Source organism: Amphiura filiformis, chromosome 6, assembly GCF_039555335.1.
Source record: "Amphiura filiformis chromosome 6, Afil_fr2py, whole genome shotgun sequence".
Taxonomy (NCBI): domain Eukaryota; kingdom Metazoa; phylum Echinodermata; class Ophiuroidea; order Amphilepidida; family Amphiuridae; genus Amphiura; species Amphiura filiformis.
Genome location: NC_092633.1, coordinates 46,905,995 through 47,050,173, shown reverse-complemented (window position 1 = coordinate 47,050,173; position 144,179 = coordinate 46,905,995). Strand labels below are relative to the sequence as shown.

At 37.4% G+C, this 144,179-nt stretch overlaps 7 protein-coding genes across 11 annotated transcripts; 6 read left to right on the top strand and 1 right to left on the bottom strand.

Annotated features, from left to right (window-relative positions):
* Nucleotides 1–2,193: 2,193 nt before the first annotated feature.
* On the bottom strand, nt 2,194–14,310 carry LOC140154265 (transmembrane protein 17-like). Its single transcript, XM_072176850.1, has 4 exons — nt 14,155–14,310; nt 11,979–12,082; nt 10,899–11,012; nt 2,194–3,558 (listed from the first exon to the last, which is right to left on the bottom strand). The coding sequence occupies exons 1-4, from the start codon at nt 14,258–14,260 to the stop codon at nt 3,286–3,288; spliced, it is 597 nt and encodes a 198-aa protein (XP_072032951.1). The 5' UTR covers nt 14,261–14,310; the 3' UTR covers nt 2,194–3,285.
* Nucleotides 14,311–21,171: 6,861 nt separating this feature from the next.
* Nucleotides 21,172–22,464, top strand: LOC140155509 (uncharacterized). Its single transcript, XM_072178377.1, has one exon. It carries the CDS (start codon nt 21,308–21,310, stop codon nt 22,277–22,279), a length of 972 nt encoding a protein of 323 aa, XP_072034478.1. The 5' UTR covers nt 21,172–21,307; the 3' UTR covers nt 22,280–22,464.
* Nucleotides 22,465–59,914: 37,450 nt separating this feature from the next.
* Nucleotides 59,915–70,076, top strand: LOC140155507 (BTB/POZ domain-containing protein 17-like). The gene is made up of 2 exons (XM_072178376.1): nt 59,915–59,958; nt 67,507–70,076. Exon 2 carries the CDS (start codon nt 67,537–67,539, stop codon nt 68,887–68,889), a length of 1,353 nt encoding a protein of 450 aa, XP_072034477.1. The 5' UTR covers nt 59,915–59,958; nt 67,507–67,536; the 3' UTR covers nt 68,890–70,076.
* Nucleotides 70,077–79,540: 9,464 nt separating this feature from the next.
* LOC140155506 (monocarboxylate transporter 12-like) lies at nt 79,541–91,538 on the top strand. Of its 5 annotated transcripts, XM_072178373.1 has the most exons (8): nt 80,031–80,163; nt 81,022–81,127; nt 82,639–82,815; nt 84,629–84,751; nt 85,963–86,378; nt 86,779–87,004; nt 88,487–88,630; nt 89,010–91,538. In XM_072178373.1, exons 2-8 carry the CDS (start codon nt 81,082–81,084, stop codon nt 89,909–89,911), a joined length of 2,034 nt encoding a protein of 677 aa, XP_072034474.1. In that variant the 5' UTR covers nt 80,031–80,163; nt 81,022–81,081; the 3' UTR covers nt 89,912–91,538. The 5 variants fall into 5 exon arrangements, with proteins under 5 accessions (XP_072034472.1, XP_072034473.1, XP_072034474.1 ...); XM_072178371.1 differs by lacking the exon at nt 81,022–81,127 and having other exon boundaries at nt 79,541–80,163; XM_072178375.1 differs by lacking the exon at nt 80,031–80,163 and having other exon boundaries at nt 80,345–81,120.
* Nucleotides 91,539–92,913: 1,375 nt separating this feature from the next.
* Nucleotides 92,914–93,972, top strand: LOC140154567 (uncharacterized). Its single transcript, XM_072177134.1, has one exon. It carries the CDS (start codon nt 92,914–92,916, stop codon nt 93,970–93,972), a length of 1,059 nt encoding a protein of 352 aa, XP_072033235.1.
* A 3,469-nt stretch (nt 93,973–97,441) lies between these two features.
* Nucleotides 97,442–117,059, top strand: LOC140155505 (uncharacterized). Its single transcript, XM_072178370.1, has 8 exons — nt 97,442–98,187; nt 100,446–100,622; nt 102,209–102,331; nt 103,910–104,095; nt 106,466–106,677; nt 108,332–108,557; nt 111,316–111,459; nt 112,433–117,059. The coding sequence occupies exons 1-8, from the start codon at nt 97,848–97,850 to the stop codon at nt 113,782–113,784; spliced, it is 2,760 nt and encodes a 919-aa protein (XP_072034471.1). The 5' UTR covers nt 97,442–97,847; the 3' UTR covers nt 113,785–117,059.
* A 4,856-nt stretch (nt 117,060–121,915) lies between these two features.
* On the top strand, nt 121,916–131,186 carry LOC140154566 (uncharacterized oxidoreductase YrbE-like). The gene is made up of 7 exons (XM_072177132.1): nt 121,916–122,124; nt 123,277–123,347; nt 125,487–125,595; nt 127,804–127,931; nt 129,557–129,780; nt 130,808–130,976; nt 131,083–131,186. Exons 1-7 carry the CDS (start codon nt 121,916–121,918, stop codon nt 131,184–131,186), a joined length of 1,014 nt encoding a protein of 337 aa, XP_072033233.1.
* Nucleotides 131,187–144,179: the final 12,993 nt, after the last annotated feature.

Below are 144,179 nucleotides of genomic sequence, written 5' to 3'. Positions count from 1 at the left end.
CCGAGTTCAGTCTACATTTTGACTAACTTTTAGAAAATGGTCAAAGAATGCATAATTAAAAAACAATCATAAAAAAGCCCAATTTCAGCCAAAATTTTCAAATATATTTGGTGAAGTTGGTCAAAATTAAAAAAAAAGCTCCTGGATATTTTTATCTGGCTTTTAAAAATAATAAACAATTTTTGGCCCAAGAATTTTTTTTGTACGTTTGGTCTCATTACTAGTATCATTATTGTACATTATACATTTCAGGCAAATAATCAATGATCAGATCAATGATGGATGGTTGACAAATGTATGGGGAATGTAACCTATTCGCTGCTGTAGTGGACGTTAGTAACCATAGGTTACTGGTTCAAGCCTGGGCTCATACACCTGTTCCGAAATATGATATGCCATAGGCTTTGTGTTGTGATCATTTCGATCAGTGGTTCGTAATAAAGAAAGCGTGAGCCAGTTGACCTAGCAACGGACATATTCTAACGTGCACTACGCTTGCGAATTATAGGACTGCAATCAGTCCTGCCCGCAATCCTGCAAAGTGTTAGGGTATACTCATAAATACTTTGGTGGCCCCGTCTGACAATGGAGGGGCCTTACTGATCATCATTAATTGTCCTGTACTTAATGGAGGGATGGGAGTGAAACTAGTGTAAGGGGGTAATTACCATATCTAATTACCCCATTAGACTAGTGTAAAGCCACAATTTTTCTGTGTTACAAAATTTAAATTCCGTGTTACAAATTGGACGATTCCGTGATTTTCTGTTTTACATTTTAAAGTACTGAAAAGTGAATACAAGCATGTTTTTAAAAGTGTAATTTGTCTTATATAAAATTATTAATTATATGTACCTTTTTACTGTAGTCTCCCTCAACATCCCCATTAAAATTAAGCATCATCAATTGTCTTGTGTGTACTTCCGATAGCTGTATGGCCAGAATCTTGTATCGTTGGCCTAGAATAAATGCTAGAATGGATTGTTTAATGGTTGATTACTGCTAAATTATCACTTTTCTTTGTTTTCTTTTGCAAATCAACACAAAAGTTAGACATTTTACACAGTTTTTCACTATTTTGTGGCATTTCCAAATTTCCGTGAGCAAACCCCGAATTCCGTGAATTTTTCAGTTTTTCCGTATCACGGAGAAATCATGGCTTTAGACTAGTGGCTTGGTTTTATTCCTTTTTTTGTTGTCTTCATTCTTCCAACAAGTCACATTCATAATATTAATTCATTTCTTTTCCATAAATTTATTTCCATAAATATATACATTATGTACATGTCTTTATTTACAAATTATACTGGAAGTTCCAGTTAATTTTAATACAAAACAGATACATTTAAATAAATAAAGTTGTTACATAAATCATTGGTGGTATCACATAGTGACCAGCGTTCGAAATAGTGCCGGTCAGCCGGCCATTGGCCTGTAACTCTTTGGCCTGGCCGGTAACTTTTCTGACTGGCATCTAGTTGCCGGCCCCGGCCGGCCGGTTACTTGTTAAGGTCAAGCCCGGCTGGCCTGTAACTTTTTGAGGCATATTTCGAACACTGATAGTGACGGGTGTGAAGATTATGTGTGTCACATATTGCCAAATGTTAATCATAAATTTATCTTAAAATTAACAATCAACATTGAGGAAATTGATTAGGTGCCTGGGAGTAGGTGTACATGTAGGTCAAATGTATAAGGGGTGGTGCAATAACTATGTGTACCCCGGGGTGAATTATAGGGGGGCAAAGATTTTTGGCAGGCCAAAAGGGGGGGCAAGCATTTTTGGCAAGTCGAAAGGGGGGGTCAAGCGATTTTTGGCAGGTCGAAGGGGGGGGCAAGCAATTTTGGCACAAATATTTTGGGCACTGTTTCTATATTACGCCCTAAAAAGGCGAGGGAAAACGTTATTTAACACGCTCAAATATGCAAAATTTCCTGCTCGCTGCACTCGCATTATATGTTAAGACAATTTAAGGTTTTAAATTGGGTTCCCCAAAATCTTGCATGTGTAAGGGGGGGCAAAGATTTTTGGCACGCCAAAAGGGGGGGCAAAGGTTTTTGGCACGTCGAAGGGGGGGGGGGGGGCAAAGGTTTTTGGCACGGCCAAAGGGGGGGGGCAAGCGATTTTTTGCAGGCCCTTTTGAGAATTCACCCCCCCGGGGGTACACATAATTATTGCACCACCCCTAAGGTATAGATTACAAACCTGCTACAATTAGGGTCAAATTTTAATTTGGTTCTTCTTTGCCAAATTATATATTATTAGTAACAAGTTAACAATTGTCAGTTTTCTAGTAATTTTAAGCCCAACTAATGTGGTAAAACGAAAGAGAACTCACTAGCTTAGCTGCTTTAAGGGCTCTGTAAGAGCACATCAGACACACCAAATTACATTCTGAATACAAGGAAATGTCCTGATATCAAATAAGTTTGATTCTTTGAAAGTTGCTATATAATACAAATTTTATGGCAAATCATTAAAAATTGAAATTTTTGACATTTAACACTATGGACCCTTCCCATTTTTTATTACTGATACGTCACTATGTGATATCACAGACAAAATACATATGCCCTTGCAAACTTATGATGAGTCATTCTATGCAGGGCAAAGTATTCTAATACAAATGAGTAGAGATGTTTTCATGACGGGAATCCGTAACAAGCAATGAGGGTTCAACAGAGTCACAGGGTCAAAAGTAACACTCTCTGACTTCAACTTTTCATCAGTCCTGATGAAGTCGGAGTCTTGCGCACAAAAGCTTGACAACTTGTTCAATCTTTCAGTGCACCCTTTGAATCTTGTTGCTTATCCTGACAGAGACAAAGCTGTGTTAGCCACTTTGCAGAAAGATGATCTGTAGACAACAGTGGCAAGTGATATAATATATACTAGCATAAATGACTAATACATGCAGTAGCCATTGGTTGATAGCCATCAGTGACCACATGTCCATGTCCTTTGTCAAATGTGTCATCAAATTGTTTTAAGTGAAATTTCATGATCTGGTGATGTGTAATTCTACACAGAGCAAAGTATCCCAATTAACACACATGAGTACAGAGGTTTAATTCGTCAGGTGGCTCTGACTTCAACTTTTCATCAATCCTGATGAAGTCAGAGTCTTGCACCTAAAACCTTCACAACTTTTTCAATCTGACAGTGCACCCATTGCAACCTTATTGCTTATCCTGACAGGAGAATACAAAGCTATATTGGTCACTTTGCAAAAAGACAATCAGTGGCAGCTCATACTAGACTACAAATGACCCAAACATGCTAGGTCATGCCATTGGTTGATAGCCATCAGTGACTGCATGTCCTATATCAAATATATCATCAAATTGTTGTAAGTGAAATTTCATAATCTGGTGATGTGTCATTCTACGCAGGGCAAAGTATCCCGACACTGCTTCAAATAGCAAGAAAGTCAACAGGACAAAATGGACTGAACGTTCCAGTGGAGAAGGCAGCGCTTTGTTGGTTGCTAGCAGAAAGACGATCAGAGGCAGCTGCAGTACTAGAGTTAACAGCCAAAATCCTGCTACTTCTGGAACCTGTAAATATCAACAAATTAACAAACAACAAAACAACAATTAAAAATTGCTGATAGTACTTGCAATATTGTGTTATAGGTAAGAGCCATGATCATTTCAATATAAAAAGGGGGTACTACACCCCTGCCCAATTTTGTGCCTATTTTTGCATATAGCGCATTGGTGACAAATAAGATATGTATATTATAGGGGCAAGAACTACAACTACTGCACTGAATTTTATTTCAGCACAGACAACAGTTGTGGAGTTACAGTCAAAAATGAGGAAAACCCAATATATTTGATCAATTCAATATAACTACTTGTCTTGAGTCACTGAAATTCCAGTGTAGTAACTGGATTCCTTGCCCCTATAATATACATAACTTTTGTTACCAGTGTTTTATTAGTTTTTGAGAAAAATGCAAAAATAGTCACAAATTTATGAAGGGGTGTAGTACCACCTTAACCATGCATTTGTATATTATAGGTGACAGCATTTCTACAAAGTTTTGCCTAATTTGACAAAACAAAATATACAAGCTTTAGAAGAAAATGTTGACATCAAATTTAGCAATTTAAAACAGGGAAGATAATAAGCCCCAAAGAAGATAACTTACACATCCCATAATGCATTTCTCCCATTTCAATTTTCTGTACTGATTTGCTATCTAATGCAACATGGGGTGATAGTGATGAAATATACCTCAGTGAACAGAGCGCTGGACATAGCCGGTATCGCAGAGCAAAATGCTACTCAATTTTGATTACTTTGCTATACATTTCTGGAAATGTGTAGCAATTTCATGCCATAGACTTATACAGTGAAGTGTGCAAATGTAACAAGGATCAAGTAGTGCAAGATGATAATGCTACGCATAAAAAATGTCTTACGTCCAACGCTGTAACAGAGCACATTCAGATCTTACAAAATATGTTTGTTTCTTGACTAGTGGCCCATGTTTAGCCAGTATATTCTCAAAATGAAAACAAAGGGAACCTTTTAAGGTTATTAAAATACACTTATTTTATTTTATTTTATTTTATTTTATTTTATTTTATTTTATTTTATTTTAATTCTATTCTATTCTATTTTATTTTAATTTTATTAAAATACACCAATGGGAATGTCATTTGATGGAATGAGGTGATGTGATTCTGGGAAGGGTAAGATATCTTCTTTGAATAAAACCAATGTTATTGTTTTTGCAAACATGTCACAATTTGTTTTGCTGCAAATACAGTGATCATTGCATATGATATTGCACCTGCATAGTGTATACACCAATTACTGATCCATAGCAATTACCGCTATTAAATTATTATTATGTTACTAGGCGGTTACCCGTATTTGGCGGTTCTGGGCTGCCGCGATTACCTGCCTGATGGTGACTCACCAAGTTTTATGCCCATACGACAGTTTTTAGTAATTTGACCTTGGATGACCCCAGATGACCGTCCAAAAATTTGACTCAAAAAGTTGACTGTACCCACCAAGTTTCATGCCCATACAACATTTTTTACTAATTTGACCTCAGATGACCCCTGTGTGACCTTGGATGACCCCAAAATGACCGTCCAAAAATTTGACTCTAATAGTTGACTGTACCCACCAAGTTTCATGCCCATACAACAGTTTTTACTAATTTGACCTGAGATGACCCCTGGATGACCTCGGGTGATCTTGGCCCACTAACCGAAACAAACTTGTTCTGTCTGAGGTCCAGATGCACCCACCCACCAAGTTTGAGGAATGTGCGACCCCTAGTCTCCGAGAAAATAGGCGGAAAACAGTATTTACTAATTTGACCTCAGATGACCCCTGGGTGACCTTGACCCACTAACCAATACAAACTTGTTCTGTCTTAAGTCAAGATGCACCTACCCACCAAGTTGCATGCCCATATGATAGTTTTTAATAATTTGACCCCTAGATGACCTCTGGTGACCTTGACCCACTAACCAATACAAACTGTCCCGGGTCAAGACGCACCCACCCATCAAGTTTGAGGAACGTGCGACCCCCACACAGTGTCTTCGACCCTATATCTTCATGGCAGGAATCGCCATGGTAGGTTAAATCCACAGCCACGATTAGCCATTTGGTTCAAACCTTTAAAGCTCTTTTAAACTAATAATTAGTCGAGGGACATAACTAAGGCTACTCACAATAGCCGGGTAATCGATCTTGGTTGTGCGTGATTAAGCTTGTATACCCCATTGAGGTCAATGGTCATCGACTTTTATACTGCCTACAGTGAGTGCAGCTGTACTACACGCTGCACGCTGTAGTCCATAACAGGACCAACGCAATATAAAATGGTCACATTTTGAGTTCAAAGCGCACGGCCAATTTTCAAAGCGCATTCTAGCGACTATCATATCTGTTCAACACGTATTTCCAAGTTTATGAGACCAAATCTGGTTTCTTGAGAAAAAAATCATGACGGAGATATTCATCATTTTCTAACCCGGTATCAGAAGATTTTCGCCTGATATCAAAATCGTGCATAGCAATTCACGTGTATCGATCCCGTGTATTCATTTTAGTGTCCCTTCTGCACCAAATAATTATTAGCCAGGCGGTGTCGGTGTGCCCCAGTCTCCGAGAAAAACAGTTTTTACTAATTTGACCCCTGGATGATCTTGGGTGACCTTGACCCACTAACCAATACAAACTTGTTCTGTATGGGGTCAAGCTGCACCCACCCACCAAGTTTGAGGAACGTGCGACCCCTAGTCTCCGAGAAAATAGGCGGACAGACAGAGTCACAGACAGACAGACAGAGGCACAGACTACCAGTATTATTATATAGACTAGGCGGTTACCCGTATTTCGCGGTTCTCGGCTGTCATGGTTATTGGCATTTGCAGATCTCAAAATCAGGGTGTGTCCTTTGGCTGGGATCACTGTCCTCACAGATGAGCTCAATTGCAGCTTTTTGCAATTTGACATGACTTTCGTTCTCAAATCTGAGCTTCCTTGGCAAAAGTTACACCCACCCACCAAGTTTCATGAGCAATTTGAAATTGTTATGTTTTTTGACCTTAGACCTCTCAACTCTAGGTCTGACAAAAAGGTCGCCATGGAAACTTGTGTTTGTTAGTCCAAGGTCCACCCACCTACAGTACCAAGTTTGAGTTCCATAGAGGCAATTTGAAATTTTTACCTTTTTTGACCTATGACCTCTTAATTAACCCGTAGGTCTGAAGAAAAGGTCCCCGTGGAAACTTTTGTTTGTTAGTCCAAGGTCCACCCACCACATTTGAGCTCCATAGGGGCAATTTGAAATTTTTACTTTTTTGACCTATGACCTCTTCACTGTAGGTCTAAAGAAAAGGTCACTGTGGAAACTTTTGTTAGTTAGTCCAAGGTCCACCCATCCACCAAGTTTGAGCTCTATAGGCTAATTTGAAGTTTTACCTTTCTTGACCTATGACCTCTTAACCGTAGGTCTGACTTAAAAGGTCACCATGGAAACTTTTATTTGTTAGTGCAAGGTCTACCCACCCACCAAGTTTGAGCTTCATAGGGGCAATTAGAAATTTTTACCTTTTTTGACCTATGACCTCTTAACCGTAGGTCTGACGAAAAGGTCACCATGAAAACTTTTATTTGTTTGTCCAAGGTCCACCCACCCACCAAGTTTGAGCTCTATAGGGGCAATTTGAAATTTTTACCTTTCTTGACCTTTGACCTCTTAACCGTATGTCTGACAAAAAGGTCACCGTGGAAACTTTTGTTTGAGAGTCCAAGGTCAACACATTTAACCGTATGTCTGACAAAAAGGTCACCGTGGAAACTTTTGTTTGAGAGTCCAAGGTCAACACATTTAATGGCATGGCTAGATTTGCCATTTAAAGTGTTTGAAATTAGACTTCAATTGAACTTTACCCCGGCCTTGACCTTTGACCTTAAAAATATAAACTTGTTCTTCTTCATACCAAGCTGCACCCACCCACCAAGTTTGAGGAACGTGCGACCCCCAGTCTCCGAGAAAATAGGCGGACAGACAGACACACAGACAGATAGATAGACAGACGATGCGTATTATTATATAGACTGGGCGGTTACCCGTATTTGGCGGTTCTCGGCTGTCGCGATTACATTCTGGCTGATGGTGACTTTACCCACCAAGTTTTATGCCCATAGGACAGTTTTTACTAATTTGACCTCAGATGACCCCTTAATTGTGATCTCAAATGACCTTCCAAAATTTGGCTCTAAATGTTGACTGTACCCACCACGCTTTCATGCCCATACGACAGTTTTAGTAATTTGACCTTGATGACCCCAAAATTACCGTCAAAAATTTGACTCTAAAAGTTGACTGTACCCACCAAGTTTCATGGCCATACGACATTTGTTACTATTTTGACCTCAGATGACCCCTGGATGACCCCAAAATGACCCTCCAAAAATTTGACTCTAACAGTTGACTACCCACCAAGTTTCATGCCCATACAACAGTTTTTACTAATTTGACCTCATATGACCCCTGAATGACCTTGGCCCACTTACCGAAACAAATTTGTTCTGTCTGAGGTCCAGATGCACCCACCCACCCACCAAGTTTGAGGAACGTGCGACCCCTAGTCTCCGAGAAAATAGGTGGAAAACAGTTGTTACTAATTTGACCTCAGATGACCCCTGGGTGACCTTGACCCACTAACCAATACAAACTTGGTCCGTCTTAGGTCAAGATGCACCTACCCACCAAGTTGCATGCCCATATGACAGTTTTTACTAATTTGACCCCTAGATGACCTCTGGTGACCTTGACCCCCTAACCAATACAAACTTGATCTGTATGGGGGCAACATGCACCCACCCACCAAGTTTGAGGAACGTGCGACCCCCAGTCTCCGAGAAAATAGGCGGACAGACACACAGATAGACAGACAGATAGACAGACGATGCGTATTATTATACACTAGGTGGTTACCCGTATTTGGCGGTTCTCGGCTGTCACGATTACCTGGCTGATGGTGACTGTACTCATCAAGTTCCATGCCCATATGACAGTTTTTTCGTAATTCGACCTTGGATGACCCCAAAATGACCTTCCAAAAATTTGACTATAAAAGTTGACTGTACCCACCAAGTTTCATGCCCATACGATAGTTTGTACTAATTTGACCTTAGATGACCCCTGGATGACCTCGGGTGATCTTGGCCCACTAACCTGAAACAAACTTGTTCTGTCTGAGGTCCACATGCACCCATCCACCAAGTTTGAGGAACGTGCGATCCCTAGTCTCCGAGAAAATAGGCGGAAAACAGTTTTTACTAATTTGACCTCAGATGACCCCTGGGTGACCTTGACCCACTAACCAATACAAACTTGTTCTGTCCTAGGTCAAGATGCACCTACCCACCAAGTTTCATGCCCATATGACAGTTTTGACTAATTTGACCCCTAGATGACCCCTGATGACCTTGACCCACTAACCAATACAAACTTGTTCTGTCCCGGGTCAAGATGCACCCACCCGTCAAGTTTGAGGAACGTGCGGCCCCCAGTCTCTGAAAAAAACAGTTTTTACTAATTTGACCCCTGGATGACCTTGGGTGACCTTGACCCACTAAGCAATATAAACTCGTTCTTCCTCATACCAAGCTGCACCCACCCACCAAGTTTGAGGAACGTGCGACCCCTAGTCTTCGAGAAAAGAGGCGGACAGACAGACAAACAAACGTACAGATTCTGGTGAATTATAGTAAGATGATGAATCCAAGTGTGTGAAAATATTGGATCCAACACATAATAATGATAAAATTTGGAGGCTTTACGCCCAATATTTAAAATATTGGTACTAGGCCTGGCATTTTCGGGTAATTTTGTACTCGGGTATCCGGCGCATTTTTCGGGTGGGTAACCTGGTACCCGAATTGCAACAAAAAAAAAATTTTTTTTTTTTTTTAAGTTTTATTTTTTCGGTTTTGTAGTGTCTCTGGACCTAGACCTAAATGCCAGGATCATTCATGGTTGACCTAAAAAAAATATAAAAAAAAATTGATAATTTGTATTCATGTCATAGTCTATTAATGATTTCAAAATGTATTGAATTTGAATGCATTTTGAAATCATTAATAGACTATGACATGAATACAAATTATCAATTTTCATATTAAAAATAACAAAATATCTTGAAATTTTTTTTTTTTTTTTTTTAGGTCAACCATGAATGATCCTAGCATTTAGGTCTAGGTCCAGGGACACTATAAAACCGAAAAATTAAAAAACTTTTAAAAAAAAAATTTTTTTTTTTTTTTTTTTAATTTCGGTACCCGGGAGGTATTTCCTACCCGGTAATGTAATCTCGGCGGGTACCCGCTTACCCGACGAAAATGCCAGCCTTAATTGGTACGCCTCGTACAATATTTTAAAACTCATAGCTCAACCAACAAATATGGGCTAAATCTATCCAATTTTGTAGTGTCTCTGGACCTAGACCTAAATGCCAGGATCATTCATGGTTGACCTAAAAAAAAAAATAAAAAATAAAAATTGATAATTTGTATTCATGTCATAGTCTATTAATGATTTCAAAATGCATTGAATTTGAATGCATGTTGAAATCATTAATAGAGTATGACATGAATACAAATTATCAATTTTCATATTAAAAATAACAAAATATCTTGAAATTTTTTTTTTTTTTTTTTTTTTTTAGGTCAACCATGAATGATCCTAGCATTTAGGTCTAGGTCCAGGGACACTACAAAACTGAAAAAATTAAAAAACTTAAAAATTTTTTTTTTTTTTTTTTTTTTTTTTTTTTTTTTTTTTTTTTAATTTCGGTACCGGGAGGGTATTTCCTACCTGGTAATGTAATCTCAAGGGTACCCGTTTACCCGACCGAAAATGCCAGCCTTAATTGGTACGTCTCGTACAATATTTTAAAACTCATAGCTCAACCAACAAATATGGGCTAAATCTATCCAATTTTATATCAAATGAGGCACAAAAATACAAATTATTCTTAGTATTCAATTTATCTTAAAATTCAAATTCTTCTGGATCAATTTCTCAACTTGCTGGGCCAAATGAGATTCTTGCTTGATTTGCCAAATGACCTCAGAGGAAACACTGGGCTGGACAACTATATATTTAATCCCCTGAGCACTACCTGCCATTCTAACATTGCCTCTGATAGGTCAATTACATGATGTCTTCATTTTAATCACCAATCAGAATGGAGCTTTTAATTTTTGCAAATAATTCACCTCAACATTTTTATGTGGTGAAATTATTCTAACAATGTTGCTGATTGGTCCATTTGATAATGAAAACTTCTTTTTGACCAATAGGCAGGTAGTTCTCATGGGGTTAAAGAGCAACAAGAACTTTACTTACCCTTTCTTGTAGGTTACCAAGGTAACCAAGGTATAATCTAACAACCTCAACACCACTCATGACAACATACACTGTGATGACTACGAATCTATAGATGTTATCCAGATGAGAAAACTGAAAAGAAAGACGGTCACAGAATATTATAAATTACTTATGCTTATGTCATTTGTACTATTTCTAATCTACATAACAGTAAATGTTTCGGTACCGGTATACTATACCTGTAAGATGACAGCAACATTTTAAGAACTCTGAAAAAAGTACATTCTTAACCCTGGAATTATGGACACTTCAGGGTGGACACTTCAGGGTCTCATTTATAACTTCTAAATTGTTGGTCTAAAGTATATAAAAGTATAATTACAGAATGGAAATGACTTGATGAATCCATCTGTGAGATCAAATTTGGGAAAAAATGCTCAGTTTTGGAGGGAAAAACCCCGGTTTTTTTCACTGTAACAAAAAATTTCTTGAGTAAAATTGTTTTTTTTATTAAAAAAAAAAAACTAGATAAAAATATCAAGGACCTGTGGTTTTATTTTTTTGAATTTTGATAAACATCACCAAAGTATTTGAAATTTGGGTGAAAATCAGTTTTTTTATGATTTTGGGGCAAAATTTAGCATTTTTTACCATTTTCGTTGGAGCAAATTTGTCAAAGTTGGTCAAAATTCAAAAAAAAAAAAAAAAAAAAAACTTAAAAAAGGTCCAATAATTTTACCTCTTACTCAAGAATGTTTTTGTTAACAACCTGTTTTATTGTGATTTTCTCCAAAACTGCATTTTTGCCCAAATTTGGCCTCACAGATGGATTCACCAAGTCATTTTCTTTCTAAGTACCGGGTATACTTTTATGTACTTTAGAGAAACCATTTTAAAATTATGAGGTCCAAAAGATTCCATAATTCCAGGGCTAAGACCACCCTTAAGGGGCTGTGCAATAATTATGAGCCCCCCCCCCCGAGGTAAAATTTCCGATTGGCTCGCCAAAAATCGCTTGCCCCCCCCCAATTTTCCCCTCCCCCAGGGCTCATAATTATTGCACAGCCCCTAATTCAAATGGAATTCAATCAAGCTTACCTTTAACTCCAGCATGACTACACATGTGACGATCCAGAAAGGAAAGAAGAATACATTGAAATACAGAGACATCTGAAGAGAAAGACTTGATACCAACTCATTACCTGTGGCAAAAAAGTTTTGAGAATTGAATTGAATTGAGATTCAGTGTGTCTGTCCCTGATAGCAATAGCGATGTTTGAACTTGTGACACATGCATGCATGCATGCATGCATAGTCCGAAACATCATTCATGGCCCTTATTGTTCCTTCATGTAGAAACAGGGTACCGGGTACTCTGAACACACCATCTGCAGGGGCGGATCCAGGAATTTTCAATAGAGGGGGCGCAGAGCCGCCACCGCCACGGTTCGGCGCCCACACAAAGTCAGGCGCCGCTCTGCAGAGTCGGGCGCCGATCTGCAAAAAATATAGAGGGGGCGTGCGCCCGTAGCTAGGGTGCGCCCCCCTCTAAATCCGCCCCTGATGAGGGTTCAATTAGGAAGAATTCAAAACATGGTGATGATAAAAAAAAATGTGCTCACAATTTACAGACACATACCAAATATATTTTGTTTAAATCTTCCTTCATGTGAGGAACAGCAGGAATTGGTAAAAAAGTGCCAAGTGGTAATTGTGTCATTTTCGTGTGTACCCGGGACCCTGGACCAGTCAATCTGTCTTAACTGAGATGCCTCAGATCTCAAGACGGAGAAGTCGGTGGAAAGCGTAGTGATGGAGCTACCAGTAGGCCTACCTCGGCCAATAATTATATGTGACACACGATCTGGTCCATGGCGGCCAAGGCTCAATTTGAAATTGAGATTATAAAGGCAAAAATATGGAGTAAAAAAACAATAAAATACATAAGAAAATACACATCACAAAACTTCAGAGAAGATTTATAAGCAGTCCCACGATACTACTGAAACATCCGGGTACCGGTACTTAAGAACCAGTCTTAGTAATCGCAGAGTTTCATACAATTCTTCACGGTTGATTCCCGTTCCAAAGACGCGATTTTCAAACACTCAAAATATGTCCAAAACTTGGGTCGATTTTTTATAGCATTTTGAGATGATCCCTGAAAAGAACAAATGAGCTCTTTTTTGTTTCTATCGACCCACATTTGAATGCGGAATAAAAGTCTGAAAGTACAAGAAATCGGTACATACTAAAAGTAAAAAATTCAATTTAATGGACACAGCTGCCAGCAGCTGTACGCGATGCGACCGATTTCGTACATCACACATTTCAAAGTACAATGCGAACAGCCCTCGAATTAACCCACGGCATTTTGCCGTGGGTGCACATCCCCATTGCCGTAATGCCCTTAAAATATGTCCTTTACCCAAGGCAGTCACTTGCCGTGCCCTCTAATAAAGTTGCCATCGGTGCCCCAGCCCTGCCCCTTGTAGATGTTTGTGTGTGTTTCTTCATTTTTGAGAAATTGCCTTGGTGCCCGAACTCTAATTTTCAACAGTTGCCAATCTGAGACAAGTGCGTCCAATGCAGTAAAATACGCGATGTATACTTACAATACGCGCTCGTCAAAGGTTTACTGCATTTGATTATAGTCTGGCAGTTTTTCTTTTCTCAACCAAACTTTCCCACTCCAGCTCTTGAATCATTTTGGTTACACTGGACTTGCGACGAAAGTCGCCAACAACAAATCCAGCAGCTCTTCTTTGGACCCTATCTATCTAACATCTGAATATATTTAGACTGTGGGTCATGTGGGTCGGTGACTGCCGCCACATATTCGAGGTGAGGTCGAACCAACGCCTTGTATGGTTTAGTATTGTAGTAATGTTTATATGGTGGTAATTATAAAATGCCTCCTCTGTAAGCTTCAATGTATATTTAATTTTAAAAATGGTTTTACAATTTGAATTCTTTGTCACTTTGAGACTTTGTCATTGTTAACTCAAGCCTGTTGCTTCAAAATATTACTGCAACAATTTACACTCTAGTCTAGATTATTCACAGCCTCAGGGTACAACAGATCGACTATAATATATACTGGCCTGAAGCTTTAAAGCTTTAACATTAACAATAATTTGTTAAGCTTACCATCATACTCATTGTACGGCATTGTCAACATTTATGGTCATGGAAAGTGCATTTTGACATTCAATTCAATGACATGATGACTAATAAACATGATAAAAGTAAAAGCTTATTATTTTCACAATACCTGGTCTTATCATATGTTGTTGTCTACGTTCAGGTGGTACAGGTCGATTAGGGAATACTACCTCTGTAAAAGAAGTAAGTTTTGCTCGTACATAGTCTGCCGCCATAATTTATTTTATTGCAAGGAATTTTGTTGTTGTTTAGGGTCAGTTTACTATTGAACTCAAGCCTCAACTCACGTGCAGATGCCTATTTCGCTCGACGTCTACTGTGTACGGCAACGATTTTCGCCGTGACTATGAGGCTATAACTTGCGCTATTTTTAGCACTTCAGGGTGCATACCACTAAATCCTAAAGTAAAAGTGGAAATTATACATCAGGCTGCACAAAGGGGGGGGGGTGAGCTGGTGAATCCATGTTGTGATTTATGATTGTCTGTCTGGGTTGTCTGTACATAAGTGATTGTTCAATATTTATACTTGGAAAGTGGGAACTTTGAATCAAAATCTACCGTATCTTACACTCGATCCCGCACTTCAGGGTTAGTTTTTCTCCGGCTCCTACCCCGTGCCGGTATGGTTCAAGTAAAAAATTCAGATGCCCCCTCTGAAGACCAAACAAGAAATGTCTTTAAAAAGACAACGCCATGGATGAAGATCATGTTTCATAATTTTGCATTGCAAGTACTTGAAAAGCTAGTAAATTTTAATGTTTGGCTCAACTAACTGGGTGCGAAATATTGGCATTTATTGGTAAATACCACCAATGACATACTAGGAAATACTCAAAATTTTCATGTCGAAAGCTGAATTGGAAAATGTGTGCTAAATTGGTCTACATTTAATTCATACTTGTAACAAACGGCTCAATTGAAATCACATCCTCTGAGTTTTACAACAATCCAACAATCTATATTCAGATAACCTTAAGAATGTTTGCTGCTTAATTAAGGGATTTCATATCAACCACATTTCATGACAATCCAATTATCTATTATCAGTAACTGTTAACCTTGATATTGAAGCATGGTAATTAATTTTAGATATATTTATTCGCAATGTATAGTTTACTGGTAGTTACAATCACATCAATTTTGAGTTTCCCATCACATAATTTCTGAAAATAAGCGAGGTAACTTTTTCATTATTCATTATTTTTCTGCCTTTCGTTATATGACTAACACGAATGTAAAATGTGTTCTTATTTGCCACTCACTCACTTGAAGATGGATGTTTAGCCCTAATGAGATTCAATCAAAAGTATATTAAAAATAGTCACAATATGAATTCAAATGAGGGTCAGAAAATGAAGTGAGGGCGGTGACGGGAAACTCAAAATCGACTTTGGCCTAATCAAAAAGACTGATTACTCAATCCCAGGGATTCCCGGTTGCTCTACACGTACCAAAAATGTATAAAACCAAAGCCACTATCTACCCCAATTACTGGTATCCCCCCCCCCTCGACGACTAGTGTCACTCCCAACATCAAGTAGTGTTGGTAGTAGTGCACTATTTATACCCAGCTCTGGTCAGATCAGGGAATGGTCAGATAATGCTCATTATTATTGTTTAATTAGTGGTCACACCATGCTTGTTGACAGCTTATCAGTAGTCAGATCAGCAGGGATGCAATTGTATCCTTTTTCATAGAGAAAAATTGTTCAATGTTCTAAAAACCTTATTTGTGAACGGATTTTAATCGTTAGCAAAGCAAAATGTATGTTTAATATATTAATTATTTCATTAATAGCAATTTCCTAAGTTTCCATCCATAAATAACCACAGAGCATTATCTGTTTACAAAATAAGTGTTTATTTTCAATTAGCCATCTTATCAGTAAAACTGATAGGAGGCCAAATTATAGTCAAATCAATTAGCCATCTTATCAGTAAAACTGATAGGAGGCCAAATTATAGTCAAAAAACAGATTCTTTGTATGGTAGTCCCGGTAACCCAGTCTATATGTGGCTCAGTTGTAAACATACACAACACAAACCGACTGTGAAGGAGCCTATATGCACGTAAACAACTTTCTAGTACATGTATAATAAAATCCGTTTTTGAGTATAATAAAGAAAGTCATGCATTGGCAACATGAAGGAAATACCTATTGCTAACATGGTAAAATGCATACTCGTAGCCCAATCTTGTACATCATAGCACCCAGTTTGGGTTTGTAGTTTCGAAATGTTGCAATTAAACATTAGTTCTTTCAAATATGAAACGCTAAAACACAAACCTAGAACAAACAATCATTATATTTAGAAAGATATAGCAAACTTTCCATGATAGAGATTGGACCCAAGACAAAGTACACCCAAATTAGGTGACAATTCGGAATTAAGCCATGGCTGGAAAAAAATGTGCATTCCCGGTCCCCGCACTCCGTTCATCCGTGGGTATCCCGGGGGAGTCACTCCCATTGTGGCCTGTATGTACACCATCCGTGATAATCAACTTTTGAAAAGCACCCTAAACAAGGATTTAACCCTTGGCTAAAACGATACCCTTTTCATACCCTAAATTTCATTTCCGCGTATTAGGCCGTATAAAATTAATGTTTTGGTTCTCGTCCAGAGGATTTTCATGAATTGATGAGGGAGGGAGGTGTTTTTTGTTTTGTTTTTTTCCAATGTAAAATTAGCATTGTCAGTAGTTTTCGGTCTTCTCCAACAGTGCTCGAGGAAACGATGAGGCCCTTTTTTTTTTTTTTCAAATGTGAGATTCTGAGGATAAACCCCTAGAGTACCACAAAAAGACTTGGAAGTGATGCTTGTTCTCTAATAAACTTATTTTATATGTATGAAGATTTCATAAATCATTCCAAAGTAAAAAAAAATTGAAAAATCTAAAAAAAAAAAAAAATCTGACAAATCCCAGAAATTGAGGAGGGAGGGGACGAGAACCAAAATATTAATTTTACACGGCCTTAGCAATTGCAATTTTGTTACCCTTTTTTCCAATTTGTCATGTGTTTGACACCCTAAACACGGTACGCGCGTATCGTGCCTACCCATGAAAAACCCCGAAGGGGGTACTCAAGTTTGGTTTTGGTAGGGACGTGCCGCTGAGATTTTGGAAGTAGACCCATAAATATACCAATTTTTCAAGAAATTTGGACCCATTGATATACCAAAAGTCAAAATTTTCGGCCGAATTTACCCAAAATTGTCTTAGTTTTTACGAATTTTCCGAAAATTTTGAAAATTTTGGCTAGATTAAGGAAAAATTGGGCTGTTTTCCGAAAAAATTGAGAAAATTTTGAAAAAAGGACCCATTCATATACCAAAATAGGCTTTGAAAAAGGGGTCATATACCAGAAGGCTGAAAATGCTACCCATGTTTGCGGCACGTCCCCGTATGGTCATTTGTACTGAGTACCCCCCCGGGTGAAAAACTACCCTTTTTACGCGTTTTCATTATCGCGGATGGTGTACAGGACACAATGGGAGTGACCCCCAGGGTAGACTAAATCCTCCAGTCTCGAATATACGCACGGCCGTTGCACTGTGCTGTATACGAGCCGCCGCCATGTTTGTCCGCCAAGTTTGCGAGTGAGAGGCCAGGGACTCAGGCTAACCCCCAGGGGCGCATCCAGGAATTTTTGATAGAGGGGGCGCCTTTTGGTCAACGACGAAGAAATGGTGTTAAGGGGGTTACCCCTCGAAAACTCAACGGTTTTTGGCCCATTGTTTGCTGCTCATGGCCGAATTTGTTCATTTTTTTTAATTTCTTTCATTTTTTGTATTTTAAGTTGGGCCGGCGCCCTTTGCTAGGCAAAAATAGAGGGGCGCGCGCCGGCTACCCCCCTAAATCCGCCCCTGCCCCCCTCGGTGGGTATTCATGTTTGCCCCTTTGCATCTCGATATTTCGCAACATTTTCAGGGGGAAAGGCCTTTTTAGCGAATTATTTGCCCTTCGACAATACCCCTATTTTCGCTAGAACGCCTCCAGTCAGTAGGCCTAGTGGCGTAGCATCATTGCCGACGGGGTGGGGGGGGGCACACATTCGATTGCAAAACTAGAAAATCTCATAGAAAAATTGCATAAAAACGACCTGTGCCTCCTGCAGACCCGGTTCCCCAGTCATGGTCGGTGCCCCCCCCATATGCCCAGTTCCCTGCCCCAGCCATTCTGGTTCGACTTCCTACCAGAGATTATGAATTTTAAATCACTAAAAATTTAGGGACCTTTCACAAACACTTATTAGGGGGGGGGGTCTGATACAAAAAGGGGCCCTGAAATTTTGAGGTCTGAAAAGGGGGGCGATTTTTTTTTTTGCATCAGCACCCACAACAAGTGTTTGTGAACGGTCCCGTATTTCGTTGTGTCAATTTTTGGCTAGGGTAGGCCTATTTGAGAACCTTGGGTATTTTCAACCTTTTCAGGCGCTTTGTTATTTTGCGGTATTTTGTGTTGTGCACCCTTGAATTGTAACACAAGCTGTACATTACCAGCACGGAAACTAGGAAACACAATTTACACAAACATGTTTTGTACGATTGATCATAAATATTGATCCAGAGAATATAATGAAAACTGGCATATTTTCGCGGGCATTTTTCACCACAATATAGCTGATATAGGCACTATAATAGTGATATCAAAGAGGCCGTTTTCACTACTTGATTGTCACACCGGTAAGTATGCAATCAATTCTGTTAGGTAAGCTTAAATTTAAAATTTTAATTTAAAAATTAAACATGTAGGCCTACTAAGCTGATTGTAAAATATGTAAACAAAATAGAGCTGTTTGTGGCTATATACTCATTGTGCTATATTAGGCCCTTCACACTTGATTATTAGTTTCCTGTTAAAGATTTTGAAAAAGGGACGAGGTGACTTTTAATTAAAGGCCCTTTCAGTGATTTCACAGGAACATTTAAAAAATGGAAATTTGTCAGAGTTGCTTAGAAATAAAGAATAAGTCTACAGAATTTCATTAAACCACTTTTCCCCTGAATACATCGACAAATTAGTCAAAAAACAGAAGTTTTAGAAATGTTTTCTACTTCAACTCAGATCGACTCGAGAAAATCGAGATTTTCGTACAGTGCTTTATCCACCAATCGACTGGAAAAACTTCCTAGTCCAGTGTTTCTAACACGGGGAAGTAGAGTCTAAATTGATTTAAAACAGAGTAACAGACGCTTAATTTTTGTAGTAGAAAACAAAACTAAACGTCACCGAGGCAAACTAACGGTCAATTCAAATATGAAAAACAGTTAAAATTGTGTATTTTGTTTAAAATAGTAGCTACTGATGTAATAAGTAGTAGAAACAATACTGACGCGTGTTGGTATGGTGGAGAGTGAGCTTCTTTCGATCTCGAGTCGGACTTTTGTACTGTCAGTATCAAAAGTCCAGATTCATGTAAATGCTTTATTTTGTTTAAAATACACGGCTTTCGACCGAACCACTAGCAGGCTATGTTAGCACATCTATGCCAATTACAAAGGTACCAAAATCTGAATTTTGATGATTTTTACGATCGTCCGGATGAGCAAATCACTGAATGGGCCTTTAATATTAATTATCTTTTATTTTCTTTATTTAGTTTGAACTATTACAAGCAACTATTGACTCATTTTGACTAGAGCGGGCATTTAATTATTTCACAACAATATTTGATTTTATAAATAAGTGAAGGTGGAGTTGTACTCTTTGTTCATTCATTATTGTTGATATTATTAAAGGCAGAAAATGGCAAGTAGAAGTAGTTGAAAGTTATTTTAAAAGAGAAAATTGGAAATAAAAATAAGATAGCCTAATTAATTATTTTGAGATTTTCAATTTTGGACGCGGGCGGTAAACAGGAAACTAATAATCAAGTGCGAAGGGCCTTAATATAAATACTAGAAATTTCAATTGAATGAACACAGCTTTCAACAGCTCTGTGCGAACCAACTGTGATCGTATAATGGCGTATTTCAAACTACAACGCGAACGTACAACCTTGGTCGTATTACAATTATTGTTATTTAACTAGTGAATACAGGGGCAGCAGAAGTAATCTTTTGAATTTGTTAATCAAGGACACTTGTGCGAATTGCAAGACTACTTAGTATAGGCCAAGTGAAAAAAATAACATACTGTTCGGACCTTTTTGACCTTTCCATAAATTTGTCTTTTACCCTGGTTTCTATCAACTTTTAGAAGCAAAACAGTCATTGGGGCTGTCGGCTTTTTATGTTATTATAATAAATGAGTTATACATGGTGGTCTCAGCAGTGGCGTAACTAGGGTTGGTAGCGCCCGAGGCAAGAAACAAAATTGGCGCCCCTACCCCCACCCGAGAATATCTTAGATGCGGGTATTGGCGTAGCTAGGGGTTGTGGCACACAGGGCTAAGGATACATAATAGCGCCTCCCCCAATTCTTGAAAAAATTGCGCCTGGAGCGCGTGGAAATTTGGACAGATAAGGCCTACCACTAGTTGAATATCGGTCTTAAAATGTTCTTTCAATTGATTTTGTGCTGAAATGCACACAAAAATTTTGATTTTCATCGCTTGGAGGGGCGCAGAATCGATGCTGAATTGGTTAATTTGGCGCCCCCAAGAATGCCCCCCCCCTGAAGTTACGCCACTGGGTCTCAGTACAACAAAATCTCAACTCCATTAACTCCCTTGAGTAATCATGGTATGTAGCACTTGTATAAATACATGGTGCTTAAATGAATAACATTAAATTACCCACATGAGCTATTATGGAGATGTGTCATGGTCTATGCTTTGTTGCACTGAGCCTTCGATATACACTTTATAAAATGTAGCTGATACTATGTAGTTTACCACTGTTTATTTCAGTCTGTGTTGTTCTTTATTGCAGCAACTGCCAGTCATCAAGCACTTGAAAGACTAGAGTGAACAACCATGGCCCTCCCATATATTCATGACACACAGGTACTACTGATTGAGAATATCGCAGACCAGTTCCTCAATCCTGACCTCAGTGATGTAATGCTCGAAGTAGGTGGCACCCAATACCCTGCTCACAGATATGTTCTGGCAATACAAAGTCCAGTCTTCAAAACCATGCTGACAGGCAACAGATGGAGAGAATCTCATGGACGCTGAAGTCCACTTGGAAGAGGATGACTAATTATGTGAATTGTATTTCAAAGATTTCCTCAAATTCTTCTATACTGGAAAGATAGACATCAACTATGATAATATTTCATCGTTGTTCAAACTATCGGACAAATACAACATGTCATCGTTGAAAAATGGATGTGGCTCTTTTATTATGAAGCAGATAGGAGCAGGTGATGAGTTGGGCCCTATTATGAAATGCATCCCATATGTTAATGAATACTTCCCTCACTATCTGACCTTCTGTTATGATGGTATCACAAGGAACTTTGCTGACATTGAACATTATCAGATAACTTGCTTGTCTCTTGAGAATCTGGAAGTAATTTTATCGGGCCAAAACGGCAGCATTACCGCTCCAGATGAATTCTTTGTATACAGGATGGTGCAGAGATGGATTATGGATACCTATGATGAGGCCATGGTGTTAGAGAGAGAGTCGGCAGCTTCGCATCTTCTACCACTTATCCGCTTCTACAACATGGATGCGACGCAGATAGCAGAAGTTAAAGAATCACCCCTCGGTAAACTATGCTCCGATACCATCATGAAGAACCATCTTGCTCATGCCTATGAAATGCAGGCAGAGATGTTTGCTTTTTCGGTTAAATCGCCAAAGAGAAGGAAGCTTTCCGGCGGAAGAGTTGAACACAAATGTTCTTGCAACCCAAGTGGCGGACGTTGCGAGCACATGAACCCGAGAATATACTTTGCTGACCCATATGGGAAGAGCATTAAGACCAAACTAGACTCCAACGTCAACCATATTTCATCACCTGTTGTTGATTTACGCAGTTTAGAATCTTATATTAAGATATTTGGGAAGAATCACTGTGAGAAACATGGCGATAAATTGAGTCGCTGGAAGATCAGCTGGGTAACAAAGGGTGATGATAATTCCAGTTGTGATCATTTTCAGCTAATCCCACCTGGTTTTATACACGTTGGACGTACCTTTGATGTATGTATTCACGTGAGTGTACATTCTCGAGATGCTAGAAAAAACAGGTTCAGAGTAGATACACACTGTTTAAACATGGTAAAATATTATCTGCTTCAGCAATTAGGTTGGTTTCACCATCTAGGGTAAAATGTCTGGCAGAAGTTTTTGAGTCTGGAAAAATAGACATTGCTATATATCTTTCCTAACTTATTTCAAATCAGTGGCGTAGCCAGGACTTTTTCAGAGGGGGCAAGGGGTGGCAAGGCACAATTCTACTAATTCTAGGGGGCGAACTTTGACAAAAATGGGCTATGTCAGGGTGGTCAGCATCCCCTGGGTGGGGGGGGGGGGGGGGGAGGGGAGACTTCTCATTAGGCTTTTAATGATTTTTGGGTGCAAAAGTTGGTCAAAATTAAAAAAAATTAAAAAACTGGTCCTAGATATTTTTATCTAGTTTTTAAAAATGAATGAAAAAATTTTTATGACTCAAGTTTTTTGGGATTTGCTCCAAAATGTGCATTTTTTGCCCAAATTTGACCTCACCGATGAATTGATAATGTCTTTGCCATTCTAACTATGTATGCTTTATACTTTAAACCAATAATTTAGCAGTTATAATGAGGCCCAAAAGTTTCCATAAGTGTTAAGAGCACCCTTAACGCATGGGTACTGCTACTTGAGAGCCAGCAGCTTATCGGTAAAAGGGGGGTCTTTGGAGCTATGAACAGTCAATATCAAGGGTCTCTCTTGGCTTTCTGGGAAAAAGAGAAAGGTGAGGAATTGAGTAATTTAGGTTTTAAACGCTGAAATAATCAAGGGTCTTCCGGAGCTATATTTTGGTCAAATTTAGGAAGTCTTTCAGAGCTGTGAAATCCGTAAAGGGGAACATACCCAGTTCCCCCCATGAGTTTTGAGGCAAAACCACCAAATTACGTAAATTTCCTCTTTTGCTGCAATTTTGCGCAGAATTTGTTGATTTTGCCCACCCCCCAAAAAAAAAAAAAATTCCTGGTGCCGCCACTGCCCCTGGTCGGTACAAGCCTCATAATTATACAACATTGATATACAACATACATCAGGGGTGTGAAATCTCCTCTTTTAAGCTGAATTCCTCTTTTTTGGACATTTCTTTAGACCAAATTTGAGCTTTTTCTTTCATTTTCAGCCCATTTTGAGCATATTTTTCAGTGCTTTTCCTCTTTTTTGAACAAAGTTCCTCTTTTTTCAATAGAGGTCACTCATACCCCTGATACATAAACATTTGTATATTGTTTTTAAATATAAATTAAATTCAAAAGTTTAAAAAAAACCAGTGATATAAAAAAAAGTACATGGCATGGCATGGCATTTCTACATGTAATACATGAATAAAGTATTTTGTTCTACATTTCAAGTCAAGTTGATAATATGTGTGATTTTCTGTTCTATGTACATGTACTGTGCAAAATTGAGTTATCGTCAACACATAGTGCTCATATAAACCCTATATAACCTAAAGTTATTGTGCTCCTGGAGCACTGTGTTGATGATAACTTACTGATTGAACTACACAATTATTTTAAATGTGCTGAGCTCATGAGCTATTAAATAAAACATACACTGGTCGCCAAACCCATTTCATTTATATCCTAACCCTAACCCTTTTTGAGGCAAATAATATTCACATGTACACATAGTTGAGGTTGTCGATATGTCAGAAATTGGAGTGAAGGGTAGCTACTCAGGACCCCACAAATAAAAATGCAATCGATCATGTTGATCTTGGGTAGTCATGAAAACCCGGAGGCAAAACTAGGGTACATGTTGAAGCCCTGGGAAAATACTTGTTTAGGGTCCATTTTAAAAATCCAAGCATGAGCACGATATTATACCCACCCACCTTGGAATACAACAAGTGCAATAAATGTCCCCCCCCCCCCCCCCTACCAACTCAAGTCCAGGGAGTACTCAGCACAAATGACCATACAGGGATGTGCCGCAAACATATAGGTAGCATTTTGCCTTTTATACATGTATGCCAATTAAAATTTTGGTATATATGGATGGTCCTTTTTTTTTCAAATTTTTTCGGAAAATAGCCCAATTTTGCCTTGTGTAACTGCAAAATTTTTGAAATAGTCCCATAACCTGGGGGAAAATGTGTAAAAAAATACAACAATTTGTGTTAATAGCGCCTTGGCATGAAAATTTTGACGTTTGGTATAGGTCTATTGAAGGTCCACATTAGGTTTCACTGCCTGATGAGAATTGAATTATTATGAGAAAGACAATAATAATGATGAATTGAATATTATGCATATTTTTAAATTCGTTTAAATACTTTGTTTGTCCGTGGGCACATGAGAAAGACAATAATAATTAATATGTTATATTTATATATAATTACTTTTTTGTTACATTATTTTCTTACACAAAACCTTCCCATTTCATACGAAAGATATTCAATTTATTTATTCTCTGAAAACAAGCTTTTTCTTCTTCAATTTTTTACTTAAAAATGTGAGAACGTGGCGATATATGGTTTTTCATTTGAAAACCTGTTCCTAAATAAATAATACTTAGCACTCAGAATAATATAGTTAAGCACTTTGAACCTTGAATGTCCTTCCAGTCCCAAAATTATATCTTTATAACATAGATGTATTCGAGTCTGTATCTTTCCATTTAACCATGTCTCTATCTCCTTCCAAAAAGAGTTTATTTGATGGCATTCCCAGAACATGTGATCAATTGTTTCTTTATTTTGACATAAATGACAATTTTCGTTCTCTTTCAGATTAATAAGCTTTAAATAACTATTGCTTGGAATTATTCGATGAAGGATTTTATATTGAAAAATCTCATTCTTTCTTCAGTGGTAATTTGAAAAGGTAATGTCCAAATGTATTCCCAATTTAGATTACCCAAATGATCAAACAAACGATCATAATAATTCTGATTTACTGGTTTTGTTGATTGTGACATGTTAAATTGTTTAGATACATCACGAGTTGTTAACTTCTTTACTTCTAACGAAATATTTTTTTTAATACTTTTAAGTTTACCCATATCTGTTTCAGAAAGTTTCTTTATTTCTAATTTCCATTCCCTTGGTAAACTATTTATAACACCGTAATATGTTACAAAATCAATACATCGTCCATATTTTTCACAAAGCTTTTCGTATGAATAAAATGAACCTTTATCATCTAATATATCTTTAATCTTTATTAGTCTTGTTCGAGCTCTATTAAGAGCCTTGTTTACATCTTTTGAAAACAACTTGTTATAACTTAGTGGCATATGCAATACATCTTCCAAATTGATTGTTTCTTTGTTATTACATTGTTTAAAACTTTGCCAGCTTAAAATGACTTCTTTGTAAAACTGGGGGAAATTTGCAGGAAAAACAGAATCATCAACATTGCATTGTAACAGGAACTCCAGACCTCCCATTCTATTAAAGAAATAATTTGGGACATCTTTCCACGGTGCATAACCTTCACTCAAAAATCTTTTTAGCCACATTATCTTTAATGCTTTGTCTGCATTGAATATATTTACCATCTCTATTCCTCCGCTTTCTTTTGGTGCAATTAAAACAGAACGTTTGATTTTTTCTGGTTTTCCACTCCATAAGAAGTTATACAGTATCTTTTGAACATCAGATAACACATTTCCACTCACATAATCTGTGGACATTAAATAAGTCATTTGTGAAATACCAATACTTTTTACTAATAAGACCTTTCCTCTAAGTGTTAGATCTCTTTGTCTCCAAATATCTAATTTGTCCTTTAATTTTGTGAGTCTTGGTTGAATATTATACTCATTATATTTTTTACTATCATAACCAACAAATAAGCCCAATATTTTCACAGGTTCCTTAGTTGGTTTAATACCATAAACATAATCATTACAGTGTCTAAGACTTCCTATCTTCATCAATTCTGTTTTCTCCAAATTTATCTTCAAATCAGACAACCTTCCAAACTTATCTATTTCTCTTACAAGATTCTCCACAGATTTTGAATCGGATAGAAAAAAGGTTGCATCATCTGCAAAAAAAGAGCACTTAAGCTCCACCCCACTTGGGAGTTCTATGCCATTAATATCCTTACATTTCAAAGTTATTAAAGCCAACATTTCTATCACACATACGAATAATGCTGTTGATAACGGGCATCCTTGACGAACACCTCGTGTCAGATCAAACCAACCAGTAGAATACCCCTTATTTATTACACAACTTTTAATATTTGAATAAAAACATTTTACCCATGAAAGCAGGTTTGGACCAAAATTAAATTTTTTCAAGGTTGCCATAAGAAAACTCCATTCAACAGAATCAAAAGCCTTCTCCAAATCGGCAAAAAGCAACATACCAGGAATGTGGTTATCATTTGTGTACTGCAGAATATCTTCAACTAAACGAATATTTTCTCCAATATATCTACCTTTGACAAAGGCTGTTTGATGATTACCTATAATACTTGGTAGTACACCTTCCATTCGTTTAGCAATTGCCTTTGTACCTATTTTGTAATCGATATTTAATAATGATATTGGACGCCAATTTTTGATAAGCTTTGGATCTTTTCCAGGCTTAGGTAGAAGAGAAATTATTGCTTGTGATTGCGTTGTTGAAAGTTGACCATTTAAGTAGCCAAAATTTAAAGAGTCAACTAAAATATTTCCAAGCAAATCCCAGAAACATAGGTAAAACTCACTAGAGAAACCATCACTCCCAGGAGATTTATTTTTAAACATATCTTTTAAGGTTTTGTAACATTCGTCCAAAGTCAAACGCTTTTCACAGAGCTCTTGCTGTTGTGGAGAAAGCTTGGGAATCTCAATTTGATTTAAATATTCCTCAATATCTTCATAACCTTCACCATCTTGTTTACTTGAGAAAAGATCTTCATAAAAGACTTTGATTTCACCAAGAATATCTTTTGATGTTGTTTTAAGGACATTATTTACAAGTAATTCATCAATTCCCTTTTTTGAAACATTTCTTTTTTCCAAGTTAAAAAAATATTTAGAGCTTTTTTCTCCTTCATCATAATACCTGTCTCTTGATCTCACAATACTACCATTAACTTTGTATTTATATATTTCCTCTAAGTTTTTCTTCACTTCGGCATACTCGTGTACAATTTCTTCTTGAAGTTCATTATTTATCTTTTCTTCAAGATCAATTAATCTTTTATTCAAAGATCTTTCACGTGCATTTCTTTCTCGATTTTTTGTGGTTGAATATGATATGGTTTCCATACGTAATTTGAACTTCATAAATTCCCAAAATTGTTGATCATTTAAGTTAGCATATTCATGTTTAACATCTGAAATGACACTTTTAATTAAATTATGATAATCAACATCTTCTAGAAGACTATTATTGAACTTCCAAAAACCCGGCCCACGAGGCTCGGTATCACTCAAAGAAATCTTCATAATAATTGTTTGGTGATCGGACATAATACTTGGTACAATATTACAATCTACTATATTCATTTTAAGCGACTGAGGTATAAACCAATAATCAATCCTTGATGCAGAATTGCGATTACGTGTTGACCATGTGTAAGCTACAATGTATTTTGGTAGGGTTTCTTGTACGAAAAATGTCTATTAAATTGTTTTTAAAAAGAAGACGTTTGAGGGAAATTCGGCCATTCTTATGCTCATCCTTAATAGTATTATTTTTAGATTTTCTATCCAAAGTGATATCCATAGCTAAATTCATATTTATTTATTTATTTATTAACCATATTTAAACAGGGTAACCTACTCAACAAATATTACAATGTTGATTTTCAGTAGGGCCCTGAGACAAACATATAAAAGCATTAAATACACGTAGATTATACATTATTAAAAACCATAAAAAATTGAGCTTACATAAATATTACACAGCATTAAAATACCTTATATAAATATTATACAGCATAAAAACCAAGTTTTTGTAATTAAAAATAATTCAAAAGCTACACGAAGTATTTAAAAACATATGACATGTATGAGCTGCAGAATTAGTTGTGCTACAATTTCAGGTCTTCTTTGAGTTTCTTTTTGAATTGCATTAGTGAGTTGACTTGACGAATATCTTTCGAAATAACATTCCATAATACGCTACCTTTGTATTGGAAAGAGCTTTTACCATAATTTGTATTGCACTTTGGAACATATAGATCGCCATTTACACTACCTCTAGTGTTAACAGAATGAATGATATTAACTGGACGAAACAGATCATTGAGGTAGGAGGGTGCAATTTCATTTTTAACTTTAAACATCATACATCCAGTTAAGAAAATAATACGGTCTCTTATATTCATGAAGCCTAAAGTACGTAACATGTCGTTTATATGAGTTCTGTATGGTACACTTAGTATAATTCGCATTGCCGTGTTTTGGAGTTTTTGAAGCTTATTTAAGTTTATTACACTGCAGCTACTCCTAATAGTAATTGCATAATCAAAATGTGGTAAAACCATAGTGTTGTATATAGTAATCAGTGAACTTCTCGGGACAAACGGCTTAACTCTTCTCATGGCTGCAAGACTTGTACACACTTTACGACAAATATTGTTGATCTGCTCTTTCCATTTCAAGTTAACATCAATTTGAACACCAAGATATTTAAAACATGTGACATTTTCAATCTCAACATTATTCATATACACTTTAACATGATTAATTTTACTAGTTTTAACAGGTGTACCAAGTAACATAACTTTTGTTTTCTTCACATTTGCTTTCATAAGATTATTATCAAACCATTTACAGAGTGTATTAAGATCTTCATTTAGGTTATTCTCTATTTCCTTAACATCTTTACTACAAACATAAATCAAGGTATCGTCGGCATACATGTCAACAACTGAATGTTTCGCCTCCTATAATCAAGTATTCTTTAATTACATGTTTTTCTATAATATTGCTTAACTGATCATAAAAGATAACTTGATCTTTGTCATTATTGGGAGCGTACACATTTAACAGGTAAAAGGTGTTTTTTTCGATACTAACTTTTGCTAAAATGAATCTTCCTTCCGAGTCACTTATCACTTGGTCAAACGTACATGTAATTGTTGGATTTACTAAAATAGCTACACCTTTACTATCGTTTGTTCCATGACTAAAAACAATATTACTTGACCATTCTCGTTTCCACTGTTTTTCTAAAGTTTTACAGCAATGTGTTTCCTGAAGGAATATAATGTCTATTTTTTTCTTCTTCATATACATAAAGATTGCTTTACGTTTGTTTACATTTCTCAACCCACGGACATTCAGAGATGCAACATTTATACACGACATAAATAAGAAGTACAAATAATAAAAATAATAATATTAAATAATAACGAGATTTGAAATAAAAAAAAAAAAAAAAGATAAATCCTGATCTACTTGATCAGTTTAGCGGGTGTCTACCCATCCGAAAATATTACAAAATGTTCACCAATCAGTTCAAGAGTTCACCTTGCTTTTATAGCAAAGTTCTTTCAATAGTTCTTAATATTTAATGTTTGTTTATTTTCATTGTTTGCGCTTTAAACTTTCAGTTATGGTGTTGAGATTCACTTATTGATGCGGAACTCCGCTATCAAACTGTCTTTCATTATACTTGTAAACAGTATTGTGTCTATAATAATGTGTTAAGATTAGTCTATCAGGGGGTGCAGCTATCATTCTAACTCGTTTCCAGTTGGTTGATCATCACCAAGGTCTCGCTGATCATCCCTATGGTCTCGTTGTTCAGTGTGCCGGCAATTCCTGTGTATTGGGCCTGTATATTCTCCATAATCTCGACCGTATGTATCATCTGCATAAAAAGGCGCCTTGTTTCCCTTTTTGTCCCTCCAGTAACCAGCGACAAACCGGAAATAAATTTTCTTCTTATACAGTAATTTTACTCGTTCAGAGAACGCCTTTTTCTCCTTTAAATCCTTGACCGTTAGGTCCTCTACCATGTGATAATTTTCATACTTAAGTTTCTCCTTCTTTTCGTTCATAATGTCCATTTTATCTTGATACCGGAGAAATTTGACCAAGATGTGTCGATTAACACCGTGACGAAACTTTCCATCTCTATGAGCACGTTCTATTTCGATGTCTCCTCTGTCAAATTGCTCCTTCAAAATGGTCTCCACTATCTCAAAGACATTTCCCCCCTTTTTTTCGGGGTACCCTATTATCCGTATGTTACTTCGTCGTGAATGTCTTTCAAGCTTATTAATGTGATCATGCAGCTCGGCGATTTTGCTTGTATTTGATACGATCTTTTCTTTCTGATTTTTTGCTATTATGTCCAGGCGTTTTGTGTCCTTTTTTATGTCTTTAATTTCCTCACCTTGGAAATTCACGGCAGCTTTAATATCATTCAGTTCCTTCTTCAGTTCATTCTGTCCAGTAATAAGGGTTTCTAGCGACCGTTTAATGTATGCGTTTACGTCCTGATCCTTTGCACTATCGTTTGCCAGTAGGCTGGGCATTAGCACTACGGGAATCATCGGCGAAATATTTACTTGTAGTCGGCCTTGGATCAGCTGCGTTTTGTTTAGCGCTAGTGTTACGTGCAGTACTCACATTACTACCGCCGCTGTTTGAATCACCCGCCGTATCATTTCCACCTTGATTTTTTCTTCTTCTGGTATCCATTTCATTCGAAATTTTGATCAGTGTGTTCCGGAACTGCTAAATACGTCGACAGTATCAATATTTCTGATTCTGGTGATTATTTAGACAGTCAATTTAACGTTTATTCCGGACGGTGACACCCTCGCGTGCTTTATACCGCCGCCATGTTGATACGCGCGTATCGTGCCTACCCACGAAAAACGACCCATTTTACGCGTTTTCATTATCGCGGATGGTGTACAGGCCACAATGGGAGTGACCCCCCCCCCCGGCACAGCCCCTAAAAGTCTTGAATTTTGCAAGGTACCGTAAAATGGGGTAACTTTGGGTACTTTTCAGAGTTTTTAAACCACTGCTTCCAAACAAAACCAATTATATTTCTAATTAACTCTTTTTTGTGACATTAGGGTTCCCTTCTACACCTTGAAGATTTTTTAATAATTTTGTAAGGGTGCCCTAGGGGTTCAAAATGACCTGACCAAAGTTACCCCGCCTTTGGGGCAACTTTGGTCACAGTATTACATTCCATGAAGGAAAAAAATCAAAAAATTGATCTTCGCTGAATATGGGCAAGTTGTTGTTTTTTGTGACATTTGACACCTTGCAAAATTAATCAAACACACATCCTTGCTCACAAATATCGATTTTTATTTTTTCTGAAAAAAATGTAAAAAAATGCTGATTTTTGGTCAAAAATCCCGCTTTTTTCGTAAATTTCAAGGAAATTACACATGAGCGACTATTATTTCTTCCAACCATATTTCTTAACAAATTGACACCAAATATGACTAAAAACAATATTGCTGTACGAAAATATGACCATTTAAAAAAATATATTTGACCGACCAAAGTTAGGGCCTACCCCGCTGACCGAAGTTACTCCATTTTACGGTAGGTTAAGAGGCTGTGCAATAATTGGGGCTTAAATTTCCAAACGGCGCACCAAAAACGGTTTCCCCTCGCCCCGCCAAAAACTCTTTGCCACCCCTTTTGCACATGCCAAATGTTTTGGATCCCAATTTGTCTATATACATGTTGCGCGAGCGCACAGCGAGCAGGAAAATTTGCATATTTAAGCGTTTCCGTACACTTTCCTAAGACTATTTTAGAGCATTTTATTTAAAAGGTGCCCCAAGAATGTGTGCCCAAAATCACTTGCCCCCTCCCTCGGCTTGTCAAAAATTGCTTGCCCGCCCCCAATTTTACTCTCCCCCAGGGCTCATCATTACAATATTTACGATCATGTAAAATTTTGAAAAATATTGAGGGCGTTCTCAGCAAAATGTTACAATATGGCTTCAAGTGATGTGCGCCCTTGAATTGTAACACAAGCTGTAAATAGCAGATAATTGATCAAGGGCGCACACCACTAAATAATCGTCCCATTGAAATACGTGTAAAAACACCGGTTTTCTGTGCTCGTTTTGAGGCCTTTTCGGCGCTTTCTGAGAAATTTAATGATAACCAGTCGATTGCAAATCGATGAAAGTTTAACATATGTTTCAATGTATGGGTAGTCTTCCACCTCGTTTTCCCGGTAGGATCCACTAAACAGCGCCCTCACTGTTTCTGACATGCTCTCAAGACTGTAAACCTGTTTCTGCCCATTTTGTAATACGCGGACCTATTTTCTCGATAATTATAAAAATGCGACTTTTTAGTGATTCAAATTCATGCACAGGCTTTACACTTTAATTTAAGCTATAATTCGCCACTCTTTCTGATTATTATTCCAAAGAGCAGCCCACAATACCTCAAAAACTTTCTGTATTTTACCGGAACTCAGTAGGGTTGCACAAATGGCGCATTGATTTAGTGGTGTGCTCCATTCAAGGGTTTCTGATGTTCATAAAATTTAATTCTTTTATCTTTTTTCTTAAAATATAAAATGTTTTGAGTAAAACGCTCGAAACAGAATTGCTCTGTGACATTCAGTTCAAGAGAACCGCCACTTCAAAGTTATATGGTGGATTCCGACTATAGGCAAATTTTCAACATTTTGACCATTCATGCTTACTCTTCTATATTTGCATTAAATTCCAATTCTCAAGATAGTTTTTGACCATCAATCTGATAAAATTCGGTTTTAAATGAGAGTAAATTACCTTTCACAATTGCAAGGGTCTACTGTTAATGATTTGTAACAATCACCCCCCCCCACCCATAAAAAAACAAGATTTTGCAGCTTTAAAAGGCACGCACCGATTTGTCACCTTAAGCCCAAATTGCTTAAAATCCAAGAAATCTCGTTTTCACACAATTTGAGTAATTTGTGGCAATTTCTTGAACTTTGAAGGCCTCTGAGGGAATAATCTTAACGCGACTTGCATCTTAAACGCATTAAATACATTCACTAACATATAAACTATCTATTTAAATCGAAAAAACTGCAATTTAATCAAAAGCCGATTTCAATTTTGGCTGAATCTCTGAAAAGCACGGTTTTACTCCTAGCCCTTCGAAGGGCGCACACCACTAAATAATCGTCCCATTGAAATACGTGTAAAAACACCGGTTTTCTGTGCTCGTTTTGAGGCCTTTTCGGCGCTTTCTGAGAAATTTAATGATAACCAGTCGATTGCAAATCGATGAAAGTTTAACATATGTTTCAATGTATGGGTAGTCTTCCACCTCGTTTTCCCGGTAGGATCCACTAAACAGCGCCCTCACTGTTTCTGACATGCTCTCAAGACTGTAAACCTGTTTCTGCCCATTTTGTAATACGCGGACCTATTTTCTCGATAATTATAAAAATGCGACTTTTTTTTTTTTTTTAATTCATGCACAGGCTTTACACTTTAATTTAAGCTATAATTCGCCACTCTTTCTGATTATTATTCCAAAGAGCAGCCCACAATACCTCAAAAACTTTCTGTATTTTACCGGAACTCAGTAGGGTTGCACAAATGGCGCATTGATTTAGTGGTGTGCTCCCTCAAGGGTTTCTGATGTTCATAAAATTTAATTCTTTTATCTTTTTTCTTAAAATATAAAATGTTTTGAGTAAAACGCTCGAAACAGAATTGCTCTGTGACATTCAGTTCAAGAGAAATGCCCTTCAAAGTTATATTGTGGATTCCGACTATAGGCAAATTTTCAACATTTTGACCATTCATGCTTACTCTTCTATATTTGCATTAAATTCCAATTCTCAAGATAGTTTTTGACCATCAATCTGATAAAATTCGGTTTTAAATGAGAGTAAATTACCTTTCACAATTGCAAGGGTCTACTGTTAATGATTTGTAACAATCACCCCCCCACCCATAAAAAACAAGATTTTGCAGCTTTAAAAGGCACGCACCGATTTGTCACCTTAAGCCCAAATTGCTTAAAATCCAAGAAATCTCGTTTTCACACAATTTGAGTAATTTGTGGCAATTTCTTGAACTTTGAAGGCCTCTGAGGGAATAATCTTAACGCGACTTGCATCTTAAACGCATTAAATACATTCACTAACATATAAACTATCTATTTAAATCGAAAAACTGCAATTTAATCAAAAGCCGATTTCAATTTTGGCTGAATCTCTGAAAAGCACGGTTTTACTCCTAGCCCTTCGAAGGGCGCACACCACTAAATAATCGTCCCATTGAAATACGTGTAAAAACACCGGTTTTCTGTGCTCGTTTTGAGGCCTTTTCGGCGCTTTCTGAGAAATTTAATGATAACCAGTCGATTGCAAATCGATGAAAGTTTAACATATGTTTCAATGTATGGGTAGTCTTCCACCTCGTTTTCCCGGTAGGATCCACTAAACAGCGCCCTCACTGTTTCTGACATGCTCTCAAGACTGTAAACCTGTTTCTGCCCATTTTGTAATACGCGGACCTATTTTCTCGATAATTATAAATATGCGACTTTTTTAGTGATTCAAATTCATGCACAGGCTTTACACTTTAATTTAAGCTATAATTCGCCACTCTTTCTGATTATTATTCCAAAGAGCAGCCCACAATACCTCAAAAACTTTCTGTATTTTACCGGAACTCAGTAGGGTTGCACAAATGGCGCATTGATTTAGTGGTGTGCTCCCTTCAAGGGTTTCTGATGTTCATAAAATTTAATTCTTTTATCTTTTTTCTTAAAATATAAAATGTTTTGAGTAAAACGCTCGAAACAGAATTGCTCTGTGACATTCAGTTCAAGAGAAATGCCCTTCAAAGTTATATGGTGGATTCCGACTATAGGCAAATTTTCAACATTTTGACCATTCATGCTTACTCTTCTATATTTGCATTAAATTCCAATTCTCAAGATAGTTTTTGACCATCAATCTGATAAAATTCGGTTTTAAATGAGAGTAAATTACCTTTCACAATTGCAAGGGTCTACTGTTAATGATTTGTAACAATCACCCCCCCCCCCCACCCATAAAAAAACAAGATTTTGCAGCTTTAAAAGGCACGCACCGATTTGTCACCTTAAGCCCAAATTGCTTAAAATCCAAGAAATCTCGTTTTCACACAATTTGAGTAATTTGTGGCAATTTCTTGAACTTTGAAGGCCTCTGAGGGAATAATCTTAACGCGACTTGCATCTTAAACGCATTAAATACATTCACTAACATATAAACTATCTATTTAAATCGAAAAACTGCAATTTAATCAAAAGCCGATTTCAATTTTGGCTGAATCTCTGAAAAGCACGGTTTTACTCCTAGCCCTTCGAAGGGCGCACACCACTAAATAATCGTCCCATTGAAATACGTGTAAAACCACCGGTTTTCTGTGCTCGTTTTGAGGCCTTTTCGGCGCTTTCTGAGAAATTTAATGATAACCAGTCGATTGCAAATCGATGAAAGTTTAACATATGTTTCAATGTATGGGTAGTCTTCCACCTCGTTTTCCCGGTAGGATCCACTAAACAGCGCCCTCACTGTTTCTGACATGCTCTCAAGACTGTAAACCTGTTTCTGCCCATTTTGTAATACGCGGACCTATTTTCTCGATAATTATAAAAATGCGACTTTTTTAGTGATTCAAATTCATGCACAGGCTTTACACTTTAATTTAAGCTATAATTCGCCACTCTTTCTGATTATTATTCCAAAGAGCAGCCCACAATACCTCAAAAACTTTCTGTATTTTACCGGAACTCAGTAGGGTTGCACAAATGGCGCATTGATTTAGTGGTGTGCTCCCTTCAAGGGTTTCTGATGTTCATAAAATTTAATTCTTTTATCTTTTTTCTTAAAATATAAAATGTTTTGAGTAAAACGCTCGAAACAGAATTGCTCTGTGACATTCAGTTCAAGAGAAATGCCCTTCAAAGTTATATGGTGGATTCCGACTATAGGCAAATTTTCAACATTTTGACCATTCATGCTTACTCTTCTATATTTGCATTAAATTCCAATTCTCAAGATAGTTTTTGACCATCAATCTGATAAAATTCGGTTTTAAATGAGAGTAAATTACCTTTCACAATTGCAAGGGTCTACTGTTAATGATTTGTAACAATCACCCCCCCACCCATAAAAAACAAGATTTTGCAGCTTTAAAAGGCACGCACCGATTTGTCACCTTAAGCCCAAATTGCTTAAAATCCAAGAAATCTCGTTTTCACACAATTTGAGTAATTTGTGGCAATTTCTTGAACTTTGAAGGACTCTGAGGGAATAATCTTAACGCGTCTTGCATCTTAAACGCATTAAATACATTCACTAACATATAAACTATCTATTTAAATCGAAAAACTGCAATTTAATCAAAAGCCGATTTCAATTTTGGCTGAATCTCTGAAAAGCACGGTTTTACTCCTAGCCCTTCGAAGGGCGCACACCACTAAATAATCGTCCCATTGAAATACGTGTAAAAACACCGGTTTTCTGTGCTCGTTTTGAGGCCTTTTCGGCGCTTTCTGAGAAATTTAATGATAACCAGTCGATTGCAAATCGATGAAAGTTTAACATATGTTTCAATGTATGGGTAGTCTTCCACCTCGTTTTCCCGGTAGGATCCACTAAACAGCGCCCTCACTGTTTCTGACATGCTCTCAAGACTGTAAACCTGTTTCTGCCCATTTTGTAATACGCGGACCTATTTTCTCGATAATTATAAAATGCGACTTTTTAGTGATTCAAATTCATGCACAGGCTTTACACTTTAATTTAAGCTATAATTCGCCACTCTTTCTGATTATTATTCCAAAGAGCAGCCCACAATACCTCAAAAACTTTCTGTATTTTACCGGAACTCAGTAGGGTTGCACAAATGGCGCATTGATTTAGTGGTGTGCTCCCTTCAAGGGTTTCTGATGTTCATAAAATTTAATTCTTTTATCTTTTTTCTTAAAATATAAAATGTTTTGAGTAAAACGCTCGAAACAGAATTGCTCTGTGACATTCAGTTCAAGAGAAATGCCCTTCAAAGTTATATGGTGGATTCCGACTATAGGCAAATGTTCAACATTTTGACCATTCATGCTTACTCTTCTATATTTGCATTAAATTCCAATTCTCAAGATAGTTTTTGACCATCAATCTGATAAAATTCGGTTTTAAATGAGAGTAAATTACCTTTCACAATTGCAAGGGTCTACTGTTAATGATTTGTAACAATCACCCCCCCCCCCCCCCCATAAAAAAAACAAGATTTTGCAGCTTTAAAAGGCACGCACCGATTTGTCACCTTAAGCCCAAATTGCTTAAAATCCAAGAAATCTCGTTTTCACACAATTTGAGTAATTTGTGGCAATTTCTTGAACTTTGAAGGCCTCTGAGGGAATAATCTTAACGCGACTTGCATCTTAAACGCATTAAATACATTCACTAACATATAAACTATCTATTTAAATCGAAAAACTGCAATTTAATCAAAAGCCGATTTCAATTTTGGCTGAATCTCTGAAAAGCACGGTTTTACTCCTAGCCCTTCGAAGGGCGCACACCACTAAATAATCGTCCCATTGAAATACGTGTAAAAACACCGGTTTTCTGTGCTCGTTTTGAGGCCTTTTCGGCGCTTTCTGAGAAATTTAATGATAACCAGTCGATTGCAAATCGATGAAAGTTTAACATATGTTTCAATGTATGGGTAGTCTTCCACCTCGTTTTCCCGGTAGGATCCACTAAACAGCGCCCTCACTGTTTCTGACATGCTCTCAAGACTGTAAACCTGTTTCTGCCCATTTTGTAATACGCGGACCTATTTTCTCGATAATTATAAAATGCGACTTTTTAGTGATTCAAATTCATGCACAGGCTTTACACTTTAATTTAAGCTATAATTCGCCACTCTTTCTGATTATTATTCCAAAGAGCAGCCCACAATACCTCAAAAACTTTCTGTATTTTACCGGAACTCAGTAGGGTTGCACAAATGGCGCATTGATTTAGTGGTGTTCTCCCTTCAAGGGTTTCTGATGTTCATAAAATTTAATTCTTTTATCTTTTTCTTAAAATATAAAATGTTTTGAGTAAAACGCTCGAAACAGAATTGCTCTGTGACATTCAGTTCAAGAGAAATGCCCTTCAAAGTTATATGGTGGATTCCGACTATAGGCAAATTTTCAACATTTTGACCATTCATGCTTACTCTTCTATATTTGCATTAAATTCCAATTCTCAAGATAGTTTTTGACCATCAATCTGATAAAATTCGGTTTTAAATGAGAGTAAATTACCTTTCACAATTGCAAGGGTCTACTGTTAATGATTTGTAACAATCACCCCCCCACCCATAAAAAACAAGATTTTGCAGCTTTAAAAGGCACGCACCGATTTGTCACCTTAAGCCCAAATTGCTTAAAATCCAAGAAATCTCGTTTTCACACAATTTGAGTAATTTGTGGCAATTTCTTGAACTTTGAAGGCCTCTGAGGGAATAATCTTAACGCGACTTGCATCTTAAACGCATTAAATACATTCACTAACATATAAACTATCTATTTAAATCGAAAAAACTGCAATTTAATCAAAAGCCGATTTCAATTTTGGCTGAATCTCTGAAAAGCACGGTTTTACTCCTAGCCCTTCGAAGGGCGCACACCACTAAATAATCGTCCCATTGAAATACGTGTAAAAACACCGGTTTTCTGTGCTCGTTTTGAGGCCTTTTCGGCGCTTTCTGAGAAATTTAATGATAACCAGTCGATTGCAAATCGATGAAAGTTTAACATATGTTTCAATGTATGGGTAGTCTTCCACCTCGTTTTCCCGGTAGGATCCACTAAACAGCGCCCTCACTGTTTCTGACATGCTCTCAAGACTGTAAACCTGTTTCTGCCCATTTTGTAATACGCGGACCTATTTTATCGATAATTATAAAAATGCGACTTATTTAGTGATTCAAATTCATGTTTTTTTACACTTTAATTTAAGCTATAATTCGCCACTCTTTCTGATTATTATTCCAAAGAGCAGCCCACAATACCTCAAAAACTTTCTGTATTTTACCGGAACTCAGTAGGGTTGCACAAATGGCGCATTGATTTAGTGGTGTGCTCCCTTCAAGGGTTTCTGATGTTCATAAAATTTAATTCTTTTATCTTTTTTCTTAAAATATAAAATGTTTTGAGTAAAACGCTCGAAACAGAATTGCTCTGTGACATTCAGTTCAAGAGAAATGCCCTTCAAAGTTATATGGTGGATTCCGACTATAGGCAAATTTTCAACATTTTGACCATTCATGCTTACTCTTCTATATTTGCATTAAATTCCAATTCTCAAGATAGTTTTGACCATCAATCTGATAAAATTCGGTTTTAAATGAGAGTAAATTACCTTTCACAATTGCAAGGGTCTACTGTTAATGATTTGTAACAATCACCCCCCACCCATAAAAAACAAGATTTTGCAGCTTTAAAAGGCACGCACCGATTTGTCACCTTAAGCCCAAATTGCTTAAAATCCAAGAAATCTCGTTTTCACACAATTTGAGTAATTTGTGGCAATTTCTTGAACTTTGAAGGCCTCTGAGGAATAATCTTAACGCGACTTGCATCTTAAACGCATTAAATACATTCACTAACATATAAACTATCTATTTAAATCGAAAAAACTGCAATTTAATCAAAAGCCGATTTCAATTTTGGCTGAATCTCTGAAAAGCACGGTTTTACTCCTAGCCCTTCAAGGGTTTCTGATGTTCATAAAATTTAATTCTTTTATCTTTTTTCTTAAAATATAAAATGTTTTGAGTAAAACGCTCGAAACAGAATTGCTCTGTGACATTCAGTTCAAGAGAAATGCCCCTTCAAAGTTATATGGTGGATTCCGACTATAGGCAAATTTTCAACATTTTGACCATTCATGCTTACTCTTCTATATTTGCATTAAATTCCAATTCTCAAGATAGTTTTTGACCATCAATCTGATAAAATTCGGTTTTAAATGAGAGTAAATTACCTTTCACAATTGCAAGGGTCTACTGTTAATGATTTGTAACAATCACCCCCCCCACCCATAAAAAACAAGATTTTGCAGCTTTAAAAGGCACGCACCGATTTGTCACCTTAAGCCCAAATTGCTTAAAATCCAAGAAATCTCGTTTTCACACAATTTGAGTAATTTGTGGCAATTTCTTGAACTTTGAAGGCCTCTGAGGGAATAATCTTAACGCGACTTGCATCTTAAACGCATTAAATACATTCACTAACATATAAACTATCTATTTAAATCGAAAAAACTGCAATTTAATCAAAAGCCGATTTCAATTTTGGCTGAATCTCTGAAAAGCACGGTTTTACTCCTAGCCCTTCGAAGGGCGCACACCACTAAATAATCGTCCCATTGAAATACGTGTAAAACACCGGTTTTCTGTGCTCGTTTTGAGGCCTTTTCGGCGCTTTCTGAGAAATTTAATGATAACCAGTCGATTGCAAATCGATGAAAGTTTAACATATGTTTCAATGTATGGGTAGTCTTCCACCTCGTTTTCCCGGTAGGATCCACTAAACAGCGCCCTCACTGTTTCTGACATGCTCTCAAGACTGTAAACCTGTTTCTGCCCATTTTGTAATACGCGGACCTATTTTCTCGATAATTATAAAAATGCGACTTTTTTTTTTTTTCTAATTCATGCACAGGCTTTACACTTTAATTTAAGCTATAATTCGCCACTCTTTCTGATTATTATTCCAAAGAGCAGCCCACAATACCTCAAAAACTTTCTGTATTTTACCGGAACTCAGTAGGGTTGCACAAATGGCGCATTGATTTAGTGGTGTGCTCCCTTCAAGGGTTTCTGATGTTCATAAAATTTAATTCTTTTATCTTTTTTCTTAAAATATAAAATGTTTTGAGTAACACGCTCGAAACAGAATTGCTCTGTGACATTCAGTTCAAGAGAAATGCCCTTCAAAGTTATATGGTGGATTCCGACTATAGGCAAATTTTCAACATTTTGACCATTCATGCTTACTCTTCTATATTTGCATTAAATTCCAATTCTCAAGATAGTTTTTGACCATCAATCTGATAAAATTCGGTTTTAAATGAGAGTAAATTACCTTTCACAATTGCAAGGGTCTACTGTTAATGATTTGTAACAATCACCCCCCCCCCCACCCACAAAAAAACAAGATTTTGCAGCTTTAAAAGGCACGCACCGATTTGTCACCTTAAGCCCAAATTGCTTAAAATCCAAGAAATCTCGTTTTCACACAATCTATATAAATAAAAGGAAGTCGCTAAATCTTGTCCAGAAGCAGTCTCCGAGATGCTTTCACTTTCAGCTTTGATTTATTCGTACATTGATCGGGTACATATTGCCATTAAACCATCTGACGTTCATTTTTGCAAAACTATTCAGTCACTATGGAAATAACAAAAAAACGTTCGGTTGCTAGGCCGTTGAGGTCAATAACCTTATGGGTCAGGTCATGACAGCAAACGCGTCAAAATGCAAGCGGTGTCCAACACGCGCGGTAAGTGGCGAGTCACGCACCTGCGCGTACACGGCACCATGGTTTCACGCGCTATGCGGCGCATGGTATGGACGCATTTAATGTTGGCTTACCGCGCGTATGCCTATGTATGTTGGGGTGGGTGTGTAAGTGACTGACTGATTCTCTGAGACAGTGGCGGATCCAGGAATTTGGGAAGGGGGGGGGGGCACACTCGGAAGTTTTTTGCCACCACCTTTTTGAATGACCACGAAGCACCATTGTGTCGGGCGCCGTGCAGCCGGCTGTGTCCCCTCAGAATTGGAAACTGGGTCAAAGCAAAGGTCTTGAAGCCATTTCGGGGGGATCATTGGGTGTAAGCTGATGAAAAGGGGGGGGGTTATTGGGTGACAGATTTGCAAAATAATTAACTTTTCAGATGGAATGTTAAAATATATAGCCAACAGAGTCGTTCAACTGTTCAGTATAGCCCGAAAAGATTAAATGATAGGGGAGTGGGTGAGCCCACTTTAGTGGAACTTGAAAGTCCACATTTTGGAAATTCTGCGACCCCCGCAAATAAATCCTGGCTATAATGTAGGCCTAGCTATTAACACGGGCTCGCTTAAAATGTTTTGCTGCAACTTTTAAACATGTTGCTTATACCATTATAACCCGAAATTGAAACGTTTTCTGGCAACCTCTTTCACATTAATGTTTTATGTTTGTTGGGATAAAATTAATATCAACCATTTTGTCACGAGCTGTTTCAAAGAAATCTGAGGGATTGAGTGAGTAACAACATTATCACAGGTCTGGATATTCACTTAAAGTTATTTAGCTTCTTTAATATGACAGGAGCTAACATATGATTATCAAGCTAACATGGTCATTACTATACTGGATGAATAATCTACACCAAGACACCATGACTATCATCATCACCGTTTATCATGTTTACTAACCACTCCCGTGTACTAACCGCTCCCGTTTACTCAACTAGCGGGGACCCGCGCGAAGCGCGGGTCTCCCGCTAGTTTGAGTAATTTGTGGCAATTTCTTGAACTTTGAAGGCCTCTGAGGGAATAATCTTAACGCGACTTGCATCTTAAACGCATTAAATACATTCACTAACATATAAACTATCTATTTAAATCGAAAAAACTGCAATTTAATCAAAAGCCGATTTCAATTTTGGCTGAATCTCTGAAAAGCACGGTTTTACTCCTAGCCCTTCGAAGGGCGCACACCACTAAATAATCGTCCCATTGAAATACGTGTAAAAACACCGGTTTTCTGTGCTCGTTTTGAGGCCTTTTCGGCGCTTTCTGAGAAATTTAATGATAACCAGTCGATTGCAAATCGATGAAAGTTTAACATATGTTTCAATGTATGGGTAGTCTTCCACCTCGTTTTCCCGGTAGGATCCACTAAACAGCGCCCTCACTGTTTCTGACATGCTCTCAAGACTGTAAACCTGTTTCTGCCCATTTTGTAATACGCGGACCTATTTTCTCGATAATTATAAAAATGCGACTTTTTAGTGATTCAAATTCATGCACAGGCTTTACACTTTAATTTAAGCTATAATTCGCCACTCTTTCTGATTATTATTCCAAAGAGCAGCCCACAATACCTCAAAAACTTTCTGTATTTTACCGGAACTCAGTAGGGTTGCACAAATGGCGCATTGATTTAGTGGTGTGCTCCCTTCAAGGGTTTCTGATGTTCATAAAATTTAATTCTTTTATCTTTTTTCTTAAAATATAAAATGTTTTGAGTAAAACGCTCGAAACAGAATTGCTCTGTGACATTCAGTTCAAGAGAAATGCCCTTCAAAGTTATATGGTGGATTCCGACTATAGGCAAATTTTCAACATTTTGACCATTCATGCTTACTCTTCTATATTTGCATTAAATTCCAATTCTCAAGATAGTTTTTGACCATCAATCTGATAAAATTCGGTTTTAAATGAGAGTAAATTACCTTTCACAATTGCAAGGGTCTACTGTTAATGATTTGTAACAATCACCCCCCCACCCATAAAAAACAAGATTTTGCAGCTTTAAAAGGCACGCACCGATTTGTCACCTTAAGCCCAAATTGCTTAAAATCCAAGAAATCTCGTTTTCACACAATTTGAGTAATTTGTGGCAATTTCTTGAACTTTGAAGGCCTCTGAGGAATAATCTTAACGCGACTTGCATCTTAAACGCATTAAATACATTCACTAACATATAAACTATCTATTTAAATCGAAAAACTGCAATTTAATCAAAAGCCGATTTCAATTTTGGCTGAATCTCTGAAAAGCACGGTTTTACTCCTAGCCCTTCAAGGGTTTCTGATGTTCATAAAATTTAATTCTTTTATCTTTTTCTTAAAATATAAAATGTTTTGAGTAAAACGCTCGAAACAGAATTGCTCTGTGACATTCAGTTCAAGAGAAATGCCCCTCAAAGTTATATGGTGGATTCCGACTATAGGCAAATTTTCAACATTTTGACCATTCATGCTTACTCTTCTATATTTGCATTAAATTCCAATTCTCAAGATAGTTTTTGACCATCAATCTGATAAAATTCGGTTTTAAATGAGAGTAAATTACCTTTCACAATTGCAAGGGTCTACTGTTAATGATTTGTAACAATCCCCCACCCCCCACCCATAAAAAAACAAGATTTTGCAGCTTTAAAAGGCACGCACCGATTTGTCACCTTAAGCCCAAATTGCTTAAAATCCAAGAAATCTCGTTTTCACACAATTTGAGTAATTTGTGGCAATTTCTTGAACTTTGAAGGCCTCTGAGGGAATAATCTTAACGCGACTTGCATCTTAAACGCATTAAATACATTCACTAACATATAAACTATCTATTTAAATCGAAAAACTGCAATTTAATCAAAAGCCGATTTCAATTTTGGCTGAATCTCTGAAAAGCACGGTTTTACTCCTAGCCCTTCGAAGGGCGCACACCACTAAATAATCGTCCCATTGAAATACGTGTAAAAACACCGGTTTTCTGTGCTCGTTTTGAGGCCTTTTCGGCGCTTTCTGAGAAATTTAATGATAACCAGTCGATTGCAAATCGATGAAAGTTTAACATATGTTTCAATGTATGGGTAGTCTTCCACCTCGTTTTCCCGGTAGGATCCACTAAACAGCGCCCTCACTGTTTCTGACATGCTCTCAAGACTGTAAACCTGTTTCTGCCCATTTTGTAATACGCGGACCTATTTTCTCGATAATTATAAAATGCGACTTTTTAGTGATTCAAATTCATGCACAGGCTTTACACTTTAATTTAAGCTATAATTCGCCACTCTTTCTGATTATTATTCCAAAGAGCAGCCCACAATACCTCAAAAACTTTCTGTATTTTACCGGAACTCAGTAGGGTTGCACAAATGGCGCATTGATTTAGTGGTGTGCTCCCTTCAAGGGTTTCTGATGTTCATAAAATTTAATTCTTTTATCTTTTTTCTTAAAATATAAAATGTTTTGAGTAAAACGCTCGAAACAGAATTGCTCTGTGACATTCAGTTCAAGAGAAATGCCCTTCAAAGTTATATGGTGGATTCCGACTATAGGCAAATTTTCAACATTTTGACCATTCATGCTTACTCTTCTATATTTGCATTAAATTCCAATTCTCAAGATAGTTTTTGACCATCAATCTGATAAAATTCGGTTTTAAATGAGAGTAAATTACCTTTCACAATTGCAAGGGTCTACTGTTAATGATTTGTAACAATCACCCCCCCCACCCATAAAAAAACAAGATTTTGCAGCAATAAAAGGCACGCACCGATTTGTCACCTTAAGCCCAAATTGCTTAAAATCCAAGAAATCTCGTTTTCACACAATTTGAGTAATTTGTGGCAATTTCTTGAACTTTGAAGGCCTCTGAGGGAATAATCTTAACGCGACTTGCATCTTAAACGCATTAAATACATTCACTAACATATAAACTATCTAATTAAATCGAAAAACTGCAATTTAATCAAAAGCCGATTTCAATTTTGGCTGAATCTCTGAAAAGCACGGTTTTACTCCTAGCCCTTCGAAGGGCGCACACCACTAAATAATCGTCCCATTGAAATACGTGTAAAAACACCGGTTTTCTGTGCTCGTTTTGAGGCCTTTTCGGCGCTTTCTGAGAAATTTAATGATAACCAGTCGATTGCAAATCGATGAAAGTTTAACATATGTTTCAATGTATGGGTAGTCTTCCACCTCGTTTTCCCGGTAGGATCCACTAAACAGCGCCCTCACTGTTTCTGACATGCTCTCAAGACTGTAAACCTGTTTCTGCCCATTTTGTAATACGCGGACCTATTTTCTCGATAATTATAAAATGCGACTTTTTAGTGATTCAAATTCATGCACAGGCTTTACACTTTAATTTAAGCTATAATTCGCCACTCTTTCTGATTATTATTCCAAAGAGCAGCCCACAATACCTCAAAAACTTTCTGTATTTTACCGGAACTCAGTAGGGTTGCACAAATGGCGCATTGATTTAGTGGTGTGCTCCTTCAAGGGTTTCTGATGTTCATAAAATTTAATTCTTTTATCTTTTTCTTAAAATATAAAATGTTTTGAGTAAAACGCTCGAAACAGAATTGCTCTGTGACATTCAGTTCAAGAGAAATGCCCTTCAAAGTTATATGGTGGATTCCGACTATAGGCAAATTTTCAACATTTTGACCATTCATGCTTACTCTTCTATATTTGCATTAAATTCCAATTCTCAAGATAGTTTTTGACCATCAATCTGATAAAATTCGGTTTTAAATGAGAGTAAATTACCTTTCACAATTGCAAGGGTCTACTGTTAATGATTTGTAACAATCACCCCCCCAAAAAAAAAAAAAACAAGATTTTGCAGCTTTAAAAGGCACGCACCGATTTGTCACCTTAAGCCCAAATTGCTTAAAATCCAAGAAATCTCGTTTTCACACAATTTGAGTAATTTGTGGCAATTTCTTGAACTTTGAAGGCCTCTGAGGGAATAATCTTAACGCGACTTGCATCTTAAACGCATTAAATACATTCACTAACATATAAACTATCTATTTAAATCGAAAAACTGCAATTTAATCAAAAGCCGATTTCAATTTTGGCTGAATCTCTGAAAAGCACGGTTTTACTCCTAGCCCTTCAAGGGTTTCTGATGTTCATAAAATTTAATTCTTTTATCTTTTTTCTTAAAATATAAAATGTTTTGAGTAAAACGCTCGAAACAGAATTGCTCTGTGACATTCAGTTCAAGAGAAATGCCCCTTCAAAGTTATATGGTGGATTCCGACTATAGGCAAATTTTCAACATTTTGACCATTCATGCTTACTCTTCTATATTTGCATTAAATTCCAATTCTCAAGATAGTTTTTGACCATCAATCTGATAAAATTCGGTTTTAAATGAGAGTAAATTACCTTTCACAATTGCAAGGGTCTACTGTTAATGATTTGTAACAATCACCCCCCCCCACCCATAAAAAAACAAGATTTTGCAGCTTTAAAAGGCACGCACCGATTTGTCACCTTAAGCCCAAATTGCTTAAAATCCAAGAAATCTCGTTTTCACACAATTTGAGTAATTTGTGGCAATTTCTTGAACTTTGAAGGCCTCTGAGGGAATAATCTTAACGCGACTTGCATCTTAAACGCATTAAATACATTCACTAACATATAAACTATCTATTTAAATCGAAAAAACTGCAATTTAATCAAAAGCCGATTTCAATTTTGGCTGAATCTCTGAAAAGCACGGTTTTACTCCTAGCCCTTCAAGGGTTTCTGATGTTCATAAAATTTAATTCTTTTATCTTTTTTCTTAAAATATAAAATGTTTTGAGTAAAACGCTCGAAACAGAATTGCTCTGTGACATTCAGTTCAAGAGAAATGCCCTTCAAAGTTATATGGTGGATTCCGACTATAGGCAAATTTTCAACATTTTGACCATTCATGCTTACTCTTCTATATTTGCATTAAATTCCAATTCTCAAGATAGTTTTTGACCATCAATCTGATAAAATTCGGTTTTAAATGAGAGTAAATTACCTTTCACAATTGCAAGGGTCTACTGTTAATGATTTGTAACAATCACCCCCCCCACCCATAAAAAAAACAAGATTTTGCAGCTTTAAAAGGCACGCACCGATTTGTCACCTTAAGCCCAAATTGCTTAAAATCCAAGAAATCTCGTTTTCACACAATTTGAGTAATTTGTGGCAATTTCTTGAACTTTGAAGGCCTCTGAGGGAATAATCTTAACGCGACTTGCATCTTAAACGCATTAAATACATTCACTAACATATAAACTATCTATTTAAATCCAAAAAACTGCAATTTAATCCAAAGCCGATTTCAATTTTGGCTGAATCTCTGAAAAGCACGGTTTTACTCCTAGCCCTTCGAAGGGCGCACACCACTAAATAATCGTCCCATTGAAATACGTGTAAAAACACCGGTTTTCTGTGCTCGTTTTGAGGCCTTTTCGGCGCTTTCTGAGAAATTTAATGATAACCAGTCGATTGCAAATCGATGAAAGTTTAACATATGTTTCAATGTATGGGTAGTCTTCCACCTCGTTTTCCCGGTAGGATCCACTAAACAGCGCCCTCACTGTTTCTGACATGCTCTCAAGACTGTAAACCTGTTTCTGCCCATTTTGTAATACGCGGACCTATTTTCTCGATAATTATAAAATGCGACTTTTTAGTGATTCAAATTCATGCACAGGCTTTACACTTTAATTTAAGCTATAATTCGCCACTCTTTCTGATTATTATTCCAAAGAGCAGCCCACAATACCTCAAAAACTTTCTGTATTTTACCGGAACTCAGTAGGGTTGCACAAATGGCGCATTGATTTAGTGGTGTGCTCCTTCAAGGGTTTCTGATGTTCATAAAATTTAATTCTTTTTATCTTTTTTCTTAAAATATAAAATGTTTTGAGTAAAACGCTCGAAACAGAATTGCTCTGTGACATTCAGTTCAAGAGAAATGCCCCTTCAACGTTATATGGTGGATTCCGACTATAGGCAAATTTTCAACATTTTGACCATTCATGCTTACTCTTCTATATTTGCATTAAATTCCAATTCTCAAGATAGTTTTTGACCATCAATCTGATAAAATTCGGTTTTAAATGAGAGTAAATTACCTTTCACAATTGCAAGGGTCTACTGTTAATGATTTGTAACAATCACCCCCCCACCCATAAAAAACAAGATTTTGCAGCTTTAAAAGGCACGCACCGATTTGTCACCTTAAGCCCAAATTGCTTAAAATCCAAGAAATCTCGTTTTCACACAATTTGAGTAATTTGTGGCAATTTCTTGAACTTTGAAGGCCTCTGAGGGAATAATCTTAACGCGACTTGCATCTTAAACGCATTAAATACATTCACTAACATATAAACTATCTATTTAAATCGAAAAAACTGCAATTTAATCAAAAGCCGATTTCAATTTTGGCTGAATCTCTGAAAAGCACGGTTTTACTCCTAGCCCTTCAAGGGTTTCTGATGTTCATAAAATTTAATTCTTTTATCTTTTTTTTTTTTTTTTAAAATGTTTTGAGTAAAACGCTCGAAACAGAATTGCTCTGTGACATTCAGTTCAAGAGAAATGCCCTTCAAAGTTATATGGTGGATTCCGACTATAGGCAAATTTTCAACATTTTGACCATTCATGCTTACTCTTCTATATTTGCATTAAATTCCAATTCTCAAGATAGTTTTTGACCATCAATCTGATAAAATTCGGTTTTAAATGAGAGTAAATTACCTTTCACAATTGCAAGGGTCTACTGTTAATGATTTGTAACAATCACCCCCCCACCCATAAAAAACAAGATTTTGCAGCTTTAAAAGGCACGCACCGATTTGTCACCTTAAGCCCAAATTGCTTAAAATCCAAGAAATCTCGTTTTCACACAATTTGAGTAATTTGTGGCAATTTCTTGAACTTTGAAGGCCTCTGAGGGAATAATCTTAACGCGACTTGCATCTTAAACGCATTAAATACATTCACTAACATATAAACTATCTATTTAAATCGAAAAAACTGCAATTTAATCAAAAGCCGATTTCAATTTTGGCTGAATCTCTGAAAAGCACGGTTTTACTCCTAGCCCTTCAAGGGTTTCTGATGTTCATAAAATTTAATTCTTTTATCTTTTTTCTTAAAATATAAAATGTTTTGAGTAAAACGCTCGAAACAGAATTGCTCTGTGACATTCAGTTCAAGAGAAATGCCCCTTCAATGTTATATGTTTGTTTCCGACTATAGGCAAATTTTCAACATTTTGACCATTCATGCTTACTCTTCTATATTTGCATTAAATTCCAATTCTCAAGATAGTTTTTGACCATCAATCTGATAAAATTCGGTTTTAAATGAGAGTAAATTACCTTTCACAATTGCAAGGGTCTACTGTTAATGATTTGTAACAATCACCCCCCCCCCAACCAAAAAAAAAACAAGATTTTGCAGCTTTAAAAGGCACGCACCGATTTGTCACCTTAAGCCCAAATTGCTTAAAATCCAAGAAATCTCGTTTTCACACAATTTGAGTAATTTGTGGCAATTTCTTGAACTTTGAAGGCCTCTGAGGGAATAATCTTAACGCGACTTGCATCTTAAACGCATTAAATACATTCACTAACATATAAACTATCTATTTAAATCGAAAAAACTGCAATTTAATCAAAAGCCGATTTCAATTTTGGCTGAATCTCTGAAAAGCACGGTTTTACTCCTAGCCCTTCGAAGGGCGCACACCACTAAATAATCGTCCCATTGAAATACGTGTAAAAACACCGGTTTTCTGTGCTCGTTTTGAGGCCTTTTCGGCGCTTTCTGAGAAATTTAATGATAACCAGTCGATTGCAAATCGATGAAAGTTTAACATATGTTTCAATGTATGGGTAGTCTTCCACCTCGTTTTCCCGGTAGGATCCACTAAACAGCGCCCTCACTGTTTCTGACATGCTCTCAAGACTGTAAACCTGTTTCTGCCCATTTTGTAATACGCGGACCTATTTTCTCGATAATTATAAAATGCGACTTTTTAGTGATTCAAATTCATGCACAGGCTTTACACTTTAATTTAAGCTATAATTCGCCACTCTTTCTGATTATTATTCCAAAGAGCAGCCCACAATACCTCAAAAACTTTCTGTATTTTACCGGAACTCAGTAGGGTTGCACAAATGGCGCATTGATTTAGTGGTGTGCTCCCTTTTCAAGGGTTTCTGATGTTCATAAAATTTAATTCTTTTATCTTTTTTCTTAAAATATAAAATGTTTTGAGTAAAACGCTCGAAACAGAATTGCTCTGTGACATTCAGTTCAAGAGAAATGCCCTTCAAAGTTATATGGTGGATTCCGACTATAGGCAAATTTTCAACATTTTGACCATTCATGCTTACTCTTCTATATTTGCATTAAATTCCAATTCTCAAGATAGTTTTTGACCATCAATCTGATAAAATTCGGTTTTAAATGAGAGTAAATTACCTTTCACAATTGCAAGGGTCTACTGTTAATGATTTGTAACAATCACCCCCCCCACCCATAAAAAACAAGATTTTGCAGCTTTAAAAGGCACGCACCGATTTGTCACCTTAAGCCCAAATTGCTTAAAATCCAAGAAATCTCGTTTTCACACAATTTGAGTAATTTGTGGCAATTTCTTGAACTTTGAAGGCCTCTGAGGGAATAATCTTAACGCGACTTGCATCTTAAACGCATTAAATACATTCACTAACATATAAACTATCTATTTAAATCGAAAACACTGCAATTTAATCAAAAGCCGATTTCAATTTTGGCTGAATCTCTGAAAAGCACGGTTTTACTCCTAGCCCTTCGAAGGGCGCACACCACTAAATAATCGTCCCATTGAAATACGTGTAAAAACACCGGTTTTCTGTGCTCGTTTTGAGGCCTTTTCGGCGCTTTCTGAGAAATTTAATGATAACCAGTCGATTGCAAATCGATGAAAGTTTAACATATGTTTCAATGTATGGGTAGTCTTCCACCTCGTTTTCCCGGTAGGATCCACTAAACAGCGCCCTCACTGTTTCTGACATGCTCTCAAGACTGTAAACCTGTTTCTGCCCATTTTGTAATACGCGGACCTATTTTCTCGATAATGATAAAAATGCGACTTTTTTAGTGATTCAAATTCATGCACAGGCTTTACACTTTAATTTAAGCTATAATTCGCCACTCTTTCTGATTATTATTCCAAAGAGCAGCCCACAATACCTCAAAAACTTTTCTGTATTTTACCGGAACTCAGTAGGGTTGCACAAATGGCGCATTGATTTAGTGGTGTGCTCCTTCAAGGGTTTCTGATGTTCATAAAATTTAATTCTTTTATCTTTTTTTTTTTTTATAAAATGTTTTGAGTAAAACGCTCGAAACAGAATTGCTCTGTGACATTCAGTTCAAGAGAAATGCCCCTTCAAAGTTATATGGTGGATTCCGACTATAGGCAAATTTTCAACATTTTGACCATTCATGCTTACTCTTCTATATTTGCATTAAATTCCAATTCTCAAGATAGTTTTTGACCATCAATCTGATAAAATTCGGTTTTAAATGAGAGTAAATTACCTTTCACAATTGCAAGGGTCTACTGTTAATGATTTGTAACAATCACCCCCCACCCATAAAAAACAAGATTTTGCAGCTTTAAAAGGCACGCACCGATTTGTCACCTTAAGCCCAAATTGCTTAAAATCCAAGAAATCTCGTTTTCACACAATTTGAGTAATTTGTGGCAATTTCTTGAACTTTGAAGGCCTCTGAGGGAATAATCTTAACGCGACTTGCATCTTAAACGCATTAAATACATTCACTAACATATAAACTATCTATTTAAATCGAAAAAACTGCAATTTAATCAAAAGCCGATTTCAATTTTGGCTGAATCTCTGAAAAGCACGGTTTTACTCCTAGCCCTTCGAAGGGCGCACACCACTAAATAATCGTCCCATTGAAATACGTGTAAAAACACCGGTTTTCTGTGCTCGTTTTGAGGCCTTTTCGGCGCTTTCTGAGAAATTTAATGATAACCAGTCGATTGCAAATCGATGAAAGTTTAACATATGTTTCAATGTATGGGTAGTCTTCCACCTCGTTTTCCCGGTAGGATCCACTAAACAGCGCCCTCACTGTTTCTGACATGCTCTCAAGACTGTAAACCTGTTTCTGCCCATTTTGTAATACGCGGACCTATTTTCTCGATAATTATAAAATGCGACTTTTTAGTGATTCAAATTCATGCACAGGCTTTACACTTTAATTTAAGCTATAATTCGCCACTCTTTCTGATTATTATTCCAAAGAGCAGCCCACAATACCTCAAAAACTTTCTGTATTTTACCGGAACTCAGTAGGGTTGCACAAATGGCGCATTGATTTAGTGGTGTGCTCCCTTCAAGGGTTTCTGATGTTCATAAAATTTAATTCTTTTATCTTTTTTCTTAAAATATAAAATGTTTTGAGTAAAACGCTCGAAACAGAATTGCTCTGTGACATTCAGTTCAAGAGAAATGCCCCTTCAAAGTTATATGGTGGATTCCGACTATAGGCAAATTTTCAACATTTTGACCATTCATGCTTACTCTTCTATATTTGCATTAAATTCCAATTCTCAAGATAGTTTTTGACCATCAATCTGATAAAATTCGGTTTTAAATGAGAGTAAATTACCTTTCACAATTGCAAGGGTCTACTGTTAATGATTTGTAACAATCACCCCCCCCACCCATAAAAAACAAGATTTTGCAGCTTTAAAAGGCACGCACCGATTTGTCACCTTAAGCCCAAATTGCTTAAAATCCAAGAAATCTCGTTTTCACACAATTTGAGTAATTTGTGGCAATTTCTTGAACTTTGAAGGCCTCTGAGGGAATAATCTTAACGCGACTTGCATCTTAAACGCATTAAATACATTCACTAACATATAAACTATCTATTTAAATCGAAAAAACTGCAATTTAATCAAAAGCCGATTTCAATTTTGGCTGAATCTCTGAAAAGCACGGATGTTCATAAAATTTAATTCTTTTATCTTTTTTCTTAAAATATAAAATGTTTTGAGTAAAACGCTCGAAACAGAATTGCTCTGTGACATTCAGTTCAAGAGAAATGCCCTTCAAAGTTATATGGTGGATTCCGACTATAGGCAAATTTTCAACATTTTGACCATTCATGCTTACTCTTCTATATTTGCATTAAATTCCAATTCTCAAGATAGTTTTTGACCATCAATCTGATAAAATTCGGTTTTAAATGAGAGTAAATTACCTTTCACAATTGCAAGGGTCTACTGTTAATGATTTGTAACAATCACCCCCCCCACCCATAAAAAACAAGATTTTGCAGCTTTAAAAGGCACGCACCGATTTGTCACCTTAAGCCCAAATTGCTTAAAATCCAAGAAATCTCGTTTTCACACAATTTGAGTAATTTGTGGCAATTTCTTGAACTTTGAAGGCCTCTGAGGGAATAATCTTAACGCGACTTGCATCTTAAACGCATTAAATACATTCACTAACATATAAACTATCTATTTAAATCGAAAAACTGCAATTTAATCAAAAGCCGATTTCAATTTTGGCTGAATCTCTGAAAAGCACGGTTTTACTCCTAGCCCTTCGAAGGGCGCACACCACTAAATAATCGTCCCATTGAAATACGTGTAAAAACACCGGTTTTCTGTGCTCGTTTTGAGGCCTTTTCGGCGCTTTCTGAGAAATTTAATGATAACCAGTCGATTGCAAATCGATGAAAGTTTAACATATGTTTCAATGTATGGGTAGTCTTCCACCTCGTTTTCCCGGTAGGATCCACTAAACAGCGCCCTCACTGTTTCTGACATGCTCTCAAGACTGTAAACCTGTTTCTGCCCATTTTGTAATACGCGGACCTATTTTCTCGATAATTATAAAAATGCGACTTTTTTAGTGATTCAAATTCATGCACAGGCTTTACACTTTAATTTAAGCTATAATTCGCCACTCTTTCTGATTATTATTCCAAAGAGCAGCCCACAATACCTCAAAAACTTTCTGTATTTTACCGGAACTCAGTAGGGTTGCACAAATGGCGCATTGATTTAGTGGTGTGCTCCCTTCAAGGGTTTCTGATGTTCATAAAATTTAATTCTTTTATCTTTTTTCTTAAAATATAAAATGTTTTGAGTAAAACGCTCGAAACAGAATTGCTCTGTGACATTCAGTTCAAGAGAAATGCCCTTCAAAGTTATATGGTGGATTCCGACTATAGGCAAATTTTCAACATTTTGACCATTCATGCTTACTCTTCTATATTTGCATTAAATTCCAATTCTCAAGATAGTTTTTGACCATCAATCTGATAAAATTCGGTTTTAAATGAGAGTAAATTACCTTTCACAATTGCAAGGGTCTACTGTTAATGATTTGTAACAATCACCCCCCCACCCATAAAAAAACAAGATTTTGCAGCTTTAAAAGGCACGCACCGATTTGTCACCTTAAGCCCAAATTGCTTAAAATCCAAGAAATCTCGTTTTCACACAATTTGAGTAATTTGTGGCAATTTCTTGAACTTTGAAGGCCTCTGAGGGAATAATCTTAACGCGACTTGCATCTTAAACGCATTAAATACATTCACTAACATATAAACTATCTATTTAAATCGTAAATACTGCAATTTAATCAAAAGCCGATTTCAATTTTGGCTGAATCTCTGAAAAGCACGGTTTTACTCCTAGCCCTTCGAAGGGTTTCTGATGTTCATAAAATTTAATTCTTTTATCTTTTTTCTTAAAATATAAAATGTTTTGAGTAAAACGCTCGAAACAGAATTGCTCTGTGACATTCAGTTCAAGAGAAATGCCCCTTCAAAGTTATATGGTGGATTCCGACTATAGGCAAATTTTCAACATTTTGACCATTCATGCTTACTCTTCTATATTTGCATTAAATTCCAATTCTCAAGATAGTTTTTGACCATCAATCTGATAAAATTCGGTTTTAAATGAGAGTAAATTACCTTTCACAATTGCAAGGGTCTACTGTTAATGATTTGTAACAATCACCCCCCACCCATAAAAAAAACAAGATTTTGCAGCTTTAAAAGGCACGCACCGATTTGTCACCTTAAGCCCAAATTGCTTAAAATCCAAGAAATCTCGTTTTCACACAATTTGAGTAATTTGTGGCAATTTCTTGAACTTTGAAGGCCTCTGAGGGAATAATCTTAACGCGACTTGCATCTTAAACGCATTAAATACATTCACTAACATATAAACTATCTATTTAAATCGAAATAACTGCAATTTAATCAAAAGCCGATTTCAATTTTGGCTGAATCTCTGAAAAGCACGGTTTTACTCCTAGCCCTTCGAAGGGCGCACACCACTAAATAATCGTCCCATTGAAATACGTGTAAAAACACCGGTTTTCTGTGCTCGTTTTGAGGCCTTTTCGGCGCTTTCTGAGAAATTTAATGATAACCAGTCGATTGCAAATCGATGAAAGTTTAACATATGTTTCAATGTATGGGTAGTCTTCCACCTCGTTTTCCCGGTAGGATCCACTAAACAGCGCCCTCACTGTTTCTGACATGCTCTCAAGACTGTAAACCTGTTTCTGCCCATTTTGTAATACGCGGACCTATTTTCTCGATAATTATAAAATGCGACTTTTTAGTGATTCAAATTCATGCACAGGCTTTACACTTTAATTTAAGCTATAATTCGCCACTCTTTCTGATTATTATTCCAAAGAGCAGCCCACAATACCTCAAAAACTTTCTGTATTTTACCGGAACTCAGTAGGGTTGCACAAATGGCGCATTGATTTAGTGGTGTGCTCCTTCAAGGGTTTCTGATGTTCATAAAATTTAATTCTTTTATCTTTTTTCTTAAAATATAAAATGATTTGAGTAAAACGCTCGAAACAGAATTGCTCTGTGACATTCAGTTCAAGAGAAATGCCCTTCAAAGTTATATGGTGGATTCCGACTATAGGCAAATTTTCAACATTTTGACCATTCATGCTTACTCTTCTATATTTGCATTAAATTCCAATTCTCAAGATAGTTTTTGACCATCAATCTGATAAAATTCGGTTTTAAATGAGAGTAAATTACCTTTCACAATTGCAAGGGTCTACTGTTAATGATTTGTAACAATCACCCCCCCACCCATAAAAAACAAGATTTTGCAGCTTTAAAAGGCACGCACCGATTTGTCACCTTAAGCCCAAATTGCTTAAAATCCAAGAAATCTCGTTTTCACACAATTTGAGTAATTTGTGGCAATTTCTTGAACTTTGAAGGCCTCTGAGGGAATAATCTTAACGCGACTTGCATCTTAAACGCATTAAATACATTCACTAACATATAAACTATCTATTTAAATCGAAAAACTGCAATTTAATCAAAAGCCGATTTCAATTTTGGCTGAATCTCTGAAAAGCACGGTTTTACTCCTAGCCCTTCGAAGGGCGCACACCACTAAATAATCGTCCCATTGAAATACGTGTAAAAACACCGGTTTTCTGTGCTCGTTTTGAGGCCTTTTCGGCGCTTTCTGAGAAATTTAATGATAACCAGTCGATTGCAAATCGATGAAAGTTTAACATATGTTTCAATGTATGGGTAGTCTTCCACCTCGTTTTCCCGGTAGGATCCACTAAACAGCGCCCTCACTGTTTCTGACATGCTCTCAAGACTGTAAACCTGTTTCTGCCCATTTTGTAATACGCGGACCTATTTTCTCGATAATTATAAAAATGCGACTTTTTTAGTGATTCAAATTCATGCACAGGCTTTACACTTTAATTTAAGCTATAATTCGCCACTCTTTCTGATTATTATTCCAAAGAGCAGCCCACAATACCTCAAAAACTTTCTGTATTTTACCGAAACTCAGTAGGGTTGCACAAATGGCGCATTGATTTAGTGGTGTGCTCCCTTCAAGGGTTTCTGATGTTCATAAAATTTAATTCTGTTATCTTTTTTCTTAAAATATAAAATGTTTTGAGTAAAACGCTCGAAACAGAATTGCTCTGTGACATTCAGTTCAAGAGAAATGCCCCTTCAAAGTTATATGGTGGATTCCGACTATAGGCAAATTTTCAACATTTTGACCATTCATGCTTACTCTTCTATATTTGCATTAAATTCCAATTCTCAAGATAGTTTTTGACCATCAATCTGATAAAATTCGGTTTTAAATGAGAGTAAATTACCTTTCACAATTGCAAGGGTCTACTGTTAATGATTTGTAACAATCACCCCCCCACCCATAAAAAAACAAGATTTTGCAGCTTTAAAAGGCACGCACCGATTTGTCACCTTAAGCCCAAATTGCTTAAAATCCAAGAAATCTCGTTTTCACACAATTTGAGTAATTTGTGGCAATTTCTTGAACTTTGAAGGCCTCTGAGGGAATAATCTTAACGCGACTTGCATCTTAAACGCATTAAATACATTCACTAACATATAAACTATCTATTTAAATCGAAAAAACTGCAATTTAATCAAAAGCCGATTTCAATTTTGGCTGAATCTCTGAAAAGCACGGTTTTACTCCTAGCCCTTCGAAGGGCGCACACCACTAAATAATCGTCCCATTGAAATACGTGTAAAAACACCGGTTTTCTGTGCTCGTTTTGAGGCCTTTTCGGCGCTTTCTGAGAAATTTAATGATAACCAGTCGATTGCAAATCGATGAAAGTTTAACATATGTTTCAATGTATGGGTAGTCTTCCACCTCGTTTTCCCGGTAGGATCCACTAAACAGCGCCCTCACTGTTTCTGACATGCTCTCAAGACTGTAAACCTGTTTCTGCCCATTTTGTAATACGCGGACCTATTTTCTCGCTAATAATATAAATGTGCCTTTTTGCGGGATTCTTATTCAAGCACAGGCTTTACACTTTAATTTAAGCTATAATTCGCCACTCTTTCTGATTATTATTCCAAAGAGCAGCCCACAATACCTCAAAAACTTTCTGTATTTTACCGGAACTCAGTAGGGTTGCACAAATGGCGCATTGATTTAGTGGTGTGCTCCCTTGAATTCAAGGGTTTCTGATGTTCATAAAATTTAATTCTTTTATCTTTTTTCTTAAAATATAAAATGTTTTGAGTAAAACGCTCGAAACAGAATTGCTCTGTGACATTCAGTTCAAGAGAAATGCCCTTCAAAGTTATATGGTGGATTCCGACTATAGGCAAATTTTCAACATTTTGACCATTCATGCTTACTCTTCTATATTTGCATTAAATTCCAATTCTCAAGATAGTTTTTGACCATCAATCTGATAAAATTCGGTTTTAAATGAGAGTAAATTACCTTTCACAATTGCAAGGGTCTACTGTTAATGATTTGTAACAATCACCCCCCCCCCCCACCCATAAAAAAACAAGATTTTGCAGCTTTAAAAGGCACGCACCGATTTGTCACCTTAAGCCCAAATTGCTTAAAATCCAAGAAATCTCGTTTTCACACAATTTGAGTAATTTGTGGCAATTTCTTGAACTTTGAAGGCCTCTGAGGGAATAATCTTAACGCGACTTGCATCTTAAACGCATTAAATACATTCACTAACATATAAACTATCTATTTAAATCGAAAAACTGCAATTTAATCAAAAGCCGATTTCAATTTTGGCTGAATCTCTGAAAAGCACGGTTTTACTCCTAGCCCTTCGAAGGGCGCACACCACTAAATAATCGTCCCATTGAAATACGTGTAAAAACACCGGTTTTCTGTGCTCGTTTTGAGGCCTTTTCGGCGCTTTCTGAGAAATTTAATGATAACCAGTCGATTGCAAATCGATGAAAGTTTAACATATGTTTCAATGTATGGGTAGTCTTCCACCTCGTTTTCCCGGTAGGATCCACTAAACAGCGCCCTCACTGTTTCTGACATGCTCTCAAGACTGTAAACCTGTTTCTGCCCATTTTGTAATACGCGGACCTATTTTCTCGATAATTATAAAATGCGACTTTTTAGTGATTCAAATTCATGCACAGGCTTTACACTTTAATTTAAGCTATAATTCGCCACTCTTTCTGATTATTATTCCAAAGAGCAGCCCACAATACCTCAAAAACTTTCTGTATTTTACCGGAACTCAGTAGGGTTGCACAAATGGCGCATTGATTTAGTGGTGTGCTCCCTCAAGAAAATAAACATTTTGTAGACAAATCGTGCATGTTATGACATTTTTATACCTGCATTTTTCTCAATTCGCGGGCATTTCTACTGGTACAAAAATGTAACGTTCTACGTACCGGAAATACGATTAAAGCTTAAGAGCTGTCGAGGTGAGCGTAAATTTAAAAGGTAAGCGTACTAAGGCAGTAAAATATTATTAAAACTCAAACACCCTGAAGCAGCAGAGGATTGAATTGAAATGATACAAACTTACAAAGAAGAGCAGCTAGGTTTTGCCCCGGCCCCGGGGGGCACTCATGTATAAAAGTTGTAAGCATCCGTGTAAATTGACTTTCAAAACTGACCCTAAGCTAGGATGTCGAAAATTTGTCAAACTAATCCTAAACAGGGATTTTACTCAAATAAAAACACCCTAAGCGAGGAATTTGTTTGAAATTTGCCCCTATTCATTGCGTGTGTCGGCAGAGTGCCTTTCAGTGACAATGATGATATCGGTAAGCATAAAATTGGCGCTGTTGAAGTCGGCTCCGATTTTTTAAAAATCTGGTTAGTAAAATATTGCTCCAAAAAAAAGCTTGATAAATAGGCCTATGTCACCACTAATGTCCGTTAATTGGGTAATTTTTAAAAACACCCCTTCTATTAGTAAAATCCGCACAGATCCTCGTTTTGCTTTTAAAAACCACCCTAAATCTGTGTTTTCTTTCACGCGGATGCTTTAATACAACTTTCATATAGGCTACGGTATGAGTGATCCCCTGGGGGTTTTGCTGCAGTGATTTAAAGAGATAAACAACAATGCTCGCACGTCTGGGTTGGGATACACTTGTGGCGCGCCGTTTAGATTTAAAAAAAAATAAAATAAAAAAAAAATATTTAAAAAAATCAAACCCTTTCTTTGATCAATCTTCATCCATCAGGAATATCTCCAATATTCTACATTTCAACATTAAACAATGCGATTCCCACGTTATCCTTGTAAAGACAGGCTAAAATAGTACAAAATGTTGCACCAAATGGTGTCATTTGCACCTCAAATTTAAAAAAAACCCATAGCTTCAGAGGGGGGACACCCAGGGGGGGGGCACACAAATTAGGTGAAGAGAGAATGGCCAAAAAGTGCTCTAAAAAAGGGGGAACTGGCAACTACCGTCCTACCAGCTAATTTTGGTATTTTTGAAAAGTATGGGTCCTTACCATCTCCCAGATATAAAATTGCCCAAAATATCTGTGGGGGAACATGCTGGAATGACGTCATCAAAATGGCCGCCCAAAATTACAAATTCTAGCACACTATCCTACTGGAAATAACTTTATTTCATTAGTTTTTGAAACATTTTGAGTTACTTAAAGTTCCAACATGTTATATATTCAATTTGTAAATATACCTTACTTATCTAGAGTTGATGGGGAACATCAGAAATGATAGAGGGCACTTTCCATATGGCCACCAATTAGCCAATTATCCCGGTCCCCGCACTCCGTGCATCCGCGGGTATTCATGCTTGTCGGTGAACTTTAAAAACACCCCTTTTGCTTCTCATTTCGCGAAGTTTTTAGGGGAAAAACACCCCTTTTTTTAGCAATTTCGCGAATTATTTGCCCTTCGATAATACCCCTATTTTCGCTAAAGCGCGAACGATATTTCTAATATACCCTTTTCTGGCAGAAACACGTAGGCTGCTTGATGAAAATACCCTTTTTTTCAATTTCGCGAACATGTGGTTTGAAAAAACACCCCTTTTTTGTGTGTTTCGCGAATCGCGTTTCTTCATCTGAAAACACCCCTTATTTCGCGAAATTTTCGACGAGCATGAATACCCGCGGATGCACGGAGTGCGGGGACCGGGCCAATTATGTAGTTTACATGATTTAAGCAGATAAAACATGGCAAAACTTACTCCCATTTACGTAATATGATATTCATATACTTTGCAGATGTTTGGTAGATGGTATAATGCTTTATTTATCCCATATGAACTATTCTAAATTGCACATATTATTATTTATTAACCAATATCTGATTATGGGGTTATTAAAGTGTTTAGCTTAATTATAATTTGGATGATAACGGCAATATACAGACTTAAAAACTGTAATACGTACTATTTACACTTAAAGTTGAAAACTAATAAAATACAACAAGGTTGCCAGACAGACACACCCCCACCCCACCCACACACCCACTCACTCCCATCCCTACACACATTCACGTATAATCGCCTCCAAATGTGAACGCTGTTGAGGACTATGTAAACGTTGTCGTCTGAATCCGTAATCGACATACCGAGGACGTTTTCCGCTATTTTGTTTGTTTATTTTTGTGTGTATGGAATTTAACCTAGCAACTGTGGGCGTTATATCTCATACATGTATAACGATAAAGGTTGTATTTCGCAAATACATCATACATGCATTTGCGGTCGTTTGAAGACCTCCAGAAACCAAAGACGGTCACACATTGCAGAGTGGTCCACAGTTTAAATGTGAAGTGCGAGTGTGTGTGTCCCCGTTTGCTGGCAAACACATACGCACCCCACACACAACCACTGCACACAACCGCACACACCCCATGTACATGTGCATGGTGCAAACACGCCCCACTAAAAGTTGTGCAGCTTTTTACAGTTGCGTTGTAAAATCTTTCTAGCTAAGAAAGCTGGATGAAATTGCTGAGACTGACCAGATGGAGAATAACGAACATGAAGAGGACAAGTAAAATAAAGATCAAATACTTCATAAAGCAGTTGGCATACTTCATTGTCCAGAAATGGAGAAGTTGTACAAGAATGTACGATTTTGACGCATCATCGGCATTTGTTCATGTCTCACTTCAGACAGTTCTGCAGTCGCTTTTTGATAAGAAAGCATTTGAATCAACAGATCAAGAATATAAGTCGTCAGATGATGTGAGACGTCGATACCTCAAACTAGCTGAATGCTTTACATTGTATCTACTGCAGTCACCGCGGTAAGAAGCAGGTAATACTACCCTTTCACATTGGGCTCATGCCCCAACTGCCTCATGAGTATGACAGCAGGAGCTTAATAAAAAACTCATAATGCTTATGGTATGTGTGCTATCTATGATGAGCTTCGCAGATTTTAAACAGCGACAGCAGAAGAACAGGTAGCATATGCTGCAGATGATGTGTATGTACCACCACGATTTCTGCCCAGGCCAGGAGGGTGATGACAATGTAAGATATCAATGGAGACACTGTAGATAGAAAAACTTACCACAAAATGGCAAGAGTAGAATTCCAAGAACAACGATTTAGAGAATAAACGATAGGAATTTTATTTTGCCTATCCTCTACCATGTGATAGACGACAGGCAGGTCCAATATTTTGAGTAGTGGATGCCGGCGCAGCCGGTATCCACTACGATAAAAATATTGGACCTGCCTGTCGTCTATCATAGGTAGAGGATAGGCAAAATAAAAATTCCTATCGTTTATTCTCATTCTTAGTCAGCTAAATATTATTTTAATAACTGTAAAATATTTTTTAAAGGAAAAATTAAGTTACCGTCATAAAAACTCCCCCTTTTCAAAAATGAACGAAACTTGTTTACAACTTCACATCTTTTGTTGCGCGTTCTGCTAGCGCGTGCGAGTATTCCGCACTGCGTCTACGCATACAACGCGATACATACGCGCACCTCTATGAGCGTGTTACGCGTTATCAACACTCATGATGACGTGGGGTCGTCTACCGTCTGATAGACGACACCCAAAATCATGCGATTGTCCAATCAGATTATGTGTCTACTAATAGACCACTCCCACTGACTAAGAATGATGGATAGACAAACAGAATCTACAAAGTTTCAGCATACAGATCTCAGAAGTGCTTGGAGACTTCATAAACCGCCCAGAACCAAAGCCGGTGCCTGGTATTAACATCACTGTATCAGAGCAGCTTGATCGGTTTGAGCTATTTCATTGTTTAAAAGATCTCACTTGGGCACTCCTACGTCAAATACCACATGGAAACTTACCAATCCAGAAGGGTGTGCATTTTGTGCACTCAAGTCGTTCCATTTTGGACAGGCTACAATGCAACAGTATCTCAATCCAATCCAAATGCTGTTCCTGTAGCTACATATCGACCCATAATAAATTCAGGCACCTCCTTCTGAAATGAGAACAGTTTACACTGCACTAAAGAGAGGAACAGATCTGGCTGAAAAGTGTGGTCAATTATGTCATGTACACACTTTTGATTATAACAGTTGTATGCAGTGGCACAGGTGGTAAAGCTGAACAGAAAACAGGAGTTTCCTTATCTTGTCGTACGGCTAGGTGGATTTCACAATCTTTCAACATTCATCTCTTCTAATGTATTTTGGACGACTTTGGGGAGATTTGGTTTGAAAGATATGGTGGCAGATTCAGAAATGTACGGTCCTGCCACTGTTGAAAATATGTTAGCTGGAAAGCAAATTCATCGAGCCACAAGAGGTCTTACTCTGGTATATGAAGCCCTTGTTCAGATCTTTATCACAAACTTCCTGAAATGGTTTGAAGATCAAAGGCATCTTGTGAATAGAGTAATGTATGATGTACAGAAGACCTTCATTAGGCGGTGACAGTTTCACACCAGAAATCACTGGTCCCCTGACATCTTTGATTGAAGAGAAGCTCTTACCAATTTTAGCAGAGTTCATTACATGGGATCGGCATTCGGCAACATCAATGCTGAAATAGAAGGCAATTGGGAACTGCGTCCCTGCACTCAAGTTAAATACGCTCTCTTACCTTTCTGTGGCTGATCGGCAGAACTATTCTCGTTGGCGATCACTATAATGCAACATGCAGAGATGCTATCTTCACTACCAGACACAGTTCAAGAGGCGTTTCCAATAAAGGGTTTTCAGTCAAGCAAACTCCAGGAAAATTTAAAGGCATATGGAGCGATATGGGAGTGGAATCCATCATCATTAAGGATACCAAGAGTGATAGTGCCATCATTGGCCTGAAGGGATCCGATGTGCTTCGATGGACATGCCACCTTCGTAGTCAATATAGTGGTACAATGCAACTTCACACTGGCACAAAGTCAACCACAACAGAGACACATGAACAAACAAAACCAGCAATGATGACAAAGGATGAAGCTCATACCCAGCAAATTTTTAAGCATATGGGGCATATTGGAGATAACAGGACAGATCCATTCAACATAGAGTCCCACCTGAGTTTCTGGTTGATTTAGACAGTGGTCTAGTAGCTATATCTAAAATCAGCAACTCCCTGTTGAATGTTGTGGATAAAGGGCGAATGATGATGGGTGACTTGATAAAGTCTCGTCTTGACAAAGAAACTGACGACTCCAAGTTCTTTTATACCCCTATCGCCAAGTCGAGTTGAAAAAGCGATCCAAATTTAAGATAACCGGCAACACTCATTGTCTCAAAGTTTGAATGTGAATCTACCGACGAGCACTTACGCTAGCTACAGTTCGGCCAGCCAGCCTAGCTTCAGTTCTAAGCTACACTGTCACAGTTGTTCACCAAGATTGTTCAAAGAGAGTGGCAGTAAACGTGTTACAGCCAAATTTAATCTTCTCCACAGTCTAGAAGATACAGTTAAGAAGTCTGTGGCACAGCTTCCAGCCACAGAATGTGATGTGTCCTAATACATCCCAGATGGTATGGCTGAGTTTCAATGCATGAATGTTTAACATAATATACAGACCTTCCAAGACATTGCAGAAGCCTTCCGCAAGAATATTACAAAGTTGCTTGAAACTGCACAAGAGATACATGTTGGTTTTTGACCGTTATGATGACGAAACATCGACAAAGGGTGAAAGAGGGCCCGCAGACAAGGCCAACGGCAAACACAAGTATCAGGTTGAAGGTGCTCGGCCACTTCCATATGGAAATCATTTATGGGATTGTCATCCAACAAGTCACAAATGACAGCTTATGTGTTAGGCTATCTTGTAGAGACTCTGTACAAAGATCCTAGAATCTTTATTACTCCAACCATAAGATATACCTTGCTGGAGGCTACACATCTAGTCTTACAGCCAAATGTGTGACATCTGCAGATTTGTTTGAAGTTGACAGGTTGTTTTTCACACATGAGCTCCATTCAATGGACGTTGACAAGAAAATGAATTCCAAGAATGCAACTGGACGGGTAATCATTCAATCACCAGACACTGTAATGGTTCTATTAGTACATTACATGCCACGGATGCGAGCGGTTCTTGGAATTAGGATGCAGACTGGAAGGATTACTAAAACCATTGACCAGCGGAGAATGATTCCCATTCATGATATTGCTTATGTCAACAGCTTGTGGTGTGTTATCACTGGCTACGACACAGTGTCGTCATTTTTGGCGTAGGCAAGAAGAAAGTGATGCAGACAGAAACAACCAGATTCAGACCCTGCGCATCTACAGGCATTGAACGGGGAAGTTTATAATTGGCTAATTGGCGGCCATATTGAAAGCGCCCTCTATCATTTCTAATGTTCCAATGTGTCTAGATCAACTGTAGATAAGTAAATAATTTTACGAATTCAATTTTGGATATATAAAGTATTTGACCTTTAAGTAACTCAAAATGTTTGACAAACTAATGAAATAAAGTCATTTCCAGTATGGTGTGCTAAAATTTGAAACTTTGGGCGGTCATTTTGATGACGTCATTTGTTATAAAACAATATCTGTGACCAGTAAAATATTTGTTTATAGTAAATAGAGCATTATATTATCTAACAAATATCTCCAGTGTATATCAATGTTATTTTAATTTAAAAGATCGTTTTTGTCATGTTTTTTTCAGTAAATAAATCATGTAAATTTAATAACTGGCTATTTGGCAGCCATATTGAAAGCGCCCTCTATCATTCATAATGTTCCAATGTCAGGGCTGTCAACTTTCTGGAATTGCTTGGCGTGACACAGAGACGTACCGGGATTTGCCGACTCCAATGTTCATTTTGTACCATGATTATTTGAGCCACGGCGCTCGAGAATGTGAAAAGCGGGGGGGGTAGGAGCAACAAATTATTCATGACGATGCGTGAGATGTTATTCATTTTCCAGCTTTTTGCGTGAGCTTTACTACCTTGGCGTGAGATTATACTACCTTGGCGTGAGACCGTGAGAAAGTGACCCAATGCGTGAGACTCACGGCCAATGCGTGAGAGTTGACAGCCCTGCCAATGTGTCTAGATCAACTGTAGATAAGTAAATAATGTTTACGAATTGGATATATAACATATTTGGCCTTTAAGTAACTCAAAATGTTTGACAAACTAATGAAATAAGGTCATTTCCAGTATGGTGTGCTAAAATTTGGCGCGTTCATTTTGATAACGTCATTTGAGCATGTTCCCCCACAGATATTTTGGGCAATTTTATATCTGGGAAATGGTAAGGACCCATACTTTCCAAAAATACCAAAATTAGCTGGTAGGACGGTAGTTGCCACTTCACCCCCAAAATGAGTCTCAATCTGCTGGCCTAAATGATCTTTTTGAGTTTGACCAGAAAAACAACATATTCGATGTTGGACAAAGTGTTTGTGGACCAAAGAATGTTGAAAAGGCTGTTGGCACCGGATTTTATACAGAATGAGCGGTATCCCTGTATAGATTTCAACCAGGGAGAACCCACCCCCGGGAGAAGTGTGTGCAAAAATGTTTAGTGCTTGCTGTGATTGTTTATTTTAGTTTTTTTTTAATTATTGCAGGAAACGTTGGAAAGACCAACTAGTGTGATAATGGCGCTCTCATTTACCTGGAAGGCAGAGGTGGCACTGATTGAGAATATGGCAGACCAGTTTGACAACTCTGAACTCAGTGATGTGACCCTTGAAGTAGGAGGAACTAAATTCCTTGCTCACAAATATGTGCTGGCTATACAAAGTCCAGTCTTCAAAACCATGTTGACCGGCAACCGATGGAGAGAATCTAGGAATAGTGAAGTCCGCTTGGAAGAGGATGACGAATTATGTGAATTGCATTTCAAAGATTTCCTCAAATTCTTCTATACTGGAAAGATAGACATCAACTATGATAATATTTCTTCATTGCTCAAACTAGTAGACAAATACAATGTGGCATCTCTGAAAAATGGATGTAGTGCTTTTATTATGAAGCAGATAGGAACAGGTGAGGAGTTGGGCCCTATTATGAAATGTATCCCATATGTTAATGAATACTTCCCTCACCATCTGCCCTTATGTTATAAAGGTATTTCAGGAACCTTCGCTGATATTGAACATTTTGAGATTAGTTGCTTAACTCTTGCGAATCTGACGATGGTCATAAGGGGCCAAAACGGTAGCATTACTGCTCCAGATGAATTCTTTGTTTACAAAATGGTGCAGAGATGGATCTTGGACACCTTTGATGAGACCATGGTGTCAGAGAGAGATTCAGCAGCTGCACACCTATTGCAGCTTATTCGTTTCTACAACATGGATGGGACACAGATAGCAGAAGTTAAAGATTCACCCCTCGGTAAATTGTATGCCGATACCATCATGAAGCACCAACTTATACGTGCCTATGAAGTTCAAGCGGAGATGTTCGCTTATTCTGTCAAATCACCAAAGAAAAGGAAGCTTTCCGATGGAAGAGTTGAACACAAATGTTCTTGTAACCCAAGTAGTGGCCGTTGTGAGCACATGAACCCAAGAGTATACTTCACCCGCCCATATGGAAGGAGGGTAAAGATCAATCTTACTTCTTTTGGCCACCATATTTCGACACATGTTGTTGATCTTAGCAGTATAGATACTTTTGTTAAGATCTTTGGGAAGCATGGAGTTGACAAATTGCATCGATGGAAGTTTATCTGCACAAAACAAGGTGATGGAACTTTTAATTGTGATCATTTTGTGTTGGAACCTCCTGAATGTCACGTTGGACGTTCGTTCGATGTAGGTATTCACATGAATGTGTGTTCTCGGGATGAAGAGAATAAACTCATTCATTATAGGTACACATTATATAAACACGCCGTACTATTGTCTACTACACAGATACTGATGGTTTCACCACGCAGGAAAAAGTGTGCTGCAAATGTTATAGAGTCAGGAAAAATAGACATAGCTATTTATCTTTCCTAACTTGTTAAATCTATGACAGATAAAAGATCTGTAGTTTATTTTCTCCAAAACAGTTCAAAGCAAAAATGTCTTAGAACTCAAGTCACAATAAGCTTTTAGATACTTTAACAAACTTTTAAACCCCATTAAAATCTATAAACAATGCTTTCATTCAACAAAAGTGGTTAGTTTCTCCAAGACAAAATGCACACCTCAAAACAAGCGTATGTGGCAGCTCTGAGATATATTCTTTGTTTTTACCTACATTGTAATTAAAGCAATCGGGCTTCGGAAAAAAGGCTTTTTCTTCTAACAGGAACAACTCAGTTACTGAAGACTGAGCTTTGGTATTTGAAATGAACCATTCTCCTGTTATGCTGACAAGAAGAAATAATATCTTGACCATCATTTTTCCCCCAACTGGAAGACTACCAATGACTTTGGCTCCAATACCACTGTTTAGATTTGCAGTAGAGTTGCCGGAAGATATAGAATACAGAAAAAAGCATGATAATATGTTTTAATTTTTATCTATCCTCAGCTATTCTGAAAAGAGAAGCATCACACATAACTAATCCAGATTTGGTCACATTTATGCCAATTTGATTTTAGGTCGTCCACCAGATAGGGCTTGACCAGATTTGCTAATTGCTGGTGTGTGTCCATAGTATGGATGGCGGAAACCTTCAAAATACGCCTAAGAATACGCCTAACCTTAGACGTCTAAGATGCAATCTTAGGCGTCTAAGAATTTCGCGGTAGACTTAAATCAACGAATCACAGGACCAGAAATCCCAAACAACCAATCATCTTAGGCGTATTCAATTATTGACCAATGAAATCTTAGACGCCTAAGATTTTACACGCCTAAGAATTCTTACACGTCTAAGATTGACATTTTAGTGATGGACGGTATCACCAATGTGATAGCTCTTAAAAGCACCTTGGAAGACTACTAGCCGCTCGTATTATAGATACCATGCGCAGTGATCAAAAGTACCACGGGATAATCAGTTCCGTCATCTCTGGTTCAGTTCAGGTTATCTATAGGAATAAGTTTCGAATAGAAGTGCCATTATAATCCGGCAGAATGGCAAATCGCCGCCCCATTTTGTACCAGGTTATAGAGCAGGTTGCCAACATAGCCTTCAACATCATCTACAGGGTCTGTGGCGTGGTGGAGGGTCAAATTTGCGTCGGGGACATTTTTTTTTTTATAAAACAGGGTGGGTGCAAACAATTTTGGCAGGTCAAAAGGGACATAAGCAATTTTTACAGGGCACCTTTTAAATAACCATAACATGCTCTAAATTCAGTGGCAATGCCGGGGATCCGGGAGCGTCTTGGGGAAAATTATAACCCTCCATTGCTATGGACATTGGCGCCAATCCAGCTTGAAATGTGTGGTAGAGAATCCGCAACAACATTTCTTTTCAAAATAGCTCAATTCAGCTTAAGCCTTAATGTAGCAGTTGTCATGGTTGTGTTTAAATTACAATTACCGGTAGATACGTTTAAATAAAACACGAATTTAAATATTTGTATACATTAATTTTCTTTGAACTTGCAGCAAAATTTATTAATTGTTTTGATTTTATTTTCGGTGTGCTGCTTTGGTGTGGCTAGTAGTAGTCCGGTATTAATGTTGATGATGATGACGACGATGACGACGATGATGATGATGATGATGATGATGATAAATGATGATGATGATGATTATGATGATGATGATGATGATGAAAATTAATACACACACAACAAAGTGGAACAAACATGCCAAGCATATATTTATACACCTCCATGATTCTATTTTTAACATAGACAAATTTGACCTCTTGTCTTCTTGCAAACTGAAATTATGCATATCTGATCTCTTCAATTATAAAAGACGATTTGGCCTTGGCGAAAATATGTCACACACTGTTCGAATTATAAAGACATAGTTGGTTGACCTTATAATGTGTGTGCACTCATAACTTGACCTCTGAACGTATTGGATGTAAATGCATCATACCCTACCGTCAGGTTAACTTTCTTGTTGAATGGAGGCATCGAGGTCTCTTAACTGTGTATTTGGAGATGATGTCCTTTTGGCTCAGTCATAGCACACGAGTTAAGAAAAAACATATACATGAAAAATGAGCAGGGTACATGTATAGTTGACAGCATAGACACGTGCTCTTTGTTTAAACATTACAAGTAACATGAGTGGCAAACATTAATGTTTCATATTGCTTGCAACCCCCTCCTCCCCCCAATCAATGTTGGAGCCAATACTAGTTTTTTACTAATTTTTACATTGTTACATTTGTAGCAAGATTGACTGATAAGACCAAATTGTCATTTTTAAAATTCGAAAAAAAGGACATCTATATTGCAAGAATAAATTTAACCAATTATTATCTAGTTTTAAAATTATGGTATTTTTCCCAAGTGCAAAGATACTTTTTGTACGTAGTATATTATGTCACAGTCGTACTATAATACTGCGTACTCCTACATGGTCATCGGTGTGACCTTATTTCAAATGGATTTCTTTGAAAAGCTTGTCATTTTCATCACCACATCCTTCACCAGTCTGATTTATTTTCTCATCAACAACATTATTACGGTAGTCTTCACCCTCATCTTTCCACGCGCCTGCTTCATGTCCTAATAGACCTTTTTCCCTCTTTCCCATCATGCACTATTCCAGGGGGGTATGAGTGTCGCAAACTACATCATCTCCCCGGGGAGTACAGAGTTAAGTTCATTACATTCTGGAATACGGACAATTCGGCTGGTGCCTTCATAACAAAAAAGGAATCCCCAATAATCACGATAATGGCGCCGCGATCACAAATACCTTTCGGGGGCAAAAAACAACATTTTTATGCCTTATGGACATGGTGTAATCAGCAAAAAAAGTTTCCTGCTATTGAAACCTAACTTTGTATACATTTTATAGACCTAATGGTGATAAACTAATGACGGGACACGCCGTGATATTTTGTCGGCGTCCGTTTCACTTTTTTTTCGGAGATGAAAATAAAATGTAAACACAATCTCTTACACAGATGTTCTGCGTCTCTCCGTAACTGCATCACTCGTGTATTCAATAATTGCATAATTAGTAACATCGATGGCCTTTACGATAATCTGCATATATGGAATCAGTATGCCCATATTAAGACAAAATAATTGCAAAGGTATGGCAAAGATCATCGGATGCACACGATCTATGAGGTTGATGAACTACGTCATACCCCCTGGAATAGTGCATTGTGGGATAGAGGGAAAAGGGTCTATAGGCTTTTTACATGCCCGCAGTAATGAAAACGACCCGTTAGTTTTCGACAGCGTAAGACTTTCATGCTGGGGCATCTTGGGGGCATCTGTTGGAGTGAAACCGTCTCAATTTTACGTTTGAACAAGTCGGGCCTGGTCAGCTTTGGCATATTTATGAGTGATACTGCCACAATATTCTCATCGGACAATTCAAGAGTTGGCATATATGTTGAAGTGATGCCATTGGTGCAACACTACCTGAACCAATGTTTGTTAATGCAAGTTTAGTCAATTTGCCATTACTGACTCCCTGTCCTACAGCCTGGAATGAATTTCCGATCATACATGTTATATTATCTGACAAATCTAGTTCTCTTAAAGCTGTGCAAACTAATACTTGAAAATGCTTCTCTTCCAATTCCGGTTCCAATTATTCTAGGGAACCCAAGTATGTCATTACATCAGCTTGTTTTTATGATGATGAATCACCAATATCATTATCGCGGATGTTAAGGCGTTTCATAGGCAAACTGTTTCCTTTGTTTCGTGAGATTGTGCTGCTATCATCACGATCAGAATCTCTTTGTTGAAGCGTCCCACCACCACTACGTATTGCCCTGAACAAGATTTGAAACTCATTTTGGTGTTACATTAGTGTATGTTATGTCCAAGCCCGTGTCCAAGTAAGTTAGTGTGTGGACATGGGAACAAAGGCCAGGAATAATTTGCACACCTCTCGGATAACACCATTTAACTCCTGATCCAGACCTGAAATGTAACCTATTTCTTGAAAGACTCGTTTAAAGACCTTTGCCTTTGACATGTTTGATGAACGTCGAGAAGGAACATCTACACCAACATCAGTTGATAGACTCTTACGGTAGCTACTATCTTGGAAATAAGTCTTTAATTTTTTCAAAATGAGTTAAGCAACTTGGTATCATGCAGTATGGCCTAAATACGAAATATAATATCTGCTCCCAAATCGTGTGCAATTTATAGCTCACACGACATTCCGTTTTGAAGTTACGAGACAAAAACGAAATTTAGATGAAATATTTGGCATTCGGCAGAGACAATCTTGGAAATAAGTCTTGGAACGCTTGCGTGTGAAGAATGGAAAACTGTCACCCGTCTCCCCTGTTCAATGTTGAGAAATGCCAATGTCTTCAGCGGTTTCCCAATGTGTTCCAACATTGATTAATGGGGAGAAGGGAAGGGTAAATCATTGTTGTAGATGTCATGTTTGTTCCCAAACACAATATACGTCATTTCCATGATCATAAGAAATTTAGACAGAGTGAGCCAAGCGTTCCAAGTACATTTTTCAAAGATTGTAGGCTGAGGTTGAGATGGAATACTCAAAATAGTCAGATTCGGTTGACCCTCAAGAAATGCTTCGATTGTTGCTATATCACAAATACACAAGTACAAATCATCGAAGTCAAGGAATTGGACAGCTTTGCTCGTTACTTTCTTTTGAAACTGGACAAGAAATGAGGTACAGTTTTCAGGTACTAGTATTATTGACCTTAGTGTCAGAACTGTGAATGAGGATGAGGCGCTTTTGCTACCAATTGCACTGGTAAACTAAATGAATCAGACTCCCCCTGTGTATATATTGCAGCCCTTCTAACAAAACTTGGCCATGCGTGGGGTCTACTATACTCTTCTATGTAATGTTTTTGGACTGTCGTATTCAGCATCATGCGGCAATTTAATCTGTTTGACTCCCGCTTCTTGGAATTTTTTCTTTGTACAGGGCCAGTTTGTCATTTTTAAAATTCGACCTTCGTCCATTCAAATACTTTACTCAAAGGATAAGATATTGCATCTATATTGCAAACATGAATTTAACCAATTTTTATTATCTAGTTTTAATATGATGGTCTCTTTTCCAACTACAGAAGCATCTAAGTGTTACGACTTGGCAAGATCTTGCCAAGTCGATTTATTATCAGTATTATGTCAACATGACGAATTAATTATCTCGCCAAGACAACTTTCCAAAAAAAGTAAGTTAACATGGCAAGATTAGTTATCATGCCAAGTCGACATACCACAATATGGATGTCGTCTTGGCGAAATAAATTATCATGCCAAGTCAATTTAGCAAAAAATGGATTTCGACATGGCAGGCTAATTTTTCACGTCAAATATATATTCTGTGATGTCAAATTACATTAAGGTTACTGTTGGTCAATGTTACATTAAAGTTACTGTTTTACATTAAGGTTACTCCTGCTCTCTTGCCCTGCGGGGCCCTTACATTGAGGTCCCACTTGGTGGTCGCCGGCCTCGGGCCTGTCGGCCCTGCGGCCATGATGTTTTTTTGTTCATACTGAAAACATAAAGGCTGGTTCTTGTTGTAACCACCCCAGCCAGCAGCAGCCAGCACCATACGCCATCCCGCTATTTTACTTATGAAACTACTAGTTTATATGTTCTATAGTGTCAAATGATAATTTATCTTGCCATGTTGTCTTACATTTTTTGGTAAGTTGTCTTGGCGAGTTAATTTGTATTGTCATGTTGACATAATGCTGATAATAAGTCGACATGGCAAGATAATTATCTTGCCAAGTCAGGGGCGGATTTAGGGGGGGGGGGTGCGCAGCCGGCGCGCGCCCCCTCTATTTTTTGACTAGCAAAGGGCGCCGGTAACTTAAAAATACAAAAATTGTATGAAATTTAAAAAAAAGGAACAAATTCGGCCATGAACAGCAAACAATGGGCCAAAACCGTTGAGTTTTTGAGGGGGTAACCCCCTTTAACCCATTTTTTTCGTCGTCGACCAAAAGGCGCCCCCTTTATCAAAAATTCCTGGATCCGACCCTGCAAGTCGTGGCACTTAGAGTCTAAGTAAGATGCTTCCGTTCTTTTCCAAGTGTGAAGATACTTTTTGTATGCAGTAGGCTATATTATATCACAGTCGTACTGCTTACTCCTATTAAATTACTCGGCTGTGACCTGATATCAAATGGATTTCGCGTGAGACGTACGTATTGGAAAGCTTAGTTATTTTCTTCACCACGTCCTTCACCAGTGTGATTTCTCCTCTCCTCAGCTTAATATCACACCAGTAGTCTTCATCCTCATCTTTCCACTTTCCTGCTTCATCTAATGCCCCAGTAATGGACAATGACTAGCGGTATTACCAGACAACTGTTTTAGCTCTATCATATTCAATCTCTCAAGGTGGACAAGTGATTTGCATATTTCATCAACACCTTCATGTCCGATGGGATTTTGGTTTAAAGCAATAACTTGCAAGTTTTGAAGATATTGCGATGAATGTAAGATGGATTGAACACCATCTGACCCAATGTTATTGTTGGACAACTTAAGCGATTTGAGCTGTGGTATGTGTTTGAATGACGCTGAGAGTGCTCGGGAACCATTTGACCCTATGTTATTTGACAGCTCAAGACTTTCAAGCTGGGCATATGTTCGAGTGAAACCGTCCCAATGTTACATTTAGACAAGTCAAGTCTAGTCAGTTTTGGCATATTTAGGAGTGTTACTGCCACAATGTTCTTAGCAGACAATTCAAGAGATTCGAGCTTTGGCATATGTTGAAGTGATACTGACATTGCTTGAGCACTACCTGACCCAATGTTTTTCAATGCCAAATTAGTCAGTTTGCAATTACTGATTCCCTGTGCTACAGTCTGAAATGAATTGCCGATCATATTATCTGACAAATCTAGTTTGTTTAAATCAGACGGCTGTGCAAGTGCAGGACCTAATACTTGAAAATGCTTCTCTTCTAGTCCACATTTATACAAGTCCAATTGTCCTAGGGAACCTAAGTATGTTATTGCATCAGCTAGTTCATATGATGAGTCGCCAATATCATTACCGCGGATGAAAAGACGTTTCAAAGGCAAACGGGTTCCTTTGTTTTGTGAGATTGTGCTGCTATCATCACGATCAGAATCTCTTTGTTGAAGCTTCCTACCACTACTACGTATTGCCTTAAACAAGATTTGAAAGTCATTTGGTGGTACATCCGTGCCCTCCATGGCCAAGTAAGTTAGTGTATGGACATATGGACAGAGGACGGGCATTATTTGCAAACCTATTGTGTAACGCATTTTAACTACTGATCCTGACCTGTCAGATATTTCTTGAAAGACTCGTTTAAACATTAATATCTTTGGCAAACCATGGATACGTGGACTATGATCATGATAAGGATTACCAAAACTAAACACTCTCAACTTTGCTTGACGCTCACGAAATACTTTTGATGAGTTCGGAGGTTGAGAAGGAATACTCAAAGTAGTAAGATTCGGTTGACTATGAAGAAATGCTTCGATTGTAGCTATATCACATGTACACATCGAAATCAAGGACTTGGATAGCTTTGCTTGTTATTTTCATTTGAAACCTGGCAAGAAAGGTGGTACAGTCATAATAAAGTATCGACTTTAGTGCCAGAGCATTTAAATAAGGCACCTTTTGCTACCAATTGCACTGGTAAACTAAATGAACCAGACTCCGACTGGGTATATATTGCAGCCCTTCTAACAAAACTTGGCCATGCGTGGGGTCTACTACACTGATCTATGTAATGTTTTTGGACTCTTGTCATATTCAGCATCATGCATTGAACTATTTGCAAACACAGTTATGCTTGACACCAATGGCTCTAGGAGTGAGTGTAGTGACTCATTAAACCCAAACTGAGATTCCGCTTCAAAGAGTAAAATCAAAGGTAATCTCCATGGATCTTCCCTCTCCTTGTTAAGACCAGATCCCACATGTCCAATACCAAGTGCCTGACCGCTACTTTCAAGACCCTCAATGCGCTGTTTTGTTTCACATGATACATTAATAACACGTGGCAAAACTAATGTGGCTGCGTTTTTACTTAGACCACAACTAAATTTTAACACATATTTCATATCCGTAGGATTCATCTTAGATAAACAAGACCTACACAATGGTTGGTCTGTCTCAATTAAACTGGTCAAGTACAAAGCCGCACAAAACTCTTGAAATGTTTTATGAATAAATGACACATTAGTTACTCTATCAAATCCACATATTGCACCATCTTTTGTGATCAATTCTAAACGACAACCCTGATCAACAATATGAAGAGAATCAAATTCATCTTCTTGAAAAATCAGTTCTGATTTACTAAACCTTCTAATGCAGTGTTGCCTAATATGAAAAGCTGGTCAAAGGACACATGACTTTTGAATTGTAGAAATGACATCTTAGCTGATTCCCTCGCCTTCCAATGTCTAGCTAAATATTCAATAACAGTTGATATAAACTTGAAACTGTATCGGGAAGGGCTGGTTTTGTTTCCAGATAACGCATGCCATAGCCAATAAAAAAGTAAAATGTGACAGGGTGTTGATTGTAACATTTTTCTTCAATTCTTTCAAAAGATGTTCCTTTTGTTCATCTGCATAAGCTTGATCTTGTGGACTAACAAACACACTGACAAACATTTGAATACTCTAATTTGAAAACCCTTTAAGTAACACTTGCACATAACCCTCACAATTGTCCGTAAACTCAGCCACCTTATTTGGCCTTGTTGTAACTATGGTTTTGCAACAACAGAGCATGTTATCACAAAAGATCATTTCATTTGAGCCTTTTTCAATGTATCCATCGAATAGGAATAAGCACTTCTCAGCATTAGACGATATGCATTTACGTAATTCAACTTTAGATACGTCTGGCAAGAGTTGTTCATGTATGAATCTATTCTGTCGGTCCAACATCCGGGCTATCTCTAGTCTTGGGCCCAAGCTTTACGTGGCTCACGGTTTGTAATGAACGACATAAACCGGCTGTGAAGGAGACTAGTCACTCCAGACTGGAGTGGCAACATCGTCAATTTCGGAAAAACCAACACTCGACCATGGACTTTAATTGTCGGTTTGTCATTATATAAAACGATAAATCAAGTAAATAACTTCCACTCTGAAAACTTAGAAACTTGTTTGATTCCACTGACTATTTGCGATCGAAATATACACAACACCAATGACAGAATTCATCAAGAAAAAAATCGAACCAAGGACTTGTTTTCACTCAAATTTGAGTCGCATCATCAACCGGAAGTGACGTGGCACGGACCGACAGAATAAGGTTTTGATTTGCCTGAATAATAAAAAGCTGAAATCCTGTTAAGTGCCCGTTTCTGATTGAGAAAGTGACGCGGAATGCTGGGAAATGCCTTCATTCGATGTAGCCCACTGATAAGCAAGTCTTGAAATCAGAGTTGTCTTACCAGTGCCGGCTACTCCAGAAACTAGCACATGTTTGACTGCAAAAGCTGACGATCAGGTAAAAAATTCTAAAAGGAGCGTGACTAGATATTCGCGTCAAATTCATGATAAGCTTAAAACGTATTGAAAACGCCAAATTGCAGTCACAAAATATATAATATTAGTAAATCACCAAAGCGAATGGTAGCGTAGGTATGTTGATAAGAACTGCACTAACAATAACAAACTATGTGCCCAAAGAGTTGTCTTTGGCATGTCGCTTTTTTGAAATATCACCAAAAATATCAAATTTTGGAAAAACGCTCCAAAATTTAAAACAAACACGAACCTTCCAAAATAAATATATATTAGCACTCGGCGGCCCAGTCACTACCTGCCGCTGTGATTTGGGGTACCTCGTTGCTTCCCCTCCCCCAGATACCTGTACTTCACGCCTTAATGTACGATTTCCTTCAAATTTTAAATTTGTTCTTCTATACTCAAAATGCTGAAATAATACAAGTCAGGAAGAGTTTCTGTCCATTTTGAGCTGAAATAATGAGGTAAAGTGAAAGAAACTGTACTGCTTATTTTGGCCGTTTAACATGTATATAGGAGGACATAAAGTCATATTATGAATTATGACTTTATATCGAACTTATTGACTTAAAAACACAAAAAATTTGGCTGATTCCATTAGGTGCAAGTTGGGACATGTGTAAACATTACAAATATGCCAAGAAATCAAGGTTTGAAAAAAATTAACCAATTTCATATTATAAGATCGTACATTAATATGGCTTTAAAGATACACAAGGTTCTCTAATGCAATGTTTACATAACAAACCAATTTTGGTTATAAAACGCCAATATATATATTGCACCCTTACACACACAAGGCCGACTATGCTATCAAAATTAACTAATCACATATTGTATGTTAATACATAGTCAACACCTGTTTGCTATCTACTGAAGATGAAGTAATGATTAATTTTTTTACATTAATATTATTTTAGAATTTCCCGCGCATTTCCTGCATGCAAGACACGGTATGAATAGAGGTTTATTTTTATCATCAGTAATGATATGCGCTCTACTCTTACACGCACAACAGCATTAAATATGCAGCAGGCAAAACCGGTTGTATCTGGCCGAAATCTATATTTAGTGTACTGAATGCATTTTGTAAACATAGCTGATGCTGAATGCAGCTCATGGCGTAGCGCTGAAATGAATTGAAAATATTTATACCTAAAAAGGGTCAAAATACACAAAGTGCAATATACATAAGAGAAATATTATACAACTTCACTCGAAATAGTGCATGGGGAAAATGTTGCTTCAACAACTCGCCTGTCTCTAGCTGTGCAGACTATTGTTTTGTGCGCTACTGCCGCGCCGGTAACCGGTTAAAAACCTAACTTTTTGTATTGTATGTAAAGGCTGTAATAAGGACAAATGGCACCGCATACGGAGGTACCAGAACAGTTATCAACTTTAGTAAGAGAGGGTTCGAAACCCCATTTTACTAATACACAAATCGAGCATGGAACCAGAGAGCTATCGAGCACTCTGACTGGATCGCGTTTTAAATTTACGGGCATAGGAACGACAAAACAATTAGAAAAATGGAACGGAACATTTATTAATCGATTAAGAAGGAAATGGGGCTGGATTGTGACCCTTTCGACATTTATGCTATTTGTCGTGACCTATGGATTCATCGGGTGCTATGGAATCATTTTTGTGTCTCTTCAAGAAGAATTCAACCGAGGTGCCACCGAAACAGGTACTGTTGTAGTCATTTTTTTCTCTTATAAACATTTATGACAATTAGAAATTGTAATTCATGAAACAATAGATCTAAATAATATTAATAGCTATTTGAAATATTATTCACTACATCTTTATTTTTTATTGTTATGCAATAATAAGGTTTACTGTCAGAATTAGTTTTATAAGTTTTTTTCAATATAATGATCTATCTTACATGTTATTATCATATATATTTATGACCTTATCTAATGCATTCTACCACTTATTATGTAACTTACCAAATGAAACAATGGAATGGTATTTAACAATGGGACAATAGGATAATTTAAGTGGCATTGCCCACCTGTACCCGATACACCTGCAAAATTTGAGAAATGTTTAAAGGCTTATTCAGTGATAAATTCATAAAATCATCAAAATTCAGGGTTTTGCACCGTTGTTAGTAGCATTAAATGAGCTAACAAAGCCTGCTACTTGTACGAAGCCGAAAACCATGCATGCATTAAAGACAAAATAGGATATTTTACCATGTTTACGTTTACATGAAACTTTAATATATCTATACTTATCTATACTTAAATTAGCTACATGTATTTGAATGTAGATGTAACTTTGTTAATACTGCCGTTTTCTTTGTTTTTTGCTAAAGTTTTAATTGAAAAAAATACCCAATGACAATTTCAATGACAATGTCTTTTTAGCAATTATTTATACAGTCTTTCAATTCTTTTATACACTTTTGCTGGGATCACTGAATGGGCCTTTAAGTTCCATTGGGATTTTTGATATTTCTTTTTTTACTAATTAGATCAGGTCATAATTATTGTGTTATTTGTTGTGCTTAATCATCGTTGTATTTCTTCCTTCCCAGAAAGAAAAACAGAATTGAGTGGAACAAACGTTGTAGCTGAAACACAGACCGACGTATACAATGACCAATTCAATCTGCGTAGCAGCGTTTGACAATACTGTACATAGTAATATCTAAAGGTTCTTGTGTGGCATTATAATTTGTGTGTTGTGTGCAATGTCCCCTCTACTATATATGGATTTATTATTTGGGCAATTTGAGCAATTTTTAAGAGTACTATAGTATTTGGCAGAGTGACTAAATTTAAAGCATGTTTAAAGGGGCATTTCGTGATCCACAGCCTCATCCCCCCACTTTCTCAAAAAAAGTTGAGATTTTTATATCACTGGAAACCTCTGGCTACATAATGTATATGTACAAAATATTTCTTGCAGATTAATTCGTTTTGCAAAGATATCGTGAAATTTGAATTTCGTTCTGGTGCACCAGAACGAAATTACAACGCAATGTCTATGGAGCAGTATAATACACATAATCATGCATAACTCGCAAACACAAAATCGGAATCAACTGAAATTTTGGGAATAGGTTTTTTCGTGAATATGTACTGAAAATGTCATAAAAAGAGGATGCTAGGATCACGAAATACTCCTTTAAGACAACACAATTGCGTAAACACGAGTACACTAAAATTATTCTACTTGTGTTAATTTTGATGGCTATTTGACTTGGCATTATACACTACTAGATACAAGTTACAACTCGTCTGATATCTCTCGTGTCCATGAAATTACTACAATAGCAATTTAGGCGGCAACGCCGGCAATATATTCCATATAACAATTACATTTCCCTTCATATATATTATGAGCTGAATCCCCGGGCTGAATCTCACTGGTTTGTACCGGATCAGCTGTTCGTCAGCTGGTTCGTTCATATTATAATGAGCACGACCTGCCATAATTTAATTGTGGTGCGTACGCACTGTGCATGTGTGGTGACACCAGTGTAATGCATAATTTTAATTGTCAAGTGACGCTATATAATTACACATGTACATGTAGTATACATACAGTGTTAAGTCGCTGTGTGCTGCTAGCGTAGCTGTGTACCAAATTGTTAAAATATATGATTTAAAAAAATGTAACAAGAAATAATAAAAAACACAATATAAAAAGAACAGAGAACAAGAAGTGCTTAGTGCAACAACTCTGGTAGCAATGTGCGCTTACCGGCTTAAGCGTGTACAACAATCTCGTTAGATTTTAGCATAGCATTTCCAGCGAGTTCAACAGAAAAATGGGAATCGATCGATCCGTGAACAATTATTAATATCATAGAATAGAATTTCAATTTATTTGTAATTGAAAGTAAATTTGATATCGTTAGAAATGTTCGAATTAAGTTGTTTATTAAACTAATGCTGTGTTAGAAATTTTCTTTAAATCGCCCTTTTTAACTAATATAAAAAATAAGTTCGCCTTTTTAACTAATACAATTTAATGACAATTTTCAAAGTTAACATCCCCTTAGTATATAAACCTTGTCTCGATAATATGACATTATACCCTTGTGCGATTGTAGTGATGATTGTATTGTACTTCCAAAAATATTCAATTTTACTTATTATTATTTTGTTTGTTTTTGTTTTTCTCTATATCTACTGTGCTTACGCAGGATGGGTTGGTTCGCTAGCAATCGCAGTGGCGCACTTTGCCGGTCCGTTTACAAACTATCTAGTTCTCAAACTTAAATCGGCTCGGCGTGTCGTCTTCATCGGGGTGGTGTTTTGTTTTTGTGGCCTTATCTTTTCATCAATCGCGCCAAGTATTTACTACTTGTTTGGCACCATAGGTAAATATGACATAATAATTATATTAATATTAGTAAACATGGTGTTTTAAAAGTTAAATGTCTATAGCATTTAAACACTTTAATGTTTAAAAAAATTTGAAATGTGTTTAGGATCACATTAAGATAAACATTGAAGTGTTTGCTAGACATTTAGCTCTCAAAATACCAATGTGGTGTCCTCGATTTCTAAACACTGTTTTTGCAGTGTAATACTTATATTAAAACGGAGACATGAAGGACTATAAGGTCCATACTGTATTGTATATCGAAACACAAATTACATAATACATATATCTGTACCTAATGCAGTTCGATTTGTAGAGACCTTATTAAAATATCTCGAGGTTTCGCTGACTTAGTGCACAATAGTATCCATTGGATATTGGTTCAAGCCATCATACACCTTTTCCGAATTATGATATGCCATATGCTATGTGTTGTGATCATTTCGATTGGTGGTTCGTGACAAAGAAAGTGTGAACCAGTTTACCTGGCAACGGTCACATTCTAACGTGCACTATGTCGGCGAATTCGTCGTATAAGTGATAATTTGTCAGTATTAACTACCATAGCAATAGGTAAATACGATTTTTGAATATATCACACTTCACTTGTACGTTCACGCGGTACCTCTGCATTGAATGATAGTTGTCAAAGATCATGCTGATCACCCGCACCTGTTAAGGGGTCGATCTTTTGTGCGTAATTATAGAGGGCCAGGGATTCACTCTATCATTAAAAATTATTTGAAGAAGTCAAATAGCCCTAGGAATAAAAACTGTAGTGTAATTCACGCCAGATACAATTTCTTTATACGACAAAAATTAATTTTTGTAATCGATCAAAAAACAAACGTTTTATATCAATTTTAAATTTAGCCTGAATCCGTAAATATGGTACCTCTCGCCCTTTTTTTAGGTCAAGGCTATTTTTACCATTATGCAGCCAACCATTGTTGAAGATATTTCACATACATGTACAAAACATTCTAGAGAAAGAATGAGGACATATAGTGTTGAAATATCTTTTGTTGATAATGTCATGAAGTCGTAAATTTTAAGGTCAAATTCCTAAAACCAAAACAAAACATTGCGACGCAGATAATTCCCGACTTACGCAATTTCATCATCACATCAGTGTCTTTATTATTTGTTTGAAATCTTTCCCAAACGTTCGTGCTATTTATGCATAAAACGGCTAATCTATCTTTACAAAACGCGTCTTTTTTAGTAAACAAAAGGCTAAAGATGGCATTATGAGATTTATCTTTTATCATTACACTCATCCGCTCAACTGCCACGGTGGCCGAGTGGTAAAGCGCTAGACGCGTAATCGAAGGAAGTTTAGAATCACTGGTTCGAGTCCCAACGAAGACTGTGGAAACTTTTTTTTCTTCAAAATTCATGATCGCATTCCGAAATGAGTCACTTGTCGGTAAATCATGTATCCTTAAATTAATAGAGAGCTTGCGAAATGACGTTACGTTAACTTTAACTTTAACGTCTAGAGGATTTATAGAGGATTATGTATTCAAAACCAATTTGGTTTTGAATACATAATCCTCTATAATCCTCTAGACGTTAAAGCAGTTAACGTAACGTCATTTCGCAAGCTCTCTAATATCTTTGAAAAAACCAACGGTATTGTATTCGATCTATGCACAGGTGATGAGTGCAACCTGCTTGTAGTGCAGAGGGTACCTCAGATTCGCCAATTATTCTCTTCTTGAATTTTGGAATAACCAAAACTGTACTTGCAAACGTATTATGTATTGTCTGTCATACAAACATGTACTTTGTATTCTTGAACACAGGTGTTGCATTTGGGCTGGGCTTAAATATGGTAAGCCAAGCAGCACTAGTACTCATCGTGCAATACTTTCCCGCTAAAAACAGCACCCGAAGTGTATCCGTTGCCTGCACTGGACTAACAATAGGTATATAGGATTCATTGCTTTAATCGTCTATTGTCGTGTTCACACAGTCGGATATAAGTGAGTTATTACCGGTAATAAGCGACTTATAACCGGTATTAGTGACTTATTACCGGTATTAAGTGACTTTAATCCGACTGTGTAAACACGACTTATGTTATCCTCTTTTCAAATGTTTTGAGGTGAGGCGTCTTACAGTTAAAGCCATATTATTTTTGCAACATTTGCTGAGGAGGACGCCCTCAATATTTCTCAAAATTCTGTTTTACACGATTGTTATGTACTTTAGTAAGCTAAAATACCCTGCGAAAATCAAAATCCGAGATTTTGAATAAACCGTAGGAACCGTCGTTTTATTATTACGATGGAAATATTAGTCGAACGCAGACATGATGTTTATAACACAGTACGTAAATAGCGTGTGGGCAGTCATAGCATATCAAAAGAACAGTCACGACTCGAGTTTGAATGAGTGGCTCGCGCTGGCGATTGAATAGCGATTGTCTTTGTATTGCCTCATCTCTTTGGGCCGATATTAAAAGAGGACATATCGGACAGTGAAAACTAACATATTATACAAAAAAAAAACCAATTCTATTTCTTGTTATAATATGGCTTTAAATTGCTAGGACGTTATACCATTCTTATTCAAATGTCGAGAGAGTTCACTGCCTTAAACGTCACTGGATAGTGTTGTTAATAAATGCGTTATTGTGCTTATTGTTGAGGGGAGCCATCGATATATAGAAACGCAGTTGCGTTCTACTCCATCCGATCCATATCGTTTCAATAGAAATCACCGACTTTCTTAAATCACCTATAAGAAATGGTAAAAACAATTTGAAGTCAAAATCAACTAAGAAATGGTTTGTAGTCTCCAGATAATGACCATCAAGGATTTGAACCTGGGACCTTCAGATCACCGGACCGATGCTTTATAAACCGGGGTAATGAGTCAGATGGAGAAGACTAGTGATGTTATTATCTGGCTCTATGCCTTCGATCAATAGATCAATACCCGTCCTATAGAATCTGGAATGCTAAAGTTGATAACATCACTGTTCTTCTCCGTCTGACTCCTTAGCTCAGTTGATACAGCATCGGACTGGTGATCTGAAGGTCCAGGTTTAGTGATTTTTTTTTCATCGGATGCCATTTATGTATGTGGCATTGAAAACTGTTATCTTGACTTTGCCCTGTTTTTATCTACGCAGGTATGCTTGTACTAAGTCCGGTAATAAATTACGCCATGGAAACTATCGGTTGGCGAGCTACGCTGCGATGGTGTGGAGGCGTCATCTTGGTGATTGGTTCACTGTGTAGTATACCTATGTTACCCGTGGGACAAAAGACTAAAAATATGCAAAGACATCTATTAAAGAGCAATTTTGCAAGACTAAAAGAAGACGCTAACTTTTCAAAACAAGCATCAGATATGGAGAATACATTGAAAACTGATAAGTGTGAACAACACGAAGAGGACAAGTTAGTCGAAAATGTCAGAAACAATTTCGATTCTGTATCCGTGACTAAAACGCAAAAATCAGTACTATGGCGAGGAAAACTATGGGTGCTATGTGGAGGTATGTTCTGCACCGCAGTTGCTCAGACCTTTTATAATATCAATTATGTAAGTACATTTTACTCAATGTTTTAAATCAAATTATTATATTACTGAATAATTGTTGTGAGTGCTGAGGAATGAAATCAAAACTCGACCGGCGGTTAAACCGCGTCCCATTGTTTAGAGCAATAGAAACCGGTTCCAACCGGACGGAACCGCCCGGAGTTTTGATTTCATCCATTACTGATTGTGTTTATGGCTTTGTGCATGGCTTGGTTTCCTATGCTTCATTAATAATGTAATTATATTATTTTGTTTACAGTAAGCTGGTAACGCGCGAAGAAACACTGGAATTGCTGACACTAAATTATGTCTTTTCCACCAGTTGCTCATACAAGTGACCCAGTCGATAGGCGCATTCATCTCTGTTCTTTATTGCTATTATCATTTTTCACTCAATCTACAGGTCAGCCATCTTAAAGAGCAGGGTATTTCTGCCAATCAGGGTGCCGTCATGATGACGCTATATGCAACAGGTCAAATCGCGAGCGAAATCTTGCTGAGTATAATCGCAGAGAAGCTTCCATTTCAATGTATCTACATTATAGCCATCTCTAGTCTTTTGGGTGGCATTGCAACGATTCCAATAATATTTTCGTCATCAGCATTCTTACTAAAGACACTATCAACAGGTAGGTTGCCATGGTTACTATGGAACCAGTCAGTAATTCCCGGCGTCCGTCAGATGAAGGAAAATTCGGCGGTTTTAGCTACACATCTTTTTAGAAAAGGCAAAAGATGATTCTTTTAGAAGGTTTTATATTTCAGGGTATGCGGTATTTAGGTGTAGAGTTCCAAAAACTGATCACTTGTCCAGAGCAGGACCGCGACACTCCGGAGGACAGCAGAGGACAGAAAAATGTGACTCTCCTGCTAGTCTCCTACACAACCAGTTAATTATGTTTTTGTTCATACCGCATACAGTCTGGCCCGCGCCCGAGACTAGCAGGAGAGTCACATTTTCTGTCCTCACATCGGTATAGGCCGTCTGCACGTTAATTGTACGGAGTGTCGCTTCTCTACCTTTATTTTCTCTGTCCAGAGACGTGTCCGGTTCTGGCTTCATCAGTTGTTGGAATCACCTAATACAATGGGCATACTCAACATATAAGTGATATCTCTTCTTTAATAGGTCTTTACGGGATAAAAGTTATAACAATGGGCCTTCTCAAGTTCTTGGTTTTAGTGTACGTTTTGGTTTTTGGTCACGTGGTTTCCTATTATTGTGGCTTAGATCTCGCTATAAAGTGTTGCTGTCAAAACCTTTACTATAGTCTGTCCACATAGAAGTACAAAGTAAATAGACCTCGGAAACGGGAGGTATGAGAATAATTATTTCAGTGCAATGCTTCTTTGGCGCGCCAACTGCTGCGCGATTTGTGCACCTCACTCTTTACGCGTTCCGTCGCGCTCGCGTGTGACGCAGAGCATCGACCCCCGATGCCACAGATTTGATTTGTACTTCTAAGTAGACAGACTGTATAGCTGCGTGATAAACCGAAACATTTTAGTTTCCAGGGTTAGTTTCTTATGTAATTGTTTGAACGGTTTCAAGGCCACTGATCATAGTAGACAACAAATGTACTCAAATTTTGTATTCTAAATATTCACGGACAGGAGTTGCATTTTGCTAGTATGACAGTAGGCATTATTGTCCTGTAAATAATATAAAGCATTGAAATATTCCTGCTCTATTACATACCTACAGCGTTCTCCCGTACTGATTCCCGCACTAATTTCTTTTTGAGTTTCTGAGCAACATGCGCTAGGAAGCGACAGCAACGAGTGCGGAGGCTTCCATAGTAAAGACTTGCTTGTGATGTGGGTCCAATTTAGGGGAGCCCCGCAGGGCTAGTAATTATATTAAGACCAAAACCAAGAACTTGAAAATGCCCAATGTATTTTGCATTTTGCATGATTTTGTATATGTTTCTGATTCAACAACAGGTCCGAATAGGGTGCTTGCATTGAAGTGATTGCATTGAGTTACTCTGCATAATATGGAAAAGGGAATAGACCAAACCTGTGTTGAGTGGTTATATATGCAATTTTATCAAATTTTTAACACAATGTTTTCCCTTTCCTCCTTTTTTAATCCTGGCTTTCTTATGTAGTTCTCGGATTTCTGCGTGGACCTCGGACTGTCCTTATAATTCCTGTAACAGTGGAGATGTTTGGGGTTCATCATGTGCAGCAAACAACCGCAGTGGTTATGTTCGCCCATGGTCTAGGGTTTATCGTCGGTGCCTTTGCAATGGGTAGGTGTAAGAAGGATTAGCAATAAAACAAAACATGGTTCAAGTTCAATCCGAGTTACAAGTATAAGTTTTATATGCTTTAAAATTACTACACTATAATTATTAATATCAATTTGCTTGTGTGAGGGTGCTTGGCTATTTGTAAGGAAATACTTAAATTTTGTTCTAGCTGCTTGCTTTGGGAATACCTGTTATCAAAATACTGGAGATAATTGATTCGCCGGGACCACAACTATATTGGTGTGTTTGTCTGTTGGGTTCCCGGGTGGGGTTGGTGTAGGTATGTACATAGGTGTGCATTGCAAATGCTAAAGATTTAAAAACTGCAAGGTGTATTAAAGTACTTATACCTTCTTATGCATTTCTTTTTCATGTGCAGGGTTGACATTCGACAAAACTGGCAGCTACGCTCTCTCCATAGCACTCTGCGTTTCCTTATTAATATCAGCCTCTGTAATATATCTAACTATTCCGATCTGGAATATATACAAACGATGGAAACAAACAAATAATCAAATGAGTCAGGAAGATGAGGAAATAATCGAAGACTGTCACGTGGTTCCAATGTCTAATTTGGTTGCTCGCGTCAGAGAAATCGTTCCAATATTAGTGGGGAGTCAAGAATCGTTGGCGTTTACTGCTGATGACTGCGAATACCAACAAATACCAAACTATTTTGATCATTCAAATAGCATGACTGGTCGTCAAACACCGAACAAAAGTCAAACGGCAGATAATTTGATCGTTCACCTCACAGACCCTACAGACATTGTAATTCACCTTCCTCGGGTATTGGGTTCTGATGAGATCGCGAGTGCAATTCCTGATGAGGACATAGCATATGATGGAATAGACTACGCAGGGTCGGCTACTTTTGATGTGACAGACAGGACTTGGTGTGAAACAGATGATGAACATGCTAAAGTTGCTCCTCAAACGGACAGTGTTATGCTAGAAAATCAAAACATTGATCAATGTGATGGCGCCATGATGGATGCTGAGTTTGCAGACGACATTTGTAATTGTTCGCAGTTTGAAGAAGTTGACTTTGATAATTATGGCGATTGTGTTGACACTCCTACCTCTCTAACGGAGAACCCAATTGGTGAACATTTGTATGAATGTAGTATGGTTTCATGTGGAGATTATGTAGGTCAAAGTTTGACCCCTCATATCACTAAAAAGTCCTTTAATGAAAATAAAAACTGTGGTATGTTGGTCGTTCTTGAAAATGACCGCGAAATTCAAACGTTAGTGACATACCCGGATTCCGAGAGCTGATGAATGACCGATTCAAGCCCGGGATTCAAGTAACTATAATACGCCATATTGCTGTCAATATTCTAGACAGTGTTTGCGTAAATCATGAGAACTACCTGCCGATTGGCCAAAAAGAAGTATTAATTATCAATTGGTCCAATCAGCAATTTTGTTAGAATAATTTCACCACGCAAAAAAATTGGGTGAATTATTTGCAAAGATCCATTCTGATTGGTGATTAAAGAGAAGATACCATGCAATTGACCAATCAGAGGCAATGTTAGATCGGCAGGTAGTTCTCATGGGGTTAACATGTGGAACAAGATTGTATGATATACTATCAGGCGTGTGGTGATTTTTTGGCGTGGGTGGTGCGAAGCGTAATTTACAAAATGTGGCCCCCAGTTTGAAAAAGATGTCCCTAACCGTCCTTAATTAATGTTATTATGATTATTATTTGTTATAATATCAAAAAAGATAACGATAGTATTAGTCAAAACTTTAAAAGAATTATTAATACATCGTCTACTAAAATCTCGTCTACAAGCATATTAGAGTGTTTTTGATGAAAGCTAAATTTACCCAGGGGCCATCCATCGACAAAATTATTACATTATGGGGTTTGAGCAAATAAATTACCGATCACAAACAAGTAGTATTATAAGACCAATCTATTGTATTGGCATATTTACGGTTCCTTCGTATTAATGTAGCTTTCATTAAAAACACTCTATGCTTGTAGACGAGGTTTTACGGTATATCATAATTGAAAACCAATTTCCCACCATGCTCCAGTACTTTCGTACTCTCGAAAGAGAGAACAATGCGTATTAACTAATGATCTGAATGTCGTTCGACTAAAGAGTGAAAATGCCAATTTTTGAAAAATATTTTGAAGTACTAGTAACATTATAGCTTCAATTCCATTTTGAAACGTGTGATTTTAGTAGAAATTGTGTTAGTTTTTAAGAGTAAAGGTGATTGTATTTTCATGTTGCAAGTGTAAAAGCTGTTCGAGGTGGAGTTCACCTCACATAGAGAAGATTAACTACTCTTTTACTTTAAAGGAAGTCTCCAGCAACCACAACATTTTGCCGGATGAACTACCATAGCAATAGATGAATACAACTTTGAATAGATCGCCCTGCACTACATCATTCACGCGGTACCTATGCATTGAACCATAGATGTCAAAGAAATACTGATCACTCGCACCTGTACTTTGAAAAGAGCTGTATTGTATTCAATCTATAATTGCAGAAAGAGACAGGTGATGCATGCAACCTGCTTGTAGTGCAGGGCGATATATTCAAAAATTGTATTCATCTATTGCTATGGTAGTTAATCCGATTATTACGTTACTTCTACGGCAAATACAACGATGAGCAAAAAATACGTTGTTGAAAAAATTAATTATTAAAACATTCAATAATTCAATTCATAAATATCTTCACGTCCAAAGAGTTAATGTTAAGATGTTCATAATTTGTTTATTTTTAAAACTAAACGAGATTTAGTGTGTCAGTAATAGTGTGTGTATAAGACATGAGTGTTAAAATTCAAATGGTAAATTAAATACCGAATTATGGCAACATCTGTGTTCTGATGATGGTTATTTAAGAGAAAATAAAGAGAATAATAAAATGAAAAGCGAAAGTGAGTAGTGTATTTTATTTGTACAGAGAATAAAAGTATTGTTTTGAGACCCAGTCTTTTCTGTTATCGCCTGATATCTGGGTTATAGCATTAGTTTAAGGGCTGGGGTATGAACGTTTGGACAGTATTTATTTTGGGACATTAGCAGAGGATGATTTAAGGAAGCCCCATCATGCACTGCAAAAGTGTAATCAATAGAGTTTCAACTGCCACTTTACTTTTCAAATCCCATTGAACTCTGTGCAAAAGATGTTGTTTTAGAATTGTGCGTGTGTCATTATTACTTGGTCGATTTCAGAACAAAAGAGATGTGTGTTTAAAGGATAATTCACACCTCCTGTAGATAACATAAAATGTGAAATCGACCAGCATCTTCACAGCGTTTTTTATGTAAATATAACTCTACAAATTCAAATTAAACCATGCACGTGCAGTACGTCTATATGCAGTGGGCGAGTAGTGGTGTCATGTTCGCTCACACAGCTATTCTAACCGCAAGTATAACATAGTGGAATGTTGGGAAGTGCTTAAATCATCCTCTGGGACATTAGAGCACATCAGACATATCGAATTGCATTCTGAATACGAAGAATGCCATTCTGATATCAAATAATTTTGATTTTTTGAAATTCGCAATTTAATACACATGAAGTACTTGAAGTAAACTTTATAAATCTGATGATTTATACTTAAAGTGTATGTAGGTGGGATGAAAAGCCGACGATCAATTGAAAATTTTGACCTTTCGTATTGAAGATATGGATTTTTTCCCCCAAAACACCAAAAAAAATTAGGTCTTTTGGGGAAAAAAATCCATATCTTCAATATGAAAGGTCAAAATTTTCAATTGACTGTCGGCTTTTCCTCCCTGCTACATACACTTTAAGAATATATCATTAGATTCATATAATTTACTTCGAGGACTGTTATATATCAAAATTTGAAAAATATCAAATTTTTATAATTTGTCATAAAATTTGTATTATATTGTGATTTTCAAAAATGAAAATTATTTGATATCAGAAAGACATGCTTCGTATTCAGAATGCAATTCGATAGGTCTGAGGTGCTCTAATGTCCCACAAAAAATACTGTCGAAACCACTGTGGTCGAAACGCAATAAACGCTCATTTTAGATCCCTTAAGGACGCAAAAATAATGCTACCAATCGGTATCTTCCAGAGATACGACTAGGTCTCAGAAAAATAGTTCTATTCTCATGTTTGGATGTAATATACGTCGACTCTCTATGGCCATTTTGATCAAGTTCAAAAAAGTTTATTCGGCTTAATAGCGAAAAACCTAACATCTGTGTATTGATATAGAATGGCGTGCAGGCAATTGGGCGCAGGACTTACGCTTGCGTAATGCTGGTTTCAGAAAGGCTAATTACAGCAAGGCTTCGCACTCAAATAGGAACAGCTACCATTATGCAGGTGTATGCACCTACAACGTCATACCCAGACGAAGATATTGAAGACTTTTATGACCAACTGCAATTGGAAATAAATAAAACACCTTCCCAAGACATCCTTATCATCATGGGTGATTTCAACGCGAAAGTTGGTATCGACTGGGAACCATGGAATGGCGTTATTGGGAAGTTTGGTATTGGAGAAGCAAACGACAGAGGTGAAAAGCTGCTAAGCTTTTGTTCATCGAATAGCCTGTGTATCACAAACACTCTCTTCAAAGAATCCAAACCAAGTCGCCAGTGGACCTGGGAATCCCCAGATGGTTCCACAAGGAACAAGATCGATTTGATCCTAATACGACAAAAATGGAAAACGAGCGTGACTTCCTCGCGCAGCTTTCCCAGCGCAGACATCGGATCTGACCACCAACTTGTTTTAGCCAACATTAAACTGAAACTTAGATCCAGAGGGAAACAATGCAAGATCAAGAAATTTGATGTAAGCAAACTGTACCTACAGCAGACTTACAGTGACTACCAAGTAACAATTGGCGGAAAATTTAACCCACTAATTGAACTACCCGACACAGACATAGAGACGGAAGAGCTATGGCAGAATATTAAGTCAGGCTTTAATGAAACAGCTGACAAGGTCCTAGGAGCAAAGAAACCTCAGAGACAAAAACCTTGGTTAACTGCCGAAGTTCTTAAGCTGACGGAAGAAAGAAGTAAGGTAAAGCAGGAAAGATTCAAAGACAACTTAAAAAAGCCAAGGTACAACTTTCTCAACAGAGAAATAAAACGGAAGTGTAAAGAGTGCAAAGAAGTATGGCTTCAAAATCTGTGCAAAGATGTGGAGCATGCAAATTATTTTGCTCGATCATCCAATCTAGAATCCAGAAGAAAACTGAAGAGATCCTCTCAGAATCTCAGGCAGGATTTAGAGCAGGCAGGAGTACAGTGGACCAATTGTTTTCCCTACGACAACTGGCTGAAAAATGCACGGAGATAGGGAAACCACTATACTGCTGCTACATCGACTATCAAAAAGCTTTTGATACTGTTTGGCAAGAAGGTCTTTGGAAGGCTATGGACCACCTAGGCTACTCTAGAAAAATGGTTAGACTTCTCCAAGCCTTATAACACCTCTAAAAGTGCAGTAAGAGTGAATGAAGAGCTGACAAACTGGTTCACCACTCAAACAGAAGTCAGACAGGGATGTATTCTCTCCCCCAGCTGTTTAACATCTTGCTGGAACTGGTCCTACGCCTAGCTATTGACGATGTCAGCATTGGAATTACAATTCAAGGACAGCTCATCAACAACCTGAGATTTGCCGATGATATTGTTTTACTGGCCGACTCTGAAATTAACCTCCAAACTCTAGTCGACAAAGTACACAATGAAAGCATGAAGTTTGGTCTGACCATAAACATCGCTAAAACCGAAGTCCAGGTGATTGGTAGAGAAACAGCAAAAGCCACCATATCCATTGGAAATTCCATCCTTGAGCAGGTGGAATCATTCATCTATCTAGGTGGAGTGATCACTGAAAAGGCAAGCAGCGAGAAGGACATCAAAAGGAGAATTGGCTTGGCCATGGGCATCATGCAAAAACTCAACCCCATCTGGAAATCCAAAGAAATATCCACCATAACAAAATTGGAATTGTACAAAGTACTGGTGCTTTCTATAGCAACCTATGCCTCTGAAGCCTGGACAATCAAAAAACGTGATGAGCAGCGACTTCTGGTATTTGAAATGGCTTGTCTCAGAAAAATCCTGGGTGTTACTAGAAGGGACAGGATTAGGAACACCTCAATCAGAGACACCCTTGATTACCAGTGCACTGTAATGAACAAGATCCGTGCAAAACAGCTGTCCTACTATGGCCATGTGAAAAGAATGCCTCCATCCAGATATCCAAAAATCGTATTAGAAGGAAGAATCCCAGGAAACGACCTAAAGGAAGACCCCAATGCGCTGGATGGACAACATCAAAGCAAACTGCAGTGCAGTGGGAATCCAATCCGTAGTAGAAGCCGGTCGGATGGCAAACAACAGAGCTGAGTGGCGAAGCATAGTGGCTAGGCAGCTATCTCCAGGACCTACCTGTGTCATGGGAGGAAAGCTTTAAGTGAAAGTAAGTGAATGCTGGTTTCACTTTCTGCCGCTTGCCGCTGAGTGGCGTGACGCCTCATCATGCCGCTTGCACTACTTGTCTGCAAGTGGAGCGGCACACCGCTGAGCGGCAGCGGCATGACTCTGAAAGCCACTGTTGCCGCCCAGCACCGCTCCAAAATCGTATTTTGTTGTCATATGTCAGAGCGGCACCGCTCCAAGTTGACACTGATAGAAACTGCCTGCTACAAGTTTTAAGGGTACAGACAAAGATATCGACAATGACGTCAGTTAAGAGCTTAGGCAGTATAATAGGAAACCACGTGACCAAAAAACCAAAACCCATACTGAAACTCGTAACTTGAAACGACCGACTTTGTCGAGTCTCCAGTTTAGGCGAGTCATTAGAATCTCGACAGTCAGCGTGCGGATGCTTTAAAATCTAAGGAGGGCATGTTTTGTTGTAATTTTACGGGACATTTGGGCGAGCAATACCCGAAAAAAATGATGTTACATTTTGCTATATGTGGCGCCAGATGCACAGGACAATTCAGTTTATTTTTCTTTTATTAAAATATTCAGGGGGCACATCCTCCATGGAAAATATTTAGGGAAATGCGTCCCGCCTCCGCCGCCTATGTCTACATGTTTAGTTTGGGTGTGCTAATTATTCATATTTGCCGGGTCTCAAGCTATATTTCGATCATCTGATTTTTATGACCCAAGGTTATTCTATAGGATAAATTAGGTCATCAATATGACTTAGTTACGTCGAACTAATATGAAGGATTAAGATTGAGCTATGTTTCATGTGGCAACACAAGATAATATTTCTTTAATTCCAAAATATTAGTTCTGTATTATTCTGGAATCTATCTAATAATACCAACCTAATTAGATTTAAGCCAATATTAGCGGGCTCTAAACAAAATGAAAGAAATTACCAACGCCCGAATCACGTATTAAGTTCATTATGATATACCTCATAGCATAAAACATGCATATAATTATGTAAATTATGCTTAAAGGTTTCTTCAGTGATTTTGGTCATTCAGTAAATCGTAAAAATCATTTTTTTTTTTTTTTTGCAACTTTGTTAGTAGCATAGATGTGCTAACATAGCCAGTTATAATACAGACTTGACATTTAATATGGAATATTTTTTTTCGCAAAATTCCAAGACTGGTCTGGTAGGGGTCTGCATAAACCGCACGGGCTAAATACTAACTGGGGTGTGTCCGGAGATGGTTTAAAATAATTGTTTGACCGAAAATGTACTTTCCATTAGTGTAAATTATGGCGCTCATAATGTAATGAAATAGCCTAAAATGGCGGATTTAAGGAGACTGAATTTGATTTTTGTGGGGGTAAAATTTCTGAATTTGAGCAACAATATTATGATATTATCAAATTTATTGAGGTTTGAGGCGATATTTACTGAACCTAAATACCAATAAGTGTTCGTCAGAACTGAAATGCACTTGTAATCTACCAGTTTTGAAAGTGGGAGGAGCTTTAAAAATATGGCTCTTAAAAGTGGTAGGGCCAAATGTTATAAACGTATTTTACACAAAGAAACAAGCGTGAGTTCATTGGACAACACGGAAACCGCGCAGTTGTTTTGTACCGTAAGTTTATAACATTTGGACCCCAGTGGGGCCATTGAAACTTTCTGAGTAGGTACCACTTTTAAGAGCCCTATTTTAAGCTCCTCCCATGTTAAAGAAATTGGTACATTGCAAGTGTATTTCAGCTGTGATTATGCCAATTGCTGGCGAAGTCTAAGAAATATCACCTCAAACACTTATAAATTTGATAAGAACTGAAAAATGTTGTCCGAAATTGTGTCCCTCACAAAGCTCAAATTCAGCCTTCCTAAATCTGCATTATATAAGCACCATTATGTAAATTATGGAAAGCACATTCTCTATCAAACAATTATTTTACACCATCTCCCGACACACCCTAATTAATATTTTGCCAGTGCGGTTTATGCAGACTCCGTCCAGACCAGTCTTAGAACTTTGTGAAAAAATATTCCATATTCAGTCTGTAGTTAAATTAAACCAAAGCTATGTATTATAAAGACAAAATGAGAGAATTAAAATGAAATTGCAATATTGCTACTTAACTAAGAGAAATTAGCTGCAAGTATTTGAATGGGGGCTTCAACATTATCAATACTGCTGTTTTCCTCGTTTTGGATTTCAAAAATCCATAATGACAATTTTAATGCCTTTTCTTTTTCTTTCTTTTTTTAAGCCATTTTATATTTTTTACATTTTCGCTGTGATCACTAAATGGGCCTTTAATTCCTAGGTGAACATACGAGCACGTTCATCGTAGTGATATGATGTATGAAAACATGTTGAAAGTGAACGTAGAAGATGCAGGAATAGACCGGTTCTACCCGCCGCATGAACATGATGCAAGATGATGAAATTGGCTTATCTATTCTAGGCAATATAATAAAGCTATATAAAGTCGCCGTTGCTCTATGCACAACACGGAGAGATTAAAATAGTGACAGAAATTACAGATTTAATGGAAAACGTAATAAAGCATCAATTGGCATATTTAACAAATTTAGACGTGTGATTGTTAAAGAGTAACCAAAGTAATAAGAAATGTGCACGTCCGCCTCTGTCTGTGAAATATGCAAATGAACATCATACGATAACACATTCATCTGCATACTACGACTGCAATCTTATCTTCAGTAGATAGCACTGACTATTATAATACTACTCGCAGATATTCAACCAAATGGCTCCCCGTGATACATATACCCCTGAACCAACCCAAGAGAACTTGCCCACATCACCAGTTAGAGAAGGTTCCTCCGATTGCATCCGAAATGGGACGCCAAATTTGACTTCAGCAGCGTGTACATCAGCAACTACACATGAATCGCACGTCTCCATTAAAACCGCACCGAAACAGGCGTGGTTCGAGAAAGCTTCAAATTGGTTAAAAGATAGATGGGGCTGGCTTGTCACTTTCGCTACCTTTGTTATTTTACTTCTCATCTATGGATTTCTTAATTGTTATGCTTTGTTATTTGTGGCTTTTAGAGCGGAATTCAACAGCGGTGCGACGTCCACAGGTAAGTGTATACATTATATATAAACATCTCAAAATAAGTAACTAACCCCCCTTAAATGATGACCATTATACAAAAACGGGTGATTGTATTACAAATCTGTAAAATGCGTTCGAAGCAGAATTTATTTCTGCGCATTTTGACACGTCATTTGATACGATAGCTCAGAAAACAATAAAACACCGGTCAATTTAATGGAGTGAGGTCCAGATTTGAAAGTTGCACTTCCTACATACAAATTTTTACAATACAAAAACACTCAGATATCATTACACAGATTTCCTTCCATTACACTGAATGCAAAGTCAATAGAATTTACTGCAACTTTCAAATCTTGGGCTACATTGATTTAATTGTACGCTGTGACGTCAATATTTAGTCAATTGCTACAAATGAGGTGTTAAAATGTGCAGAAATAAATTCTGTTTCCAACGCATTTTACAGATTTGTAATACAATCACCCGTTTTTGAATAATTGTCATTATTTAAGGGGGGTCAGTTACTTTTTTTGAGATGTTTATTATAGTATAACGTTCATGAATACAGGTTGTACCGGGGAGGTTGTAGCTAAAAAAATGTTAGCATTCAAAGAAAATGTTTAAAAAATACAATAAAAGGGCCCTCTTCGTTTACCCGACTCATACCGTTTATCGGTGACTTTTATCACATTACATTATAGGTACCTACTCCTCATTCCAGAAAAATACAGCACTAATTTTTTTTGGATTGAAAAAAATATTATCAAGTTCTGCCAAATGAAAAATCTCAATCCAAATCATTCATTTAGTCCTAACTGGAGATAAAATAAAAAGTTCACTATTTGACTAATTTCTTGAAAAAAGAGCCAAAAACATGCATTTTTGGCATGTTTTCTGACAATCGAGTCACAGAAATCAGAGACTTGGAACAAGTCTAAGCATTCAAAATCTTGAGTATATCTGAAATTTTGCTCTAATTTGCACTTTTTTGTGTTACTTTAATTAAATGATTGGTTATAAGAATGAAACATGTCTTTTTCCAAAAATTAGAATGCATAAACTGAAATTAGTCTTAGTACAAGTCTTTGGACTTGATTGTCACAGCATACGAAAAACACCCTAAAATCGCTTTCCCTTTAAAACAAAATAAATCACAAAGAAAAAATTAGCCTGGATTAATTGGCCGATATGATGCTGTACACCACCAAGGAAAAATATTTTCGATATCCCCTTCTCGGATTACCTTTCTTCTATATATATATAGCTGAAAACAATGATTATTTAAAATTCCAACATTTGTTTTTGCGATATACACTGTATTACTACCATGACTATAGGAAACATTAATGATATTACTACTGCCACTGAGTCTATCGATTCTGTATGCTGCTGCGACTTCAAGACGGGTGACAAAATGATAAATGGATATGCTATCTTAAAGTTGCAATTTTTATTTTAAGCATCTTTACTGCATCTTGCATCTAACACAACATGTAACTTCGTTTTAAGCTTGAATGAGTACTATTAGGAAAAAAAAATATTGTTGTGTTGCCCTCAAGTGGAAAAATGGGAAATTTGGGTAGGACGGTCGGATTATTTTTTGTTTTAAACCTTCAGTTTTTAAAAATCCCCTCAAATATTAAATAATGCTTGTTCAATTAGGGGACATTTTTCAATTTTGACTTCTGGATAACTGTTAGACAACAATTAAAGACTAGTCTTACAATAAAATATTAATTTTAAGTGAAAAACGTTGAGTTTTTGAACAAATCTGTAAAAATCATCATTCAAAAAAAAAAAAAAAAAATTGCGACCCTGATTTTTCAGGATTTAGGGTAGGACGGTTGAGGGCACCACAACAATATTTTTTTGGCCTTATTAACAATGCATTTACTGTATTATTAACGAATAAATAAATAAATAAATAAATAAATAAATAAATAAATAAAATCCTGAAGTAAAATAAAATAAAATGAAATATAATCAAAATATCTCTTCAGATGACGGGAATACGTGAGTCAGTCAGTGGTTCATTTATTTATTTATTTATTTATTTATTTATTTATTTATTTATTTATTTATTTGTTTATTTGTTTATTTATTTGTTTGTTTGTTTGTTTGTTTGTTTGTTTGTTTATTTATTTATTTATTTATTTATTTATTTATTTATTTATTTATTTATTTATTTATTTATTTATTTGTTTATTTATTTATTTATTTATTTATATATTTATATATTTATATATTTATTTATTTATTTATTTATTTTTTCAAATTCTACAGGTTGGATTGGATCATTCACGACGGCGGTGGCGCACTTCGCTGGCCCATTAACTAATTATTTGGTTCACAAACTCCGTTCACCTCGTCGTGTTGTTTTTATGGGGGTAGTGTTGTGTTTTGTCGGACTCATGGCTTCATCTTTTGTGAACAGTATTTATTATCTGTTTGGGACCATAGGTAAGTATCATTTGGAATCTAAAGATCATTATGATTGGCTGAATATTATTATTATTATTATTATTATTAGTGTTATTATTATTATTATTATTATTATTATTATTATTATTATTATTATTATTATTATTATGTATTATTATTATTATTATTATTATTATTATTATTATTATTATTATTATTATTATTAGTATTATTATTAGTATTATTATCATTATCATTATTATTATTATTAAAGCATAAGCACACCCCACCTACACGCCAACCCCACACACCCCCACCCCTCCCACACACCCCCACCCACTCCCTACATAGAAACATACAAATAAATAAAATCACACCCAAAACATCACCACACACAAATGCACAATCACAACACGTTCAATCACTGCGACGTTTAGTTTTCCAGTGGAGAAGCATACAACAAACTTGGTGATAGCGTGCGTTTTCCAGATCCTGGGTGCTCCATGAAAATGTTATACTTCAAATTAAATGGAGTATTATTCAACAAACTTGGCGTTAGCGTGCGTTTTCCAGAACCTGGGTGCTCTTTGGAAATGTGATGCTTCAAATTAAATGAAGCAGTATACAACAAACTTGGTGGTAGCGTGCGTTTTCCAAATCCTGGGTGCTCCATGAAAATGTGATGCTTCAAATTAAATGGAGTATTATACAACAAACTTGGTGATAGCGTGCGTTTTCCAGATCCTGGGTGCTCCATGAAAATGTGATGCTTCAAATTATATGGTGTATTATACAACAAACTTGGCGTTAGCGTGCGTTTTCCAAATCCTGGGTGCTCCATGAAAATGTGATGCTTCAATTTTAATATATATATAGTATTATACAACAAACTTGGTGTTGGCGTGCGTTTTCCAGATCCTGGGTGCTCTATGAAAATATGATACTTCAAATTAAATGGAGTATTATACAACAAACTTGGTATTAGCGTGCGTTTTCCAGATCCTGAGTGCTCCATGAAAATGTGATGCTTCAAATTTAATATATATAGTATTATACAACAAACTTGGTGTTAGCGTGCATTTTCCAGATCCTGGGTGCTCCATGAAAATGTGATGCTTCAAATTAAATGGAGTATTATGCAACAAACTTGGTGTTAGCGTGCGTTTTCCAGATCCTGAGTGCTCTATGAAAATGTGATGCTTCAAATTAAATGGAGTATTATACAACAAACTTGGTGTTAGCGTGCGTTTTTCAAATCCTGGGTGCTCTACAAAAATGTGATGCTTCAAATGTTATTTTCTGTATTTGATCATGTTAGCTGTTCTTTTTAATATGCTTGTTGCGCTTTGTAGCCACAGGAAAAGGCGCATTATAAATTATGCTAGTTAAGTTAAGTTAAGTTAAGCTATATATATACGAACAAGTAAACCTGCAAATGTGTGTCTCAACCCCATTAGCGCAGTTGTTAAAGCGCCGGACCTTGCTACAATTTCCTGTTTTCAAAAGCGCTCGATAGTAAGCACATATGCTAACTATCGAGTTTTTACAATAGTGCTGATGCTGTTTTACGCGGTTAAGGAACAATCTCTATTAAAATTTGTATTTGTATTCCATACATCATACAGGGATTGTGTTTGGCCTTGGCATGAATATGGCATTTCAGTCTAGTTTGGTTCTCATAGTGCAGTACTTTCCTGATAAAAACAACTCTCGGGCCGTGTCAATAGCGTGTTCAGGATGTTCTATCGGTAAGTCAGTCATCATAAGACATACCGATAAAGAATTAATATTAGAAATCGTTTACTCGTTGAATATTTGTGACCGTACACCACGAATGAGTCCTAAATGTCCTAAATTGTATTCTGAGTAATGTGCATGAAGGTCGTATTCATAGGTACCTCAAGTTGGTGCTATATGTATCTCATTTTGATAGCGCTAGCCAAACACATTTTAAATCAATCAATAATCCTATTGTTGAAGAGGATAATAAGCTTCTAACTATGTCTATAGAATTCTTAAATAGCTCTAGTTTTTGTTTGCTTTGGCTAAATCCTATTCAAGTGGTGGGTTACAAAGCATTGTATTTGGTTTAGGTATGTATTAACAATGAGAGGATATTCCTGAACCTCGTTGACTTGGGGATGATTTGAAATGACTGCTTCGCAGCAAACACAAAAACGTTTTAAAAACGTTTTAAATAAGTTATATTTTGGCTTTTGGTTTAGGTAAAAACGTTTTAATAACATTAAAATGTCAGGTTATATTAAGGTCATGATAACGTTTTAAAACGTTTTGTATGAAAACACAATACAACAATATTTTTAAATGTTTTCAAAAAATGTTATTTTGCAAACATTTTTGCCAAATATTGTGTCAATACTTAAATAACATTATGTTAAAATGTTTGAACCCAGCAAACACAGAAGTGTTCTTGAAATGTGTTTTTCAAAACCTTTTAATAACATTTAAATGCCGGGTTATATAAAGGTCATGAAAACGTTTTTAAAACGTTATTGAAAATATTTTGGGCAAACATTTTTCGCAAAATATTTTTTCAACCCCAAAATAACATTCTGTTTAAAATGTTTTGTATCAAGTTTTCCAGAATGCTTTTGGAATGTTTTATACCCTTTATATAACCCGACATTTAAACGTTGTCTGTAAAACATTTTTGTTTGCTGAGCATTAGATTATCACAAATGATTTTTAAGGTTATGAAAACGTTATATATTCTTTATATACCCTTTATATAACCCGACATTTAAACGTTTCCTGACGACCTTTGATATCCATTTGCGAATGATGTCGAAAACGTTTGGTGTTTGCTGGGTTGATATTTATTACCAGCGTGGGAAAAAAGACACATGTAGAACTTAAGTTGGATTTTGAAAAGATTTTATGTGGTCTGCCGTAAATTTTTGCCTTTTGTTCACCGTAGAAGTGACGTAATTAATCAGATTAACTACCATAGCAATAGAGGAATTCAATTTTGAATATATCGCCCTGCACTACAACATTCACGCGGTACCTATGCAGTGAACCATAGATGTCAAAGAAAGGTTGATCACTCGCACAATATATTAGTATCTTTGAAAAGCTGACATACACAGGTGATTGTAATCTGCTTGTAGTACAGGGCGATCTCATATATAAAAAAAAATAGCAACAAAAACTCGCTCACTTGATGGATAACTAATCAGTCTATGTTCCAAACTTTAAAACAAGAGAATTGATCAAGCCGTTTTTGAATTATACTAAAATGTCTTAAGGGGACTTACTTTTTTGGAACCGTTTATTACTTACACGTTCTTTACTTATTCCAACAGGAATGCTAATTTTGAGCCCAATCATCAACTTTGGGTTAGAAATTATCGGTTGGCGAGCAACCCTCCGGTACATCGGCGGCGTTATCCTAGTCATCGGTTCGCTGTGTAGTCTGCCTATGGTACCCGTGGGACATAAAACCCAAAATATGCAGAGACAGTTCTCACGTCTGCAAGAAGTTTCCCCAGGTAAGGCTGCTTTATATGAAAATCTGCTATAGCACTTGTTCAGTGTCGAAGTGACCATGATAGCTACACATGGCAGCTATTGCACTTACCCACTTCTGACACTGAGCAGTCCGATATTGTATAATTATTGTGCTTTTGCATATCATGCGCTGCGTGGTTGTGTATTTCAGGATTGATTCATTTTTGAAGGTGGGTGCAATGATATTGGGTAAATTTTCCAACATTTTTAGTATTTTGTCTGTTTTACACAAATAACAAAAATTACCGAAATGCATGAAATAGGTTAATAAATGCGTATCTCTTTTTGCTCGAGATTGGACTCAATCATCTACTTGCGCTGTATGTTGATATAATTCACTCTTCCCTGCGGGGCTCGTGCATTGTGTGATGTGCCCTGAGTAATTTAATTTGATGATTTATCTTTGTTTACAAAGTTACATGAGTGATGACATTTTGGGGGAATTCCCCTCTCAAATTGAGCAAAACAAGTTGAATCATATCTAATTTGGAATATTTGGAAACCCCTGAGGTTGTAAACAGAAAGTGATGTAATGGAATTCCCCTAAGGAAGTGATGTAATGAGAAAGGTTAATGTTATAATTAAGGCTTGGGAATTCCCAACATCACATTTGGCTATTAATACTTGGGATTTCCCATTGCTTGATATATAAGAAAAGGTAAACATATTTCTTCACAGTTTATAGTGTTGATCTGGGCTAGCTAGCTAATATGCTTACAGTCCAATTCCTTCAAAGAAAGGAAATTGCAAACCAGAAATATTTTATGTAGTCAAAGTACTACTATTTACAAGTGTTGTCGGAGAAGATCTAGAATACGTCAAAGAACGTACTTCTTCCAAGAAAGGAAAATATATTCTTCTGTCGACTTGCTGAAGTCTGGTATTTTAATTCAACGCAACTGTCAATATAAGTGGGGACAACTGCATCGCAGTCCTCCTTCCTGAAGATATTGTGTGAAAGGTGGAAATAGCATAAGTTTGGAGAAAGCAGCGCAAGGAGTTAAGTTTAGAGGGCAGCGCAAGGAGATAGCGCAAGGAGAAAGCAACGCCATATTTGTGTGAGGATTTTAAGCGCAAGGATATTTATCAATGCAAGTGTACAAAGGACTTCGCTGATTTTCGCAGGACATGTGATTAAGGATATATACATCAGCCGTCCAGAACATTGCAAGAACTTTATGATCACCAAGAAGAAGAATGCTGGCTAAGTACTAAATAGTTAAAGAGTGATTATATTTTATTATTGTATATGTGTATTTGTTGTCATATATTGTACCAATAATAACGTGCTTTCAATTAAAGACTTAGATTTTGTTAGCTTAATCAAACAGTGTATTTGTGTTGTGCATTCGTGTGAGTTCGGGTAAAAGGTGATTTGGGTAACAATTGCGACACATCAACATCTCAGCGCGCGTATAATTATTGAGTTCAATTTCTCTCTCTACAAGTGATTACGTATTCCTATAAATAACGTTTCACGTTAATTCTCATGCAGTAAATTGTATTGGGCTATTGGTTAAATTGAATGAATGTTTTCACAGTGTTGGGTGAATATCAGTTGAAAACAGCGGAAAACATTGGGAACCCAGTAAGATTTTACAAAGTTTGGCCCCCTACATTCACATTTTGCCCGGGCATTTTGCTCGAAATCAAAAACTCTTGCACACATTTTTTCCATATAGTTTGAAGACGACCTTTAGTGAATATCATTTTATGGGTTATTTCAGTTGAAAGCCACACCCCTTATGGAAGACATGACCTTAATCAGTCAAGTTAGCTCAATCGATAAGGTGTTCGACTATGGTGCGAGAGGTTGCGGGTTCGAACCCTGGCGGTGCCTAGTACGCTCTCGTGGAAAAAATTGAGTTAGCTTGAAATTGCCCTGGACAAGGAACTTACTGCTAATTTGTCTCGTTGTAACCCGTACGAAACTCGGGGAGCTGATCCTGGTTGCGAAGGTTATTTATGGAATGTCTAGGGTGTGCGCTCTTGAAGCAGCAAAGTCCCTGAATTGTTGTTTAATGGTTTAGGGAGTGATGTGGGGTCATAGTGATCAGCGACAACCTGTAAAGTGTGCTGAGGCTTGTGGATCAACGTCTAGGTGTTGTGCCTGTGCGTAGCGCACTATAAATCACTGCGCTTTTTTTTAAATCTCCCGCAAAGGGAGTGTGAATTTCAAATGGAGTCACTCTTTCAGGTTGCCCCATATATTTACACCTCTTATGTGGGAGATTAAGGTATTAATTATCTTCCAGGTATATGGATTTCAACTGGAATAGCCCAGTAGAAGGATTCTTCAATTATTTCTAACAGCTTACTGCATATGATCCCTTAATTTTGTTTTGTTTTAGAAAATGCCAAGACAACAGAGACCACATCAATTACTTCAAAATCAGAAAACGCCGGGACATCGACTTCCAATGAAGTTGATAACAGGAGCAATTTGGAACGTTTGTCGATGACGAAACAAAAGAAAAGCATTCATCGTCGTTGGAAACTCTGGGTGTTATTTGGATGCATGTGTATGACATCAACGGCTCAGATTTTCTACAATATCAATTATGTAAGTACAAGGGTGTTGCTGTTGTTGGGTTTGGTACATCCGTCGGTGTACTAGAGACAGGTTCTTCCTATAAATCAAAGGTGATGTTGCACACCGACATCGCCTGGCTAATAATTATTTGGTGCAGCAGAGACACTAAAATTAATACACGGGATCGATACACGTGAATTGCTATGCACGATTTTGATATCAGATGAAAATCTTCGGATACCGGGTTAGAAAATGATGAATATCTCCCGTAAATGATTTCGTCTCAAGAAACCAGATCTGGTCTCATACACTTGAAAATACGTGTTGAACAGATATGATAGTCGTTAGTTTGCGCTTTGAGAAACGGCCGTGAGTCTTGAACTCAAAATCTGACCAAAATCGCTAATTTTATATTGCGTTGGTCCTGGACTACAGCGCACAGGTTATAATCTGCACTCACTATTCCAGTATAGGCAGTATGACCATTGACCGCAATGTCGTATACAAGCTTACTCACACAGCGAGAAATCAATTACCCGGCTATTGTCAGTAGCCTTAGTCAGGTCACTTGGCTAATTATATGCGTCTCATAAGGTCGGAATAAAATGACCTTTCGTGGCTGTGGATTCAACCTACCATGGCGATTTCTACCATGGAGATATCGGGGCGATGACACTGTGTGTTGTTGTTTGGTACATTCGTCGGTGTACTAGAGACAGAGGTTCTTCGCGCAGGCCAAAAATAACTGGCACTTTTCCTGCCGTTGATGGGGTGATCATTGATATCACGCCCTCTTGACCTCGTCTTGTTTTGCTCATATTAAAGGCAGGAAAGTGTCAATATAGGAATGGTGAATATAAGACTCCATAGTATCCCTGTTGAACAACTTTTAGACCTTAGACCTGGTAGAAGTTACTATAATTTCATGATGAAACTGACATAAAGATAATATTAAGACTGAAAATTATGTATATTGGAACCTAGGCTTTGAGCAGGTATCGGTACAAACATGGTCGATGCACCACAAAACTTATAGTGCAATTCATTGCATATAAAGCTGCAGTCCTGGCTCGTAGTTGCTTCAGTCGCAAATGTATGTCGGCAAAATGAAATTAAGAAGTACGAATGGCGTGGAACCATTAGTTATTGAATTAACTACATGTACGACAATTGACAATATTTTGCTCGGTAATTGTTTGAACCTATTCTAACTTATTTAAAGGAAGTCTCCGGCAATCATAACATTATGCCTTATGTGTTAGAAAAATAATTATCAAGCACGAATCACTTGGTGTTATTTAAAACAAACTGACATTGACCATAAAAACGAATAAAATAGTCGGCTGTCAACACGCGATATTCAAAATTCCCACGCCGAAATTATCTAGGGCAATGACGTCATTGTTATTTGAGCTCAATAATGTCGTAAGCCTTTATTGTGATACTGGGACATCATTGCCCACACAATTTCGGTACCCAGGAATTTTGAATATCGCGTGTTGTTTTATTCGGCTGTTTTTATTCGTTTTATGGTCAGTATGAGTTTTAATTTAAATAAAACCACGTGATTTGTGATTGATAATCATTTTTCTAACTTATAAGGCATAATGTTGTGATTGCCGGAGACTTCCATTAAGCATGTCATTTACACGAAGCTGTTTTTTGTTGTTGTTCTGTTCCACAGGCGAGTTACCTGAAAGTAGTAGGGGTGTCAAGTGATCAAATCGCTATCATGATTACACTTTACGCAGCCGCTCTAATTACAGGAGAACTCTCTTTGAGTTTATTTGTCGATAAATTGCCTTGCCATAAGATCTACATTATTGCACTTGCAAGCCTTTTGGGAGGAGTAACTACAATTCCTATCATATTTGTGTCTACGGATTCAGCACTGAAAGCAATTTCTACAGGTGAGTCTGTTTTCACGGATTGCATTTTTTGTATGGAGTGCATTTGGGAGTCCATTTAGAAAGCAAGTATCAGTAATTGCGACCAACATTAACTTAATCATTAAATTTGCCACTAATGCCAACAGATGTATTAACTCCTGAGCACTACCTGCCGATCTAACATTGCCTCTGATTGGTCAATTACATGATATCTTCATTTTAATCACCAATCAGAATGGAGCTTTGCAAATAATTCACCCCAATTTTTTGCGTGGTGAAATTATTCTAACAATGTTGCTGATTGGTACAATTAATAATGAGAACTTCTTTTTGGCCAATCGGCAGGTAGTTCTCATAGGGTTAACAAGATATCTGGGAAAATTAATGATCTTATTGGCAAGGAAAAGATAGGGTCAAATGAACTTTGACGCACATATCCATTAAGAGGCAGTCTCCCTTATTATGTACGGATTTGCGATACAAAAAAAAATAGAATTGTCTCTAAAAAATAATTTTGGTACATATCAGCACCAACAACTCACATGTAAAATATGAGCGTGCACAGCGCCCTCGTTCAGCTTGAAAAAATTCTTGAAATTTCAGCCTCTCTGAGCCTTACTTGCAAATGGTAAACTTTGGAGGTGCATAACATCGTGCGCCATCATCATCCCAACCTGCATTTTGCATTTTTTTTTTTTTTTTATTGGTTACATTACAAAAACCAATAAATACAATTGCGATCTTGATGGCGCACAAAATCATCAAATCCAATGATTTGATGAAAAGCGCCCTCGTGCAAACTTCAAAGCATCATAACGGGCTGCGCCATCAAGATCCCAAGTCCGAACAAGTTTGAAATTAAAGACCTCCATGGCAAGTTTCATTTTTCAGCAAAAATTTTTGGGATTTCATTGGCGCACCGAGTTAACAGAGGTCAAAGGTCAAAATTTCCTATTTTCGCACATATTTGCACGCCTGTATTATTGCGCGCCAACGTCACCTGACTCTCCGAATAGCATTTCATCAAAGAAGAGTTAATTCTCTGCAAGAACTGAAAAAATTAGCTTGGGATCTCTTGATCTTCATATTTTTCTGATTTTTTGAAAATGGACTTTGGAGGTCAATTTGACCTCTTTTTCCCACTCGCTGCACAATGTGGGCTTTTTACTGCATCACAAAAAGATGCGCCAACAAGATCCCAATTTTATTTTTCATCGTCTAGCTTCTTTGGCGACCAGTAGACAAAAACAAGCAACAGCTAATTGGGATCATGTGGGCGCACTAATATAAAAGAGGTCAAAGGTCAAGCTTTGTGCCAAAGTGATGCATATTTGCCTATGTGCAGCACGAAAGTGGAACTTTGACCCGCAATAAAATTGTGCGCCAACAAGATCCCATCTTACTTTTTGGATGATTGGATAAAGGGGCTTATGTATAACTGATAACAAGTTAAAAAAAAGTGGGATCATGTGGGCGCACTAATTCAATAGAGGTCAAGTTCATACTTTGTGCCGAATTGGCATTACTTTGCCTATGTGCAGCACATAAGTAGAACTTTGACCCGCAATAAAAATGTGCGCCAACAAGATCCCATCTTACTTTTTGGATGATTGGATAAAGGGGCTTATGTATAACTGATAACAAGTTTAAAAAAAGTGGGATCATGTGGGCGCACTAATTCAATAGAGGTCGAAGTTCATACTTCATACAAAATTAACCGATTTTTAGCCTAAAGTTGCCGAATTCAGCAACCTTTCACTCAAATTTTGCAAAATAAGTATTTTGACAAAAAATTTTTTTACTCTCACCAACTACCATGATGGAATTAGCACCATTTGAAATGCACTCACACAAGTTTCTATGAGACATGTCTGGTGATCCCCACTGAAAAAAAAATTTGGCACAAAGTATGAACTTTGACCTCTATTGAATTAGTGCGCCCACATGATCCCACTTTTTTTACTTGTTTTTAGTTATACATAAGCCCCTTTATCCAATCATCCAAAAAGTAAGATGGGATCTTGTTGGCGCACATTTTTATTGCGGGTCAAAGTTCCACTTTTGTGCTGCACATAGGCAAAATAATGCCAATTCGGCCCAAAGTATGAACTTTGACCTCTATTGAATTAGTGCGCCCACATGATCCCACTTTTTTTTTTACTTGTTATTAGTTATACATATACTTATACAGAGAGGCTGAAATTTCAAGAATTTTTTAAAGCTGAACGAGGGCGCTGTGCACGCTCATATTTTACATGTGAGTTGTTGGTGCTAATATGTACCAAAATTATTTTTAGAGACAATTCTATTTTTTTGTATCACAACCCCCTTATTCATGTACATAATAAGGGAGACTGGCTCTTAAGCAGAACACGACGGGTCAGTTCACACGGTTAGTGTCACCTATAAAGATCATACTGGAACAGGTCATATCGATATCTTTTTCCTTAGGGGCTGTGCAATCAAAAAATATGAGCAACTGAGTTTCATAATGTCCACACCCTCTCGGCTTATCAAATAAATCCCCGCGCATTCCCCTTTGCACATGCCAATTTTTTTGGAACCCAATTACAAACCCAATCTGCAAACCTTTTAAAATGGTCTAGATATTTCGTTGCGAGCATTTTTAGAGCGTTTTATTTATTTAATAGGTGCCCCATAAATGTGTTGCCAAAATTGCTTGTCCCTGATCTGAACCGTGCTATGTGGATGCGACCATCTTGGCTCACTGTTACTCATTCATTTCTATAAAAACTTAATGATTATTTCTTCCTTTTAGTCCTTGGATTGTTACGGGCACCTCGTACAGTGCTTATCATCCCAACTGCGGTAGAAATATTTGGTGTGTCTTATGTTCAGCAGGTAACATCAGCGGTTATGATTGCACACGGTATAGGCTTCATTTGCGGATCCCTTGTCATGGGTATGTATACTTCATCCGGGCTACTTCATATTTGTGGTTTTTGCATAATACTGAATAACAATTTACTATAAACCGTTCCTAAAATTAAAGATAGAATTAAAAAGACTAGTTTGCGTCTGACGTCACTGTCAATCAAACTCCCTACGACCCTTGATTGGTTAATTAATAGCGCGTAAAAGGAAGGTCGTTTCATCTGGTGCCGATCGGAGAAAAGGAATCGCAGAAAATGGCAGGAAATAACGTACTTACTTTTACAAGGCAAAAGGCAACTCACTCTCCTAAGCATTGTTGACATGTTGCCTTCGGGAAAGAAAGTTTCCTACTAAAAAGACCCTTTTTTGAGACGGTTTGTATGTTTGAAGGTGCATAATTAACCACAAGACGCCGCGTTCAGCTATTCATCTAAGTTCATGACACTTGTAAACAAACAGTGCCCGAGTTTGATTGACAGATGTCGTCAGACGCAAACTAGTCTGTTTAATTCTGTCTTTGATTTATTGATGACAATAATTATAATATACGATGATGCGATTTGCCAAACGTGGGTGGCGACCATGCCATATTGGCCTTGCACTACTAGGCGGAAGATAATTCCTGGTTCAATGCGGCAACAGCCAATATCGTAAGCAAAACAAACGACACGCCGGCAACACTGTCTGGTTGAAATAATAATTCTTTTTGCGAGGTGAATATTTGGCTCTTGTTCGCACGTATCCCAAAAAGTGTGGGCCACCTTGCTTCTTCTTCTTTCCTAAAGCTTCTGGCGCCGCGAACGGCAGCAATTTCAGGAACGAAGAAAAAGCAAGGTTGCCATTTTGGTGAAGTGCTGCGTAGCAGCATGAAACTGTAATAAGGTTATGTCACCCAAAATGGATTTAATAGTATGAATTCCCATCAAACAGTTATTGTTTACAATCCAGATGAACCTAATGCCAGACGTTTTGAGAAATTCGATTTTCTTTCTCATTCACAGGACTCACGTTTGATCGAACAGGGAGCTATGATCTGTCTATTTCAATTTGTATCGCGTTGTTAAGCATAGCTTGTTTTCTCTATCTAAGTATTCCTCTTCGTAGCAAGTTTAAGAGTAAGATCATCGCCACTAAAGACTCAATTAGATCACTACATCAACCAGACGACTTGTTGCAAGATGAAGAAGGTTGTCATATAGTACCTATTCCAAATTTAGTTGCACCAGTTGGCGATATCGTACCCATTTTAGTAGCTAGCCAGGAGTCTTTAAATGTTATTGAACATGTGGAATGGTATAAAGAAGATATTGAAGATCAATGGATGGATTACGAGATGCAACGCAGCCTGGACTTTTCGGAATCACAAAGTAGTTTACACGGGTTTCAATCACCAAATGGTTCTTTTGGATCACATGATTTAGCACATCCAATGAACGTGGAAGTCCCTCTTAGTGATGAGTTAATCTTGAAGTTAAACCCACAAGATGAAGTCATAAAGACAATAGATTATTGTAATTCTAGCGCTAAATTACTTGATAATGAAGATATACCACAGTGCTCAAGTTCTCTCGATACCGAGAATGATAACATGTCTGCATATTCGGAACTTAACGATTTGAGATATACAAGTCCAGAAGTTCCGCTTAGCGATGATGATGGTTTGGTCATGTGGTCGAGTCCTAGAAGTGCAGTCATGTATACCTCAAAGTATACAATCAGTAAGACAATAGACCAGGGTAATCCTATGAACCGGTTAATTGATCACGAAGCCATTTTACAACGTTTGAGTTCTCTTGGTAGTGAGACCAACTTGCGTGGCTATTCAGAGCCTGGTAGTTCTGAAGGGACACCTAATGACGAAGACGCTTTGTCTACAAGGTTGAACCCACGTACACGCAAGGATGGAATCATCTCGGAGAGTTCAAACGTTATGAGAATGGAGAAGTTATCTTTGAAAGAAATAGATGAATTGATAAAAATGGATGTCAACTTGGGAGAAAGCAATGGAAGCAGTGTAAATTCTTTGGTAGATCGTGTTGACAGCCTAAATAATTATTTATTCAGTGATTCTGAGAATAGTTCAGTTAATCATTTAAGCCGATTTGATGACGTCAATATGTTTGAAAATCCTTTTAACGGTTGTGAAACTGATGAGGCTTCAAATAGTCATGGGAGTAATGAGAATATGGCTACTGGTTTTGCCAATCCAATGAGCGAAGCTTTTGAAGATCTCATTAGTTGTCACAGCAGTGTCGACACTCCATTAGACTGCACTGTTTCTAATGTTTTAATGGATGATCATGGTACACAGACCGTTATTGATCAATCCAATCGTATAAATGGAATTCTCTGAAACAAACCCTGACGAAACGCCGGTCCCTGCGCTAGAGTTTTATTAACAAAAGTTTACTCTAGTTTGCAAGCTGCAAATATTTTTGCAGAGTTTTAGTGTGCCTAAGAAATATTTCTTATTAAATCAAAACCACAAAGGGAGGAATGATTGATTAGATTTAACGATTGCATCCTAAATTTACATACAAGCTGCTAAACTGGCAACCTTGCTTCTTCTTCTTTCCTGAAGGTGCTGCCGTTGGCGGCGCCAGAAGCTTCAGGAAAGAAGAAGAAGCAAGGTTGCCAGTCTGATGCGTATAGCCGTGGTTACTCATTTTGGCAAAAAATGCGCTATTCCATTTAAAATCCACACTACCCTTGTGGAAGATTTTGGAAATATCTTCCACAGGGGGAGAATGTATTCAAATGTAATTGGTCAGGATTAATCATTTTGAAACCCATACTGTATTATGGCTTTACCTATATCTTCAACAGCTGGAGTGAGTATTTCAAATGGAAGTTACCCAACTGCCTATTCTAATCGAAACTCATACTCCTTCTGTGGAAGACTTTAGCTAAATCGTCCACATGGGCAGTGTGGATTTCAACTGGAATAGCCCAATGGACAGTTATTCTGTCCTACATAATAAATGCAAGTGACTTTGGGGTATGCATGGTCACTTAAACAGTTAGTTAGACGCAAGTGACATTGCATATACCAATGTATACCCCAAAGTCACTAGCATTTATTATGGAGGGCAGCATTAATTGTCCATTTGTTGCCGGAATGAGTAACATGTAATTGTGGACATGCATAGATGGTAGGCCCCTCCCGGGGGTAGCCCTACTAGGTTTAAGTCCTCGAAATGAAAAGGAAATACATCGTAATGGTAAAACATAGAAGACTAAATAAGAAGTAGTTATATTAAAATGCCCAGGTACGTGTTGAAATTTTGTATGCATTAAAATGAAATAATTATATTTTCTCCGTGTACTTTGTGGTCTTGGTAATAGTCAATCTTTCTCAAAAACACACGTGCGTCACTACACACGTGGTTAATTGCTATAGCTTAACTTAATGCCCTTTAAGGCATTAAAATGCCCTTTAATATATAGAATGGTATATTCCATTTGAAACTCACACCCCCTGGAAGACATTATAAATCTCCCACACAGGGGGTGTAGATTTTAAATGAAGTCACCCATTCAGTTAAACCCATTTGAAATTCACACTCCCTTGTGTGGAAGATCATGTCTTCCATAGGGTGGTATGGATATTAAGTGGAACAGCCCAATGTGAACTCGGAAAAAAGGGTAACGACCCTTTGTTTATAACAGCTGCCTTTGAAATACCAAATCGCGCTCTTCCATTTAGTTAATTGTTCAAAAGCAATTTTGTATAATATTATGCCAAAAAAGTATATTTATTTTGTGACCATGATCATTCGATTAAGTAAAATATGTTTGTATAAAACAGTGATATAGAATTATATAAATATACAGTTACCTAATTATACGAGTAAGTATAATATATATATATATATCATCAATTAATAGTATCGGTGAACCTAAAGGTGCAGAAATGTGTTGCATTATTCAATATGTACCGTAAAACCCCGTCTACAAGCATATAGTGTGCTTCTGATGAAAGCTACATTAATCCAGTCGCCATTATCGAGTTTGAGCAAATAAATTACGGATCCAAGCATATACAAACAAGTATTATTTTAAGACCTATCTATTGTATTGGTATATTAACGCTTGCTTCGAATTAATTAAGCTTTTATAAAAAACACTATATATGCTTGTAGACGGGGTTTTACGGTATATTGATTCGAGAAGGATCTGATAATTTCAGTGTAGAAAGATAAGATTTTAAGAATGTCAAATATCTATTTTGATCCTGTAGATATAAAAAAAAAAGAAAAAAAAAAAGAAGGTTTTATTTCAAACTCTAAAGGTGACCCACAGGTCAAATTGCTAGAATTGTACATTAAATCACAAGTAAACAGACACAATGCAATTTGCAGGCAGCAGCTTAATCAGCGCCAATATTGCAACATTGAAACAAACAATTATACAAACATCCAATCCAACCCAACCCCATCCCCCAGTAGGCAATGAGGATAAAGTGCCTTGCCCAAAGACACAACACCTTGGCACGAGCGGGGCTCGAACTCGCAACCTATGGATTATGAGTCGGGCGCCTTATCCACTCGGCCCACAGAGGAGGAAGAAACAGAGCGCGTACAACCAGTCAAAGTCCCCGTGTATTGTATGGCGTAAGTTTTCGCATATTCATGAGGGCCGATTGTTCGATCGTGCCGTCACGCCAGCGCTGCGTGCCTTCGCGTATACGCGATAGAGCGTCGCGTGCTTTCGCGATTACGCAATAGACCGTGTAAATACGCGGTAATTGCGTAGCAATCTCGCCTGTCGCATTTCATGGAACAATCGGCCCTCATTATCGGGTGATGCTGAGACTTTGACTGGTTGTACGGGCTCTGTTTCTTTCTCCTCTGTGACTCGGCCACACGAGATATCGTGTTGTGGAAACTGACAAGTTTAAAATTCGGCATGTTGTTTAATCAAATGTCTAAAAACTTACTACTTGATAAAGTTAAATCGTATCGTGAGGAACTTTAAATATTATCATTGTGTGTAACTTTCTTCAAATATTTCTCCAATCCACAGGTAAAACTTAATCTCGATGCCAGTCGGTTTGTTTAGTGACGAAGGAGCATAAACCGACTGGGGCCGAGACCAAGTGCAACTCTTCTTTTTCAAGTAAAAATGCAAATTAAAAATATAGCATTATACTGGGAACAGATTGATTTTAAAGTATGTGTGCCTGCTATAATTAAAGACAGAGATAAAAAGATTTTATCGCGTCTGATGTCACTGTCAATTACGATCCTTGATTGGTTTACACAGGTTAATAGCGCGTAAAAGGAAGACCGATCTATCTGGTGCTGATCGGAGAAAAGGAATAGCAGCAAATGGCGAAAAATTACGTACTTTTACAAGGCAAAAAGCAGCCTTTTTAGGCATTGTTGACATGGTGCCTTCGCGAAAGAAAGTTTCCTACTATAAAACCTTTTGAGATGGTTTGCATGTTTGAAGGTGCCCGGTTATACCGTTGCGTTCAGCAAGTCATCATCACGACACTTGTAAACAAACCGTGCTCGAATTTGATTGACAGACGACGTCAGACGCGATAAAATCTTTTTATCTCTGTCTTTAATTATAGGCCCTGCTTTGCTATAAGCCTTTTTGAAATATGGCGGGCACAAAAGGAGAGGGAATACTTTGAAGTGAGTAATCTTTTGTCAGCTGAGATGCATACAAAAGAATACTCACTTCAAAGTACACCCTCTCCTTTTGTGCCCGCCATATTTCAAAAAGAATTGCTTGTACCGGGTGTTCCAAATAGGTTACATTGTAGATTTGTGAAAATAATCTAGGTTCGCCATGTTCGTGTTAACAAATATGAATTTGTTTTTCATGATATAATATGTACCCTCTAGTACACCCGTGAATGTCGGGCTTATAAATTGTGTACTTAGCCCGCATTCCACGCATTCCTGAGCAAGCTGTTTACGTGACATAATGTTACACTCACAAAGTTAAAATACCAGCGGATATTGGTTGGCATTTGGGTACGCACAGCCATAGCCTGGCAGATACAGTATTTTATTCTAACAAACAGAATAAAACTTGGGCAATTTTAGATCGGCACTATTGAATTTGTCAATATGTTTCTTATGTTCAGTAAGTTCAACCATGTAAAAGTAAGTGAAAAATAAAAAGTAATATAGAAATAATGTGAAATTGATGTAGTATGCTTGTGTTCAACTTTATTTATTTTTGATGGTTATAGTCATTCTTTACACACCTGTGCTCATAAGTTAAGTTGCTTTTAAGATAAGGAACTGAAACTTAGGAGAAGGGTGGATAAATAACATCTGCAAATCGTACATGTAAACCATCGTAAATTGTAGTTCATCTGCTTGGAACATTAAGTATAGGTACTGAATTTCACATGACTGATGAAGGGTAACACTATAATCATGATAATGGCATCATCCCACTGGCATAGTTCAATAACCTGAATTAAATGTACAAATTAATGTACAAATGTTTTACGGTTAAAGAACTGTGCATGTTCAGTAAGTTCAACCATGTAAAAGTAAGTGAAAAATAAAAAGTAATATAGAAATAATGTGAAATTGATGTAGTATGCTTGTGTTCAACTTTATTTATTTTTGATGGTTATAGTCATTCTTTACACACCTGTGCTCGTAAGTTAAGTTGCTTTTAAGATAAGGAACTGAAACTTAGGAGAAGGGTGGATAAATAACATCTGCAAATCGTACATGTAAACCATCGTAAATTGTAGTTCATCTGCTTGGAACATTAAGTATAGGTACTGAATTTCACGTGACTGATGAAGGGTAACACTATGGACCACAATGACCTCATCCCACTGGCATAGTTCAATAACCTGAATTAAACAATCATATTGCAAAGTTTGATCTCAAGTTGCAGAGTATGAGTTTTTGTACCCATATTTTCAAAGGTCATACAATTAATGTACAAATGTTTTAGGGTTAAAGAACTGTGCCCTGATAGGTGAGCATGTTGTGGATCCTAGTGTAACTTGAATCAAAACACCTGTTTTGGGAGAGTATAACAACGTTATTTATTTTGTTACGGGTTGCAACGACCTAATACTAAAAACACCTTTTACCCAAAATCACTTCAGAATGCACAACAAAACACACTGTTTGTAGAAGTTAACCAAAATGGTTTATTTTTAAATACAGTAAACACGGACAATGCGTGTACACAATAAATATTTCAAATCTCAGATCTTGACAAATCAATATTGTCAGGTTCTTATTCTTGATATAAAAATTAGAGTGTTGTATATCCTGTTTCAAACTTGTCCAGCTATAAAGTCCACTATAGACTTGATCATATATCTTTTGCGTACAAATCCTCGCACAAATGACAATTTCCAAATCTTCACCATTCACTCCTTTCTTCTAGGAACATGTACTTTACACACTGTTTCATTGACCGACATGTCCTTTTTTACGCCAGACTTCAGCAGGTCGTCTTCAGTCTTCAGTGGGGGGCTTCCTATAACAGCTCGTTGAGCTAAACTGGAAGTGGGTTGTTTGGACCTCACAGTCGGTGCGGTGCTAAAAACAAAAATTTGGTGCTGTACATCAGAAAGGCGCGAGTAAAAATCTGGCTGGCTGGTTTATAGTGTCTTCAGGCTGGCCGGTGGCGACATAGCACTGATTGAACTCACTGCTATGGGCTTGAAAGCACAGATGGAGGGCGCACACACAGCTGATTCGGGGAGATTGTTCCACACACGAATTGTCCTGGGAAAGAATGAATAGTTGTAGACATCTATTAGTTGCACTGGGCTGGCGATAACACAGGGGATGGTTATGCCGGATGGAGGATGTGATGCACTGGTAACATGGAGGCAGGCTGATGTTGACTAGTTGATATTGGATTTTAAAGAACATAACGGATTGGTAGTATAGACGTCTAACTTGAAGGCTGTCCCAACCAAGCTTCTGGATCATTTCTGAGACAGAGGAGGTCCTACGGAAATCTTGGAAGACAAAGCGCGCAGCCTGGCGCTGGATGCTTTCGAGGCGCTGAACATCTGAGTTGTTGTATGGGTTCCAAGCTTTGCTTCCATATTCCAGTTGCGGTCTAACTAAGGAGTGATAGGCTCTGGCTTTGACTTCACTGCTACATGGCGAAAATGTTCTTCTGAGCATACCAAGGGTGCGACTTGCTTTGGCTGCTGTCTTTCTTGGCAATGGGCTATTCAAATTGTCGGAAATTGTCATGCCGAGATAATCGTGCTGTGAAACTCTCTGCAGCTCTTCTCGATCTCCATTGATGGAATATCGGAAGAGGCTGGGGTTTTTCTTTAGGGTCCTTGACATGATGGCACATTTCCCAACATTGAAGGACATAAGCCGTGTATCCACCCAGGTAGCCAGAGTTTCAAGATCTTGCTGGAGGATGTTATGATCAGACTGAGAGGCGATTTCTTTAAACACAATGCTGTCATCAGCAAAAAGGCGAATGTTGGACTGGAGATGTTGATTTATATCATTTATATACAAGAGAAATAGCGCCGGTCCCAAAACTAAACCTTGCGGGACACCAGATGTAACTTGTTCCCATGACGAGAGACTACCATTGACTGCCACCGCCTGCTGTCTGTCACTGAGGAAGATTGTTATCCATCTCAGGGTTGGTCCACGAATGCCATAAAAATCCAATTTTGCAGCAAGTCTATGATGCGGCACCATGTCAAAGGCCTTGCTAAAATCTAGCAAGACCAAGTCGGTCTGACCCCGGCGATTTAGAGTTGATGCCCATTCATAAACTAAGGATATAAGCTGTGTTTGCTGAGAGTCAAGGAGAATACGATGATCTGCTAGGTGTTTTGACATGTGACTTTTAAAAAACAACGTGTTCCATTACCTTGCACACTAAGCATTGTAAGGGAGATGGGCCGGTAATTACCATGGTTGGATTTTGGTTTCTTTCTTGTGGATTGCTGTGACAATGGCTTTGGTCCAGTCTTCAGGAAGACAGCATTGGTTATATGACTGCTGGAATAAGAACTGCATTGCTGGTGCTCATATGAAGAATAAGAACGGCATTGTTATTTCAAATGCTACGGTCTTTAAAAGACTTGCTGGAAAAAATAAAAAGGCCACAGGCGTTGTTTGGGTTGATGTTGTTTAACTGCTTAGCAACACCTTCCACTCCTATTTCAAGGCAACTGATGTCTGGATACGGAGAGGGGCCTTTACTAGGTATGTCAACTGGAGATTCAACGTTGAACATAGAGTTTAAGGCAGACGCTTTGGCTGTTGTAGCGGCATGCAATTTGCCATCAAATTTCAGAGGAGGGATGCTGATGTTTTCAGTTTTCATGAAGCGAATATAAGACCAAAACGTCTTAGGGTTTTCTTGTAAAGAACCTCCGACAGGTATTTTGTATGTGAGTGCCGAACAGTTTTGGTGACTTTGTTGCGATGATATTTGTAGGCTGCCCATGCATGGGAGGAGTTTGGATTTACGAGCATTGCTAAATAATTTATCCGTCTCTGTCTCTTAAGGGATTGATCAATCCATGGTAGATGGTGCTTATTACTAGACAGTTTGGAAGGGACATGCTTGTTTAAAAGTTCCTTTTTTTTGGTATTATTCATGAATTAAACACACACTGTTTAAAATTCAAGGACTGTCTTTTAAACAATGTTGTTCAAAGTTTGAACAACATCGTTTTAAACAGCGACATTTTAAACAGTGTTTTTGCTGGGTGTATTTCTCTAATTATGTGGTGTAATTGCTATTGTATTCAATATTGTCACAAAAATCACGGAAATAATTTTTTCGGTTTGCACCCTATCAGTATTTTATTTGTTTGTTTAACGTGTTGCAGCTGCAATATTATTGAAATAATACTACAGCTGCAACACATAAACCGAACGAATTTAAATATTATGACTGCGTAAATGTTGAAATTTATTTGAAATATGATAGTAATGCTTTATAAATGTTTCTGGCGCAATTTACTACTTTTACCTCAAATTTTTTTGTTTTTTTTGGAAAAGTGAGGAAGGATTAGGGTAAAAACAAGTGCAAAAATTTATAGCAGTTTTTCGACAAAATTGACATTTCTTGCAGTTTATGGGCAACCAACGTTTATGATTTTAACCCAGAGATATAATAACTACATCCATATGAATATGACTTTGTGTATTTGGCATAAATGGACCTCGTACCTGACATGGACTATCCCCGGGACTATCTCAGTGCTGAAGATAACAGAATACAATAACATGCGATATCTCCAAATTGCACATTACCCTGACATGGTCAATGTAAAGGCCTAAGCTCATTAATTATACGAGAATCATTTTTCGTCTGTGCGTGTCAGGCTCTTACACTGTTCAGCTTTTCCATAAGTTCCAGCTCTTACACTGACCTCGCTTTTGCCACCTGACATTTGCCTGAGCTAAGTGTTGTCTCTCATAATTTAGTACTCTCAACTTAATTATTCCTGTTTCAGCAAGCATAAATTATCTTTTGCTGTAGAAATGGCGCAAAAACTTGGAATTGCATTGATTGGCCTGGGGCGTATTGCAAGACTGTCCCATTTTACCAATATATTGTGTCATCCTAAACTTGATTTGAAGTATGTCGTTGACAAAGACACGGCAATGGCTTCTAATTTCATAAAGCAATATCGGAACGACATAGAGGTTCTGCCACCGTCGGATTTACAGACTGTTCTTGAAGATAAAAGGTAATTTTTAAAAACATACATTTTATGTGTAGGTAGGGGTGGGGGGGTGAGTGAAAGGGCGCAGTGGTTGTGGTGTTGGTGGTTTTGGGTGCAGGGTGGTGACATAATCTGCAATAGCGGCGGAAGTGTTAGGGGATGGGACGTGGAAAAATTTAGGAGGAAAGGTATCCACAGCTTCCGCCGCCTATATGAGAATATGAGTGTTATTATACAACGAGCGATCCAGATAAAACGGGTCAGTAATAATGGAAAGAGGGCTATTTTAGAATGCTGGAGGAAAACCGGGGAACTAGGGACAAACTCGCCTGCGAGGACAGTCAAAGATTGGTAACCATATTGTGTTCCTTATTCGCTACTTGCACGGTTCCGCCATTATGCACTATGTGCGGGAGAGCCTCGAACTGGCAGCATACATGAATGGGAATTGAACTAGTCATAACGTTCTGTGTAAGGTTACATAATTCTTCCTTTCATGTATGCTGCCAGTTCGAGGCTCTCCCCGCACATAGTGCATAATGGCGGAACTGTGCAAGTAACGAATGGCATTGCAGGTTGCACACCAACCCGTGCTCACAAATGCATAAGGGCTTGCATATATGCCTGTACTCTAGGCTATTGATCTTCCTTGGTGCCGTGTTGCAACCTTTATAGACTATGCCATAGTCGAATTTTGATTTAAACAAAAACATGTTATTATTAATCATGATGAACGCATCCTGTTGGAACTCAAAATTATACTGATGTGTATTATAATTAATAGTAAAATGGTCATAAAGAGTTTATATAATTAGTGACAGTAAAAGTAAAGTATACTTATGTTATTGAATGCAACATATCTTGCATAATGGCTCACTTTAATACTGAACAATACTGATTTTGGAATCTACCAGTTTATTCGCGAAAGCCCAAGTAAAAAATTCACTTGGGAAGCTAACAAACAGAGGGAGTACGGTGACTGAAAAGATCAGATGTGAAAATCTATCAATTGCACACAAATTAATACAAATCAGAGTTTTATGCTTAAATGTAATAGACAGAGTATGCAAAATGGGCAAGTGGACTACGGAGAAGTCTACAACCTTTATAGTCCTCCAACATATCTGTTTTCATGCAAAAGATCCTTATTTCCATTTACTTTTATCGCACATTCAGTCTCGATGCTACTTTTATATGCACGCCGGCAGATTCTCACGAGGAGTACATCAAAGCCAGTCTGAACTCAGGTGGGTGATTACTATTCGTGTAAATCCCATGGTCTACACTCTTAAAACTGCGTGGTAATTGACCCCTCGCGAATGTTAAATGCTCACCAACTAAAAAGGGTCTACACAATCTGGACAATTTACATTTGTGTAAAAATTAAAATTTTGTGGTCAAACATTCGACCCCGTTTAATCGGCGCGTATTATTGACGCTGATGCGAGAACCGAAAAATGACCACGTAGTTTGACGATTGTGGAATTGACCCATGATCATTGTGAATATACTCCTTATGCTTCTTCGCCATGCTTGATACCTATATTAGGGTCCCTGTACTTTTTTCAACATGTTATGTAATTCCAGATATTTTTTGTCTGGCTGCTGGTCTTTAATCCTCACAGGTGTTGAGTTACAGCCTCCTACACCTCAATGGCAGCCATAGCTGGGTCCCCGTCGGCTCTATCTCACCTAAAATGTGAAATGTTGCGACCTTGGAGGGTATTTTTTTGTACTATCACCCGTGTTACACGTAGACAAAAGAATGATGACAGTTTACAACACAAAAGAATCTAACATCGAATTTTAAGCGGCTTCAACATCAGTTTGGTGCTGCGGGGATCCAGTAATGGCCGACCAAATCCTGACCCTGACTTGACTCGTTGGATTCGTCTATAACGAAACAAAAAAAAGGAAGAGGCTTAACGATTTATTGAATGAATAAAAAGTTACAATAATTTTAATATGTTAAACTTCATTATGCTTCCCTCAGCTTAACATTTTATTAAAACTATATGGTACACATTTCACATTTGGCTAAAATGTAACGCGAGTCGTATGCAAGTTATGCTTATGAGTCAGAGCCAAATATTTAACCGCGAAGTTTCTTGATTCAGCCTACAGCGTGTAGAATAGGCCCATCCCAATATCTGAAACAATTGCGCGCGGAGCGCAGAAAAATTTGCTTGACGAAAATAGGCCTACTACTAATTTGCTTATAATCAAGTCAATTTTCTGCCTTAAAACCATGAAAACGGTTTGTCAATTATACTATATTTATGTTGAAATACGCGCAAAGCGCGCAAAAAATTTGACTTTCACCACTTGGACAGTCTATAATATCGAATTGATTAGTATACAAATATTAACTGTCTATGAGTGTGATGGTCGAATCACGAGGTGAAAGATGGATTGTTCCGGCTCGTGGAATGGAACAATACATCTTTCACCGAGTGATTATATTTCGACCATTACACGAATTTAAGACAGTTAATATTTGTTTTATATCACTCATGCATAAATTCTATTACTAAAATACTATTTAAGGTAGGAAATACATTTTTCATCAACATAACACCATGTTTTGCCGTGATATACTTCACATTTTGAGTCCACCCCATAATTAAATCGGCGAGTCCAAGAGTCAGCGCACGGCTTGGCGCAGGCGCACTACGGCAGAGCACTATGATGGTAAAGACTATCACACGGAGAGGGTGATGGTAAAAATGACAAATGGTAATCAACCAATGAACTGTCTAGAATTTATGTATGAGTGATATAATTCAAATTAAACTATTCATTGATGTTAGCACTGGGTAGTAGCCATTACTGCCAGTAGACAGGAAGTCTAGAAAGACCTCAACGCTGTAGGTGGTCGTCCTGTCCCGAATGGGACAGCATTAACCTTTTTTTGGATTTTTCAGATTTTTTTCTAAGTTCGTAAGAGCATAACAAGACTATCCGTCGATGGATTTTTATTTCCGTCGATAAATATTTTTTAAATTAAGTTTTTCATAATATATTAAAAAGGCTGTATAATAAATTAGCTATGTAAGTTTTGAGTAACCTTGGTGAAAATTATCAAAAAAGCGCTATTCTTTTGTGTGTGTACGGTCCATCACCTGTCACTTGGTAGTCTTGTATCATGTCTAATGGCGCTGCCCAAGGCCACTCGATGAATTGTTTAATTCGAATTAATCAATTCGATATTATGGAGGTGCTGCAGAATCGTTAAAGTAGTCTGTTCGGTGCCCCTAATTCGGAGCCTTGCCCTATAGCTAGCTACGTCATTGTCAATATTATCATTCAGGATAATGCAAGTACATGTAACAACATAAAATTTAACAAAGAGACGAAACTCATATCAACTATATCCCAATTTCCAGGTAAAGCGGTATTTTGTGAAAAACCATTGACGACCGATGAAGCCTCCACCCAGTCATGTTATGCGGTAGCAAAGAAACATGGACTGTTATTGTTTTGTGGATTCAACAGGTAAGCACGCACAGTGTCATCGCCCCGATATCTTCATGGCAGAAATCGCCATGGTAGGTTGAATCCACAGCCACGCATGGCCATTTTGTTCCGACCTTTAAGACGCATTAATGAGCCGAGGGACATCCCGACTAAGACTACTGACAATAGCTCGGTAATTGGCTTCTCTTTGTGTAAGTGAGCTTGTATACGCCATGTGAGTGAGTGCTCACACTACGCTGTGTGTGACCTCTGTGTGTATACGCCATGTGAGTGATCGCTCACATCAGAAAATCAGAATATTTCTGTCAGTTTTTCCAGTTCAAGACGCAATGGTTCTATCTCAAGACGCTAGCTAAAAACGATAATATCCGTTGAACATATAATTATGTTCAAGTGTAAGGAACCAAATCTGGTTTCTTTATACGAAATCATTTACGGGGGGTATTAATCATTTTGTACCCCGGTATCCAAAGATTTATCGTCTGAATATCAATCGTGCATAGCACATTTACGTGTATCGATCCCGGGTATTCATTTCAGTGTCTCTGGCTGTATAATGTAATTATTAACCGGGCGATGTCGGTGTGGCACGTATAGCCATTTATTTGACAGTTCTGTAGAAACGAAGGCAAGAAGTAGAAGAGGAATCCGTATCTCGAGTTTGTATTTAAAAAAATACTGTCGGTAAAATGATGTACAGCCTGTCTCAAAAAAAATTGTGCAAGTGGAAAGCGCCCTCTGTAGCAATTAGAAAATACTAATGTGACATGATGCTTACATCAACGTCAAGGTCGCAGTCATAGCTTTTAAATACCGTTTGTTTCTTTCATTTTGGTTCGGCAATCCAGAGATCTGCTTCACTACACACAAATGCATGAAAACCTTTTTGTGCCACTTTTTAGGAAATTGAATAGAATGTTATATCCAAGTACCTGTACAGTACAGTTAATAAAAGAACATTCATTTGTAGGATTAATGATTATGTAACAATTGCTCAGTATAATTGTATTGAAGACGAGGGCAGCAAGACAGGTGACGGTCACGCAGAAGGAAGGGGTTAACGGTTCTGAGTGACCCATGTACACGAACAATAATGTTAAGACCAAACAATAAATGGACTTAACTGTTGATTTCTAGCAATGTCGGATTCAGCTGCTGCGCACTCGGAAATGTGCTTATGATTTGATAAAAATCATCATGAATTTTAAATCTTGAGTGTAAAATGTCAAAAGTATACTTATGATGTGCAATATTTTATTGACATGATTTTAATTTTATAACAGAGTGTGCAATATTTGTCTGTCTTTTAACATGTCTTGGGTGACAAAGAGAACAGTATTTACCATGATAAAATCAATGACATATTGTCCACATATTTAATTTTACAGCAGAATGTGAAATATGTATATATCTTTAAATCTGTTTCAAGTGGAAAAAGATAAGCATTATACCTGTATCATGATAAAACTAGTAAAACAATTTGTATTGTTGTGTTATCGATGTATTCTTTTGATTTCACGAAAGAACTCTTGATAAACTTGATGCTATCATTGATTTACATGTAGAGCCCTCTTCCCTAGTAAAAGTGGCACAATTGTGATTTTACCCTTTCGTTGTTAACTAAACATATCTCATCGAGATTAAAACAAGCAAATTGAACAAAACAAACGGCATTTGAGAGCTAAGACTGTGCCCTTGATGTTAGTAAAACAATTTGTATTGTTGTGTTATCGATGTATTCTTTTGATTTCACGAAAGAACTCTTGATAAACTTGATGCTATCATTGATTTACATGTAGAGCCATCTTCCCTATAGTAAAAGTGGCACAATTGTGATTTTACCCTTTCGTTGTTAACTAAACATATCTCATCGAGATTAAAACAAAACAAACGGCATTTGAGAGCTAAGACTGTGCCCTTGATGTTGATGTAACCACCATGTCACAACAGTATTTTCTAATTGCCAAAGAGGGCGCTTTTTACTTGCACATTTTTTTTTAGACGAATAGAAAATAAGAGAATAGGTTTCAAGCCTTCATTTTTATCTATCGCACCTTTAGTGGATGTAAGGGCTTTTGCAACTAAGCTTTTCATTTCTTCTTTAACCTAGGACACTCAATCAGTTGAAAACGCAATTAATTATCTGTATAGATCATAACAGTACTATAAAAGCACGGAATTTTGGGAAAATATTGTACTAACAATTATCATTTTTTCTGTTCACAGACGTTTCGATCCTTCAATTAGCAGTCTATGTCGGCGTGTAAAAGAAGGTGAAATAGGGCAGATTAAAGATATTCGAACAATAGTACGAGACAAAAACCTTCAACCAATAGAATATTTAAAAATATCGGGTATGTTGTCATCAAAGAATGCGGCCATCAAAGATGTAGAGCGCAGCGTGGACCACCTGTTAAGGTCTTTGATCCCGGTGCAAAAAGTCCTCAGTTCAATTCCCGGTGGAAAAACATAACATATCCGCTCTCTATTACTGCAATTTAATTGTAGGTGCAGTAGATGGCAAAGATCTCGTAGCCAGTTCCTATCAGGGTAACTCATGGCTGCAACGCACTGCAGCGTGTATTGTACTATTGTGTCTGATTAGAGCACTGACATATTGAAAAATGTTACTAATCAATATTCATGAGAGTGTACATTTAACGTCCAGTTTTCCAAACTGGGTGACTTGTGTTTGGCAGGTGTTAAATACATCTGACTGGGTGTTTTAATTACGTAACGCATAAAGGTTTTGGCATTATTGAATAGCTGCCTAGTGCTGTTATACGTTTAATTTCTATGATAATAATTATTATCATTTTCTTTATTCATCCCTGTTTTTCCTTTCTCTGCACTTATTCTTCCTTATGCCTACACTTTAGGGCCAATCACTCCCTCGCTATACTTCTCACTCTCTCCCCTCTGTCTTTTTGTCTTCCTCCCCTCCCCTCCCCTCCCCTGCAATCTCGAGAGCCCACCCGCTTCACCTCTTTTCATCCCTCGACTACTTGTCACTGCCTTTAAAATGAATATTCAAGATATTAAGAAACCCGTTTGACCTGATTGAATAGGCCTATGATAACAACAAGAAGTGCGAAATAGTTAATTGATAGAAAGTGACCTGGCAGCTACGCCACGTTGTTACGGATAATCAATTTATTTAAATGAGGCGCCTAAATTAAGGTGGGCGGTAAATAACTGTACATCGACGGTAAAGTGTGCTTTTGTGTGCTGGCGAAGACTCAATCACACCCGTGGGCTGTATGAGAACAAAAGGTACCTCTCGCTCATACAGCGTACGTCTAATGCGGGGCAATACATCTAAAAATTGTATTCACCTATCGCTCTGGTAATTAATCATGTTACATCACTACTTCTACGGCGAATAATGATGAATAAATGCAATCCTGCAATCGAGCGGTTAAGGCGTTGGACTGTGAATCCATGGGTCACGGGTTCGAATCCGAGGTCCGCCTGAGCTCGGCTGGCTCTTTGTGTCCTTGAGCAAGGCACTTCTCTCTACTTGCTTAGTGCTTTGGAGGGCACTTTAAGCCGTCGGTCCAGTGTTCATGTATTTCTGACATTAATGCAGTGTGCACGTTAAAGAACGTCACAGGCTATTCGAAAAGAGCAGGGGATCATCCCGGTACTGTTGACTGTACTTCAAAAATACACTCATCTACTCTAGGTTCCAGAGTAAAGTACAGTTATCTGTACGCAGTGCGCTAATACTCATATATATGAGGCCAGCAGACTAATATGGAAGAAGAAGAAGAAGAAGAAGAATAACAATACCCATGAGATTATGAAGACGAGGCAGATTTGCACTCTAGCCTTCAAAATACAAACATTTAGTGGCACAATTGTCCTTTTGTATGGATGCTTTGCATCTTAATTTTTATCTTACAGGTAGGCAAAACGTGTGGTGAGTATTTGTTTGAGTATTTCTTAATTTTATCTATTGCTTTATTCTTTTAAAAAGGTGGTATTTTTACCGATTGCGTTGTTCATGAGTTTGATCTCGTCGGCTGGTTAATGGGATGTTTACCGTCGGTTATTTACGCACAAGGCCATGCTTGGGTCGAAGAATTACGAGAATTTGATGACGTTGATCACGCCTTTGTTGTCATGAAATATCCAAGTGGAGCCATTGTGAGCATCGATGCTGGACGGGGAACAAAGTACGGCAATGACCATCGCATGGAGGTACACTGCATTAATACATTAATTAGTCACAACTGTGGCCACAGTCCCTGTCCTCCATTGCTGTTCTGAATTCTGCTGCCTTCAGTCCAGTGTCATCTCTCAGGATATAGGTCAAGGCTGGTCTTCCAGGTTTCCGTGGTACTAGGGTATCCAATGAACCATTTTTTAATTGTACGAGATCCTCACTTCTGGAACAATAACCAGCAAACCGGGTCATCTTCTTTCTTTGATCTGACGAGGCTTATTTTTGGAAGATCTCGATATGGAAGATTTACATGACTTTTTATTTTAATCGCATTGTGCAGCTTTGGAATCGGCTGAATTTTTTGTCCTTCCTCTTGGAGCTCTAACTGAAGATGCTCGAATTGCAGGCTTATTTAATATGGGATGGGGCTGTGATGGGTTTTTGGTTTTTTCCCCATAAATTGTTTTCTAAAGCTGGGATGGTCCTAGAGGTGATTTTGCACATGTTTGTCCCATTCTTTTCGCTGGCATTTTATTCTATTTACTTTGTCTTGAATAGTATGTGCAATATTTATATATAATATATTTGTCTTTGTAATTGTATATGAGCCTAATAAATAAATAAATAAATATAGGCTTAGGTTTTGCATTTGTCATAATGTTCCTTCCAGTGTACATTCAGAATAGCTCTTAGCATGCGGGTATAACCATTTGTGCATATTTAACCCATAATATAGGCATGTCCTTCATGTACCTAGAGAGCCAAGCCCGGGGAGCCAAGTCCTTTGAAGTGACATGGCGTGTTATTTATAAAAGGTTGGCCTATATGCGGTTTTCTATAGGTCAATATCAACTTCTGGGCGGTCAACTAAATCAATCCTCTACAGGAGGTGCCAGCACAGGGTCAAGTCAAAGTTTATATGGGGTCAAATATCAAAATTGCTCGAATCTTTTTAATCCCGAAGTATTTCTCTGGTCATAAGGATTCAGAAAAAGTATAGTTTGACCTACCTGTGACGTACGGTTCTTGAGTTATTAACAAATAGCATCTTAAATATTTCAGATACACGGAAGTAATGGAGTGTGTTTACAACGCGAAGCCGTGTACCCGACGTCTGTTGTTAGTTTAGGAGACAGTGGCGAGCTACGAGAAAACCGATACGCAGACCATTATACGCTGTGGAGAGATTCTTTCGAAGCCGAACTTGAACACTTTGTTAATGCCCTCCAAGGTAGGATTTTAAAATTTTTATTCATTTTTCTTTCTTTGTTTTTCTTTGATTTCCTTAACCATATTAACTGCTAAAGCTTGTGTTTTCTTGTTATTGGTTTTTGCAGGGAAAAGTGAAAATGTTGTTACGGCAGAAGAGTGCAAAAACATTGCCAAAGTTATTGCAGCTTGTAATGAATCACTGAAGACAGGCCAGCCCGTCAAGCTTTAATGCATTTATAGATATAGTCCTCTGCAAAAAATTCTTCTGTTGTCCGCCGGTGTGTTTTCCCGTTGTGACAGACATGTACAGGGTGTAACAATAAAATTTATACAATTGCATTTTGACTTCTCAGGAAAAACCTAAATAATGTATGGCACAAATGTTATATGCAATACAATCGGTAATATCTTGGCTAAAAGACGACGTTTAGTTGGTTTCTTTACTAGCTTGGGTTCAAAAGTTATGTCCGATTAATTAAATCGTCCAGAAAACGTGTTGGGCCACTTTTGCCATGTTTGCGCATATCAAGTTTGAACCGCTTATCGCGCATTAAACATCAAAGAACTGACACAAAACAATGATACGTGGTGTTTCTGCATATAATTAACATGAACTTAATAATAATATGATATTTCTTTCAAATAATCTTATAAAGTAATTTCTCATATCCCTGAGATATCATTGGTAAAACTGAGAACAGTTTTTGCATCAATAAGTACAAATCAATTTAAAATTTTGAAATTAAGTACTGGGCTTCTAGCTTTTCTGGGGGACCACTATTGCCAGCATTTCTGTTAACAAATTCTACATAATTTACTTCTCATAGTTCTATGTAATTGTATATGTCTTGATGGAAGACGTGAGCTTGGAAAATGAGCTATAAAGTAATTTTATGGTTTCTGCTTGACTCCATGTGTACCGAATGTCACAACCATAAAAATGCGCTCTTCCAACATGAATTGGGGTTGAAGTTGTTGAGCTGCAGCCACGATTTCTAGTAAATGAGGTTGTTATGTCACTGCTTAGTTGTGACTTTCAAAACTCAAGGAGATATTCTATTATGTAATCATTTCTACCACTTCGAATACCCCATTGTCATGATTGTTCAAAACTACCTATCATCAGAGCACCGTCTAACTGGTCCAGGGTTCAACTCTATTCAGTCAATTTTGTAACACTTAGACAAAAGTGGCCCAAGCGGTTTTAAGACTAGGTTACATAATTGGCCATATCTTCACTTGTATACCATCGATTTTATTGGAACAAAGCTTATCTGGTAGCTAAAGAAATTACCTTGATAGACATACAAATATCAAACCAAAAAATAAGCGGCATACTTGTGCCACTCTATTATCAAAATTGTACAAATTTTATTGTTACACCCTGTATTGTAGGTTGCTTCCTTCACCTTTAGCTGTCTTCGGGAATTTGTTCACCTTCTCGATGTCTTCTGGGGGAAATGTGTAGCTGCGGAAAAGCCGTTGCGTCGGTTATAAAGAAGTGTCCGTCTAGGATATGTTATAATTGGATATGTTTTGGTATAAACTCTTGCTAGCCCTGAGGGCAGACATATTAACTCTCTTCACGCCAGATGATGGTGGATGCGATATCGCGATTTTTGACGTCGCCATTGGATTAACATATAATCATGAAATCTTCACAAACAATTCTAAATTGGTTATGTGGTGTCAAAGCAAAATTATCTTACTCTAAAACCGTTGGGGTTCTGCAAAGTACCCCACTGCAAGTATGTTAATTGTCCATTTATAATCGCTAACCGTGTATTGTGAATGGGGCTGTCAGCCCTGTATCTTCGCCAGCCTCGTACGTCCGTGTTGCGTGTCCTAAGCCGCCTGCTTCACGCTGGTATCGACTGCAGCCGACATGTTACAAAAATCCTGATCATATTTGGAATCTACATGAAAATTGCATTAAAATGAGTACAAACAAACCTAGTATTGGTTCAGTAGTTCTTAAGATAGCTCTTGATATTTTGAGTAAAAAATATTAGTATTTTTTTCGTTGAAGCACATAACATGGATAGCACGCAGAACATTAAGATACAGAGTGATTCAAAATGATATAAACTCAGGTTTGTGGTGCTTTTGTAGGATATCTAGAAGGAATCGGCTGTAAATGAAAATATCATTGAGAAGAGCAGATTCTGAACGTTATTGTAAAAAAAAATGTTGTATTTGCTCGCACCAAACTCGAGTTATACTTATTTGAATGAAACCAACCGTTTTTGTAGCTGCACACGGTTTCAATTTAATACCATGCGTGTAGTGGAATGATTGGTATGGCGCTGTATTCAAATGCAAAATCCACGACGGTGCTGCAGTTTGTATGGATACTTGCCCGTAAAACATGGTAACTCTTATAACTGGCGTAATTCATAGTCTTCCGGATGGTTCGACTGTATTTCGGGAAGTGTTGCGAAGGGCGTTGCGTCTTGAGCTGCTGATCTTTGGGTCTACCGTATTTGCAACGCATGCTTTAACTCCAGCAATGTTTACTTGTGATCTAGCAGCTCGCGGTCTTCCGGACTACAGGGGCTATTTTAGGAGAAAAAAAGTCACTGCACGTTGGCGATGTAAAGTCTCGGTGATCAACCAGCGACGGAGAGGTTGGAGGGAGGGGGTGATGAAGGCAGGGCCATAGATACCAAAAAGGTCCACTTTGCGAGCATTGCGAAAAAAACATACTTTTTTATGCTTTTTCTGTCAAAAAGATCCAAGTTTGCCCAAATGCTTTCTTGGTCAAAAATGTCCTAATATGGAAAAAGGTCCAAAAAAGGTCCCTTTTTCAAAATCAGCCACCCCCAAAATAAATCCTGACTCACCCCTGGTTGAAGGGGAGTTCCCCCCTCGAGTTTTGGAGATTTTTAAAAAGCACCAATTTGAGTGACTAATTTTTGATCGTATTAGTTACCTGATTGAATACTTGACACTCTTGAATAATAAAGCAACACTAATCTGCAACATGCACTTGTTTACATTTATTTTGTTATTTTTTGAACACACAAAAAACATCACCCACGAGATGAGTACAAAAAATCTTCAACTTTCAACAAAAAATTACCATAACATCCAATTAAAAAAAAAAACCTAAGAAAATGATTTTAAGGGAAAATTACTGCAGTCCAACGCTGGCTCACTTGTAGGGATTATAGCACTATTTTTATTGGCCAGTTATCAATGTTGCGAGCTCAAACGGGTGGGGTCCGGGTATCCGCCTTATAATATTAGGTCCCCTGGTGGAGTCGAGGGCAAAGCCCCAGGTGGAGGCCCAGGGGTAGAGAGCTTTCCCTGCACTCAAATTCATGATTTAGGCCTATATAACTTAGAAAGGATAGAATTAAAATCTCTGATTTTTGAAGTAGTTCAAGATAAAAAATAGATTTTCAAAAGGGAAACAATTACGAAGTCGTTCCGATGACCTGTATAATGTTTGTATATTTTATCTCGGTATTACGAGCAGGGTGCAACTTTCCTCTTTTCCCCAGGATGTAAGTAAGTCACTGTCGTTGACGAATGGTGCGGTGCGTGTTGCCAATCTTTCATTAGCACGCATTTTCTTTCCATTATGAAGCTTAAATAGTCAAACATGAGGATTGGTGGGTCGCCCAGGGATATACGCCTAGGTCTTTTTGTTGCGATCGCCAAGCGTTGCCGCACCATCATCCCATAGAACATGCACGTTGGCAAATTGAAAGATACCATTATTTGTTCAGGTTGTAAACACGTTAACACTAGTGTCGTTAGCAAATCGTGGTATGAGGAAGTTGACGATACTAGCGGTGCACATCGTCATCATCCCTATATCTTCGTGTCAAAAATTGCCGTGATAGTACAGCGAATCCTCTCGTTTTTCAACAGCTACGCATCGCGATTTTGTTCGAGATAGGCCGAGCGACTCAGGCTAAGCATACCATGACTATCATATGAGATACAACAGAGTTTCTATATTCTACACATTATTACGATTTGTGCATGCTCTAGTACCCCATATGATGTTTCTATTACAAGAAAATCGATTTGTTTTCGGTATTAAACCAGGGTTTTGTTTCCAGTACACTCACTCGAAAAGCAATACACTAATTAGCGGGGCCTTGCAGCTTGCTGTGGATATCTTTTACTGCATTTTAAAAGTCAAGATTTTGAAATCCAAAGTAAAAATTGTGATATATTTAATTTTGAGAATTACAATTAATACTTTATAGGTATAAAGGAACACGTTTAGCCCATTCAGTTAAGTTCCAGGTGCAAGCCCTATAACACAATGCATATGTAAACTTTCTTTATCTGTGTCAATAATAGAATATTGATTTCAACGGAGTATTGAGCTGTATGGAAAAAAATATTTATAATACAGGGTGTTGACACTGTGCGGTGTGTATAAAATGCATTGAGGCCCTTTGAAAATTGGAGTTTTCGAGAAACATGAGGAAAAGGGTGATGAAGTGACCATACAGTAAGTGCTATAATTAAAGCATCCCTATTGAGTTTGTCAAAATGCATAGCAATATTTTAAGCACGGATTTTTAATTCTCACTGCACGGAATTGGGGTTTTCTACACGCGAATATAATAAAGTATGATTTTGGGATAATTTGAGAAGAGTTATGGCCTCGAGTTTCAAAATACAACAAGTGCATGTTTTTTGATTAAAAACTTCGATTATTCAAGATGCATCATTAATTTCCTGGCTATGATATTTAGTTGTTGAAATAAATTACATAAACATTTTGGCGGGATTATTTCCCGCCAAAAATAAAATGAAAAAAAAAATCAAAAAGAAAATGTAGCTAAGCTTAAAGGAGGATTTCGTGATCCTAGCATCCTCTTTTTATGACATTTTTCAGTAGATATCCACGAAAAAAGCTTATTTCCAAAATTTCAGTTGATTCCGATTTTGCGTTTGCGAGTTATGCATGATTATGTGTATTACACTGCAAATTTGGCGATATTTTTGCTAAACGAATTAATCTGCAAGAAATATTTGGTACATAAACATTATGTAGCCAGAGGTATCCAGTGGTGTAAAAATCTCAACTTTTTTGGGAAAAGTGGGGGATGAGGCTGTGGATCACGAAATGCCCCTTTAATTGAAAGGTCTCCACGCTTCATGGCTCTTTATTGGATGGCAAGGACGATGGTAGCGTGCTGGCTGATCTGTTGAAGGTAACGCACTACTAATTTGCACACTACACTAACATGTGTATGTGTATGTGTTATGCACAAGCTCACGTGCGTGTCAGGCTCTTACACTGTTCAGCTTTTGATACATGAGCTAGTATTCTCACATATTGTCTGTAAATTCATCCGCGTTTCAACAGACCTAAATTATCTTTTGCTGTTGAAATGATTGTTCTGGGGCACATTGCAAGACTGTCCTATTTTACCAATATATTGTGTCATCCTAAACTTGATTTGAAGTATGTCGTTGAAAAAGACACGGCAATGAATGGGTGCAAGTGCATTTTGGCACCTCATTTGATATGATAGCTCAGAAAACAATAAAACACCGATCAATTTAATGTAGGTCCAGATTTGAAAGTTGCACTAACAACAATACAAAAACACTCAGATATCATTACGCAGGTTTCCTTCCATTTTACTGAATAAAAATCAATAGAATTTACAGCAACTTTCAAATATTGGGTAACATTGATTTAAATGTACGCTGTGTCGTCAATATTTAGACAATTGCTATGAGGTGTCAAAATGCGCAGAAATAAATTCTGCTTCCATCCAACGCATTTTACGTGGAACATATCGCTAGTCTTGGTCCAAGTCTGTTTGAGCTCCTTCACAGGGAAAATATGCCACTTTCTGCCAGGTTGGCACTTGCCAACTAAATGCCACACGGCATGTACCAGGTTGGACATGAATATGCAAGGAGTCTGCATGGGGGGTCCTGGTGTTTTCGGTTCCGGGTCGTTTTGATTGTAATTACGCATTAATAAGTTTGTGCTATCATTTTGTGTTACTTTGCAAGATTTAAATTATTTTGTAACAAAAATGCATATTTAGATGGTTCCTGTGGTGGTTCCTGGTGTTTTCGGTACCATGTTGATTTGATAGTAATTATGCATATGTAGATGAGTGCTTTCAGGTGTTTTGTTATATGAATTTTCTGTTATGAGCCAGGAACCCTATTTGCATAACATTGGTGAATGTTACGTAAGAGTTAGGCGGGTTATACGAAGGTAGGCGCTAGGGCGTTGGCCAGTCATTGACTGTTTTCCTAGAGACCAGTGCACATCACGGATAGATTTAATTTTTTTTTAAAATTGTTAAAAGGTGGGTTTCAGCCCAAATTTAGCTTGTTGGAAGTCAATTGCAGATTCGGATTATTCTGGCTAGAAAGAAAAAAGTAACAGCAGGACTACGTAGCCATAATAAGTAAGTTGTGTTCGAGTTGTCGTGATTGGAGGTGATCTATTATAGTAAGTATGATATAGGCCTTGCCTGTCTAGTTGTGATACTAATCATGCTAATCGTGTCGTGTCGTGTCGGGTAGTATCGTGTTGGTGTGTTCAAAAGGTGTAGGTTACTTAACTTACTTAACACAAATTTTTCACGATAGGTTCTTGCACTGTCCATTGTCTCCTGGAAGAACGGTGTTCCCCTATTCTTAATATTTTTTATGTTCCTTTTAGTTAAAAGGGGAGGGGCAAATACGGGGAGGGCGGTATAGAAAATATTTTATTTACGTTTGAGGGTACCGAATTAGTAAATAATTTGTTAGACTAGCGGTCACTCGTCTTTCACTTGCCCTTAAAATATTCAAAATGGCTGATGTACTGTACAGGTTAAAATTCGTTGAAAAAACAATGTTTTGACATCTTTATGTGATGCAAATGCCACCATTTTTGTCTAAAATGTAGAAGCAAAATATACAAACAGATTGACTTCCGTCAATGTTTCATCACTTGGCCTTCAAATATTCCAAATAGCTTCCATTTGAACTGTACAGGTTAAAAATCGTTGAAAAAAAATCATTTTTTGACATCTTTATGTGATGCAAATGCCACCATTTTTGCCTAAAATGTATAAGAAAATATACAAACAAATTAACTTCAGTCAATGCTTCATCACTTGGTCTTGCTCATGTTGATCATCAGCCCACTTAGTTACTTCCATTGTTGAGCGCTTGTAGCATAGACTCCAGATCATCGGGATTTTCTGCAAAGATTATGATATCATCTACAAATCTCAGGTGGCTTATCCACTCCCCATTGACGTTGATCCTTTTCTTTTCCCAGTCAAGTTTTTGTATGTCGGCTTCCAGAGCTGCGTTGAAAAGTTTTGGTTACATGGTATCTCCCTGTAGAACCCCGAGGTGAATGTTGATCATAGTGCAGTTACGTCCACGGCAAATTCACCGTGACCTTTCCAGCCATAAACCCGCTTATTGAAGATTAAACCGATATAATACTAAACCATTATATAGTAATCTATTGTCCAATGCAAATTTATTACCACATGATAATATTAATCCAATGAGTGACAGAATTGTCCGCTACGGACGACTAATCCAATCGATAATGACGCTATTGACATGTACGAGCGGAGCTCCACTGACCGAGTTTTGGGGTATTTTTCACTGGTTTGCAGCTGTTTGCTGTCATTTGTGCCTGGACACCTCGAATAAGCCGTAAAGTCCCCCTCTAGTCAATTTTACCTTTTTACATATTTGCAAAGAGCATGTTTCAGGGATTAAAATGATACCTCAATGAACTTCATATGACAATCAAGTTATGGCTTGTTATAGGTTGTCATGAATCAAAACGCGAAACCGAGAAAAACGTGTTCAAAGTTAGGGAAGTAAAATGACCATTTTTGAAATGAAAACCAGCATATTTGCATAGTAACCAGTATTGTCCTTACATCCTAATTGCTTCAAATTTGACAAAGACACGTTATGAGTATTATTACAATAATAAAACAAGATTGAGACTGATATTTTATTGTTTTGCATATTTATTGAGCTGTTAATTAAGCACTGTTGTATGTTTGTTTTATCTATTTTTTTCATCAGACGGGCCTCAGAAAATGTAGATTATTTCATATTTCCACTTATTTCTTTTAAATAAAACTTTGTATGTGTTTAGAAGAAAGCTTAAACATTTCAAATCTGCAAAAATCTCAACTTCGCCAAAATATGAGATTTGCATATATTTTCACCTGTAGCTCGAAATGAAGTTTGCCGAGTTTACGGCTCATTCGCCGCGTCCAGCCACATTTACTCATCAAGGCGGACCACCGTTATTATAAGGACTATGCTAATTATTTAAAGATTGACATGTAGAGAATAAGCCATACTTGATTGACATAAAGTACTAAATTTGTACCTATTACGGTTTTATGACACCAATCTTCCAAATACGACCAAACCATGGCTGCCCGGTGAAGCAAAATGTGCATTGGAATAACATGGCGAGTTTGGATAGATAGTAGGATTTCTTTTTCATAAAAATGTATGTTCCCCCTTTATTAAAGCTTGTACCGGGTTGAAAATTCAGATATTTGGAAAAGAATAAGTAATTGAAACATAGAGCAAGTACTAAAATCATAGCTTTTATACTTTTTGATATATGACGCTAACTAGTTCATCCCATATAGCTACAACACAGCGCTACCAGTAGGGTTCAATTGCCTATTGTGAGTGCCCCTGTGTTGTGTGCATACATGTAGTTAACAATAACTGCATGATATTTTGTTGCTCTCAGAGTGTAGGCGGATAGTAGCTGTTCCTTTGCTGTATATTGTAGTATATTTTGCCTAAAGGGTCAGTCCATGTCAAAACAGACTGAGTGTACACCCATCCTCTTGGATTTTGCTCTCCTTTGGCTCAGCGGTACCTTTCATGGATCCCTAGGCAGTGGTAGAAGTGGAAGAATAATTATGTGTGCTTGGGTCCGATTGTCAAAATGGGCTCCCGGGAATGGGCTACGGCTGCTTTGATGAAGTTGGAAGAGGAGTGGGATCGTGGTGGGGTGCTTTTGGAGACTTAAGTGAGGTGATGCAGAGCAATATACCATTATGTCTTAAAAAACCAGTGTTGGCAGCCATTTTGGATATTTCAAGGTCAAGTGATGAGACATTGATTGAAATTAATCAGTTTGTGTATTTGGCTGATATCTGGATGCATTTTAGGCGAAATGGTGTATTTGATTCACATAAAGATGTCAAAATATGTTATTTTGATGATTATTTGTACACGTGGTGATTTTGGGCGCCATTATTAATAGTTATTATATACCATGTTAACTGTATTATTGTTTTATCATTGACAAAATGTGACCAAGTCATGATTACTAAAATTTGCAGGATCTATGGTGAAACGGATTTCAATTCAGGTCATAGAGATGAGATATACCACTTGTGAATCGTGACCTATTTCAGTATCAATTCCCGGATATCGATGTTTCCAGATTATAGCATGGTTCATGGTGCATGAACCATGCTATATTATTAAAATACCCAGCAAACACAAAAACGTTTTAAAAACGTTTTAAATAAGTTATATTTTGGCTTTTGGTTTAGGTAAAAACGTTTTAATAACATTAAAATGTCGGGTTATATAAAGGTTATGATAACGTTTTTAAAACGTTTTGTATGAAAACACACTACAACAATATTTTTAAATGTTTTCAAAAAATGTTATTGTAAACTAATTTTGCAAAAAAAGTAGGTAATGGTGAATCCAACGGACGAGGACACAAAACACATCAAGGATCAATAAATGATACAAGAGGATACCTTGAATAAGAACAACAGGAAAGAAAAAAGCAAGGTACACCACCTTGATGTGGGGAAACAAGTAAAATGCAGACTAGACAGTATGCAGGGGGACAAAAACAGCAAATGTAGGCAGAAGAAGTAGGCAAAGTTCGATAGCCAAATTTTACCAGTTCCAAGGCCCACAGAAGTAAGTGCTGAACCTGCAAAAACAACAAGGATCAATGGTAATACAAAACTGCACTAGAACAAGTGATGAAAATCATTGTGCATATAAACAGACATGCTTAACCAAACATCCAGAGTAGGCACAAAACAGGCAAAGTTCGATGGCCAAAAATTGCCAATTCCAGAGCCCACAAAAGTGTCAGGAAAACAGTACACTGGAAGTGATGAAAATCACTGTGTACATAGCAGTCAAACACAGACAGACAAAAAACAACCGACGTTTCGAGCAGATAAACTGCTCTTCTTCAGGGACAGACAACAAAATATAAAGCAAACAACAAAAACTACATGCTGTAGTTTAAAAACAAATTCAAGTCAAAAATTGAAGGCAAGTTCAAATTGAAATAAAAAAAAAAAAAGACAGCAAACTCAGAGCAAAATAAGTTGTGTCTTCTCTCATTGAGAGCAAATTCACTACAAAGTTAGACTGGGAAACACTATATGTAAATAAGCAACACCACAGGACAATAGGGTATTGTCCTAATTGACAGGAAGTGAATGTCAAGTGGGGTCGCAATCAATAGAGGTTGTAGAGAATGAATAGATAGGATAAGTGGACTAAATGTCACTCAAACTGCAATATTATGAGAAAAGTAATGCATATTAAATAAAGAACAAATAATGTTTATAGACCTACACAATACATGTATAGTGAAAAATAAGCCAAAAATTGCTGGATAAAACACAAGTAAATGAAGGTCTCAAATATTAAAGTGTAATATGCATACTGAAAAGAAGGGGAGGTAGAAAAACAGAGAAAGTAAGAAAGCATGTGGTCCATGCATGATAAAATTTAATTTCAGTGCATGTACAGATATAGGCCTGCGGATGAAAGTGATAAAGCCAAAAATCACTAAAACCAAAGCACAGTGAAATACTGTTGCAAATTGACATGAAATATGCCAAAATAGGTAGTGATACAGGGACTGCTAAAAGCTGGAAAAATATTAGCAAGCAACGAGGCCTACAATAAGAAAGCCAAATGTGAATTGACACATCAAACATATAGGCCTACATGTAGGTCCAGTAATAAATGCTAACAAGATCCATAGGCCTAAAGATACACTGGCATGTTAATCTTTAACATTTAAGCCAAGTGGTTGGGTTGTCTGAAGTTTAGAGATCCAGTCTTTCTCAAGTTTCTTTCGCATGAAAGTGTCAGTCTTTGGGGGTTTGTCAATACACATGACAGTAATGTGATTTGCAGAATGTCCTGGGAGGTTGAAATGTTTAGCTACTGGTGTATTTCTGTTAAGACGAGCATCGGCACAATGCTCAGTCAGTCTGGTTTCAGGCTACGACCAGTCTCTCCCACATACTGCACTTGACAATTAGCACATGTGATAAGGTAGACCACATTCTCACTCTGACAACTGAGGTGTTTGTGGATGACATGACTTTCCCCTGTGGAAGAACTAGTGAAAGACGACCCTTTCTTGGTGTGTGCGACTGGTGAGCCACCACCCCATTTAGGTTTAGAGTGGATCTCATGATTACATAAAGTACATGAGCCACATGCAATCGAGCCTCTGGGAGGAGGTTGGGCTGGAGGTAGGGATGAACGTACAATCATGTCCTTGATGTTAGCACTTCTCCGATAAGCTACCATGGGTAGGTTGGGAATAGCCTTCTTACATCTATCTGAAGAATGCAAGATACGCAAGTGTTTGTGAAGTATCTGAGAAAGTTTGGGAAGCGAAGGATGGTAAGTGATGACCAGTGGAATGCGTTCTGGATTATCAGAGTCTGGCGTCTTAGGCTCGAGAGCATCAGATCTAGGAATCTCTAGAGCTTTGTTGATTTGTCTGTTGATAACAGAACCAGGATAGCCTCTGGCCTTTAGAAAGCATTCAAGTTCAACTTTTCTCTTCTGAAGTGTCTCAGGGGAGGAGCAGATGCGTTCAACCGGAAAGCCAAGCTGTACGGGAGACTTGACTTGGTATGCTTGGGATGACAGGAAGTCCAGTGAAGAAACTGATGTGAATCAGTGGGTTTAGAGTACAGGTCCGTGTGGAGAGTATCATCTCTGATGGATACCAGTACATCTAGGAAGGGTATTTCCTTGGTTGAGGATTCAGAGGTAAACTTGATAGTTGGATGGAATGAATTGCAGAAGTTGACAAAGTGCTGAAGTTCATCAGGTCCATGTGTCCACAGAAAGAAAATATCATCGATATATCTCATCCACATGAGGGGTTTCTTGGAGATTGAAGAAAGCAGACGTTCTTCAAGACAGCCCATGAAAAGACAGGCCATAGAGGGCGCCATTTTCGTTCCCATACTGGTCCCAAATATTTGCTTGTAGTTTGTGCTGTCAAATGTGAAATTATTGCAAGTAAGAACAATTTCCATGAGGTCACAGAAAGCATCAAGTTGGTCAGGAGAGTAAGTGGGTTCAAGAAAAGAACGACATGCATCTATACCCTCGTTTGCCGGGATATTGGTGTATAGGGCTGAAACATCCATAGTGCAAAGTATGGTGTTAGGCGCAAGGGGCCCATGTGCGTTAACAGCCTTTAGCTTGCGAAGGAAATCCATGTCATCCTGAACATACGATGGCAAAGTAGAGACATGTGGTTTGAGATGGTGGTCAATGAAAAGAGAAACCTTCTCTGTGACGCTGCCATTGGCACTAACTATTGGACGACCAACTGGTATAGTGTCAAAATGTTTGTGGATCTTAGGTAGAGTATAAAATCTACCTGGTTTGGGACGTTTGGGTGTGAGTGCAACCTTGTGATCATGATCTATAAGGTCCACCTCCAAGGCTTTGTTAAGACCTTTACACACACGCTTTTCAAATTCAGGGGTAGGATCATGGTCAAGTTGTTGGTAGTGATCAGAGTTGTTGAGTTGTCTTAAACACTCGTGAACATAACTTTCCCTGTCTTGAATGACAACTGCAGAACCTTTATCAGCCTCCTTGATAACAATAATACTATAATTTTTGCAAAATATTGTGTCAATACTTAAATAACATTATGTTAAAATATTTGAACCCAGGAAACACAGAAATGTTCTTAAAATGTTTTTTTCAAAACCTTTTAATAACATTTAAATGTCGGGTTATATAAAGGTCATGAAAACGTTTTTAAAACGTTATTGAAAATATTTTGGGCAAACATTTTTCGCAAAATATTTTTTCAACCCCAAAATAACATTCTGTTTAGAATGTTTTGTATCAAGTTTTCAAGAATGTTTTTGGAATGTTATTAAAACGTTTTTACACCCTTTATATAACCCGA

What these genes read in the sequence shown, in the direction of transcription:
- LOC140155507 (XM_072178376.1), top strand. Translation starts at nt 67,537, where the DNA reads ATGGCGCTCTCATTTACCTGGAAGGCAGAGGTGGCACTGATTGAGAAT.
- LOC140155506 (XM_072178371.1), top strand. Translation starts at nt 79,833, where the DNA reads ATGGCACCGCATACGGAGGTACCAGAACAGTTATCAACTTTAGTAAGA. An exon ending in CTACTTGTTTGGCACCATAG is followed by an intron (nt 82,816 to 84,628) that starts GTAAATATGACA and finishes TCTTGAACACAG; the next exon opens with GTGTTGCATTTGGGCTGGGC. An exon ending in CCTTTTATAATATCAATTAT is followed by an intron (nt 86,379 to 86,778) that starts GTAAGTACATTT and finishes CTCAATCTACAG; the next exon opens with GTCAGCCATCTTAAAGAGCA.
- LOC140154265 (XM_072176850.1), bottom strand. Translation starts at nt 14,260, where the DNA reads ATGGCGGCAGACTATGTACGAGCAAAACTTACTTCTTTTACAGAGGTA. An exon ending in ACAACATATGATAAGACCAG is followed by an intron (nt 12,083 to 14,154) that starts GTATTGTGAAAA and finishes TTTTTGCCACAG; the next exon opens with GTAATGAGTTGGTATCAAGT. An exon ending in TTGGTAACCTACAAGAAAGG is followed by an intron (nt 3,559 to 10,898) that starts GTAAGTAAAGTT and finishes TGATATTTACAG; the next exon opens with GTTCCAGAAGTAGCAGGATT.
- LOC140155509 (XM_072178377.1), top strand. Translation starts at nt 21,308, where the DNA reads ATGTCATCGTTGAAAAATGGATGTGGCTCTTTTATTATGAAGCAGATA.
- LOC140154567 (XM_072177134.1), top strand. Translation starts at nt 92,914, where the DNA reads ATGCTGGTTTCAGAAAGGCTAATTACAGCAAGGCTTCGCACTCAAATA.
- LOC140154566 (XM_072177132.1), top strand. Translation starts at nt 121,916, where the DNA reads ATGGCGCAAAAACTTGGAATTGCATTGATTGGCCTGGGGCGTATTGCA. An exon ending in ACTGTTCTTGAAGATAAAAG is followed by an intron (nt 122,125 to 123,276) that starts GTAATTTTTAAA and finishes TCGCACATTCAG; the next exon opens with TCTCGATGCTACTTTTATAT. An exon ending in CAAAGCCAGTCTGAACTCAG is followed by an intron (nt 123,348 to 125,486) that starts GTGGGTGATTAC and finishes CCCAATTTCCAG; the next exon opens with GTAAAGCGGTATTTTGTGAA.
- LOC140155505 (XM_072178370.1), top strand. Translation starts at nt 97,848, where the DNA reads ATGGCTCCCCGTGATACATATACCCCTGAACCAACCCAAGAGAACTTG. An exon ending in GTGTTCAGGATGTTCTATCG is followed by an intron (nt 102,332 to 103,909) that starts GTAAGTCAGTCA and finishes TTATTCCAACAG; the next exon opens with GAATGCTAATTTTGAGCCCA. An exon ending in ACTGAAAGCAATTTCTACAG is followed by an intron (nt 108,558 to 111,315) that starts GTGAGTCTGTTT and finishes TCTTCCTTTTAG; the next exon opens with TCCTTGGATTGTTACGGGCA.